Source organism: Pongo pygmaeus, chromosome 15 (genome assembly GCF_028885625.2).
Source record: "Pongo pygmaeus isolate AG05252 chromosome 15, NHGRI_mPonPyg2-v2.0_pri, whole genome shotgun sequence".
In the NCBI taxonomy this organism is placed as follows: domain Eukaryota; kingdom Metazoa; phylum Chordata; class Mammalia; order Primates; family Hominidae; genus Pongo; species Pongo pygmaeus.
In genome coordinates, this window is record NC_072388.2 from 94,115,070 (window position 1) to 94,236,965 (window position 121,896).

At 41.4% G+C, this 121,896-nt stretch overlaps 1 protein-coding gene across 7 annotated transcripts; it reads right to left on the reverse strand.

The window, feature by feature from the left end:
- Positions 1-34,970: 34,970 nt before the first annotated feature.
- Positions 34,971-106,926, reverse strand: DICER1 (dicer 1, ribonuclease III). 7 transcript variants are annotated; one of them, XM_063652044.1, is made up of 29 exons: positions 106,816-106,926; positions 90,717-90,773; positions 89,690-89,790; positions 82,066-82,254; positions 81,273-81,435; positions 80,265-80,395; positions 78,788-78,922; positions 78,199-78,359; positions 75,302-75,470; positions 72,770-73,242; positions 66,170-66,302; positions 65,006-65,248; positions 64,225-64,379; positions 61,647-61,779; positions 60,700-60,775; positions 59,836-59,975; positions 56,843-57,022; positions 56,395-56,608; positions 56,118-56,271; positions 54,527-54,709; positions 54,164-54,269; positions 53,555-53,730; positions 51,826-52,606; positions 48,558-48,713; positions 44,610-45,498; positions 42,673-42,941; positions 39,961-40,123; positions 39,791-39,866; positions 34,971-39,421 (listed from the first exon to the last, which is right to left on the reverse strand). In XM_063652044.1, the coding sequence occupies exons 4-29, from the start codon at positions 82,207-82,209 to the stop codon at positions 39,256-39,258; spliced, it is 5,769 nt and encodes a 1,922-aa protein (XP_063508114.1). In that variant the 5' UTR covers positions 82,210-82,254; positions 89,690-89,790; positions 90,717-90,773; positions 106,816-106,926; the 3' UTR covers positions 34,971-39,255. The 7 variants fall into 7 exon arrangements, with proteins under 7 accessions (XP_063508114.1, XP_063508112.1, XP_054304170.1 ...); XM_063652042.1 differs by lacking the exon at positions 106,816-106,926 and adding an exon at positions 106,605-106,733; XM_054448195.2 differs by lacking the exon at positions 106,816-106,926 and adding an exon at positions 106,276-106,443.
- Positions 106,927-121,896: the final 14,970 nt, after the last annotated feature.

The window sequence follows — 121,896 nt, forward strand, 5'->3', positions numbered from 1 at the left end:
CCCACAGCCACATAACTAGTTCATGGTGGAGCAAGACTTCAACCCAGGTCTCCTGCCTGGCTCTGTCTCTGCACCTCCACAGCTGAAGGAATGAGAGGTGAGACACCAGCAGTTACGTGCAGAAGGGGCTGATGGCAGGACAACGTGGGCCATCACCGGGCTCTCATTTCCCCTTCATTCCTCTGGAAGTCTCTGAATAGCCAAGGCAGGGAGGCCTCTGACGACTACCCGGCACGTGGAGGGTCCTGCACAGAGGAAAACTGAGGCACATAGCAGAGAAATGGCTTGGCCACGGTCACACACAAGAACGTGGCAGAAGTGGCCTGCTTGTAGGTGTCCTGTCCCCTTGACACCGCCCTGTTTTGCTGTTCTGCTCCTACCTTCACTGGAGCCCATTTCACCCCTCCCAGCTCCCTGGCTGAGCCCCTCCTAGGCTACACTGTGTGCCCAGAGGGGTTGATTTGAGTCAGCCTCAAGCTGCACAATCCTGGGTGCTTCCTACTGACATTCACTCCTGAGAAGCCGGATTAGTCAGGAGTCTCCAGAGAGCAGAGAACAGAACCAATAGGAGGTGTGTGTGAGTGTGTGTGTGTGTGTGTGTATAAAGAGATTTATTCTAAGAAATTGGCTCACATGATTATGGAGACTGGCAAATCCAAAATCTGCAGTGTAGACTGGCATCCTGGAGACCCAGGAAGAGCTGGTGTTCAAGGCCCAGTTCAAGGTCGTGGGCCGCAGAATCCCTTCTCGCTCAGAGGTCGGTTTTTTGTCCTATGCGGGCCAGCAACCAATTGGATGAGGCCCACGCATGGGATGGAGTACAGGCTGCTTTATTTAAGGTCCACCCATTTAAATGTCAATGCCATTCAAAAACATCCCCACAGAAACCTTTAGAATAATATTTGACCATATCCCTATCTGGGCACTGCGGCCCATTTAAGCTGACACGTGAGATTAACCGTCACAGAAGGTAAAACACCCATCTCACAAGCAGCTCCTGGGATCTTCACAAACACAGGGCTCCACCCCTCGCCAGCCCTAGGGAACCTTGCACAAGTCACCTCGTGTGTCTTCACTGTGCCCTCCACTGACGATGGGACTAAGAGTCCCCCACCTTGAGGCTGGGCCGAGGATCAAACAGGACAGTGCCCTTTATTACTCAGCAAAGTTGCTGGCATGCGGCGGCGACCAGGAGACCAGACTCAACAGCATCGTGCCCCTTAGGCTGCCACGCAGAGGGCCTGCCTGCCACCCCCAGGCCCCGCCTTTCGGCTGCTGGTCCTCTCTGCGTCTGTCATCTGTGGCTGATTCTTGAGCTCCATCCCCCACCCTCCTCCTCGTCGGAAGCAGGCTGGCTGCAGCTGATCCTCTCTACTCACTCTCCAATACTGCCACCACTGGCTTCTGATTCAGCTGAGCCCTGGGGAAGCGTTTGTGTTTAAGCTACCCCTTGTGTTGAAGACACCCCTTCCTGGCACCTGCCCACATGGCCCCCATGGCCACCAGCACAGCCCCCTGGGGGCTGCTTTCCCCTACCCCTCACCACACAGGCACACACACACATGCACACCCACACATACACACAAGCACACAGGCCAGGATCAGCAGCTCTCCTGATGTGTAAAGAACATGTGGGGTGTGTAAAACCCCTTTTTGTCCCTCCTGGACCAAAAGCAGTCACGCATCACTTAACGATGGGGCTACATCCTGAGAAATTCATTATTAGGCAATTCCATTGTGTGAACATCATAGAGAATACTTACGTTCTACGTAGCTGACTATACGGCTAGGCTATACAGTCTAGCCTGTTGCATCGTGCAACATGCTACCATACTAAATACTGTAGGTGACAGTAATGCAATGGTAAGTATTTATGTATCTATCTCGAAACACAGAAAAGGTACAGTAAAAATACAGTCGAAAAGATAGAAAATGGTCCACCTGTCTAGGGCACTTACCAGGAACGGAGCTTGCGGAACTGGATGTTGCTCTCACTGAGTCCGTGAGTGAGTGAGTGGTGAGTGACTGGGAAGGCCTAGGACTTACTGCTCACTGCTGTAGCCTTTATCAACACTGGACACTTACGCTATCCTAACTATATCGAAAATATTTTCCTTTCTTCAATACTCTGTTAATCTTAGTGTACTGTAACATTTTTACTTTATAAACTTTTACTTTTTTAAAACTTTTTTACTCTTTTGTAACAATACTTAGCTGAAAAGACAAACATTGTACGGCTGTAAAAACTGTTTTCTTTCTTTATATCCTTATTCCATAAGTTTTTTCTATTTTTAAAATTTCTATTTTTTTTTTTTTTTTACTTTTTAAACTTTTGTGTTAAAAATTAAGACACAAACACGCATATTAGCCTACACACGGTCAGGATGATCAGTGTCACCGCCTTCCCCCTCCACATCTTGTTCCACTGGAAGGTCTTCAGGGACAGTAACATGCAAAGAGTTGTCCTCTCCTCTGACAACAATGCCTTCTTCTGGGTACCTCCTGAAGACCTGCCTGAGGCTGATTTACAGTTAACTTTTTTAATAAGTAGAAGGAGTACACTCTAAGGCCAGGCATGGTGGCTTATGCCTGTAATCCCAGCACTTTGGGAGGCCAAGGCGGGTGGATCACCTGAAGTCAGGAGTTCGAGACATGGTGAAAGCCCATCTCTACTAAAAATAAAAAAAATTAGCCGGGTGTGGTGGTGGGCACCTGTAATCCCAGCTACTCTGGAGGCTGAGGCAGTAGAATCACCTGAACCCGGGAGGCAGAGGTTGCAGTGAACCAAGATCCAAGATCCCGCCACTGCACTCCAGCCTGGGTGACAAGAGCGAAACTCCATCTCAAACAAAAAAAAAAAAAAAAGAGTATACTCTAAAATAAGAATAAAAAGTATAGTGTAGTAAACATATAAACCAGTAGCATAGTCGTTTATCATCATTATCGAGTATTATATACAGTCTATAATCACACGTGCTAGACTTTTATACCACTGGGAGCCCAGGAGGTCTGCTGACACCAGCATCGCCGCAGACATGTGAGTAATGCTTCTTGTTACAATGTCACTAGGCCATAGGAAGTTTTCGGCTCCACGATAACCTCAGGAGATCACTGTCATATATTCAGTGTGTTGTTACCAAAATGTAATTATTGGATGCCTGAATGTAGTTCTAAATATTATATAAGTTCGTTCAAAAATTGTTTACAGACACCCCCCCTGAGCCAGACACTGTGTGCATTCTAACCATACACAGACAAAAAGAGAAATATGCGGCGTTTTCTTCTTGGCCTCCTGATGATACCTGCAGGGACCGCGCCGGCTGAGGGGCCACATGGATGCCTGACACAGACCCAGGTCATCCCAGGCCAGGGCCTGGACAGGCGGGGCTCACTCCTTCATTCCTGAGGGCTCACACTGAGCCCCTGAGTGTGTAGGGGGCTTGGTGGTCATTGTCCTGGCCATGAGCTGCCCCTCGGACAGGCCCTAGGACTGTCCTGCCCTGTCCCACCTTTGCTAGAGCCCCAGCTTCAGGCATGGTTGGTCAGCGACCCCGGGAACTCTTCTCCACGGACAGAGGAGTGGCTCCCTCCCTCTGAACACAGCAGGACCCTAACTCCATGTCATCTGTCACCAAGCACATGCGAGGGCTCCTCTGTGCCAGGCCCAGGGACACTAAGAGGTGTCACCATGGCCCTGTCCTCAGGGAGAAGGATGAGAAACAAACCCACCCAGCAGATCTACCCTCCCAGGCTAGAGACTGCATCAGTGCATTGGATCGAATGTACTCACCCTCTACCTCCGCACCCTGTGGGGTGTCTCCTCCAAGACTGAGGCTCACAGATGCCTCCCAGCAAGCCCAGCTCTTACCTCCCAACCAATCACTCTTCTCCACTGGAGCACCAGGCCGGGGACTGGCTGGCATTTGGAGCTGCCTTTAGCAAAAAGACGTATATAATCCCAGGAGTGCATGGGGCTGTCGCTTCAGGAAGTTCCTGAGACCGAGGTCTGTGACAGTGACAGTGGCCTCTCGGCTGCTGTTTCCCACTCAGCCCTGGGCATCGCCCCTGGCGCCTGCAGAGAGGGAGAGAGGAATCCCCTACAGTATTTAAATTGGCTTTTAATCTCATTTTTCGCTGATTGTACACAGCTGAATGTGAGTGTAAACTAATGACCAGAGAGTGCAATGACACTGTTAAGTCCCCAAATCCCCGTTCAGAGGGCTGTGTTCTATGATGTGGGCTCCAGTTCCGTATGGGTCTATATGGGTCTACCACCTATTCTGTGATGTTTTGTGTATGAATATGCGCGCCAAGGGCTTCAGCCGTGCAGCTACGCCATGAAGCCTGCATTATACAAAATATCTAACCGCACAGAGCAAGGTGACAAGGACAACCATGGAGGCCACAGCCCACTGAGTGTGAGGATGGCCATGACACGAATCTCCTCGGCGTCTGTACAAGGAGCAGGTGATGGGAGGCCACCTCCATGGCCCATCCCAGCGCTATCACTCCTGTATACATGAAATGGCACAGGAAAGCTTCATGGCAGAGCCCACAGCTGATCCCAGCCTTTAGTTAGGGCCTCAGAGATGCACCATGATAGGTACGAGCTCAGGTGCTGACGTCAGACAGACCTGGTTTCTAATCCTGGCTCTGCTCCTTATAGGCTGTTTGACCTTGGAGGAATCACTTACCCTCTCTGGGCCTCATTACTTTCATCTGCAAAGCAGAACAGATGACAATCACAGTGACCACACAGGGAGGGGTGAGGGTGAAAACTAATCACACAAGTAAAGAACTTACTGGTGGCCTGGCGCAGTGGCTCACACCTGTAATCCCAGCACTTTGGGAGGCCAAGGCAGGCAAGTCACATGAGGTCAGGAGTTTGAGACCAGCCTGGCCAACATGGTGAAACTCTGTCTCTACTAAAAATACAAAAATTAGTATGGCATAGTGGCAGGCACCTGTAATCCCAGCTACTCAGGAGGCTGAAGCAGGACAATTGTTTGAACCCAGAAGGCAGAGGTTGCAGTGAGCCAAGATCACAACATCGCACTCCAGCCTGGGCAACAAAGCGAGACTCCCTCTCAAAGAAAAGAAAAGAAAAGAAAAGAGAAAAGAACATACTGGCAACTGCCTGGCACATAATAAGTGCTTCCCACATTGCTTGTTGTTATTGGTGTTGTTGAAACGTGTTCCCAGGGTGCGTGTGTACAGCCCGCATCTCTAGCAATCGGCCAGCCGCAGGCCTGAGCGGCACACAGCAGCATTTTGCCTGTGAAAACATTTTGGTGCAATTTTCTGACCCGCAAAAATATTTTTACAGTGGAAACGCATGTCTGGCTTGGAACTGCTCATTCTCACTGGCTTGTTTAGCGTCTCAGGAAAATAAACAAAGGTGAATTTGTGGACACTAGGGGATGGACTCAAATCAAACAATGTGCCACTCGTCAGCCCCCAGCGTACCCCCCTCCGCCCCACCCATCAGGGCAGCAGAACCGCAGACCAGGTCACCTGACCCGGCAGACTAAATAACCTCCTGGCGTCGCCTGGGAGGCCACTGAGCACAGAGCCTCGCAGCCTGGAGAGCCGCCAGTGCCCTGGGGCACTCATCCACCTTTCGTTTCTCAGAGCAGGCGACAAAACCCAGGGTGGAAAGGTGACCTACTCAAATCACACGGCAAGACTCCGTGGGCACATTTGTTAGTTTGTTTAGATGTGTCTAATATAATTTACTGAGCACATGCTAATTGTCTGAGGAAGCCAGTGCCATCCCTTTTTACCAGAGAAAAATGTGGTTTGGGGAGGTTACCTGGCATGCCCCAGTTCATGGTACACAGGGGCTGGAGCCTCCAGCTTCCTTCCTTCCCTCTGCGGCTGGGAAGCCTGTGCCCTGTTTTCCAATCAGCTGACTTTGAGAGATGGTAGGAAATTAAAGAACAAGCAGAAGTCTTGACAAAAAAACAGGGTTCCCAGCGTCATCATTTAGTAAGTGTGCAGCCATGGACAAGACATGAAGTGTCTCTGAAATCCACAGTCATCCTCTCTAAGGTGACAGGTCCATGCGATGGAATACTACACAGCAACAAACAGGAACCAGCTATGAGCACACACACTCCAGCCTGGCTGACTCTCACACATATCACATGGAGGGAAGGATGCCAGGCAGAGAAGCACTCTCCGGGCACGTCCATTTATGTGAAGTTCAAGAGCAGAAAAAACTCCTGGGATGAGGAAGGCCAGAACAGGGATTGCCTCTGGGGTGGGCTAGGGGCTGAAAGGATGCACAAGAAACAGCCCACCTCATGGTGTCGGGGGTGGTAATCTGGGGTCTACATAGGCAAAAATTCACCCGGCTGCACTCCCAGAGATCCATGCTGTTTAATAATTGTAAACCAGGCCTCCATACAAATAATGACAATAAAATAAAACAATCACGACAAAAGTGCCTGCTTCACAGAGGTGAATTACGCCATGGTAAGAAGGCAATGCAACACTTCTTTTGTTGTTGTCTTGATCAGCATTTTGAAGTCACACATTTTGCCCCTTCACTTCCAGACTGACTGAATGACTAGGTAGACTCATTCGTAGCTCAGTCGTTTATTCATTTATTTATTCACTCAGCACATCCGTGGGGCTCCACAGAAGGAACTCAGTGCAGGCACTGACACGATCTGGCAGGCATTGCAGCAAAACCTTCCTGGCCCCAGTGGGGATGGTGGAGGGGGAGGCAGGGGACAGGAGAGGAGGCCAGTCCAGCCGGGAAGAGATTAGAAGGCAAGGTCTTGTGTCTTCAGCTGGTTCCTGGAAAGTCTCTCCAATTAGATCATTCACCTCAAGAATCCTAACAGAAGCTCTCCTGCTCACTATCTGACCACCTGAGATGCTCAGCGAGTTCTGCTCACGGCAGAGGCAGCCATGGAAACCACCACCCTCACTTCTTCCCAGCCACAGGTGTGTCTCATGTGCCTCCAGGTGTCGACATTTGGAGGGACCCAGAAGGTCATGTTGGAGAGAAAGCTGGGCCCAGCCCCAGGCCACTCGTGCAGCCCACTGGGCTGGATCCATGTGGATAGACCAAGAATTAAAACACAAATGAGCAAACAAAAAGCAGGCAAGAGTTCCCCTTTTGTACAAAACATGAATCCTGCTACTTTTCTCTCTCATTAACAGAACGATGTAGCAGCAAGTGTGCTAAGTGCTGGGACCTGGTGAGGAAGACACGACTGGCCCCTGCCTTCCTGGCCTGTGACATTGGGAGGTGGGCAGGGAGTTCCCGATAAGTGCACAGTGCCAAACTCACAGTCACTGCTGTGAGCAGCGCCAAGAGGAAAAATCACGGCATGCACGGATGTAGGTGTCAGGGAGGCCTGGCCTCGCCTGCCAGTGCAGGGAGACCTCCAAGAGGAGCAGGCATTTCAAGGATGAGGCAGCACCAACCAGATGGCAGGAGGGGGTTGGGGAAAGTGCATAAACAGAGGAAGCTGCATGTCAAAGGTGCTGAGCAGACGCATGGATGAACAAGATGAGGCTGTGGTCTGGGGCGCAGGGCTGGTGCAGAGAAACTCGAGATGAGGCCAGACCCACTCAGGCCAGGACCCGAGTCCTCAGTAAGGATCTGGGTCCTTGTGTGAGCAGTGGGGACAGGCACAGAGGGCTCTGAGGGTTAAGCAGGAGCCCGGTTTGGTGAGAATTGGAGGTCTTACCACCTCATTCTGGCCTCCAGGTAGAGAGTGGCTTAGAGGAAGCAGGCAGGAGAATTCCAGAATCGGTAAGAGTCATCCAGGCAAGAGGGAGGAGGGTGTGAGCATGGGCAGGACAGAGACTGGGTTTCAGCCATCCTACTGTTGCCAGAGGGCTTAAGCGGGTCTCCAGACGCTGGGGAGACACTCCAGTCTCAGCTGGTGTCCATGTTCTTCACATTGTCACAAGAAAGAATTCAGGGATGAATCAGAATGGACAGGCAAGAAGCTTTTCTTGCAAAGCAAAAGTACACACATAAGAGAGAAATGTTAACATACTCATGAGAACTCATCAGGCACGAAGGAGTTGGGGTTTCTAATTGTATGGGCTCTTCTTATTTGGGGGTAGAATGATCATGAGGTTTTCGAGGAAAAAAAAAACAGAGGTTTCTTAGGATCAAGATGCCATCCATTTTTATACTAAATATGGGCATGCTGGGATCTGTCAGGGTGCTGGGGGAGGCAGGTGTATGGTAATGAGCACGTCATTAGGTTTGGGGCAGGGCTCAGTTGAGACTCAGCTAGTCTCACTCAGCTCAGCACACTCCGGTTTGTTAGGGTCTTATCAGCCCAGGTTCCTCCCTGTCCTTGCAGCTCCTTTCTTGCTGTTCTGTGAAATTGCTGCCTGATATTTTCACACTTTTCCTGCGACCACCCAGTGCTGATTCCTATTTTGTGGTTGATTCTTCGGTTAAAGGGTGGATAATGGGCCGGGCGCAGTGGCTCCTGCCTGTAATCTCAGCACTTTGGGAGGCGGATCACCTGAGGTCAGGAGTTCGAGACCAGCCTGGCCAACATGGCGAAACCGTCTCTACTAAAAACACAAAAAATGGCCAGGTGTGGTGGTGGGCACCTGTAATCCGAGTTACTCGGTAGGCTGAAGCAGGAGAATTGGTTGAACCCAGGAGGCAGAGGTTGCAGTGAGCCAAGATCGTGCCATTGCACTCCAGCCTGGGTGACAAGAGTGAAACTCCATCTCAAAAAAAAGAAAAAAAAAGGTGGATAATCATCATTAGATCATCATTAGGTATTCTGGATAAGGAGGGGAATTTCAGGGACCCCAGTCCCCAGTTACTGCCGCCTTTCTCCCTTATTTGGGTTTGCCCGGGAGAGTCACAGACGTGTCACTTTTACTGGGATTTGGGCTGTTTTCTCTCCTTTATTTTGGGTTTCTGATATCCTGTGGTTTCTTTCCCAAGGTATTGTTTTAGCTGTTGTTTGGGTTTTTCCATCCTCCTGCCACCACCCCATGCTATTCCCTTCTCACTAGCAGGTGCAATCCCCTGGGACTTGGTGCCCAGGCAGAGGTGGAGGGTCCAGAGAGAGATTCAGGATGATGCCCAAACTTCCACATGAAACATCTGAGTGAGGATGTTTGGGGGCCTCTAAAGTGCAAAATGTCCTCTTCTGTTATCAACACAGAACACTAGCATTTGCAGAACCTGTTTGGTGTGGTCACCCTAGCCCCTGTTGAAATCCGGGCTAAGCCCAGGAGTGTTGGAGAAGGGAGTCCAGATCCCTTGCTCCCTTCCCCGCCCAGCCAGCACTTCTCCGACGGAACGTGACTGCAAGTCACCTGGGCATCTTGGTAAAATGTAGGCTCTCATTATGTAGGTCTGGGGTGGGCCCTAAAAGCTGCAGACTAACAGCTGATGCTGTTAATCCTAGACCACACTTTGAGTAGCAAGGGGTTATGCAAATGCTTCCCCTGTACCAAGTCAGAGACCACCCCAAGCTTCCAACCCACGGTAGAACCAGGAGTGTACTCAGTACCACCAAGCAGTTTTCCCCCAGCCCATCCCACCCTCAAAGGCAGAAGCTCTGCTTCTGTCTCTCAATCCTGTCCTCAGCTGTCCCCAGGAGTCCTGTGAGGTTGTCATTGGCATGCTTGTGACCATGTCTCCTGCCCAACTGCTCCAGGGCCCCAGGGTTTGAAGACATTAAGACTCCTGAGGCCTTCAAGGCCATCCTAAAGGAGTTCCTGGGCCCTGCTACAGTGAAGCTCAGCTGGTGGGCTCTGAGGGGCATCCAGGCAGACAGACCCAAGTGACATGAGGCACATGAGGGTCTGGACCAGGAGAGCCCTGGGCGGGAGGCGCTCCATGAACAGATCCTAGCAGACGCCCTGGAGGTGGAGGACATTTGTTTCCTAGAGCTGCTATGTAAACAAACAAACAAAACACAAAATGAGTGGCTTAAAACAATAGAAATCTACTCTCTCACAATTCCAGAGGCTAGAAGTCCAGAATCAGGGCGTCAGCAGGGCATGCTGTCTCTGGAGGCTAGAGAAAGAATCTTTCCTTGCTTCTTCCAGTTCCTGGCAATCCATGGCAATTATTGGCCAATGGCAGCCTCGCTCCAGTCTCTGTCTCCATCTCCCCATAGCCTCTCCTCTCTGTGTGCCTCTGTGTCTTCACACAGCCTCTTATGGCGACACCAGACACTGCGTCTAGGGCACACCTTAACCCACTATGACCTCGTCTTAGTTTGACTACATCTGCAATGGCCGTATTTCCAAATGTGTCCACATTCACAGGTGCCTGGGGCCAGGACTTCAGCATATCTTTCAGGAGGACACCACAAAGCCACAACAATGGAGGAACCCAAAGCAAGGAGGGGCCAGGTGCCTCCCACACTGCTCAGACAGGCGGCCCACTCACAAGCACATCGCCTGCCGGCCCTCGACATCTGCGGACTAGCTAGAGGACTGCCCTCTGCGCCACCTCTCAGGGCCATCCAGTAGTGAACCCCTTGCCTGTAAATTCTGGCCCATTGGCTATAAACTGTTTGTAAGGTTTTAAATAAACACTTACAGCCCTTCTGAAGTCTGGTGACTCACCACTCACTTGGGGCTTTGGCAAACTCCACAGCCTTAGACCCTGAAAACAAACCAAAGGGCAGAGCCACCCACAGAGGCCCGCGAGGAGGGTTCCCATGGCGACAGCCCAAACCGAGGTCCCTCCCAGCACCCTGCCAGGGCCAAACCAGCCATGGGGATGTGGGGATGCAACTGAGGAAGGCAGGGAGGGGCACGTTCCTCTTCTGGCGGAGATGCTGCCTGGAGGGTGGAAACTCAGCATCCTTCCCTTGCCAGCCTCAGTTTCCCATGTTGTACAAAGAGGTCCAGTTCAGGCCTGTAATGGGATGGTTCAGTGAGAAGATTTTCATCCCCTCAGGTGGGCTGGGCCTGGAAACGAGCCGTTCTGTTTGCCATAATGGAAGTCATGGGACCTCAGTTTCCCTATCAAAAAGACAGATGGCTGATTTATCCCGTGTTGCATCTGGCCAATATCCCTTTACAGCCCAGGTCATAAGGAGGCCAACCTGTGCAAAAAATTCAGACCCCAGATGGGGTTAGCTGGGCTACCAAAGGGTGGGTTTTAAATGCTTCAAAAATAATAGCCAGTATTTTAAAATGGGGAAATTGCATATGAAAAATCTGGATCTCAAGCTTTCCAGGAAAAATCGCATCTAGCAGCATGGGGCCGACATAGCCTTCTGGGCTGGGTTTGGCACCTGCTTCTCGGTGGGCACATGCCAGGCCCCCTTCCCCAGGTTCCTTGGGCCTGAAAACCAGCCCTGCTCAACTTTGCTCCTCTGCTGCTGTTTTTTTAATCACCAAACACTGACGTGGATCTTTATCAAGTGGGAAAGCAAGAGCTCAGTTTAAAAAGCAGAGTTTCTTTTCTTTTCTGTTTTGTTTGTTTGTTTGTTTGTTTTTGAGATGGAGTTTCACTCTCGTGGCCCAGGCTGCAGTGCAATGGCGCGATCTCAGCTCATTGCAACCTCCGCCTCCTGGGTTTGAGCGATTATCCTGCCTCAGCCTCCTGAGTAGCTGGGATTACAGGCACCCGCCACCATGCCTGGCTTATTTTTTTGTATTTTTAGTAGAGATGGGGTTTTGCCATGTTGGCCAGGCTGGTCTCAAACTCCTGACCTTAGGTGATCCATCTGCCTCAGCATCCCAAAATGCTGGGATTACAGGTGTGAGCCACCACACCTGGCCAAAAAGCAGAGAGTTTCTAAAAGAGTGGTGAGACGAGAGGAATGGCTTAGATATTTTCTGGACACATAAGACTTCTCATCAGCCACCCAGCCAGCCGAGCATCAGTATGGAGACCTCCTAGGTTACAGTCCACCCACTGCTTTTCCCAGCGTCATGTTTCTGGAAGTTTCCACCAAAGTGCACCGATTGAAGTGGCCATTTGCTAGAGGTTCAAGCACAGGCTCCAGGCTCCTCTAGGAGCGGGAACCCCAGACTGCACTCTCTCACTGTGAGGCCTGGGGCAAGTTGCTTAACCTTCCTAAGCCTCAGCTTCCTCATCTATAAACAGCACCTGTGCATAGGAGAATGAGAAAGTAAAGTGAAGACAACGACTGAAAAATGATTCCCGTGCTGATCGGCAGCTATTTGTGTTGTTACGGTTGTTTTTCTATTGCTGCTGTTGCTAGATGGCTTATGTCTCAGTGGTATTCTCCCACCTGCAGACTCTGAGACCAGAATTCAGTGCAGATATTTTATGTGTGGAGGAGGCAGGATTCCAGGAAATACCAGTAGAGGAGTGGGAAAGTGAGACAAAGAAGGCAAAGCAGCCAGGAAGTCACAGCCACTGTGTTGTTATTACCTCTGTGACAACTGACATCCAATTGTGCTGGGGAGCTCCAGCCAATGAAGCACTCACAAGTCAGAGTTCTCCATGCACCCCAGCCTACAAACAAGGGAGCTGTGGTATTGATACACCCACTCCCAGCGCTCAGTAGGTGAAGGCTGCTGCCAGAAGTTGTTCATCTCCTGGCCTCCCTGGCCAGCATGGAGGTGAGAAGAGTGGGCTTCTGCAACACAGAAAGCCCTCAAACACAGAAAGGATGCTTCCAAGTTTGGAAGCTGGGTGGTGAGCCCTGAAGTGTTCAGGGTGAGGAGATCTGGACAGGGTACCAAGAACACCTGCTAGACTCATGCTTGTCTTTTACGTGGATGCAAAATTTGCATTCGATTCCATCATATCCCCATGCTGGGTGTAATATAAAAACATATTGGTCTCCCCCTCCCCACCAGCAATGGAGGAAAGCTGGTATTATAGAAAAGGTTATGCTTGCCCTGCATCTCCTGTACTCCCTGGCATGCTTGCTGGACACAAACACACCTGAGAAAGCCATGACCCACTGTGGAAAAACGGGATGTACCTTATCTCATTTGAACCCCCTGTCCATCTTGTGCACTCAGCATGCATTATCCCCATTTCACAGGTAAGAAAACTGAGGCCTAGGGTGTTCAGTAATTTGCTCACACTGGTAAGGAGGTGAAACCCAACAGACAATGGCCCTTTAGCAGCAAAGCCCCCGTGGAACCCAGGCTGTTGAGTGGATCCCCTAGAATCCTGTTCAGGGAAATAGCCCTGTGAGATCAGAGGTCTCCTGGGAGGGAGGAGTAGTGAAAGCTGACTTAGGTCTTAGAAAGACCCCTCTGGGGTCTTCCCTGCACAGGGAAGGGATCCAAACAGACTGAGCAGGCACAGGAGAGCAGCAGGACTCAGCTTCATAATCCAGGGAGACAGGCGGCTGTCTGGGTGCGAGTTCTGGCTGGGCTGAGGAGGAGGAGGGCCAGACCAAGGCCTGTGATGGAGAAGGAATTGGCCAGGCCTGGGGATCCTTGGGTAAGGAGTAAGGAAATGATGAGGAAGGTGACAGGCATGACTCCCAGTTTCCAGCCTGGGCAACTGGGAAGATGGTGGGGCCCTTTACTCCAGGAAGCAGGAAGAGGAGGCATGGCTGTGGAGGGGCTGCAAGACGATCAGTTCTCAATGAATTGATGTTGGAGGACTCCGTGGGGAGATGTTCAGGACAGACATAGGGGTCTGCAAATGAGAAAAATTTCTCCATCCTAGAAACTTGTATCTGAGGATCCACTGGAGTAATCAAGGCCATAGGAGTAGAAGATGTCACCCAGAGAGAAGAAGGGAGGGGAGGAGAGGAATGCCCAGGACAGAGCCTGGGGAGCCTCCTCAACCAGGGCCAGGCAGAGGATGTCTCTGTGTGGGAGCCTATGCTGGGGTCCAGAGGCCCAGGGAGAACCCAAAGGAAGGAGGATGTGGACGCCAAGAGCAGAGTGTTAGGCTCCTGGAGCCTCCCTGGGGCCAGCATACAGTGGTTGCTCTAAAAAGATTTTAGCCAGTCATGTTGGCATTTGTCTGCGGCCCCAGCTACTCGGGAGGCTGAGGTGGGAGGATCGCTTGATCCCAGGAGAGAAAGGTTGCAGTGAGCTGTGATCTCAGCACTGCACTTCAGCTTGGGCAACAGAGCCAGACCCTGTCTCAAAAATAAATAAATAAAATAAAATAAAATAAAAATGAAACTTTCTTGGTTGAAGAAATACATGGATGAATTGCATTTTCTTAGTGTTTTGCAGCTTCCAAGTTCTACCATAACCACAGGCCCGTTTGACTGTTATAAGAGGCAAGCAACATTGATTCCACGCTACAAACTGAAAACCCAAGCCAGCATCAACTGCAGCGGCTGGGTGGAGAGCTGAGTTTGTAGGTGCTTCACTAAGTAATTTCTCTGGCCTTAATCCTGCATAACTGTTGGGCCCTTCCTGGGCTCCCTGCGGCTCTGTCTGGCCCTGGGGGCCAAATAGGGCAACTAATTGGTGCTCTGGGGTTAAGCACTTTCCCAGAGCCCAGCTCTGCACCCCCTCCCACCACCTCTCACACTCCTAAACACCAGGCTAGTTGCATGAACCAAGTGGGATATTTGCGTGTGAGAACTGATTGGTTTTTGACAAATCCAGCTTGGCCTCTTTTTAGCACCTACTCATCCCCCAGGGGCTGGAAACCTGATATTTTAATGATTTGCTCCAGACCCTTTAGGAGGTGGGGAGGTGATTTTTGTGGAGCTGAATTCCCAATGGAGGTAGGCCTGGTAGATGTAATTAGCAGGTGAGGATTCCATGGGCTGGGAAATCAGGTGCTGTCAGCACAGGCATGGCCCTTGCCGTTAACCCACTTCAAACGCCTCTTCCTCTCATTTCCCGGTAATGTAGGGGTAGGCTTCCCAGCCTAGGGATAAGAGAGAGGCTTTAGGAGAGGGCTCTCTTGTCTTGGAACTGGACAAACTTTTCCCTTCTGCTCCTGTTTGGTCCCAATTTGCCTGTTTTCCCTCAACCCTTTTTCTTTCTTTTCTAAAAGATTTTTTCTACATCCTTTTGATCCTTTCTTAGAATCACAGAATCTCAGGAGAAGGAGGCTAAAGTTCTACCTCTTTGTCTTATAAATGCAGAAACCAAGGTCCATGAAGATAAAGAACTTATCCAATGTTACAGTTAGTTAATATGATCATTATCATCACCACCATCATCATTATCACTATCATTATTGTTACCATCATCATCATATCATCATTACCATCACCACCATCAAACTCATTATTTTCACCATCATCACCACCACCACCCTATCATCACCATCACCACCATTGCCATCATTACCATCACAATCACCATCACCATCACCACCAGCATAATCACCATCACAATGACCATTATCACTATCACTCACATCATCACCACCACCCTATCATCACCATCACAATCACCATCACCACTACCACATCATCACCACCGTCATCACCGTCATCACCATCATCACCATCATCACTATCACCACTACCATCACCATCACCATCACCACCGTCATCACCATCACCGTCACAATCACCATCACCACTACCATCACCATCACCACTGTCATCACCATCATCACCATCACAATCACCATCATCACAACCAACCACCATTATGATCACCATTATCATCATCATCACCATCATCACTATCATCAACACCATTATCACCATCACCATCATCATCATCACCATCATCACCATCACCACCATTACCACCCCATCATCATTTCATTATTACCATCATTATTATCATCATTTGTTTGTTTATATCCAACATTATTCCCCCCAAATTTAGAGTGTCTCAGCCACCACAAGATCTTGGGTCTCTAGACTCCTTCCTTAGGCTCCTCCTCCCCATCTCAGCTCCTGCACCCATTGCAGGTCCCCACCCTCACACCACCTCTTCTTCCTTCTCCCCCTCTCCACACAGGAGCTGGCTCTACCATCTAGGGTCTTCCCTGCAATTCTCCCACCCATTTCCCATTTAGTTCTCTTGCAAAGACACTGCTTTTGAAAATCCCCTCTGTCCTTACTTCTTCCTTTTGCTTAGAGTGGGACTGAAACAGAAGGATTCCAGAGGAGAAAAATGTAAAGCACAGAAGATGAGGGGAAAACAGCAGACAGGATGAAAGTGGTGTGTGGAATGAAGTATAAGACTCCCAGGCAAACTGCTCCTTCGTCTCCACTGTCAGGCAGGTGGAGCACAGGAGCTGAGCCACTTGCCCTCTCTGCTCACTTCCCTCAGTCTCCTCATTTAGAGAATGGTCTGGAGAAGGGTGGGAAGGTTGATGCTGGAGGATCTGAAAGCCCTGTACAGCTCTGACATTCCACAATTCCAGCAGCATGAGGGGGAGGGTGGAGGCCCCAAGTCAGGCATCCCCTAAGGAGGGCAGAAGAAACACTCATCACAGTCCCCAGGCCCCAAATACATGCTCAGCCTGGGGCTGGGCTGCATCTCCACACCCCTCTGAGAGATTGCGGCTTCAGCTGCCAGCTCTCCTGCCAGGTCATTTCTTTTCTTGGGCACCTCTCACTGGAGCCTTGTTGGGTGGGGCCAGCCCGGCTCACGCATGGGAGGCACCTGTGCCTGACATCAGTAGGGACAGACAGGCTGACAGTGCCACCCTCCAGGCACATACCCTCCTGGGTGAGCTTCTGCCCCACTAAATCCCCAGCCTCTCCTCCTCCCACTCAATTTCCCCACTACATCCTCTTCCCCACTCTCCATCCTTCCAGCCTCTGTGTAGCCTGACACTTGGAAACGAAGGATCAACTTCTGCTGCGTTTGGCCAGAAAATGTCCCTCCATCACAGCTGTGTCTTTGAAAGGAGCTTCAAGTTCAAAAACCCTCCTCCACGAGCTTCCCAGCAGCAAGGAAGGCTGACTTCCCTCCCCTCCCCTTCTCTCCCATTCCCTCCCCAGGGTAATGAGCAAAGGGACACAGATGACTTCAAGACACCCAAGGTTCCCTGTGAGTCTAGGGCGGTGACTCAGCCGAGGCCTGAGTTATGCCCGGCAGAGCAAATCTGACAACCTGGCCTGACCGCCTTCCCCTAATGAAGCCCTTCCTGAGAACAGGCCAAAGCCAGGATGACATCCAGGGGCCTGCTCAGTCATGGAATAACTGACCTGGCTGTGCCTCGGCCAAGCAATCATCTCCCAGTCCGCCCTGGCGGTTCTGGGCAGCTCTGTTTGGTGTTCATGGCTCCCGAGGGCTAAGACATTTGGAAAAATGAATCCAAGGAAGCCCTAAAATAAATGAGGGCACAGCCAAGAGCAGCGCTCCTTTCCCTCACTTGGGGACTGGGGGACAGCTGGCAGGGGGGTAGATAATCACCTGTGAGACCCAGAATGTGAGAGAATGACAGATTTGTCTATTTCACCTGCCCTGCCTGCCAGGCTCACTGCTGAGAGCTCAGGCCAGTGCTGCTGTGGCTGTGGCCACCTTGGAGGTGAGAAGTGGCACAGTGGGGACTCCAGCCAGCCCTGTCTGACTGCAAAGCTCTGCATGTCTCCGTTATGCAGAGCTCGGACCATTCACTCCAACCAGCCCACTCATCATAGCAACACAAGAGCTAAGAGTCCCTGGGTAAGTAGCTCGCCCACGTCCTACAGCAAATGGAGGTACCCAGTGCTGTGCGGTCCACGTGGAATGTGGGTAGAGCCTGGGGAAGAGATGGCTGAAGGAGGAAGGATGGAGCAGGGTGACAGCTGTGGGGACCAGCTGAAAAGCTGGGCAAAGAGGCAGGCAGAGGGGTGAGGGGCACACAGGAAGGAGAGATGTCATCAAATGATGGGAGACTTGGCATGATCTGAGCCAGGTTTTGTGTGCAAAACTTCTGGCAGCTGCACGGGACAGGGTTGGGAGGAGAGGAGAGCTGAGGGTGGGGTGACCTCTTGGGAGCTACGACAAGAGGTCCAGGTTGTCAGAGGTGGGGCAGAACCCAGGCCATGGTGGTGGAGGGACATGGGGAGAGCCATGGCTAAGGGAGACAGGGAAGGTGGCCTGAGGTTTCTAGAGATGGAGAAAAGCAGGACTGCCAGCCAAGCAGAAAAAGCGGTGGAAACAATGGGAGCCCCTCACAGGCACTGGGCTCAGGGAAGAGCTGGATAGGCCTTGGGAAGACCAGGCTTAAAGGCCAGGCTGGAGATGTGGCTTCAGAATCCACGCGACACGTTCCACACTATTTGTTTATTCATTCCATAAATCACATGTGGAAAATCTGTTTCAGGCTCTGGACTAGATGCTGAGGGAGGCAGTGTCTTGAGAATGGTCCTTGCACAGCAGGAGTTCAGATTGTCCCAGCTCCATGGGGGACAGAACAGAGTCCTCGCCTTTTTCTTCCTCTCAGAAGGGACCCGGGAGCCCCCTCTCTATCCAGCCCACTCTCCCATCCCCAGCTGTTCCCCTCAGCTCTGGGGGCTGCTCTGCCTTCTCTGATATGAGCCCCATATCTCTTTTGCTTGGACCAAACCCTTCGGAAAGCCCTCACCTCTGCCCTGGGTGCAGGTTTCTCCCATTGCATCACTCTCTGTGTGCCTGGGTACACCACATCTTTGGCTGAACTGGGTCCCCTCTGTGGCAGGAACCACCAACCCCCACACAGGGCCCAGTGCACCGAAGGTGCCCCAAAGTCAAAGATCATCTTCCCTAGCATGCTCAGGCACCTTACACAAGATCCCGACAGACAGTCACGAAACGGCTCCCACTTTTAAGTTTTTACTGACATATAATAGTTGTATATATTTTGAGGGTACCTGTGATATTTTGATACCTGTATACAATGCCAAGTGGTAATTTTTTAAAAAACAAATCAAAGCAACCCAGCTTCCCAAAGTTGAAGACGAAGAGAGTTCTTTGGAACCAGCACCTCCATTTTGCTTTCTTACTCATTCTGCAGCAGACTGTGGCCATCCTGGGCAATAGAGAACCCAGAGACACAGAATCTGCCCCCAAGTAGCTTAGCATGGGGCGCCAGGGATGTAAAGAATAAGGCTGATAACATGACAGGTGCACTGAGGAATGACCAGGTCTTCGACCAATGTGAGGAATCCAGGAAGGCTTCCCAGAGGAGGCACTGTCTTGCGAGCTGGACACGGTTAGCCAGGTGAAGGAGAAGGCATTTCTGCAGACCAGAGGCAGAGAGGTTGAAGCTGTGACAGTGTATGGATTAGCTCATTTGGGGACATCTGCCAACCTGTTCGTAACATATAGACTAAGCTAGGCTATTGAGTTGATCAGACCCCAGGTTTCCCACTTGCGTCATTAGTTCAAATCAGCAGTCCTTCTGGGCAACATTCCCAGCCTTAAAACCATCTGGCACTGGCACTGGCACCCAGTCGACTTCCTGAGTCTGAACTCTGCCTGGAGCGCACCCTGCCCCCATCAAGGCCCGAAAGTCCTGCCCAGCCTGAGGGACCACCTTGCCTTCCAAGGTGCCCTCCTGATTCTACCCCACCACCTCCTCCAGAAACCACCACTCCCTCCTCTCAAACTTTGGGACACCTTTAGTACCTTCTATGGGGTGCAAACTGTGTTCTGGTTGGTCATTCTGGATATTCAAGTGCTTCCTCACCCCTTTGGGGCAGGCAGTACAGCTCAGCGGATGAGAGTGTGGGCTGTGGTCATAATGTCTGGGGAAGGGGGAGGGAAAAACTGGAAAGCTTCCTGGAGGAGGTGACCAAACTGTGCCTTGAGGGGCGAATAGGAGTTTGCAAGACAAAGGAGGGAGAGAGAAGGAAAATTCAGGTAGAGAAAGTAGCATGAGCAAAGATTGCAGGCATGAAAATACTTGGCATATTTGGGTAATGGTAAGAAGTTGGGTGAGGTAAAAGTGTGGGGTTGAGGTTAAAGAGGACATAGAGTCCCAGGCCTTAGATCAAGGTGGACTGCCCATATAGTGCCAAAGAGGTGGATCTAGTCCTGCCCGGCCCTAGACATACTTTGGCTCCCAAGCCTTCTGGACGGCACATACCTCAGCTGGCTCAGCCACCCCCCAAATGACAACAGCGCCTCTGCAGAGTCTTCTAACCTCCCCTCACAGTGGCGGTCTTTCTCGCTGGGCCCAGCTCAGTCCTCCTTCATCTGGGGGCTCCAAGTCTGTGATTCTATCAGCCTTCATTTTTTTTTTCCTTTCATTCACTCACTGATCATTATCCTCCAACCCTTCCGATGCTTCAGACAGGCCGTCCGTTTAATTTTGTAAAACTAAACAGCACGCTTGGTTTTTTCAGGATGTACTCTGAGCGTGATATGTTCTGTGGAATGTTTTTCAGAGCAGTGAAAAATTTAATTTCTTCCCCCAGCATCAAGATGTGTCAAACATAATTTATGCCTGGACATAATTCATCCCTAAAGATAAATATTGAAACCCAAGAGAGGAGAGACGACTGCAGAATTTCCAGGGGTAGGGGAGGTGGAGAGGGGGTCTCCCTCCTGACGCCGCCACTGAAGGGGTAAAAAATATATATATTATAAACTAAACGAAAGTAAAGTAGCTCGCTCAGGTCTGCTCCCAGCACTGCCGTGGAATTTTTTTTTTTAACAGGCCTCTTTTGTGTCTGTTGAACTGTTGCTCTGTCTTGCATAAAATCTCTAGCAATAGAAGTCCTCAATTAAAGTCACCTGCTGGTCTTTGTCAGCAGAGCTTGACGCTGTCAAATAATGCGGAGCCCCTTAAGCCAATACAAGTCATTAAGGAGGAGGTGAATTAGAGATCCGACATGGGGGACAGGAGCCATCCATAATCAATTGATATCTTCCTCTGCTGGAGGTGGGGCCCCGGGGAGCCCCGCTCCCCAGCCTCATCCGCAGGGGCCTCCACCCCTGGATCCAATTAGACCGCGGCTCAGCGGGTCTGGGGTTGCGCTGAAAAGCCATCAGTAGGCGAACCCATTAATAACTCGCCAGTGCCCTGCGTATTGTAATTGTCAGGCTGCAATTTACAGTAATCCTCCGATGCAAAAGCCTAAATCGCTGCAGCTGATTGGAAATTCATACACCCATTTGAAAGAGAAAAACACAAGATGCATGGGTTAAAAGGCCAGAGCGTGCAAGTGTGTGTGCTGAGTGACAGACATTTTAGTACTAGCCTGGGACCATATTTTAAAAGGTCACTGAAAACTCTTGGCTTGGGCCCTCTGACAAACAATGAACGTTCCATATATTTATTTGCCATCTCTTTGTTTTTACAGCAAGCAGAATAAATGAGTTAAATGACGTTGTGCGGGCCTGCATATTGTCAGCACAGGTTATAAGTCATTATTAAACTCCATCAAATCAAACCAAACCCGGTCAAGGCAATGAGACTAAAAGTTATTTGCATTCCTTCTGTCATAAAAAATCATATCCCCTTACTCAAGACTTTCGTTTCTTTATTAAATGCAGCCACAAGAGTATTTCAGGTCTGGCTATATAAGCTCAGGAAAACCTTCCCGGTATAACTTAGTGTAACAGCTTAGACCCGATTCCACTAAAAAGTCCCAGTTGAACGTATCTGGGCACTCAATCAAGACATACATATTACTTTTAAATAAGATTAGCCTTTATATTTTGCTGCTTAAGTTAAAACTTTTCATGTCATTCTCTACTTTTATGTAAACTCCAATATAATTCTGTTTCAGCAAAATACTTCAAACAAATTAAAAACCTCAAGTCGAACGTGTCCTTAACAAAAACTTTCTTAATGGCATCTCAACGTGTTTGCTGACACTAAAACACTTTTAAATAAGATGGATTTTCCCTCCATTTCCCTGCATTTGTAATTATGGCTGTGCTGCGTGCACCTTGGGTTACAACGGCAAAAGCAGTTATCTGTCCTCCAAATATTATTTGACCAATAACTTCCCAGCGACCCACAGCATCTGTTTAAAAAATTGTCTTTGCTTACCTGTGTCTCCAATTGGGTTCTACATTAATTGCGAAATAGAAAGTGATCCGTGGGGAATATTTGGAGGAGGCAGGTACAGGGAAGCACAGGGTAGGTAGGAAGCAGGGGAAAACATGGTTCCACTGAAGGGCACTCGTGTGGCAAGGCATGGGATTGTTGACTCCTTATGCAAGCTCCTTTCTGATATTTACAGTCTACACATCCAACATAAGCTCATTTTAAATCTGCTTCTATCCTACTAGTTTCTTATCCTAAAATATATTCTTATATATACAAAAATCTACTTCTTGATTTGGCTATGACTCTGAGTATTATCAAAGTTTTATCATCTTTCTGATCTTGAGAAATGCTTGGGAACGAAACTAAGGAGTCAATGATGGAGCAGTGCTTCCATTTCTAATCCAAAGATGTCCGTTGAGAATATGGGAATTTAGAAAGGCAACTCTCATGAAGAGTGAACTAGAAGCAGGTTCAGTACCCACTCATTCTACTCTTTGCTCACAGGAAAGATAATTGAATATTTGTCTGTGGTGCCTTCCTTTTTACATCCACCCAGTGTATGCAGTGGTATCTTTGGGCTGAAGCAGAAGTGTAGTCTTAGCAACAATCCTACATCTTATTCTTTTATCCAGGTACTTCCTGCCTGCACCAGGGGCTTCTCAGCTTACTCCCAGATTTCTAATACGTCATCTCATTGCAGCTGATGACATCTCTCCAAGACAGGTAAGAACTACCATGCCCATTGGACAGCCATCAAAAATAAAGCTCAAGGAGTTTGAGATCACATTCATGGCATGGCAGGCAGAATCCAAACTGGCCCAAGATTCCTGCTCCCTAATAAGCATGCATTGCATGTCCACCCTTTGAGGGCAGGCAGGACTTGAGAATATGATGAGATGTTCCTGCTATTGTAAGGTTACCTTATAAGGCAAAGGTGGTAGAATTTTGCAGATGTAATTAAGATCCCTAATCTTTTGCAGATGTAATTAAGATCCCTAATCAGTTGAGTTTGAGTTAATCAAAATGCAGATTCCCCTAAGTGGGCCTGACCTAATCAGGTGAGTCTTTTAAAAGAGAATCCAGGCCTTCCTTGAAAAGGGAAGTTTAAAGTGAGAGAGCAGCTCTCCTGCTGGTCTTGAAGAAGCAAGATTCCAGGAGTTCTGCATCTACAAGGAAATGATTTCTACTAAGAACCACATGAGCTTGGAAGGATCTCGAGCCCAGAGGAGACCTCAGCCCCAGCAATACCTCGGTTGCAACCTTGTGAGATCCTGAGCAGAAGAATCCAGCTCAGCTGTGCCCAGACTCATGACCCACAGAGAGTGTGACATAATGAATGTGTTTTGAGTCTTTAAATTTGCGGTAATTTGTTACATAGCAAGAGAAAGCAAATACACCTGTGACCACCAATCAAGCAGACTCGCCTTAACATCCACACTGTGGCCATTCCAACCCCCTTTGTGAACTCCTTTCTGATATTTACAGTCAACACATGCAATAAAGCTCACTTTAAATTTGCTTCTATCCTACTATTTTCTTATCCTAAAATATATTCTCGTATATACAAAAATCTACTTCTTGATTTGACTATGACTCTCAGTGTTATCAAAGAGCTTTCTTATAACACACACTAAAAGAAACTATGATAGTTTTTCTTTTCCAAGGGCCTTGAACAGCAGCATACTTGACACCAGTATGAAACTTTCTTGTTAAGCCCATAAACGTTAGTACCTTATGAGAAAAGCCGTACCTTTAGAAACACCTGACTAAATATTTCATTAAGTGCAACACACAGCAAATTCCTGCAGTAGATTCACTGGATTTACAACCATCAAACTGTATTAAACTTACAATATCAAGATTTATCACCTATAAAATGGAGTCTCGTTTTAGTAATATCTCACATTCGATCCCAAAGGATCTCAAATACCTTCGACCCTTCACCAGGGCACTTCACCGTAATTCATAACGAGGTAATCAAATACTTCACTGTAAGGCAGCCACTGCCACATTAGAGGATTAACTCACCTATCAAGGAAGGGTAGGCAGGGCTGGGACAGAAGGCAGCCGCTGCTTTACTGAGTGCAGAAATGGTACCAAGATCTAGATCACAGGGAACAAAAACCACACAGAACCACAGGGGTGGAGTTGGGCCATCCTGACAGGCTTCTGGTCCCAGTGGTTTCAAACATTAGTCTTTGGTGGCAGAATGCGTTCTCCCCATACAATGTTACAACAAATCTCAACCAATAGAACAGATACAATTGGAAGAAACAGCTCTGCCTGAATTAGGGAGAAGAGAGGAAGACCCAGTCCCCACAGTGCCTCCCTTCTGGCCCCCTTGGCATTCTTCAGCCCATTGTTGGAGACCCTGTTTCTACTTAGTGGTTCCCCACTTTGACTACATATTAAGATCATCTGGAAAGCATTTTTTAAAAGGCAGATGCCCAGGTTTCACCCCAGAGCCTCTGATTTCGTTGGCATTCACCAGTCTGGTTGAGCCCCATGCGATGTTTGAGAAGCCTGAGATTCCAAGAAAGAAAAAAGATTTGCTAAAGGGAGTACAGGTTTAAAACTACAACCCAGAAACATAGAGCCTGAATCATTGAGCCAGTCCTCAGAATGTTTGCAGGATGTCATTACGCATGTTGAGATTGTAACTTTGGGTTGAAATCTGTGAGTAAATTTTGAAGATTTATAGTGATCACATACCTTAAATAATTCCTCAAAAGTATTCAGGTCTTCATGATATAGGCAAATTACATGATCAACGTCTTAGGAGCATCTCTGCACCCATCATTTAAAGAATAATTTGGTCTATTGAAGAGACCACAAATTTCCATGGCAGCATGAACCAACAACTACTATGGTGAGACATCATAAGGAGAACTCCTACCCATCCCTCAAAACCCAGCTCAAGTATCACCCCAGCTGTGAATATTCCCTTCACCTTCTGACCTTCTTCTGTGTACCCTGATCAGTCCTTATTAGAAGGGACATTGGATTAAAATTATATGGTTATACACAATGATCCCCATCAAAATTTGAGCCCTGAATATAATGAGGTTCATGATTCATTTTCAGGGATATCTTCAACATCCTTACATGTCTTTACTCATCTGAAGATTGGGAATAATAGTAGTACCTACTCTTATACAAAACAGAGGAAAGTATTTAGAACACTGAGCACTCAATCATTGTTATTTATCATTATTATTTACACTGGCTGTGCGTGTCACTCAATCATATCATCCTATCTTATTGTCTTTAAGGCAAATATTCTCCAAAACTAGCAGGTTTCCTCAAGATCTGTCTTCCCACTCCACTCCCTGACCCCATTCCTGGGATGTAAGCTTCCATGCATGTGACAGACATGTCTATTGCACTAAATCCCATTGACTCTGCAGTGTCTGACCATCGAGGATGCTGAGTTGCTATTTGTGAAAGAACGAAGAAATATGTTCAGCAAAACAGCAAGATCATAACCCCAGCTTATAGGAACATAGTCTTGACCAGACATGATTCAAATCTCCCTTACTTTTTTTTTTCTTGAGACAGTGTCTGTCTCTGTCACCCAGGCTGGAGTGCAGTGGCGCGATCTCGGCTCATGGCAACCTCTGCCTCCTGGGCTCAAGCGATCCCCCCACCTCGGCTTCCTGAGGTAGCTGGGACTACAGGCACTCACCATCACGCTCAGCTAATTTTTGTAGAGACAGGGTTTCACCATGTTGGCCAGGAGGGTCTCAAACTCCTGAGCTCAAGTGATCCTCCCACCTCGGCCTCCCAAAGTGCTGGGATGACAGGTGTGAGCCACCGTGCCTGGCCCAAATCTCCCATACTTCTGCACTCACAAATTGAATTTTTGTGGTTTTGAATATTATACTCTGTTAGTGGATTTTAGGGGCCAACCCCATTTTATAGATAAGGAAGGAGATGGAGGCCACAAGAGGCAAATGACTTGGCTGGGGAGTGGCAGTTCCAGGGCTACCCCAGGTGCAGGGTCCCAGGCACCAGCTGATGCTCCTTTCAGTGTCCTTGGTACAGGAGGGTTAAGTCAGAGTGTCCTGGGACGCAGGAGTTCCAGATGCCTAGAAATGCTCAGACCATGAGTTGCCAGTGCCTCCCTTTTCTCAACAAAATTGGCTTTAGAGAGCTTCAGTTCTGGAAAACCTAGATTTTCTATTTATAAACATAACCTCAAGTTGGAATTCTGGCTTGTTGGGAGGACTGATTCAGCCCTTTATTCCAAAAAGGTAAATAGAAGTTTAAAAAAAAAACCACCAAACAAAACCCAAAGTGGGCCTTATGGCTCTTAAAAAAACTTAAAGCTCAAACACACTTTCCCATAAAAGCCACTTACGTCCCACTGTCTGCCCACACTTGAGCCTGGGCTCTCAATGGGAAAAATCTAAGAGCGCAATGCTGCCTGTTGCGTGAGAGCTGGCAGGCTATCATCTTGCTTGTCTTCACAGAACAGTGTGCAAACCGGGGCTGTTCCCCTCTAACAGGTCGGCCCACTGGGATCTGGCAGCACAGGGAGGTGCAGAGCTCAAAGCTGTGATCATAGCGTGCTTTCTGCCTCCTTACGAACCACCTGGCTCCCCTAGGTCCACTTCATGCCCAATACTTAGTCACTGCCTCATAAATAAACTGAACCAATGAATATCAGTGTGTTTGGTCATAGCACACCTCATTCCCAAGAAGAATGGGATGGCAACAACACAACCACCATAACATCGCTGGTGCCATAACAGGAGAGCATGGGGCAGTTAGGGGAATAGGGCAAGGGGAAAATGAGAGAGTACTACTGACAAAAACACTGGATTATATTCCCATAGGATAACTGTATGTCTGTTTTCACACTGCTATTAAGAACTACCCAAGACTGCATATAAAGGAAAGAGGTTTAATTGACTCACAGTTCCGCATGGCTGGGGAGGCCTCAGGAAACTTACAATCACGGCAGATGTCAAAGGGGAAGCAAGGACCTTCTTCACATGACGGCAGGAGAGAGAAGTGTGAGCAAGAGCAGGGAAAACTGCCTTATAAAACCATCAGATCTCGTGAGAACTCATTCACCATCATGAGAACAGCATGGAGGAAAACACCTCCATGATCCAATCACCTCCTACCTGGTCCCTCCCTCGACATGTGGGGATTATGGGGATTACAATTCCAGATGAGATATGGGTGGGGACACAGAGCCAAATCATATTGATAATTATGGGTGGACTTGGCTGTGGCCCATCTTCCCCAGTAGGATGTAAATGTCTATAACAAGGGCAGGAACGCCGCATTATTCATTGTTCCAGAAGAATGCCTGCACGTAGAAGGTGGTTAATAAATATTTAAGTGAATAGGTGAACTGAGTTACCTAGTAGTCAAAGCATAAAGAGAAAAGGTCAGCTACGGGATTCGTAGTGTCCACTCAAACCAAATCTTTAGGAAAAGCACAGGCTTTTCTGGACATTTCTCCACCACACCCTCTTGATTTTACATGTCCCAGTTTACTGTGTCAGACTAACCAGGAGATCCCCCTGCCCCCCTGCCACACTGCCCGGCACCAGGGACTGCCACACACCAACGTTCAGAAGGGCCCCAGGTCCCACGCCCCTTGGTTCAAATATTATTAAAAGAAACCAAAAACCAAAAAAACAGAAAATTTCCCCATCCTCTCTACTCTGCTGGTTGCCCCCTGGCCCCCACCATGTCAGCGGACCACAGATAACGCACAAGCCAGCGCTCGGAGATCCACACTGACTGAGGTTCTTCTGCAGTGGAGCAGTGTTTGGGTGCAGTGGTGACTGGCATGACCCTTGTATTCCAGTGGCTCCCAGACATGTGAAGAGATGGTGTCAACAGGGCGAGATGTGTTGTGAGAAGGGCCAGGGACTGTAGCAGGGACCAGAGGACAGGCTCAGGCTGAGGGTGGGGCTGGGTGTGGGAGGATAGGCAGGACTGGATGAGGAAAGGGTGGTGGGAGGGGGAGGGAAGGGAGTGTCTCAGGCGGAGTCCACAGCATATAGAGAGGTGCAGATGTGGGGTCATTAGGAAGACAATGCCCATTACCCTGAGAGGGTGGGGTGCAACTCCTCTCGGGAGAACTTCGTGAATTACATTGCTCTCTGCAACTGTCAGGGGTCAACACCTGGACACACAAAACTAGTACAGAACACCCTTTGGACTTGAAGCCTCAGCATCACTCACTTACTGAGTGGAAGAGACCACTACCATCCTAAAGTCACTTTGTCCCCTGACGGCACGACTGGATAAACCTCCCCGCTTTTTCCATCCTGCTGCCATGATGCCCTACAGCATAACGAGTGGTTTTACCGAGGTAAAGGAGCGCTTCTTTTTCTTCAAAAAAAGTGACTGCAAAAACAGGACGGAAAAAGGCAAAGAGGTTAAAGCCAACACTTGCTTTGGCAAGTGGGGTTTGGCAGAGCATTATTTAAAGTGACATGCCCATGGCTTATCTTACCAGGACTGGTGCACACAGCCCTGAAATGGCCATTGGGTGAGTCACTAACTGTTCAGGCTAAGGGGACATAGGGAACAGAATACGCGTAGGTCCCACCTTCAGTTCTCCTCCAATGAGGAAGAGTGTGATGAATCTTTTCCTCCTTTGAAACACAGAAATGATACTAGGGTCACATATAAAACAAAGAACGCCTGCAACTGGTGCCTATGTTGGCTAGAGGAGTCACCATCTGGTTTTCTTCTCAACATGAAAGATCTACGTGCACACATATTTTAATTCCACCACCTTTCTTTCAAAAGACCCACATAAACCGGGAAATTCTTGGATGACAGTTCAAATGCTTTTGTTTTGGATGGACGTGGGTTCAAGGCACAACCCTCTTACTGGGATTTCAGGCAAATTACTTCACTTCTCTGTACCTCGTTTTGCCCATCTCTAAAGTGAGGATTGTAGCGACAATTAGCCCTTGTTATGGACAACTGTCAGGGCACTGCACCCAGCGTTTTACGTGAACTCTCATTTAATCTGAATGATTCTTGGCTCCTCATAGTAAAAGCAAGATTATGAGACTAAAGTAGGTTAAGTAACTTGCCCAAATTCCACAGTGCTGGAAACCAGGCGCCCTGACTCTAGTCCTCAGTCAGAATCTCTACGAGCCACTTTCCTCCAAAAACAACCATTTTAATAATTTCTTTGAGAAGTGAATGGCATAAAACAGATAAAACGTTGAGCACAGACATGGCACTTATTACGTGTTTGACAAATCTTAGCTAGGTGGGCCGCAAGTCCTTATATAAAATCCTTGCCTTAAGACCAATGTGTTTGGCAATTCAGAGTTTTCTGAATTTTAGAAAAGTAATTCAGTGTGTAAGCCATCTATTAGGTGATGGCCCCAGCAGCATCTGCAGCAGGACCAGTAATGAGGCATGTTAATATTGCTGTTGCCAAACCTAGGATTAGCCACGCTAAATGGGATACAGACTATATATAGGCTCAACTCAGTAGAGGTCAGGTGTTGCTGCTAAGTAAGTTCTGGAAACTTGATTTTCAGTGTGTTTTGGACTTCAGAATTATGAGCCTGTATTAGTGCCCAACATACATGGTGTTCCTCCATATGCACAAGGAAATACGTGTGAGGGTACTAGCTACACCTTTGCTCCTAACAAATTAATGTGAGAACGTTACAAATATCTAACACAGAATAAGCTAAACCAGTAAGGGAACCTCCATACAATGAAATAGTATGTGAATGTTACAGAGAAACAGTTGGCTTTACAAGTGTGTGTCCACAGACACATATACACATGTAAAAAGTCATTGAGCTATATGTATTAAGATTAGTGCACTTTATGCATATTACTGTAAGTTTTAACTTCAATTATAAAAAAAAATCCTAAACAGATTTGATATGGAATATTCTCAAATACGTTAGCTAAAAAAGCAATAGGTAGAAGTGTGCTGAGTGTGCTACCATGTAAAAGCAGTAAGGACATAGCCAGTCACTCATTTGTGTAAAACGTCTGAAAAAAATACACAAAGAAACTAAGTAATATTGGTTGCCTTTGGGGAAAAGTACTACATAAAGAGAAATACTTTTCATGGTACAGCTTTTTGTACATTTTTAGGTGTTTTTATTTTAACCATGTGGTTGTAGTTCCTATAGGAAAAATATTCTTAAAAAGCTTACTCCTGTAATCCCAGCACTTTGGGAGGCCGAGGTGGGCGGATGGCTTGACTCCAGGAGTTCGAGACCAGCCTGGACGACATAGTAAAACCCCGTCTCTACAAATAAAACAAAAATTAGCTGTGCGTGGTGGTGCACGCCTGTAGTCCCAGCTACTTGGAGGGCTGAGCTAGATCACTTGAGCCAGGACGTTGAGGTTGCAATGAGCCGTGTTCGCACCACTGCACTCCAGCCTGGGTGACAAAGTGAGACCCTGCCTTAAAAAATAATTAAAATAAAAAAAAAATTAAAAGCTTACTACCTATACTATTGAGATTGAGCTATAAAGTTCTCCAAACCCTCTCTCCCTGATCCAGGGAAGGGCAAGGTGACTGACTACAGTGGCACTAGGGTTGTGATAATTTCCAAAGTTAGGGGAGAACGTACGGAAAAACTGGAGCTTTGAGATCTCAGGCCCAAAGATCGGGATGAGTAAGTGTGAACGCCCAATCCAAACTGTGGGGGCCTACAAGCAAGGTCAGGGAGGTATGAATCAGGCAGAGGCACAGAGCTCAGCATAGGTTTTGAGTAAATGTGTAAAGGGATAATGTGCACACATGTGTGTGTATGTTGCTCCTGGCTCCTCTCCACTCAGCACCCTGAAGGTGACTGCCGACCTCCAATGCTAACTTCTGAAAATGGTTGGCTTTAGGGTCAGAGAGGCAAAATAAAAAACAAATCATTTTTGGTCCTGTGGTGATACAATGTTCTTTAAGTTTGGTTTAGCCACATGGGTTAGATAACTGACCATATATTCATTTTGTCAAATTTAGGCTATGTGCTGGGTACTGATCTACAGCAGGAAGCAGGATGAGGTCCTACCCTCATGGAGCATCCCTTCTAGTATCGTGTGGCAGATAGCTAGAGACAAGGTGATAGAGTGCAATGTTAAATCCATGATAGTTATGGGGGGCTACCTTATATTAATACGGGATGTCCTCTGAGCAGTAGTTGAATGGGACCCTGAATGATAGGAGCCAACCATGCTAACACATTTCCATTAAAGATGCGTGTTTTCTGGATGCCAGCTCTGCACCAAACACCTTCCCTGTATCCTTTCACTTAATCCTCATGACCACCCTCTGGGTTCCAGTTATTACTATCATCATTTGTAGAGGAGTGCACAGAAACAAAGCATTTTGTCCAAGGTCACACAGTCAAGTGACAGAGAAGGCTTCACACACACGAAGTCCGACCCCAGAGCCTCCCCTGAACTCTGTACTAGGATGAGCTTAGTGCTCAGTGAAACCAGCAAGACCCTCGTGACTAAAGCACACTGAGACAACTCAGCCATGGAGGGGCCGGATCACACAGGCTTTGTAGGCCATGGGAGGAGTTTAGATCTATTTTGATTTCTATTTGAACTATTCTGGCTACAATGTGGAAAACAGATCAGAGAGGGGAAAAGGGTGGAAGCAGGAAGACCCGTTAGGAGGCTGTGACACAGTCCAGGTAAAAGCAATGGTTGTTCGATCAGGGTGCTGGCAGTGGAAAGGGGATTACACTTTATCTAGGAGGCCAAATCAACAGAATTTGCTGACGGACGACTGATAGGATGCAAGATTATGAGGGAAGGACAGGAACCAAGGATGACCCTTGGTAAGCTTTTCGTTTGGGCAGCTGAGATGGGTGGAGAGACTGTTTGCAGAGCACCATTTCAATAGAAGAGCACTAGAAAAATGTAAGGGTTCAACAAATGGTGCTGGAGAAACTGGATATTCACATGCAAAAGAATGAGGCTGGACCATTACCTTATACTACAGAGAGTCCCCAACATATGATGGCTCAACTTAATGACTTTTTGACTTTCTGATGGTGCAAAACTGATATGCATCCAGTAGAAACCATACTTTGAGGACCCAGCCGGTTCCCCCCACACCACCCGCATTGGCTCACGCCTGTAATCCCAACACTTTGGGAGGTCGAGGCAGGCGGATCACAAGGTCAAGAGATCAATGCTCATCCTAGCCAACATGGTGAAACCCTATCTCTACCAAAAATACAAAACTTAGCTGGGCGTGGTGGCACACGCCTGTAGTCCCAGCTACTTGGGAGGCTGACGCAGGAGAATCGCTCTAACCCAGGAGGCAGAGGTTGCAGTGAGCCAAGATCGCACCACTGCACTCCAGCCTGACGACAGGGCAAGACTCCATCTCAAAAAAATTAAAAATAAATAAAAGGCTTTGTGTTAGATAATTTTGCCCAAGTGTAGGCTAATGTGTGTTCTGAGCACATTTACATTAGGCTAGGCAAAACTATGACGTTCAGTAGGTTGGGTGGATTGAATAACTTTTTTTTTTTTTTTTTTGAAACAAGGTCTCACTCTGTTGCCCAGGTTAGAGTACAGTGGCATGATCATGGCTCACCCCAGCCTTGACCTCCCCAGGCTCAGGTGATCTTTTACCTCAGCCTCCTGAGTTGCTGGGACTAAAGGCATGTGCCACCACACCCAGCTAATTGTATTTTTATAGAGATGAGCTTTTGACATGCTGCCCAGACTGGCCCAAACTCTGGAGCTCCAGCAACCCGCCCATCTTGGCCTCCCAAGTGCTGAGATTATAGGTCTGAGCCACTTTGCCGGGGCAAATGCATTTTTGACTTAAGATATTTTCAACTTACGATGGGTTTACTGGGACGTAACTCCATCATGACTAGAGAAGCTTCTGTACGAAAGCTAACTCAAAATGGATCAAAGACCCAATGGAAGAGCTAAAACTATAAAACTCTCATCCAGAATATATACAGAACTTCTAAAACTCAACAACAAAAAAACCCAATTCAAGAATGGGTAAAAAGGACTTGAACAGATAATTTTCCAAAGAGACAAATGGTCAATAAGCCATTAAAAGATGCTCAACATCTCTAATCATTAGGGAAATGTAAATCAAAACCACAATAAGATACCACTTTACATCCATTAGGATGGCTCTTATCAAAAACACATAAAACAAGTATTGGTGAGGATGTGAAGAAACTGGAACTTGGTGCATTACTGGTGGGAAAGTAAAATAGTGCAGTCACTATAGAAAACAATATGGTGACTTCCCAAAAAATTAAGCGGAATTACCATACGATCCAGCAATTCTACTTCTGGCTATATACTCTAAGGAACTGAAAGCAGTGACCCAAACAGATATGTCTACACTAATGTTTACAGCAGCATTGTTCACAACAGCCAAAAGGTGGAAGCAACCCAAATGTCCATTGGCAGATGAATAAACAAAATGTGGTCTATGCATATAATGGGATATTATTCACCTTCAAAAGCAAATTCTGACACGTGCCATGGTATGGATGAACCATGAAGACATTATGCTAAGTGAAGTCAGACACAAAAGGGCAAACACTGTCAGATTCCACTTATATGAGCTACTTAGAAAAATTAAATTCAGAGACAGAAAGTAGAATGAGGTTGCCAGGGATTTGGAGGGAAAGGGATATTAGTGTTTGTTTAATGGGTAGAGTTTTAATTTGGGATAAAGAAAATGTTCTGGAAATGGGCCAGGCGTGGTGGCTCACGCCTATAATCCCAGCACTTTGGGAGGCTGAGGCAGGCAGGCAGATGACGAGGTCAGGAGATCAAGACTATCCTGGGTAACATGGTGAAACCTCTTCTCTACTAAAAATACAAAAAATTAGCCGGGTGTGGTAGCGGGCGCCTGTAGTCCCAGCTACTCGGGAGGCTGAGGCAGGTGAATCCCTTGAACCCAGGAGGCGGAGGTTGCAGTGAGCTGAGATTGTGCCACTACATTCCAGCCTGGGTGACAGAGCGAGACTCTGTCTCAAAAAAAAAAAAACAGAAAAAGAAAACGAAAAACTTCTGGAGATGAAGGGTGGTGAGGACTGCAAAACGCTGTGAAGGTACTTTATGCCATTAAACTGTACACTTAAAAATGGTTAAGATAGTAAACTTTGTGTATTTTACCACATACACACCAAAAAACCCTCTAAGGGTTGTTCATAAACTGCCTTGCAGACCAGTTAGAAAGCACTTCTCCCGGCCTGCACATCTCTCTGCTCCTTGCGTCTTTGCAAGGGGCACAGACCTGAGCTGGCTGGGACTCAGCATTTACCATTCCATCTAAAACATACATTGTGCTCATGATCTGCACACACACAAAAATTCAATCCCATCTGAATTCTTTTCATGTACATCGCAATCTGCAAAATGATACATTCAGCCTGGCTGTGTTCTTTCTTGCTAGCCATGACAGCTGCAGACGTGAGCAGTTGCTTGTCTTGGAGGGTAGGGTCAATGGTGGCAGGAAGGACCTGTGGCCCTGAGGCTTGGCCTGAACTATCTAGAGAATTCAGGGCAGTAACACCAACACACACAAGCATGTAGCACTTACCCAAATTCCTCAGGATTAAAATATACTTTTTTCTCCTCTAGTTTAGGGCAGTCAGAGAGAGAGGAAAGGAAGGGACTAATTTAAACTTACAAAGGAAAACTAAACTTTTTTCTCATTCTAAAAAACTTCTTACCATCTTGTTTCTACAACCAAATGATTCGTATTAGTGCTTGGTTTACTGAGTTACAAAAAAAGTTGGGCCAAAAGGCTAAAATGATAGAATTATTTCTTAATCAACAATATTGGAAATGTGTCCTAAAAACCTGGAAGCCGAACGTTCTGTCCACCTGATTTTAGAAAAGCCAAGTTCACCTAAAGAATGTGTCAAACGTATCATCTAAATAATCCAAGACCTAGAATGCATCAATCAATGTGACAGAATTTCCAAAAAGCAGACTGGGATTAAGTCTTCAAAAAAGACAGTTGTTACTATATAATTCTACAGGTGGACATGAAGCAGAACTTGGTAAACAAAATTTTATATTAAAATATGCATTTTCATATGATTCACCATGGAATCGAAACATTATACAGATCATTTCTGCTACCACTATTTAAATGTTATTACCCACTTGAATTGAAAAAAGATGAAAGGACACAAAGTGAACAGACGATAACTTTATTGGAGATTTACTCGGCTACAATTATTACAAAAAAAAAACAACTAAAGGTAATTGTGATCCATAAGGTGCAGATTGCAAATTTCTGCAGCATGATTACTGTATGAATGAATGACATCATGTTCCTTAAAAAACAGCTGCAGCATGTGATGGTAAATATTTTATTGTCAATCAAATTATATGCATTCGTTTTACTTGATTTTAGTAATTTTCCTTCACTATTTACAGCAGAAAAGCCAGAAATTTACTTCCTGTTCATCTTTGCATTTTTGCTATGTAACCTGCTGCTGCAGTGAATTCTTAGTGCATCTATAAAATTTAAATTGTCTGTGGTTGATGTCCAAATAAAAATGGACTAGAAAAAAAAAAGTAATGATTAAAATATATTTACAAGTTAGTTGTGAAAAATCATTTTCACTGCTAGTGGAAAATACAATGGTCTCAATGCAAATTTCCTAGATATTGCTATTGGCGTCTCCAACAACTTTAAAAATCATTTTAATAGTCTTGGTCTTAAACACATCTTTAAAACTTTTCATGTACAATATAAAATAAAGAAATTTATCTGGAAATAATTAAATTCCTGAAAAGTAATCAGTGGTTGGAAAAATATAATTATTCAAATGTAATTAAAACAACCATATAGGTAATAAACATGACATGAGTTTCTCTTCTGCAGATAATGCAAATGGGTTAAAGACTCTTAACATAATTTCAGATGCAGTTAAAAAAAGGTATCAAGGTCTCAGTTTGGTGGCTTCAATCTTGTGTAAAGGGATTAGACACCCTAACAGAGCAAGATCCAATATTTTAAATCAACGGGGCCTTGTGCATGAACTGCGCTTGATCTGGATTCCAGTGATCCTCTGCAGTCCCTACCTGCCTCCAGGGAGCGACTGAAGGAGCCGACTGCTAGGGGAACACCTGGATTCATGAACCAAAGCAGCGTCAAGTTTCATGTTGTCAAGGCAGGGTATCAGAATCTTTCTGAGGGCAAAGTATTATTAACAAATAAAAATATCAGTATTTTAAAAGACAATTACAGGAGTGTTAGAGGTCATTCTAAATTTCATCACTTCACGTAATATAAAAGAAAAAAGAAAAGAAATATAACAAACATTTTAAAAACATAATTAAGAGTTCAGTTAACAAATCTTTTTCATACTTTCACAAACAGTAAAAATGCCACAGACAAAAATGACCTATTTAAGTTGTGCGAGTATATGACACATTGCAGGCATTATAATTATCTTTTTCAAATTCCATAAATCAAAACAGCAGCAAGGCCAAACCACATTTTTTTCCTCTCTGTTAAGCATATTTTCTTGAAATGAGGTAAAGCATGGTACCAAGTGCAATGCTTATCTGTGCTACATGAACAGAACAGAAGGGAAAAAGCTATTATAAAACGCAGCATAGTTAGGACTGCGGAAAGCATATTATAAAAGAAATTTTAAAAAATTTACAAATGAAGGTTCATGTCAACTAACTTGCACACAATCATCATAAGGAATTTCTGCAGTTGCTTTTTCAAGATACGCCTCCCCAGTCCTTTACACACGTGCTTAGGGCACAACCACACCCCACTGGTAGGTTTTCCATATTACATTCGGTCTCACATTGCAATCACAGGAACAGAAGGGTGGCACATAGGGCTCTAAAGTGGGGCAACATCGAGTGATTTTTTTTTTCCTTAATTGACAGATGCAAAACATTTCAACAAGCTAAACAGAGGAAAACTTTACAGCATTAAAAATCAGCAGCACAAAAGCGTTCATAACCATTTCATATGTCTAACTCGTACTTTTTTATTTTTTAACTTAGTAACCAGGGGATCATAGAATGCTTCAAACTGTGAGTCAAATTAAAATCCACTATTTTTCTCCAACAAAAAGTGAAATAGCTGAAGTTTGCTGTTGATAAAACATTTTGAATGGTAGAAGGAAATTTGAACCCCTGAGAATGTATGACCTAATCATGTCTAAGTCTGAACATCTTAGTATTAACAAAAAAATACTCTTCTTAAGGTTACAAATATATTGAGGCATTTTTCTCCCACTGGGAATCATAACTGTGAAAACAATCTGATTTTGGTGCCAGGAATCAAGAGAATCCCGTAACACTGGGATCAATGTATTAGACACAATGCAAAGCCCTAAGCTCCTGGCATCAGGTAGTTTATAAATATTAAGAGATTTGTGATTAAACTTGATCACAAATCACCCTCACAATAAAATTCACATCCAGCCTTGTTAACTGCACACTTTTACAGTTATATAATTCAAGAACTGCTTTGTTTTAACTGGCCATATCTTACATTAAGGTTTTTTAAAAAATCAAATAGACATCTAAGGTTGCAAATCAGAATTAAATATTTTTAAAACAAGTCACCTAATTTGCTCAAAAACTCATTTAATAATTTAGATCTCAATTTAAGTTTAAGATTGGAGACAATAAAAAACACTGGAGAAGCTTAATACCCCCCTCACTCAGGGTTCCTTAGAAAGCAGAGCTGACAGTTTTCTGTCGGTGCACTCGCACAGAGGCATTTCTCTGTGGGTGGATGATGCAGATAAAGCAGGAAGGACAGTATTCAAATGTCACTTACACATAAATGCAGCATTCCATGAAGCATCAAGTTCAGAATCATGTGCTGGGAAATATGAGACACCTCTGCTCAGCTTTCTTAAACTTCAAGCATAATTAACGGGGCAAATTGCAGCAAACCTCTACTGGTATGTTGATGGGAGTGCAAGACTGACCCACAGCTTTTAAAAAGGTAAATTAAGAGGTATTATAGTTACAGTGCAAAAAAAAAAAATTAAAATTTCAAGCATAATACATAAACATAGCACCAAACAGGGGAAAAATGCATGCAAAAGAAAAGAAGAACTGAGGTATTTAAGTGAAGAGTGCCTACAAGTCTAACTAAAGAAACTTAGGCAAATGCCTGAAAAAGTTTTTTTTTTTTTCCTTTTCCAAAGATGGAAATAATGAGCTAGTTTATCTAAATTAATGACCTAAATCACAGATGTATCAAAATTACGGCAGTTTATCGCAAACGTTAAACTTTCATGGCATTAACAGCACAGCTTTGGTAGGTGAAATATGCATGCAACATTATGAAAAGTACAGTAAGAAATTTATGTGAGGAGACTAAGGGTAAAGGTGCTCTGTTTTGCTTCTTTAAATAAGTAACCAATCAATTATAAAATCTGCAGCATATTTTAGGTGTGATATGTCTAAGGTTTATTTTGTTAGAGCAACAGCCTAGAAGGCAAAATTATTTGCCATAAACATTTCCATCAGTGGAACTACCTAGCAGGAGGACTTTAGTAAAATGGGGTGTTTAGCCAAAGATCATTTTTATGATAAAAAATATCCATAGACTACATATTCTGGTTTTTAAAATGTCTTCAGTATACATATGACAGAAATTTTAGTATGATCCTGTAATAAGTTACAACTATACTAGTGAGTTGTAAGTATCACGCTGTCTCAATGTCTAATGCATAATAAAATGAAGGGAATGTAAAACAGTTTGTTCCAAAAAGATCAGAGATTAAAGACTATCCATGAAGGTTTCACTTTTAAGGCAAGAACCCTTTTTTATGCAAGACTATGTGGCATCGGAAAACTAAAATGTGATTCACCAACATGCCAGCCAACGTTCATTAAAAATCTGTCCCTCACTATCAGGTGCAACAGCGACCAGGAACATCACCTTACACAGTATAACGTGAAAAGAAAAGACAACATTGGCGCACTTCTCCTCTCGAAAACCTTATCATTCTATTCAGCTTATCAACTATACTGCAGGACTGGCACTACTGCACACACGGAGAGATGGAGAAGAATCTACATCATCCTAGGGACTGCTGGAGGTTTAAGCTCCATGGCCTTCTAACACTAAGCAAAGCTGACATAAATTAAATTTAAAAAAAAAAAAAAAAAAAAAAACCTGTCAATTATTTTGAACACTTGCTAAATGTCATCATTAAAGCACTCTTGTGATTTAAACAAAGCAGAAGTGAGGAAAGAAGATAAGATTGTGTTTGCGCAAAAAACTAAAACTACAATTAGTTCCAAAATTTTATACATATGTTAAATGTTTTATTCTGTTATCTATCCTGTTATCAAACAAACTTTAAATTCTGCCTTCAATTCACTCCACTCACTATCAACTTTAAGTCATCCTTTCCGATTTAAATAATTTTCCCCTTAATTTTTTTTGTTTTGTTTTTTGTTTTGAATTTTAAAAAGCGGTTTCAGCTATTGGGAACCTGAGGTTGATTAGCTTTGAGGCTTCGGAGGGCTCTTCTTGCCGCTGCAGATTTGGCGATCCTGTAACTTCGACCAACACCTTTAAACTTCCCCTTTCCTACCACTTCCACGGTGACTCTGACCTTCCCGTCGTAAGTTCTCTCGGCCGGGCTGTAAAATTCCAAACAGCTTCAATTACAAGTCACAAGCATTTACTATCATCGTCAATCGGCATTCAGTGTGCACCCTCAGGCTGGGAGTCCCATGTATAAGCTGACACCACACAAAGGAAACACGCACTACGACTTATTGCAATTGCATACCCCCGACAGACAGGGCTGCCGTCTAGTCTTTATTACAGCATTATTTCATACAAACAGAAGAAAAAAAGAGAAGTCAATCAGATTACAAATAGAAATCTGACAACAGCACACCACAGTGTAAATATTTTTCAGAATCATTAGTTTACAATATCTTTGTGAACTTTTCCCCCTTGACGTTTTTAAGTTTATGTTTTTTCCATGTACATTTTTTGCTTACCTAAATTTGGCAGTTTCTGGTTCCATTTCAAGCAATTCTCGCACAGGCGAACGGGGTACATTTGCAGAAAACTTTTCTGCAATCAAAATGAAAGAATAATATGAATAATATCTCTGAAGTTGTTTTTAATTTTGTGGGGTTTTTTTCTTTCTAAAGGGAGCCAACAATACCTATTAGCGGCCGCATCATGGGATAGTACACCTGCCAGACTGTCTCCAGTGACATCCCACTATCCATGTAAATGGCACCAGCAAGCGACTCAAAAATATCCCCCATGGCCTTTGGAACTTCAATATCCTCTTCTTTCTCTTCATCCTCCTCAGATCTCCTAAGCTATTAGAGACGGAAAAGTGACTTGTAAGCAAAAAGTCCACTTTTACAGGCAGTCCACAGATGTAGTTTCTTTTCTTGGATATATGACTTTTGTTACTTATTTAATAAGGGAGGAAATACCATTTATGGTATGCCTACTATATTGTAATAGTAAAACAAATGTTATCTTTTAAAAAAAGTTTTTCAAACTTCTCAAGAAAAAAAGAAAAAAAATTCCCACCCCATTTATTATTCTATATACCCAGCAAAGAAAAAAGATTACTTCTAAATTTAAACAACCTTAACAAAGAATTAGAAATAGTCGATAAAAGTATGAAAAAAATTCAAATTCACTCATAATCAAAAAACTATACTTTAAAACAGTTCTACCCCCTAGCTGCTTGGCAAGCATTCAATAGTACTAACTGGTCTGGTGCTGGCACGGGTGTATGCTGCTTTGGGGAGCAGAAATTGCTGTTGTAGGGAGACAGGGAAATTCTATTTAAAAGATTTTTTCCTCCAAGTTCCCTCTTCATTAAGCCACTAGATATGTGTTCACTATAACCGAGTATCTGACATAGCAGGTATGCAAATTAATAAAATAAAATCATACATCAAAAGCCTATGAAAAGTTCACAATTCTTTGATGCAGCAATTGCAACTCTAAGAACTTATTTTAAGGAGGTAACTAGATACATAAGCATATTTATCACATCCATGGTTATTAAACATCCTAACCAAAAACTACTTAACTACTCGGCCATAAAGAAGCGTTTAAATAAATCAGCCACGTGTTGACTAGCGTGGCTCCTGAGCATCATGATACCCATCAGTACACGGAAAGTCAGCCACAATATATCATACGTGAAAAGAACAGGTTACAGTATCCTATACATAATAGAATTCCATTTTACATTTTAGATATGTTTATATCTATACACATCTACAATTCCTCCCAAAATGTTAATATTGGTTATTTCTGAGGTAGCATAATCAGGCAAATTTAACTAATTTTCTTCTTATTTACTTGTACTAACTTTTCTAAAATCAACACAAATCATTTGGGAAAAAAATAAAGTGGGAAAATACTAATTTCTAATAGGTTGTTTAGCCACACAAAGTTATATATAATACATTTATACTGCTGATTACTTAAAAAAACAGACTTATTGTTCATATATTATGGTTTTGAGATAGAAAGGAATTTTAAAACTTACCAAGTTTAATTCTCTCTTTTTACAGCTGAGGAAACGGAGGCCCAGAGAGGTAAAGAGACTTTCTTAAGATCAAATAGTAAGTTAGAAATGCCAGACCATGACATTTCCAATCAGTTCTTGTAACTTCTATACATATGTTTATATAAACAAAGGGAAGGAAAAGAATGAACAAAAACTAACAAAACCAATATGCCCCACTGGCATCCAAAGAGAGCTTAAATCTAATTTTAACTAATTCCTCAAATTTCAAGCTTAGCTATTTCTAAAGAACGAGACTAGATAACACTTGGAAGTCTACGAGCTGGTCCCACCTTCTCGCCTCACAGCCTACCACGCTCCAGCTCAGGCTGTTCATCTTGGACAAGAGCACAGAGGCGCGTTAAAGAAAGAGCAGGGCCTACTGACTCCTCCAGTGCACATCTGGGCAGCTGGCAGGGCGTGAACTTGGCTCTGCGGCTAGACTTCAAACCTACTCTTAATTTTTCTCATAGAAAGAGAAATTCACTACTCCCCAACAAAGGTTTGGTGCAATTAAAAAGGGGAAGGTACAAATTAAAGCAATGACAACTAAAACAGCTACTAGCGTTAAGGCCGTATTTCCTGACTCCTTATAAGAAAATCTACAAAAATAAGAAAATCAAAGGAAATGAAATGGGAAGAGGAGGAAATGAGAGTCTCTCTGGGGGACACAGGTATGCAGATGAATGTAAGAGACTGGAAAGATCTAAGCAATATCCTTTCCTACAAAAATTCGAAATAGCTCACAAACACATTAGAATTAGCTCCGTCACCAGAGAGCCTTTGGCTGAACTTACAATAGAAGCCTCCCAAATTCCAATGGTCAAAAATTTAGAAGTTTGTTTTTTAAATTAGATTTTCCCACTTCAAGTAGAAGCAGAATGTATATTTACGATGCTTCCCTGAGATATTAGCAAATATTTCTGATCCATTTAAAAAAGGAAGAATAAACTACACTGGGCTTTTACTAAAGCTAAAACTGCCTTGGGGTCTGGCAGCAGAGGCCACTTCTTTGGCACATCTTTGGCAGCATGCCAAAGATGGCATGCCTCAATGCTGGAAGCCCTCATGAAGGCGTGGGAAGGGTACATAACTGAAAGGCCTGGTTCCTTCTCTTCACCCGAATGACCACACAGCCCACAGCGGGGGCAGACAAGTTTAAGAGGCCTACCTGCAAACTGCAGTTCACTCGTGCTCCCAGAGAACACAGCACACTGGGTCCCCACACCCCTGACCTCCTGCTGTCCCTTTAGACCACTATGCCATCAGAACTCTGACACTACAGAGACCCCTAGTCAGACCACTTTTTTCAACATCGTTTTGAACAGTACTAACCTCAGAATCCATTCCTTGCATTTCATTCTTCTCAAGCTGAAACTGCACAAAGTCATCAATGACATGGAAGAGCTCAGGAGAGACAGCTTTGAAGTACTTGTGGTAGTCGTACTTTACAGCCAGCGATGCAAAGATGGTGTTGTTGACCAGGGCAGACCGCAGGTCTGTCAGGACCCCCGGGGAGTGCTGCCGCGGGTCTTCATAAAGGTGCTTGGTTATGAGGTAGTCCAAAATCGCATCTCCCAGGAATTCTAAGCGCTGGTAACAATCTGAGGGGATCCAAAGTGGAACCGTAAGCTTGTGCAGAAGCATTTACACTATCCCCACATAGGCAACTGATCCCCAAATCCGAAGAAGATTTGTATTTACAATCATTTTCATACATATATTCTTCAAAAAGGATATTTGACATATCATACTAAAAAGCCTCTGGAAACTAAATTTTAATGGCAAATTAAGTACATTTCTTATATAAACGGGGGTCATAAAATCTTCAAGTGGTCAAAAGACTAATGCTTGTTAAGAAGGAAAAACAAAACCTCCCAGGTGCTATCATGATCACTGAATGTTTTTCTCTGGCACTGTGCTGTCTGGGCAGGTGCTGGGGCCTTCCTCTTGAGTCTCCTTCACACATCATCACTTAAGTGAGACCAGGGCCGCACACACCTCTCCATGTGGCTACACTGTGCTGCCATCGCTAAAGTCTCATTCACACTCTGGAATGTGTGCATAAGTGACACCATTCCTCACTATTCCTGGGCTATTTTTGTTACACAGGATGACAGGAAAAGAAGACCCTCTTCTTAACTTGAGCTATTATAGAAATGAATTTACCACAAACCAAGAGATTGAGAAAGAAGAGTTGTGAAAGGGAGCAAAGGCAGGTAAACTGGTTGTCAAAATGTGAAAATGATCAATGTTAAATCAACACCTCTATTTTCTCACAGTGATTAAAATAATATATCCAGCTGAGGAAACTGAGGCAGGGACCGATGGTGACTTGTCCCAGAATAAGCAAGGAGTTAAGAAGCAGGGACTGTGCTAGGCGAGAACCTAGGTCTCGCAATTTCCAGCAGAATGTAGTCGAAAGCCACGTATCATTTTTCCTCCATAACGAAAATTAGGCTTTAGTTTCATCAGTCTTTCTAGTCCAGAGTCAGATAGTTTTTCACTTTTTGGTTTTTACATTTTGCTGATCACCTTAAGCTACATTGTTTTTATTATATAAACTACATACTTTATACTTTGCTTTGGTATTCTGAATTCAGGCACTTATTTTTCTGATACAGAAATCGAAATGTAAACTTCAGCTGTGTTTCACAGCCTGAAGCTGATTTGGGTGTAAGGGGCTTGTTCTCCCTTCTAATCTAATGGGTTGACAGTCTATTAAAAGAGGGGAAAATACAGAGCACAGTGAGAAGTAGAAGATGACAGCCGAGTCACAGCAAGGGCCATGCAACCTTCTTGTGAAATCATTGCTTTTAATCTTTTAATCTATCCATCTTTAAAAAGACCCTAAAGGAGGGGTCTTTTTGTCCAGGAAGAACAATAAAAGGCTGTGGAAATACATCCAGAATATACAACTAAATCAAAAACCAAAAGCAGTGAATGGGCAAGAGAAAGATATTTGGGGAGGATAAAATGGGGAAAACACATCAAAATACTAAGGTTAAAATTTCTCTAATTAGGCAGATATAAAATGACACTGATGAGGGTATATGATAGCCATACTCCCAACAACCAAAGTTATAAAGCAATACGTGCTCCCCAAATAACAAGAAAAAGAATTCTTTCTATTCCTTTTGTTCCCCGCCCCATCCCTTGAATATTAAGCACGAACACTGTACATGCATAGATCACTTTTACAAGGCCAACACGATGTGATAAACACAAAGTCTCATTTTCCCAGAAATGAAGTTTGGTCGTGGGCTCCTTACCAGTGATAGTATTGTAGTGGTAGGAGGCATGTGTAAAAGCCTGGAGAAGGTAAGCCTTATTCTTGAATCTGTAGTTGATTTTCTTTTCAAAATTTTCAAACCCCGATATAAGGTGATTCAGTGTTTTATCTGCATCTGGATGATCAAACATACATCTTGGTGGAATCTTCAAACAACCATATTCCAAGTCTTTCAATACAGAAGAGCGTGAACTGGCCACAGAAGCAGCAGCACAGCTCACTGAAAGGTTCTTTTGTTGGCTGTTGAAATTCTCCCGAGTAGGGCACAGGGCCTTTTCCCGATCAGTCCTTTTAATTACCGGGAGCACCTTCAGCCCCAATGAACAGAGGAAAAGCTGAGCAGCCCTCTCCCCACAGCTGGTTAAATAGCAGCCCAGCAGGGCTTCCACACAGTCCGCTATGCTTTTGTCAGCAATACACTGCTCAGTGTGCAAGTCGTAAGAAATGGACTGCTTTCCCGTGTCAACACCACAGTTTTCTTCTGATGGATTCCAGAACCCCACCACAAAGTCATCTTCTTCAACAGCTTTGCTAGGATCCAGATAGCACATTGCATCCCAAGAGCTGTAGTCAAAATCCTCAAAATCTGATGAAAATGGCATACTACCTAAGGAGGATTTTTTGGGCATTTTCCATTCATATGCAGAATCAGTGGTTGAAAAAGGAGAAAGAGAGATTTTCTTTACAAAAGCTCCTGACCCCATTAACATATTATCTATAAATCTGATATGTTCCTGATCATACTCCAGGAAATCATCTTCATAGTCAGCCTCTTCCTTCGGAGCCCTCCACATCAGGCTCTCCTCCTCCTCATCCTCCTCCTCGTAATCCTCATCCAGTTTGCCATTCGCCAGCATGCAGTCTTTTGTCTGAAACGAGGGGGAATGGGGAAGGAGGGGAGACATAGCTGCTGTTTTTAAAAGGGTTTGAAACTCAATAAAAGCAAGGGTTATGGATAATTTCAAATGACAACCACAAATACTAAAAGGCAACTTTAAAATCATGGCCATTTGTTTTCAATTAACATAAAATAAGTTATTTAATCATATAAACAAAGTAAAACATGTTCTTTGAATGTTCGTTTTCTAAGTTATAAAATGACCTTTATCCAGTATGAAGCTTTAAGTTAAGGATTTTGAACATGGATATAAAGTTAAAATTAATGTCCACAATGCAAAACTTCAACTAAGTCATCTAACTCTGGTAGGACACACAATGAAAGCACTCATATGCTGATCACACAGATCTTCAATTTTGCTGACAAAATTTGAAAATGTGGTAATTTGATTTTCAAAAAGATTTTCAAATTAATAAAATGAAATTCCAGATGTAGAAAAGCATTACTTTTGCAATTAAGAATATAATATAAAAACAGATAAAATCATTTTTAAAAATGTACAATAGAATTTTATAATAAAGCTTTTGTCCCTATTTCCACTTCAAAGTATACTTGCCACAAAAAAACTACACTGCTTTCCTTAAAAAATAAAAGTGATCACTGCACTAAGCTATAAATTTGAGAAATTATGCTTTTCCCCTCCACTCTGAGCTACAGTAATCAGGGGAACAGATTATAGCATAACTGACAAAAATAGAAGAAAATTTAGACTAACATGAAACACAACAATCCACTTTCTGTCAAAAGATCTTTGCTAATTCCAATTTCTTTGGCAAAAGCTTATTTGTGAGTGACAACCTTAATAATGGGCTAGATTTCAGTAATGATGTAACTTTTTTGCAATCCTAGAAAGATGCCAAATCTCTGTTATGGAAGTTTTTAAAAAACCAAAAAACTTTACTTGTGAAGGGGGAAGATGAAGGGTGTGCATCAATGTTGATTGTAACAACTTTCCAGAGTGTTCTGACAAAAAAAAGTTGCAACCTTCAAGCATTTTTTAAATACTACAAATATTTCATTTTAAACTAGACTCAAGATATAAACACTATATTTGTCTGAAAAGAAACAGCAGTAAGCCAAGCCATATCTCTATTTATCTTTTCATTTTTTTAATTAAGAAAAAAATACCTTTTCAAGAGTAAGGAAGAACACCAAAAGCAACTGTAGTGGCAGACCTCAAGGAACATTTCCTGCTAAAAATCTTATACTTTCCAAGGCAACATGAAGATGTTTTTGATTGGTCCTTAAGAAGAAAAGGGCCAAACTGCAATTTTTAAAAAATCAGGCAATATTTTTTTTTATTGAAAAAAACCTTCTGTATCTTTAGAAAGGTGCTAAGCCAAAAGTGGCAGAGCACAAAAATCACAAAGGGCTGACTTTTATCACAAACTGTGTGATCCCGGGCAAAGCCTTTTAGTGCCTCTGGGTTTCAGATTCTTCTACAAAAGAGTGGGGTTCTATCTCATAAAATGTTTTTCAAGAGCACTTCAAGCCTTTTAAGAAAAAACAGCCACATGAAACCCTTTTCTATATCATTCAAGTCAACTTTGATACTGTCTTCTATTAAGAGGCGTTTTAGCATGCAAAGGTTTCCACTTAAGCCCATTTGCTGAAGGGCCAGAGCAAGGCAGGGAGAACGGCAATGCAACCAGCCAAAACCACAGTGTATCTTTTCAATATAATGCAAGGGCCTATATTTCAATAAAAATAACTTACTAAATAAAAATCTGAACAGTATTTCTAATGAATTCCAATAACCAAAGTGCCATCAGAAACATTAAGAAAAATAAATTGAACTTCGTGTTGTATCTTAAAAAAAAAAAAATCAATGACATGCCAATGTCACCTTCATGCTACAAGTTTTTAAAAAGAGCCAAATACATTATGAAACGGTATTAACAAAGGAAGATGACTGTTACTGGAATGTTATTCGTAGAAATACCATACCATTTCTAAAGTTCAAAATCTATACATTTTCCTCTAAGGCTGTACATATTTCTAAATTAATAATAAATAATTGTTCAGACCTAACTTGCATTAAAATATTCCCTTAATGCTTTTCCAAAATAAGTTCTAATTCTGTAATATGACAAATACTACATGAGTTAAAAACATCCTCAATAAATAGGTAAAAATCCGAATAGTGTCACAGAACATGCTACCTGGAAATACTTAAAGGCAGATATATAGGATACATGCATCACAAAGAAGACATGGAGAAAATGGATATTTAAAAATATAACCTTTGAAAGAAAAAAAATGGTATTATCATTGTTGGCCTGAGGTAAAAATGAAGTAACAATGAGCCAATTTATCTTTAATGCAAAATAAATCTCCAGGAAATGAAACTGTCTGAAGCATTGCCTTTAACTTCGGAAGAGGCACTAGAACTCTCCCAGTCAACCACCACTGCACTGATTGCTGCAGTTCGGAGGCCCTCCCAAGTGCCCTCTGGTGGCCTTCAAGACAAGACAAAATGAAGCAGCTGTTGCTGATATTTGGAGTCTTCTTAAGTCACTGGCAAGATTTAAATTATTTCCAGAAAATAACAATCTTTATGGATGATTTTTTTTTTAAGTTCACAGGAGTCCTGACTGGGAAAACCCTGAGCTACAAAAGCAAGATTTTATTGAAGTTAATTATTTCACAGACAGACTGGAGATCACAGGTCACTGAAAAGTCATTTCACTGAACAGAGCTAAGGATCTAGGATAAATTGTAATAACAGCAAAGTGAAATTTTTTTAAAGAAGAGCAAAACTCAAAGTCAAAACATCACATACTCTTATGCCTTTGGAAAAGAAATAATAAAAATAGAAATTTGCCTCCATCAAAATTATAATACTATTTCTGAATTCAGTGAAAAGACAGTGTATTTAAAGGAATTAATTAAATATATCAAATATCTACTCTATTATAAACATACCAAGAAAATGAAACAAAAAATTAATAAAATAAAACTATTTGGCTCATCAAAAAGTAAATCCCTCCAGTTACACACACACACACACACACACACACACAAACTTACCATTTCATCTTTTTCCCATTTATCTGTGTTGCTTTTGTCTTGATTTACTACATAACCAGGAGGAAGCCAATTCACAGGGGGATCAAATATTGACACCACCATGCGGCTGGGTAGTCCCTTCTTTTTTCCAAGGCGATACAGATTACAGTTGCTGACCTTTAGCAGAAAATATTAGGATACTTATCCATAAATGATCACCGCTGGAATTCATTCAAGGCATATTAACATTATCCTCAGTTAAATGTAAGGGCTCTACAGTTTTTCTACCCATTCATGTTATAAAAAGAATATTAAATTCCTACATATTCTATGCTTTTTTGGTGTAAATATTTCTGAATATAAGATGCAGAGCAGAAAAAATAATGTATATAACTATGCATAGTCCTTATGAATGACTGAGAAGAAACACTTCAGACAATATCAAAGCCTTGAAAATACAACCTGATGATATAAAATGCAAACTGCTAATTGGAATTACCAAAGTAGAAAAGAACCCATATAAAAAATCAAGATGTCACAATATTTTCAATGAAATGGGGTCTACTCCGGTCTGTTTTTCCTAATGCCTCTATCTCCTTCCTAATTTGCTCACATCATTGCATTTCTGTCAAGTTATTACTTGGAAACTAGGGTCTAGAATTGTCAATCCCATTTTCATTTTCATAAAGCTGGTTTCCTTATTATTAAGTACTTCATTAGCCCTCTTCCCATGTAACTCAACTATTAAGTACTTCATTAGCCCTCTTCCCATGTAACTCAACTATTGTTTAATAGACACCTCCCATATGAGAGGCACTCGACTGGGCAACACTGAGGGAACGACGGCAGCAGGACAGAGGGGCAGTCCTCGCGACACACAGGCTAGCAGGGAAAAGGAGGGTACGTGTGACCACTATGGCCAAAAGTACTCTCCCTCTCTGCCTGAAACGTAGCAGGCTGAAATAAATGCTAGCTTCCCTTTCCAAGCTAAGAGAACAAAGCATCACAAGCGCCAAGAAGAGGATAAAGTGCAACATGGACTCATGGGAGGGAAATCACATTCCAAGTTGACAGAAACGGTGGGCAAGATGAAGAAAGAGCTACGTAAGGTCTCAAATATGGGGCAAAATTCTGGACAAGTAGAGACGGAAGCAAGCCCTCTGCAGAAGGAAGGACAGAGCAAGGGCCCCAAGGCTGGGAGTCTGAGCGTGGAGTCTGTCCAATGAGCTGCAAGGGGCTTCCACCTGCTTAGGATCCAAAATGCATCAGGGCTGAAAGGGCCTGAACAGCAGGCTGAGGGAGTGATCATTATTTCTGCAGAAATAAGGGGCAGAAGGTTTCTGAGCAGACAAATGGATGAGTTTTGTAATAGAAAGTCACCTCTGTCTTGTCTAACAGAGTATCCTATCCTACTGCCTATGCCACACTTGTCGAAGCCTCTGACTACTCTACAAAACCATACCTGAATCCTAGTCTCAATTATCTGAACATTTCCACTTCATATTCCATGACGTCTAAAACCTCAACTCTAACCTTGACTTGCCACATTTCTCCCTACCTCCCTGCTACTGCCACTGCCCCCAAGTTGCCAGTTTACATGGTTGTTATGACTGCGCCTCCAGTCCACCTCAAGATCATCCTGGGAGGCCTTGGACACACTCCTGACTCTCCTGGATGAACAGTTAGGTGACCTGACAAGAGCCCATTCGACTCTCTAAGTGTGAGTCCCCTCATCTGCAAAACACGGATGTGTTGTCTCTTTCCCAGAGGCTTAGAGAAGAGTAAATGAGTGAACACTTGGGAAATGCTTGGTGTGCTGCCTGGTGTGATGGTTCTATCCGGAGCAGCTAGTGTGATGGGGAAGGGGAAGGTCTCCAAAGCCAGGCTGTCTGGATTCGACCCAAGCTCTGCCACTTACTTGCCAAGTGACCTTGGGCAAGCTAACTTCTCCAGCCTATTCTCACCTATAAAATGGGGAAAATAAAAGTTTCTACCTTTCAGAATTGTAAAAATTAAATTAGGTTTATATGCATATATGTGTATATATGTGTGTGTGTACGTGTGTGTAAACGATTATCTTTTAGAGTAGTGCAGAGTAAGCACTTTTAAATTGTTAGCTAAAATTATTTCTTCTGAAATTCTCACTCACCTCAGCCCCTTCCTCTCTACCAGAACTCTAGTTCTATCCCATTCTCTGCTTCTGCTGTTGGTTTGGATATGCTTTTCAACTCATACTACATTCTGCTATCAGATTAATCATTTTAAACTACCACTTTATTAACATTAATAGTTCCTTGCTCTAAATTCCTTCAGCAGTGCCTACAACACTCAAAACACGTGCAAACTCCTTAGCCCAGCATTCAAGGCCTTCCACGATACAGCTTCACCCCACCTGCCTTTTCAAGCCTTTTCTCAGGTATTTCCACACTTCTGACTGCTGCCACAGCTGCTTCCCTGACGCTGACATGTTCCGCCATCTGTTCACTTTGCTTATGCCCTGTCAACTTGCCTCCTCCATTAATGCCATCCTTGATTCAACAGTGATGCTCCTTCCTTCTGAGTGCTGAAAGTGATCAGCAGCTTTCTAAGGTATTTGTCCAGAAGGCTCATGTTGCCTTGTGACACTTCTTTTTTCCATTTTTTCCCCCATGACTTGAATATCTTACCTTCATTCCTTTTCTTAAGTCTTAGTCCATGCTGAGTTTAAGAGCCCGCCCTTCCTCTGAGCTATCGAGCGTTTATTACTCAGAATTCTGGTGTTACCCTCTTCACACTGGAGAGCAGCCAAGCTCTGTGAAGCCTGTTACTCTCTCCGCTCCACTCTCCAAAACTTTGGAGATGAGCTCCTCCACAAGACTTGTGTCTTACTCATGTCTGTACGCCTTGTAAGCCAAGACGTACCCTCTCAAATAAATGTTTAACTCAACAAAGCAGAAGCTCCTTGACTGACTACAATGCACATTTCTTCATATCCCCCTCAGGATCAAGAGGTGTACACACTTGCATAGCTTCCTTTGAACTGAATTTCAATCAAAAAGTAAGGCACGTGGAGATCAGCTAAGCCCCAAAACCTGAGTGTGGGATTGGTGTAAAGCAATACTTATCAACTGCCAGGTAGTTCTGCCACAAGCTTTTGCTGGCCCTGGTAGAACAAGGGAGCCTTGTCCTCGGCCGGTGTAGCAATTTCTGAGCACGATACGTTCTCATCCTCTGAGATTATCCAACACTGCAAACCACTTTCAGGCACACTGAATAATTAACTGCTCAAAATAAAAAAATCATCTCTTACCTTTTTGCTTCTCATATACGAAAGGCGGCCCTCATGAGCATCAGGGTAAGTGCAAAATAGATACGTGGTGATGGCATGCTTTAAAAAGGAGTCGCCAAGCATTTCAAGCCGCTCCAGGTTAAATCCATCACTAGCGTTTGACAGAGTCAAAGCCTGAAGAATAAGTCCAGGATTGGGGCCAAGAGTCCTTGAGGAGTACCCAATAGAAGGGCTCTGCTCAGAATCCATCCTGCCCTTGAGCACTTGAATAGCGTCTGTCGTACCAGGCATTACGGCCATCACAGGACTTCCATCTGAGGTAGATTTGTTAGCATTTCCATCAAGGTATTTATTACTCAGGAGAGTACATTCATCGCTGGGCTGGGGCTGGTTCTCGTAACTGTATAAATTCTGAATGGAATATGAGGTAGCTGGTTGCACGGGTATTTCCTGCTTGTAGTAATTCTGCTGATTTCCTTGGCAAAAGTCTCTGTTAGCTAAATCATAACTGCCATTGGCGAGATTTTGATTGTAAGAAAGACCATTAATTGCTGTAAGATCTGCTGAAACTTCAACGTGGAGCTTACCAGGGGACTCGCTGAGCAACGTTCTGCAGTTCACAGACATTTGGTCATGATTTTCTAGAGAGGAGGTTCTATTAGCACCTTGATGTGCAGCATTTTCAGGGACAATTGTGCTGTGCTTACAGTAATTATCATTTTCAGCTGAAGAGGAGTTAGAAATTGAGATGAAAGATTTGCTGTCAATAGATTTTTTCCACCCGAAGTCTAAGTTAGGGTATCTGCAAAGACATTTTTATAACTTTACATCAGATTCTTCGAAACAGCTAGGCTGAGAGCAACAGCAATTTGAATTTAAAAACAAAAACAAAGATCCCAAAAATGTACTCCTAAACTTTAGAATAGAAGCAAGTTTCCAAATTTTTAATTTACAATGTAAATTATAAAGTGGGACATGGTTTTATCTACTGCTTTAATCCCTGGCGGCCCTAGACTCTAGGTGTGGTAGTTAAGAAGGTCACGAAGCTTGCAGGCATCCTGCAGGACCTGGGGCCTAGCTTCATGGGTTGGAATCCCAGGCACTCTGGTTAACCCGCTGAGTAACTTTGGGCAACTTACATAAACTCTCTGTGCCTCAGCTTCCGCACCTGAGAAAAGGGCTAACAATTCCTGTCTCACAGCACTGTCTTAATGATTAAATGAGCTAACTAACACAGGGTACAGCATTTAAGCTAGTGTTTGGCACTATAGCAACTACCCAATAAATATTGTGGTTATTCCTATTATATTTCAAAATTCCTTCAATCCCTAGAACAGTCTTGATATTGCCAATTGGATAACCTGAATTAATGTGAGTGTTTAAGCCAATAGTTTGTTTAGAATGCAGAGATTTTACTAATGGGAAGAAAATAACGAAGACAAAGAACATGCTAAGGCTATTGCTTTTTAACATATATTTGGATTTTTAAAAGAAAAAACAGACTGAAAATGTTGATGCAGTAACAAAGAACAATTTCATTCTGACTCTAACTGTTATGGCTTACGTAGTAATGGTTATTTCTGACCTCAGATTCTCATCTCCCTCTGAGACTTGACAAGACCATAAGATATCCATTATTTTCTTTTTACTCTTTTAAGAATTATTTTATATACAATTTTAACTTAATTCTGTTCTTTTGCAAACAGGATCTCATGATCTGTATTCTTTCTGGCCGACTGCACAGGCATACCTAAAATCCGCAGGAAGTGATCTGACTCCCACGCCAGCATCGCTGGCAGTCTGGGCTCTTAGCTCCTCTGCAGTCAAAAGGCAGTGAAGGCGATAAAGTATGCTGGGGAGACAAACAGCTTTTCTCCACAGTGATGCTGGAATCGGATGTATAGCACAGAGTTCTGGAACCAGTATCTTCAAGTAAGGGGAAAAATGGACAGATAAATACAAAGCACACACATAAAAGAAAAAAAAAAAAAGACCAATTTCACTAATGCATAAAGAAAATCACAAATGCTAGTAAAACTTAATTTTAAAAAATATTTGTAAAAATAATCCTCTAAGGCCAAATGGGATTTATCACAGGATTTATGAGAATGATTTTGTGATATATTAATGGGCCAAGTATAAAAACAAAACTCTCAATACTTACCAAAAAGAATATTCAAATAACATTCAACACATAATACTAATTAAAACAAAACAAAACAAAATTTGAGGATTAGGTAACTCCTAAAAAATTAACGAACCATGCATTTAACTTGGTAAGATAAAATTCAAACTTATCTTTAATAATCTTTAATACTCAAACAAATACTAAGTTATGCTAGTACAATTAACTCATTACCTGTTTATTCTGCAGACTTTCCCATTTGGCTTTCCTCTTCTCAGCACTGCTTAAAGGAAGAGCTTTCCCCTTCTGATTCAAATGTCGAGGTGTCAAAAGATTAAGTCTGTAAGAATTCCAAAACAATTTTATCAAACACACAAAAATGAGTACATATTCACAGTGATTCTCCAAAAACCACCTGAAGAGCTCATTTCAACTACAGCCTCCTGGGCTACCCCTTGGGCAAGTGTGTGTGCAAAGCATCTCCCGATTTCAGATAGTCCACGGGTGGGCAGGGGGACAGTGAACCTCTCCATGTCTAGTGATGTCTGGTAAGAACCCCTCAAGTGCAATCCAAGTGTCATCTCTGGAGCCCCTTACCTTGAAGATGTGTGGTCCACATCCAGCAGTGGCTGGTTGAGATTGGTTAGGTCAAGGTTGTACTTTGTTTTATAATATTCTGCAAAAGTTTCATACTCAGGGGAAGGAAATTTACTGAGTGGGGTAAGATCAGTGTACACATCAGCTACATAAAATCGATGAGGCTGATCAAAATTGCGATATCTAAAAAAGAAAAACAAAAAAAAAATCAGTTGCTTTTTGATTTAAATCAACTATTCTCAAAACACAACTGTTTGTAGTATGGAAATTATGATTAAGAATTCAAAAGATTAAAAATAAGTAACAATAAAAATTTTTACTCCAAATATATTTCAAGTATATAAGAACTGTATTTTTATCAAGTAAAAACAGACACATTATTGTACCACTTTATTATTATTATTCTTGTTCTAAATATCTACATTTTGATAACACATGAAGCTAAATGGCACCTTTACATATCTATTTCATCAATATAAACAGTATAAAAAATTTACACTATCCAAACAGAGTAAATACTTCGTATATTACTAATGCTAAACATTAAAGACACTTGTCATATAAAACGTATTACTGCATCATCTATGACAGTGATAGTCCTGATAACTAACATTTAAAATATGGTTTTGAGGTACAAAAAGAAAAAATAAAATCAAAGATTGAATTACAACTAGTATTATAATTATTTGAACACTGCCTGTATTTTATTGCCCCAAAACTCCATTCCCTAAATTTTTATAAAATAAGGAAAAAAATCATCCTGGATTTACCATTTTCACAGAGCTTAATATTCCTTATAAAAATTTTAAGAAATGAAATCATTATTTATAATCAAATTCTATAAGACTCTGGAGACTAAAAGGATGGAGATTTTAAGAAGAAATCCTATCAACATTAGATTATCTGACCCTTTACAAAGGAAAATTCCTTATCTATAATGTTTTAGGTATTATTTTTTAAGCAAGTATACTGGAGAGAACAGGTTGACCTTAAGAGTTTCTTTCTTTTCCCCGATCTGTTGCCTAGACTAGAGTGTAGTGGTGTGATCACAGCTTACTGCACAGCCTAGAAATCCTGGGCTGAAGCAATCCTCCCACCTCAGCCCTGAGTAGCTGTGATTACAGCACGCATCACCATGCCTGACTAACTAATATATTTCCTATTAGTAATTACAATGCTAAAGTCACAGCCTACTTACATTCCCATGTGAATAAGTGAATTTTTTTTGTTTGTTTTGTTTTGTTTTGTTTTTTGAGACACAGTCTTACTGTGTCTCCAGGCTGGAGTGCAGTGGAGCGATCTCAGCTCGCTGCAATCTCCGCCTCCCAGCTTGAAGTGATTGCCCTGCCTCAGCCTACCAAGTAACTGGGACTACAGGTGTGCACCACCACGCCTGGCTAATTTTTTGTATTTTTAGTAGAGACGAGGTTTCACCATGCTGGCCAGGATGGTCTCAATCTCCTAACCTCATGATCTGCCCTCCTTGGCCTCCCAAAGTGCTGGGATTGCAGGCGTCAGCCACCGCGCCCGATCTAGTGCATCTTTTAAAACAAAGTATCATCACCATTTTCCTTTCCATTTAAATACCTACCTTGGAATGATAACAGCATCTTGGTAATCTTCTAATTTAAAAACAAAGGGTGTTTCTTTTGTATACTTTGTACTGGGAATGCCTATGCGAGCTTCAGACTTCTCAATATCTTCCATGAATTTAAAGTCAATATCCAAAGTGCTGGAGTCATTAACTTAGAAGAGAAAAACGACTCTTTAGCTTGTTAAAACATGATCCAGATAAGTTTCATACCTAAGCTGTATGTTTGTGTATGTGTCTAATTTAGAGTTATCAAAGTAAGAGATTTTTTTCTTACCAACATTAAGAGGTAGAACACAGTATGCTGAATCAGCGTCTGTAGGTTTAAATTCTAGTGCAGGTTTTTCAAGCCGAAGAATATGTGAGAATATATACTGGTGAAGTCTTGTAATCAACTCAAGCATTTGTAGAGACAACATGAAACCAGACTTCTTCAACTCAATGGATATGGTAACCTCTCCAGAGCGTGTGTACACAGGAAAGTGTGGAATCTTAGCAAAAGGAAATGTAAAGCACCCCTCAAAATTAACAGGTATTTTATTCCATTACAATTAACTTCAGAAGAGAAATGATGCTTTCTAGTGGAGAAATAGAAGAGGCACCTTAATCTTTAAATATTACACATACTGAGGTAACAAAAGGTACTTACTACTACTTTTGTTTTTTTTTTTTCCTTTTCCTAAGCAAGATGTTTTTGACATAAGTAGTCATTATGAAATACCTACCTGAGGTATGGGTTTGGCTGTCAGTATTCCAAAGCATCTTGTGGTATCTTCAGGAGGATAGAGCTTCCGCCTTCTAAAGTTGAGTTCATCAGGTAAAGGTGTAGTTAAAACCATTCCTATCACATACAGGTAACAGGGCTGATCAGGTCTGGGATAACTATCCCTCAAACACTCTGGAATCTAGAGTTGGAAAGGAAAATTAAGCGTCATGCTCAAGCATATTAGCCTCTTTTCCAGATGTCAGCAAGAAAACAAATTAATTCTGGCTTTACTAAAAGCTGATGAGAAAAAGCTAAGAAAATACCCAAGGCATGACACCTCTTAATTACTTAACCCTGCTGGGTAAGTCAGCGGATCTCAGGCCAGGGCTGCTGATAGTGGCCCAAGTTCACATACATTATAATGCAGTGCTGGCTATATAGCTAATAACCAAAATTATATATAAAACAATCCAACACTGTAGGGCCTTTTTAAAAATACTATTCATTTGATATATTTCTTTTGACAAGAAACCTCATCTATTCCTTGGGCTTTTTATGTACTAACTGTAGAGTATAAGAAAATGAAGTTAGGCAAATTTTTAAAAAATCACATGTAATCCTATCACTCAAAGACAGTTTTTATTAACATTTTGATACACTGTATAATTCCTAGACTCTTTTTCTATGTATAAATATATAGAAACATATATACATTTATATTTTTCAATACAAATAAAATCACACAACACTGGTGTATATTAGGGTATGTGTGTGTCTGTGTTTGTGAGATAGCCTGATTTTTATCCCGTTACTGTAAAGAGAATATCGTCAGAGTCAATATGAGCCAATATCATCATTTGTAATGGCTACCTCATTATGTGAGTGAACCATAATTAAATGGAGATTGCTGCTAGGCTTTCAATATTAACACAATCCTTCAGATTATGGTCTTGCAGTTCCTGAGGTTCAATGAAAAAGAACTGCATCTGTAGTTAAAAGGTACAAAGATGCTGGTAAAAGAGACAGTTATATTTAACAGAGAATCAGAAAATAAAGAATGTATCTATTAATTAAACAGGATGCCAGGCAGTACTATGCTTTTCTTTTTTTGTAGAGACAAGGTCTCACTATGTTGACCAGGCTGGTCTCGGATTCCTGGCCTCAAGTGATCCTCCTGCCTCAGCCTCCCAAAATGCTGGGATCACAGGTGTGAGCCACCACACCCAGCCAATACTATGCTTTTAGAAACACTTATCATTAACGACTTTATCACATGAAACTAGTCTCATGTGAAAATTTGGTATGAGGGAAACATGCATTTTGGGAAAATGGGTAACATTCATGATTTTTTAAAAACTAACATGATTCTGAATCTTGAAAATGCTAAGCTGGGTGCAAAATTTTATAAAGTAAAAACTTGGTAAAACTGCATAAGCAAAACCAAAGAAACACATATTCAGGCGAAGATACAGGCACAACAGTCCCCGCTTATCTGCAGCCTCCATGGTTTCAGTAACCTGAGGTCAGTCATGGTCCAATAATAGGTGTGTACAGTACAGTATTTTGAGAGAGACCACATTCACATAACTTTTATTACAGTATATGGTTACAATTGTTCTATTTTGTTATTACTGTGCCTAATTTATATCTTAAACTATCATAAATATGTACAAACATATTTTAAAAAGCATAATATATGCTATAAGTCCTCACTTAATGTCTCCGGCAGGTTCTTAGAAACTGGCTAAGGGAAACAACCAATTGGTAGAAAGAAACCAATTTTCCCACAGGCTAACTGACATAAAACAGTTAAATTCCTCCAGCATATTTCTGATCACAAAAACATCACCAAATTTCTAAATTAAAAAAACACTTTTAATATTAAGCATTAAAATAAATGAGCTATATATACACTTAAGAAAGATGAATAAAAACAAGGAAGATGATTATTCACCCACTTATTCCAGTTCAGGGCCAAGGGTGCCAGAGTCTATCCTGGCAGCTCAGGGCCCCATGCGGGAACCCATCCCGGACAGGATGTCACTCTGTGGCAGGGCACACGCACACACATCCCCATGCTCACTCACAGTGGGGCAGCGCAGACACGCCAGTTCACCTGATGTGCACAGCTTTGGGATGTAGTAGGAAACCGGAGTAAGCAGACATGAGGAGAATGTGCCAACTCCACATAGAGACAGTGGCCCTGGCTGGGAATGATTTTTTTTTTCCTTGTCAACGTTCTAATGAAACAACGTTGAGCTGCTGGAGGATCGGTACTATCTGCAGTTTCCACTGCGGATCTTGGAACATACCCTCCAAGGGTAAGCAGGACTACTACACACAGCAAAATTCTGCTTTTGCTTGGGGTTCTTATGAGGTAAAAATATTAACAAATATTTTAAAAATAAATACTTCAGCCAAGTTTGTCTATTACTAGAAGTCAGATTTAGAGATGCTTTCATGTGTGAACTCTGCTAGGATGCCCACAGATTGAGATGGAAACACTCCATGGGAATAACTTATTTCGATTCCCAATGGCCCACATTGGGAATCTGACATAACTCCTGACAGATATTTGTGCTTCTACCTTCCAGTGTACCTGTCATCTTGAGAGGGCATCTTTTCACTTGCTTATTTTATCATACAAATCCTCTTCTGTCTTAGCCCCAAATCATAAGTAACACAAGAATCACACCACTAAACTGAATGAAACAAAGAATGTCTATTTAAATGAAATAATCTCATTCTGGATAGAATATGACAGATGGGTCCAAGAATCCTTTTGAGAAGAAAAACAAAAGCAACCTCTGAAGTGGAAGAGCACATAGTCTACATTAGGAAGGAAAGAGGCTGATCTGAGAGAAGCTGTGAATCGGAGAAAGGAGCTGAGATCCAGAGTGGGCCAAACTGCAAGGGTGTGGGAAGCCAGCCAAGCAGAGGAACTGAGATTTGATATAGCGGAAAACGAAGTCAGAAATGCTGGGTTTTTACTCTGTTCTAACCAATACTAACTGCTTTTGGATAGCACTGCCTTCGTTTCGTGGAACCTGGTCTTCCCGGAACACTGGTCTCTTCTTCATCATGCAAATCAAGCTCTTCTTCATATTTAACAGTCTCTTTCCCAACTGGCATCAAATGGTCATCCAGTTCACCTAACAAATTTAAAGAGAGAATTAACACAATCCAGATTTTGCCTAATTAATTAGTAAAGAATTTAGAACAGAACTATGTTAGAAGGACCTGGAAAAGTAATGGAAACTAAAGCATCTTTGCCTTTTACAATGTAAAAGTAATCAGATTCACACTTCAGGCAAAGTCTATTTTGGCATCCATATATTCCAATATGAGCCAGACTGCAAATTCTGTTCTAAGGTTCAGAAACAAAAACATCTAAACATGACATCAGCACATATCAATGCTAAATAAAATGGCCACACAAAATGGGTCCACTTATACAGAAGGAGCAGGATTGAGAAAAAAAAAAAAAAAGAAACTGAGTTCATTTTTAAAAAAAGGATTAATTTCTATACTAGTATAGACTAATTTGAGAGACTGACATATTAAAACACAAGTGCTCATGGTGCATGATTCAACAATTATGAAAAGACCTTTATGTATTTAAAAGGAGGCATTAAAGAGAGCAAATAAATGACAGTTGTCTGCAGTCAAGCTATGGAAAACAAAGAGCTCCCACAACACTGTAGGATCTTCAAGTTACTAACACTTACGTTTATATTCACCAAAGCACATTAAGAGCAGCAAGTGAAATAGCTCTACAAAATCCTTAGAGATCTATAAAGTCCTCTATATGCTTTTTATTTTTTTTACAATGGTTGCAATTATTTTTATTCGTATATGCTTTTCAAACATCCTTACCAATTTTGTGCAGTTTCTCACAGCAAATGAGAGCTACAACTCTTTCAGCCAATCGTACACAGCTCATTGGTGGACCCTGAAAATAACAAAAACCTTTCCATTGTACATGCACATCGCTGTATTACCTCTAGCACATGAAACACCTATGAAACCACTGCCCCAACACCTTTAAAGTTCAAAAACAAAATTCTTTATTTTGAAAAATTCCAGCAAGTTTTTAAAAATTCTAATCTCCATATTTGAAATATTCATCTTTAAAAGTCCTGCCTAGTAAAAACTAAGTCATAATTAAGATTTTACAATTTTGATGAATTTAAATTTCGGTAAGATTTTAAAGTATCTTATTTTTACTAATCAATAAATATGTAACAAAAAGAAAGATTTATCAAAACATAGCTGTAACATTAATAGTATTGAGCAGCTTTTTATGTGCAATAGAAATTAGTCACCTTGGAATATTTGGAAATCAGTACTGAGACCAAGAACAGTATTTACAAAAAGCAGATTTTTGAGTCACCAACAAAATAACTGGGACAACACAACGATCTATAATAAGTTTTATATCACTCTAAGTGTCTAAGCCACAGTTGAATGATTCTGTCAAAAATGTGCATGTTAGTAACACCTTAGAAGAAACTTGTAAGTTTTGGACTAACTTCTAAGTTACTGGACTAGAGATCACCTAGTCCAGTTCTAAGTATCTGTAAATTAGACAGTCTATTACAAATATGACCATGTAGATGACTACAAAAGTGATCTATAAATCTACTTTTGAAAGTAAATTTGTTTTTTATTTTTATTTTTGGTCTGTCAACACAAGGCTCCTGCTCATAAAAGCAGATTTTAAAATCAAATTTACCTATAACTTGCAAGTCTTAGAAAAGCCGAAAAAAATCCACTAATGACATATTTTAAAAGATAACAATCATTTCTTCTTCTAAACTTACAACAATGGAGGCTCGAAGAGGTGAGTTAATTGGCAGGTAAAGAGTTGAATAAAATGTACCATCAGGCAACTCTCGGGTTCTGCATTTAGGAGCTAGATGAGTAAACGGATCACTTGGTAATCTAGCACAGTATCTGTGAAGAAAAAGAAGTTCTGAGGCTGAATCTACAACTGAGAAAATATTGATATTTACAACCTCGAGTTTGATTTGTCATGTGCCTCTTCCCCTCTACTGAGTTTGTATTTATATGTGGCATTTAAACTTCACTACTTCAAACTTTGAATAAGACAGAACAGTGTTGTCTAACAGAACTTCTGCAAAGATGTTCTATATCTTCGATGCCCAAGAGGGCAGTGGCTGATGAGCACCTGAAATGTGACAAGTACAACTACAAAACTCCATTTTTTATTTTATTTTAAATTGAATTTTGAATTTAAATAGCAACATGTGTCGAGTGTTACCATAATAGAGCACAAAGTATTGTTCAGAATCCAGTAAGAAAACATACTGCCAATGTTTTTTCCTTAATCATCTTAGGTTTCCCACCAACTACCAGCACACGTGTAAGGAAGGCATCAGAAGAGGGTGGGACAGCCCAGTGCTGACACAAAAAGGACAGTAGAACTAGCAACTCACTGAGCAACAGCACCAGGGAAGGCTGGAGCAGGGCAGAAAGCTGGCCCAGAAAGGGATGCTGGGACAGGACCCACATCAGGAGGGTGCTGGAATGGGCAGCAGCCCTGTGAGGTTGCGACCTGTGCAGCAAGGGCACCTGACCACAGTTGCAGCCCTACGGAGCAGGGAGACTGGCTACATACAGAAAGACTGAACACTAATTATTTTGAGGACAATGGGAGCCAAACTTCTGATTATTAGAGAAAGGAGGTACAAAGACAGAAAAGAGGAAATGTAGAATGAAACCTCTAGTGTCACACTGAAAATAAGAGATATCAACAGACAGACACTGAAACAAATACAGATGTAAACATGAACAAACAAACATTCTAGCTCTGTCCACTAAAAAGCCTGGCAGCAGCAACACCCTGGTAGCAATGAATAAACCTAGTATCCAGTTCTTGGTATCTAACCACAACTGTTTCTCCACCAAATCTGAGGAAATTGCCAACATCAAGGCTGGGGCAGTCTAGAATGTCTTGCGCCATAAAACAAGGAAGTGTTCAAGAAATAATAGTGAGATGTTAAAAAGACAAAAGAAACCAGCTTTAAGGGGTTCCCACTGGCCAAATATGAAACAATTTTAACATCAAAACAAACAGTAAATGATAGATTATAACCCATTAAATAAAATAGGAGTCCATAAGTTCACGCTGACATTAAAAAATGATAATATAAGAATGAATAAACGGAGAGAAGAAATGGATGGTAGAATGCCAACTAATAAATACAGAAATAATGGAGTTAGAAAATCATCATTTAGTAGCCATCATAGTAATAATCAATTTGGGCCAGAAATATCAAAGAATGCTTACACTAATGAGTCAAACTGGGAAAAGGAACAAATTTTATACAGTCTCAAAGTATCTCCCCATGAAATATTTACTAATTATAAAAGGGGTGAAAGGGAACTTTACAGTAGAGAAAACTGGCAGACTTCACTCAAGTGATCTAAGTTACCACCGGTAAGGGCACAAATCAACATGGTGTGCGACTTGGTAAGCTAGGATGAGGAGAAGACACCATCGTCTCAGTGATGTTGCTGCCCAAAAACTTGTAACCTGGGTCTCATCATAAGAAAATATCAGACAAACCCAGACTGAGAGTAAGACTACAAAATGACGGCCTATCTATCTTCCAAAGTTTCAAGGTCATTAAAGTCAAGGAGAGACTAAAGAATGGTTCCAGATTGAAGGAGACTAGGAAGATGTGACAACAGGAGTTGAGGACAACTCCTGACTCTAAGGTGGATCCTTTGGCAACAAAGAACATTATCATGAAACTGAATGAGTCTCTCTTGGTGTCTGCGTGAAAGGCATATGCGGAATTCTAGTATTCTTACAACACTTTAAAGTTTGAAATTGTTTCAAAATAAAAGGTTACAAAGAAAATCTTATACTTGCTCTTTTGTCTCTGAATAGAAATTATCCTGATATATAATCCGGCAATGCATCTGCTGTTCTTAGCTCTTAGAAATTTTATTATCAGCTCTGGACAAAATAAATTACAATGTACCCAAAAACATAAATTAGTTTATCACAATCTCACTTTATTGCTAGGGGAAAATTCAACATTACCCAATGGTTATGGCACAAAACAAAAAATTTCAGGATTTAGAAAAAAATTGGTGAGAATTATAAAATTAAATTAAACCTAATTTAAAATGCCTTCATTATGTTAGCCTTGCCAAGGAATACTGAACTTTTATTGCTGCACGATACTGTTTTTGCCTTTTGATTAAAAAAAAAAAAATGAAAAAAGAAGTAACTTTTCTTTATCAAAAATATGGCAAGTCTAAGTGAAGACTGGTAACTGCAAAATGTCAACAATACAAAATGTACAGGTTTAGACTTAAACTGTGCAACATTCCCAGGTTTTCCACACAAATGATATGATGCCATACCTATTGATGTGTCCAATGGCCGTGTTGATTGTGACTCGTGGACCACCATCGTCAGGCCTCAACACATATGGTGGGAAAACGTCATCATCATCCATGACAGGATCAATGTCAGTCTCACCAGTATCAACCGACTTGGAACACTTGTTTCTCAAGATCTGAACATTTAAAAAACAGAACTTATGATGAAAATACATCTTCTTTGCCATATGCTGTCTGCCTCTGTACCTACAGAAAAAACTCTCTCGAAAATATCTCTCTGTCCTAAACATACTTCAATACTCCAAAGTCACCTGCTGCAGACACCTTCTTCCAATGAATCCCTCCCAGTTCCAATCATATGGAGACCCTTACCATATGGTACAAAGTCTATACTGTACCGTGCTTACACAGACACACACACACACACACATACACAAGTGACTGTCAGTCTTTCTGAATGTAACTACCATGTCATCATTTTCCAATCACTCAATAACTTAAGCAGTCAACAGTTACTGTCCATATTTGCAATGCAATTTTCCCAGACATTCATCCCCAATAACATATGTGATGATCATTTTCACTGTTATCTTATTGTGCCCTTTCAAACACTTTGTATAACACTGCTGGGTCTTTGTGATCATTCTCAACTTCCTTACAATGTACACAGAGTACACCTCTTTTGAGATTATTGCCTGTAGATAAAACTCATTATCTGTTTCTATGGATACAAAGAATAACGAAGAAACCATATTAATTTTTTTTCCCAATCTGCCAGCACATGTTAATCTGTTGATCTTACCTTTTCAATAGCTTTGTAGGTTTTAAGGTCTTCTTCAAAACTTTTTATTTTGTCTGTATCCGCTAACATTATATAATTAGAGATGGGTGCCCTTGCTCTTCCTTTAGATTGAACATAGGATCGATATTCTGTGGGCAAATCAAAACGAACCACCAAGTTGCATTTTGGTATATCAACACCCTCTTCTACAATACTTGTTGCAATAAGCAGGTTGGTCTCATGTGCTCGAAATTTCCTAAGTACCTGAAAAAAAAATCCACCAAGAAAAGCACTTCTAAGAAAATTTCCAAAACAAACAAACAAAAAAAAAGTAAAAGTAAATGACAACTGTCATTTCTGACACACATGCTCTTGGGCATTCTAAATCCTTAAGGCCAGGCTAAAGAAGATGACAGTATCACAGAAAACTCAGCATGCATGGAAACATGGACAAAGAAACTAATTTAATGAGACTCTCCAATTCAGGATAAATTAAATGGTAACATAAGCTAGTTTTCAGACAGTTAGATCTATCAGACTGGCTCCTGGACTCTCCAAATTTGGAAATTATCAAACAGCTACAATGTAGAAAAGGCCTTCAACAGGAATTATTCTGCTAATCTTAAGTTAAATAATAAACTTTAAATAGGTTTTTGTGTACAAGCCAGACCATGGTATTTGGTTTTAGCATCTTTACAATGCTGTTTCCTGTATTAAGACCCTACAAAGCACAAAAATATTTAAGCTAAAATCTATAAACTATAGTGCTTTTTTTTTAAAGAATTCAAACAAAATAGGCCTTTAAATGAAAAAAAGAAAACACTTTCTAGGAAAAGATTTCAGTTTGTTAATTCATAGTCATATGGAATGTACAAGAGTTAAGGTCATACATGCTTTGTCTTTCCATGAAATGCAGTTGTGTAACATCAGTCCAATCACAGAAAATAAGTTGGCTGATGGCAATTAAGACACAAAATTGGTTTGCCAGACAGCTATTCTAATTCTGAGCATACAAATCACTATACAGCTACCTCATGGGGACAGCTGGTCTAATATATGAAGAAGTAGTCTATAATACAAAAAATAATAATTCTGGGGAACTATGAAAAAAGGGAGACCCTATGGGCACTTTGTCTGTTTATGTCCTGAAAACTGTTATTGTACACTTATTTTGATTTAAGTTACCTCTTCCTGTTTTCTGAATTCTGCTTCCATCTGTTTGTTGCGAGGCTGATTCTTCCCAATGCCATGTCCAGTTATAAAATTGCTACTGATATAAGCCAGCTCTGGATCTTGTTTGCCAGCTTCCTTTATCAATCTAAGAAAATTATACACATTTGGAAGTTAAACGTTGCTGAGAGAAAATAAACTTTTGTTTTTAAAGCCTCCTTTAAAATGGAAGTACATGCATTTTTTGCCAACATACCTAACAAAACGGTCTTGGTCCTTTTTTCCCAACTTGCTTAAACAGAAATCACTGTCACTCTTCACCACATAGTTCTGTGGACCAAGTACTTATAATGCCAAATACAAGACTGGTTTGTATTGACAAATGAAATGGTCACGTTACCTCCAACAGCTGATTTGGTGACGGTGACTTAATAGAAATGTGGCCCAGGATGAGACTGAGCTAGATCGGATCCTCATAGATCTTGGCCTCGGGACAGGACGTCCAATGAAAAAAGCTTGACTCATCCCTCTACCAGTTCCACTCGTTCCTCTCTCAACTCAACACCCTTCTCTAGACCACGCACAGCTTGAGCTGCAGGCCCTACCGTGCTTATACAGAAAGGACCAGTGAGCCCAACACCAAAAGGAAACCTTCACCCCCCACAAATGTAACAAGAGTTTCAGCTGCGATTTCTTTTCCTCTTATCCTACCACCTGATATCATTAGAAGCGGAGCCCATGGGAAAGAAATGTTGTATCCTCTCAATTCCTGATGCTTTCTTGTCCCCAGGCCATTGACCAAAATTCTGCACAGCATAGTACAGGGCACAGAAATGGCAAGGCATCCCTACCCTTCCCTGTCATGAAAGAGGAGATTCCTGAGCTCTGTCTCTCTTCCTGCCTGCTCCTCTGTATTAACCCAGAGTGCCTGTAACTGAAAGCTGGCCTTCTAGCTAAGAAATGGCAAAGAGCTACAGGACGGGATCACATTACACAGGTGCAGAAGGTTAACAGTTAGTGCTGCCATTACAGCTATTTTGGAAATATCCACATTCAAAAACTCAGCACACGGGATAAATGGTTCCACACCTGATATAAGCGATTCCACATGGTTTCTCTGAAGTCATATTACATAGTATAAATTCCAAATAGAAAATTGCATTTTTAAGTCGAATCATTCTTTTTTAAAAAAAAAATACATGAAACAGACTAATAATAAAGAGCTGGAAGTGGCCATCTAGAATCTCTCTTGATCCCAATCGGCACAACACTTGCGTGTCTAGGTTAGTTTGGGAGTCTACAAACTACAGCTTGTAGTTCAAGTTCTACAGTTCAAGTACTTAAATATTCAGAATCAGAGGCTCCCTTATTATGTTCCAAGGTGTGTTTAATTATTTTAATAAACAAGATGTAACAGAAAGCAGTGTTACATGCAAACAAATAACATGTCCAAAAGTCTAAAATACAAATCACCTTAGAAATACTACATACTTCCAAATTTTATATAAATAAGCATCAATTTGAATATAATAGAGATTTAGAATGTGTTTTAAGTTACTGCTAATTAGGCAAAGAATGTATTTTACTTTGCCAAAATTATAAATTATCCATCTGACAGACTTCAATTAGCTAAGAAACAGAGGCAACAACAGTCAATTCATTTTTCCTTAATGAAACCCACATCAAAACCACAGAGAACAGAAGAGACAACAGGCACAATAAATAAAATCTCTTGTAAGCAATAATTACATGGGATATACCTATGCTAATAATGCTTAGAGAGAAAAATGTATTTCTCTATTTGGTGAATCTCGGCCATGCCTAACCAGTACCCAGGACAAAGCTACAGGCTTCAGGGAAAACAAAGCCAGGCAGTCACATCATGTGAACTCCCAGAGGACAATGGACAGTGCAAACCGCTTAAAGAGTTCGTAACACCACAGAAAAAATAAGACAAAGTATTATTTGTTTCTTTTGGTTTTTACATTGAGTTTATACAAGCTGTTCACCAGCAAGCTGTTTGATAAAGTGTACTGTTCCCTAATGCAGTGTTTCTGAAACGATCTGCAGCAAAGAACCAGCTTTTCTTTTTACATTTTCAATCCATCAGAGGCAGTTTTGTAGAATTTCATAAAAGTGAATGACTAAGAAAATGAAATTTAAAAAGCATTAAAATTCAAGCATCAATTTTATTGTATTCAGCAGATATAAAATTACTGTCAAACTGCTCTAAGAGTTTCTAAATGCTTCTTCTCAATCTCTGTACTTAACTCATGACATAGGTAAAGTCTGGCACCAGTTCATAGCCTACATTTTGTGTGTATATGTACATCTAATTTTCCCCAATTAGAATGAAAATAACATAACCAAATAGGAAATATGTATGGTAGGTTCAGAAAACTAATAGATGTATTACAAAAAATTGTGATCTGAATAAACATGCTAACTAACGCAGACAACCATAAGAGGAAAAGAAATTCAAAGATATAAACACATTATCAACAATTCCTTTAACAGTATCCCTTACTCCTTACACTTTGTCAATGTGGAGAAAACCAAATACAATTCCTCTATGATTTCACTAAAAAAGATCACTGACTGTTACATAATAGCATACTGATACTGCACTCCCTAGATGCCTGCGTAAGCGGCTGAAGAATTAGCATCTACTGTGTGCTAAAACTGCCATTTTTAATACAAAGTCTCTTACCAACAAGTCAGTAAGAGAGGGAGGTACTATTTCCATTTTATGAATGAACATACTGAAACTTTGAAAAGTTAAATAACTTTCACAAAATATACATCCAAAAAGTGGGTAGAAAAGAAACCAAGTCTCCTTGGCAAAATGGCTGATTCTAGGGCCAGGCAGGGAGAAATACAAGAGCCCAGAGCACCCTGTGGTATCACAAAGAAAGTGCTCAAAAACAAAAGGATGAGGGTATGTCAAAGGGACACGGGAGCTAAACTCAAAGAGCTCCCAGTGGCCACCAGTGGAACAATTTAAGCAACAAATAAATAACATAGTATTAGATTATGGCCCAAAGTATAAAATAAACACAAAACCACCAATTGAAATACATGATTCAATTAATAAATATAAGTAGATAGTTACATAAAAAGGATAAACTAGACAAGTTTTCCTTACAGAAGAATTCCAAATACATATAGATATATCCCTCTCTAGCAAGTGGAGATTAATCCCTCCCTACCAGGGTGGGCTAGACTTGGAGACTTCCTTCCAAATAGAGTAAGGGAAAAAGTGTAACTTTACAGTAGAGAAAGCAGACAAACACTATCACAATCCATTGATGAAGTTGAACATGACAAGTGACGTTTCGTGGTTGATACCATGAGAGCCCCCTGATATAATGTGACTAGAAGAGCAGGTCACCTCCATGATATTCCTCCATATCCGATCACCCTAGTCCAACCCCAAGAACATAAGAAAAACCCAAATGGAGGGGCATTCACCAAATACCTGACCAGTACTCCTGAAGACTGTGAAGGTCATCAAAACAAGATGGAAACTGTGAAAACTGTGACAGACCAGAGGAAACTGGGTAGATACTGACAACTAAATGTGATATGACACCTTGGATTAAAGAAGACATTATACCTTACTGTCTAGTGGTTAGAAAAAAATAAAAATAAATTTTTTAAAAAAGAGGACATTAGTAGAAAAGCTGTCAAAATCCAAATAAAGTCTGGAGTTAATAGTAATGGGCCAATGTTAGTTTTCTTAGTTGTGACAAACACTGACATGAGATAACATCAATGGGGGAAACTAAGTGAGGGGCATATGAGAACTCTCTGTACCATTTTTCCAACTTTTCTGTAAATCTCAAATTATTCCAAAATAAAAAGTTATTAGGAAAAAAAGGGGGAGGGGTAGAGACAGGATGTGAACCCAGGTTTGTCCAATGCCAATATCACACAATACTAGTATATTACACGGCGAAAAGAACACTAGACTTGAGACTGGAAGCCATTTTCTGCCACTTGATATGTGTGTAATTTGGGGAAGGTCACACACTGATGCTTGTTTTCTTCCTCTGTAATATGGAAAGAACATCTACTTTCCTCCCCCATGGAGTGTTGTGAATATGTCTTAAATATATATAAAAGTAACTTATAAACTCCTATATAAATATAAGGTACAAAGAAACCCATAAACATAAGACTGTGCACATACCTACACTACATATAGAAGTGGCTGTGATTTATTTTTTTTAATTAGGAGAGTACAAAACTGCATGTACATTACAATAGCTTATATGCCCATGAAACTATTCACTATAGAAGGGTTTTTCCTCCCATTAAACTGATGGAAGGAAAGAATCTGGATTTCAGGAAGTTTTTCTAAGCTTATTAAAAAGCTTATTGGAACAAGACCTCTATTGTATACTTAATTAGCTGCTCATAAAGTCAACCCTCAGACCACTCTTGATTCATCATACAGCACTAAATTCCAGTCACATTTTATGAAAGTTGATCACAATTAATCTGATCCTTAAAGTCAATAAGAAGTAACTGACTGATTCTGGATAAACCTTTTCAGGCTAATATTCCTGCAATAAAAACTGGCACATCTTTACCTAAAAATACAAGCAGAAAACAGGGGGAAGGCGGAAAATACACCCCCATTTCTTCTCTCCAAGCCCCAGAAAATTTATTTAATCCTTATACAATCCTAAATGGAGACGGGGAGTATGTCCATAACTAGGCTTACAACTGCGCCTGCATTAAACTTTTTTGACTCCCAAAATGCTTCTTCCCTGCCCTAAGAAATAATCCCTCCTTAGTCACGCTCTCCCAGGTCCGTCTCCTGGCAATCTTCCTGCTGTAAAGCACTGGCTTTTAGTGTTCTGTGATGCCCAGGGGCATTACTATGATAGAAAGAACTGGAAACTAGGAGTCAGGATATTAGGATTCTAGAATTGTCTCTGCCATTGACTAGCAATTTAACTTACAGCAAATCACTCTCTCTCCTGAGGCTCTTTCTCATTTTTACAAAAATAAGTGGGTTGGATTAGATAGTCAGTGAGGTCCCCTTCCAACCTTCAACTTCTGATTTAAATGTAATTTGGTCCCTAAAGTTATTTTCCTTTGTATTCATCAGAAGGATCAGGCTCAATGACTATGAAAATTACCAGACTAAAAACTGCCAGATGACGACCCTCGAGTCCAATTTCTCGTTACTCAAAAAAGTTCTTTAAAACCCCTAAACATTCAGAAGCAGTTAAGCGCGCGCACACACACACACACACACACACACACACACACACACACACACACACACACACACACACACACACACACACACACACACACACACACACACACACACACACACACACACACACACACACACACACACAAAGAAATAAAAAGAAAAAAAAAATCCCAAATTACCTTACGAAGCAAAGCTTAGTTTTTCCTAACAGTTCACTACTTGCAGAAAAGTTACGGATCAACTGTGGCCAATTAATGGATCTCATAGAAAAGTAAATTGATTGAAGTACAAAATAAGGACCTTTTTTGGCAGAAAAAAATAAGAGTATCTATCCACAAACCAAAAGGACCATACATTAAGTGACCATCTGACAGAAATCTGGAGTATAGCTCCCTGGCTGGTTCTAAATTAGAAAAAAATCTTTCATTGAAGAAGTGAGAAAGAGTAGGAATCCACGGCCTAAAATTTGGATTCAATATCACCTTTGCTAATAGTCTTAGAACTTTCCCCACATTCTTATTCTCTTCTGATTCACAAAATTTTAATATGCAGTTTATGAACCAACCCAAAATAAATTCAATTTTTCTAAACTTTTTGCACTGTGGCCTTGAAAACTTTATTTTTGGAGACAAGGTCTGGCTCTACTGCCCAGGCTGGAGTGCAGTGGTGCCATCTCAGCTCACTGCAACCTCTGCCTCCCAGACTCAACCCACCTTCCCACCACAGCCTCCCGAGTAGCTGGGACTACAGGCATACACCACCACCAGCTAATTTTTGTATTTTTTCTAGAGACAGGGTTTCACCGTGTTGCCCCTTGTGAACTCAAACAATCTACCTGCCTCTGGCTCCCAAAGTGCTGGAATTACAGGCACAACCCATCATGCCCAGCCTAGCCTTGAAAAGTTGAATCCATATTTTTAAGAGAAAAAAATCAACATTAAAAAATTAGTCACAATACCCAGATAAAATTTCTCCTAAGACTACCTGAGGGGAACACTTGGTGTGAAATGCTTAACACAATGTCTAACATATAGTTAAGGATTAATAAATATCTGAATTGAATCTAAAATTGAATATAAAACAATGCTTTACTTAAATGTATACTGATTTTTTTAAAGACCATACTTGTCCTCCATTTTAGGTAGATTAGAATAAATTAGCATCCTTTAAGAAAAAAAATATCAGCCATATGAAAATCAGTCTTCTGGAAAACATCCTCTCTGTCAATACCAGGACAGCATGACGTATCAGCAATGATGGCGCCAAGTCAAGGACACTTACATAACCCTCATGCTAGCTCTTACAGCTGCTACAGCGCATCACATCACAACACAGGACGCCTCCCTGTTCTCATGTGAAAGGAGTCAACTTAAGAGATTTACCTGTTTAAGACAACTGCTGTGTATCTTCTTTCCACAAAAATAATTCCACACAAAATGTTGGTAAAAGGAGAAGGAAAATTTGTCTCTGGCTTCTCTTTTTCTTCAATTTCTTCATCCTCATCATCATCCTCAGAATCACTCCATGACACATAATCATCCTGATTTCTATTATTATACCACTCAACGCTTTCAAACTGCTGTCGCTCATATGGTTTATATTTGCGTAATATTTCGAGCAGTTTGATGACTTTAGGAGTTACAAATTTCAGGTCAAGTGAGGCAGGTGAGAAGTGCTCTTCACATAGTGCATGTATTTTCCTTAGGAAAGTGTCTGTAAACAATAAAAATTTCCTGTGCAGCTCCTCTTGCTCATGTTTGATGTATTTCTGTAGTTCTCTTACCATCATTCCAGCTACTTTATCTGCACACCAGGGTCCCAGAACTACCAATACGGCACGACAGTCTGATAGTATCTACAAAAAAAAGAAAAGAAAAAACCTAATGCCAAATAATAATAATGTAGCATTTTCATGTGGGGTTTAACTGGGATTTCAGTTGTTCTCAAATGGCTCCTTAAATGTAACCCAGCCTTAGGTTAAGTCCCTGAAGGTGGGGGGAGAGGCCATTAGTCTTTTCAAGCTCATTTCATATGTATATGCCTAGAACCATCTCCTTTCTTCAATAAAATAATCAAACAGAAATTAAAACATGCAATTGTATGAGGTTAATGAAGCTTATTTTTAGATCTGTAATTAGTTAAAACTATATCTGAGTCATTTACTTCCTGCCAAATTACATAAAATTTATGTAGCACAGTAATTTAACTTTAGGCATCAAGGAAGAGCAATAGAGTTTTCCTTGAACTTTATGTACAATATTCTCCAGCATTATATGTTTTCCACTATACTGAATAGAAACTGTGGATGAATTTTGGTCGATCTACAGTCAGCACCTCCGTATGCCACGGTGAGATTGCTGTAAAAACACTGCACAGCTGTCTCTATTATCATTTCTTTTTTCTTTCTTTCTTTCTAAACAGTAGGAAAGGCCTTTATTGGTTGGAAGTGGAAAAGGAGCTAGGACAGCTGCACTGGGGCAGCCTCCACACACTCTGTCACAGTTCTCCAAAAGCCCCTGTTATCCAATTTCAATGAAAACACCACCACAAGGTCAGGGCTCTTCAACATTAACATCTCAGCTAAATTCAGACTCTGATCCTGGACCCTCCCAGAGTGCTGCATCTTACAACTCTAATTGAGAGCCAAAAGTCAATCCATGGCCAGGGTGTAACTGAAGAATTGAGGGAGAGGGAGAGGGAGAGAGGGAGAGAGGGAGAGAGGCAGAGAGGCAGAGAGGGAGAGAGGGGGAGGGAGAGGGGGAAGGTCGTGGGAAGGAGAGGGGGAAGGTCGGGGGAGGGAGGGGGAAGGTCGGGGGAGGGAGAGGGGGAAGGTGGGAGGAGGGAGGGGGAAGGTGGGGGGAGGGGAGGAGGAGGGGAGAGGAAGAGAGGGAGAAGCGGAGAGGAAGAGAGGGAGAAGCGGAGAGGAGGAGGGGGAGAGGAAGCAGAGATGGGGGAGGAGGGAGGGGACAGGGAGGGGGAGGAGGGAGGGGAGAGGGAGGGGGAGGAGAGGAAGAGGGGAGAGGGGAGGAAGAGGGGAGGGGGGAGAGGGGAGGAAGAGGGGAGAGGGGAGGAAGGCAGGGAGGGGAGGACGGGGGAGAGGAGGAAGGGGCGGGGGAGGGGAGGTACAGAAAGGAGAGGAGAGGAGAGAAAGAGAGAGGAAAAAAAGACAGGAAAGAAAAGAAGAAAGAAAAGGAAAGAGGAAAGGAAAGGCAAGGGAAAAGGAAAGGAAGAAAGAATGCAAAGGTTGAGAAAAATGTGGGCACTGCTGCTCGAGAAGAAAAAAATCATCAGGAGAGAAACTAAGACCCACATTTAATACCGTGTTAACATTCACAAATGGTTGCAAAGTTCTAGGGCAGTGGTTCTCGAGCTTTAATGAATCAGATTACTGGAGGGCTTATCGAAATTCAAAACTGAAGACTCTACAAACAGTAAAATTGGTCCTGAGGACTCCACGCAGATGCTGCTGATGATGACGTGGGGCCCACAATGGAAGGATCACTGTCCTAAGGGAACTCTTCTCAAAGCAGTACCACTCAGAGACAACAGGCTCATATCCAGTTACACACACTAGGAAACTGCGGAAGAATTTGTTTAGTTCAAGGGTTTAAGCAGGAACTAACTCTTCTGACCAAAAAGAAACAAAAATTGGACTCACTCCTTATACTCAAATAACCATGACATGAATCCTAGCTCAGCTCCTTAAATAGGGGAAGTCTACACTTAATATAAATGTGCACTGGGTAACAATGAACTCAACCTAATACAGTATGTTCAATGAAAAATGTCTAAAAAGATTAAGACCTTAAACTAAAACGTAAAGCAGAGCCTCATTAAGCATACTTTCATTTCAATATTAAAAATAAACAAAGCTTTCAAAATATAATCACTGTACCTACTTGGTATATGCTTACCTGTTTCGAAATTAAAGTAGAATCTCTTTCTTTTGAATGTACAGATATATTACAATCATTGATAAAATTAAGTGCTTCTTCTAATTCCATCAGCAGTCTTTCATAAAGCCCACTTCTGTCAGTAAATGGTCCACAATCCACCACAATCTCACATGGCTGAGAAGTATACCTTTAACATAAGAAACAAAAGTTATCAATACTGCAGTAGTGAGAATGCAACTTAAAAAAAGTTTTTCAAAGAGCAAAAAAAAAAGGAAATAGATACTAAAAAAAAAAAAAAAAAAAAAAAAAGCCAGAATGTTAGCAGTGGGGTGAGATTTTAGGTGTTTAATTATTATTTTTCTATATTACCATATTTCTCAACAGTAAATAATGTATTTTATAAACCAGTAAAGTATTGTTTAAAAGATGTTTTCAAAAGGCAAGGGGAGAAGAGGGGAAAGAAAAGAATACAAATGAGCATCCACTGCATCCCCAAGCATGATGCTGGGAATTTACATACCTTCTAACTGAATCCACACACAGGGAGGATGATGAAGGAAATGAAGGTTCAAAGACATTACATGACTCTGTCTAAACAAAACTCAGGACTGCCTTCCTCTGAGGGCTTTTTCAGCCAAACTCTACTGCCTCCCTGAACACCTTTTGTTTCATTTCTAAAAAACTCACTACAGCATTATGATCCATTTATATGTCTAACTCCAAAAAGAAGCTTCCTAGTTTCAGTTTGTATATGTAATCAATATAAAAGGCAGGCTCACAACATGCCTTCCTAAAGTGGTACTCACGTTTATCTGCACGGGTTGAGTGCCCTTATCTGAAAGGCTTGGGACCTGAACTGTTTTGGATTTCCAATATTTTTCAGATTTTGGAGTATTTGCATATAAATAATGAAGCATCTTGAGGATGGGACCCAAGTCTAAACATGAAATTCATTTATGTTTCATATACACCTTATAGCTTGAAGGTAATTTTACACAATATTTTTAAATAATGTTGTGAATGAAACAGGTTTTGATCGCATTTTGGCTTCAATTCATCACAAGATCAGATATGAAATGTTCCACTTGTGGCATCACACCAGCACTCAAAAGGTTTCAGATTTTGGAGCATTTTGAATTTCGCGTTTTCAGATTAGGGATGCTCAATCTGTACTACGTTTGCCTGTTAGGTCTCAAGAAATGACCACAGGGGCTGATATTCAAATAATTTTGCCAATAGATTTCATTATGATTACATTTTGTTTTCTTTTGTTTTTTAGGTTTAGACTTCCATCTTTTGCCCCCTTAGGCATTTGCCAGAATGAAGAACAAGGGTGTTCAAAATACTCATGAAACTCAATCACTTCGCAGAAGCGGAAAGAAGAATGGGAAGACTGATCACCGGGAGTTTTATCATTCAATTTATCCATTTCCATATCTGTGTGAATTTTTAATATTTGCAAATATCGCTTTTATTTTTAACGTATTTTTAAATCCTCATAAGGAAAACTCCCCCAACTTTCATTCATTTCTATTATCATTCCTTGGGTCTTTTATGCCTTTCGTAAAACATGACCACCAGAATGGCACATAATATCCTGAAAGTACATATGATAATTTTAATAAGAAAAAGAAATCTAGCAAAGACATATATACTATAGTTCTTATTTTTCTTAACCCAAAACAGAATTTATACTCAACCAAAGAGTCCTTATTTGCAGAATTAGGTAATGCTTATTCAACAGATTGCTTATCAGTTTTACTTAAACGCTCTAACTTCTCAGAAAACCTTTAGGCAATACAAGTGAAGCACTCTAACTCAGGTCAGACAAAAGCACAAGCACAGCCTTCTAGTTCTCCACCACAGTGTTGGCTCAAGAAGTCAGACACAGCACGTTCTAGAGGTCATAAGATTTGTATTTCATATGGCATTTGAATACCTAAGTTTGACAGATCCCAAATATTACCTTTCCTTCTCACTCTCCAAAGAAAATTTTCCTCAAATTCTTACTAAATGCCAGGCACACTGCAGATTTTTCTATGTGTTAATGTAATTGATCATCAAAGAATCCCATGAAACCACTGTCAATGCCATTTTATAAGTTCAAGGAAATAAGTGACTCACTCAAGGTCACACAGCTTACAATCAGTGGAGCGAGTATTCAAACCCACGTCTGACTTAACTCCACAACTTGAGAAATCAGTCTTCGCTACTTATTGTAACTGTCCTAAGAACCACCACTAGGTAATCTTTAGCCTTATTTAAGACTACATCTAGTAAGAATGGAAGGCTATTTTGACATAAATCGAATTCATTACATTTGAAAAGCCATTTTCCTAATTTGTAAAGGCTCCCTTCCACCAACTTAAGTTATGAAGGTTTTGCGTGTGTGCACGCTTTTCAATGAAACTCAAAATAGTAACCCTCTCAAAAAGAGTCAAACCTAGAAATCACAAACAGCAACTTTCTCTGAAATCCACAACCCATTTTCAAAACAATGGGGTATTTCCAAACATTTTAAAGTATACTGCTGAATTCTCTAAATAACTTAATGTTCTTTGAAAGCATCATGTAAGACATTTAGGTCAGAACAACAAAGCACACATATTGACAGAAAAAAAATACAAATTTACTGTTAAAGTTCCCAGTCCTTGGCAACAACAGCAAATAGGAAGAGCTGACACATAATCTCTTAAGACAGAAATGCCTGTCTGCTACTCTCTGTGGAAACAAGGCTAGATTCTTGAACTCACAGGTAACGGTACTTATAGAGAATTCTTACTCTTGCCCATTCCTTTTTACTGCCATTTGTTCACTTAAATAGATACTCTCTGCAAGGTACTACAAAAAACACCAAAGACTTAATATTGTTTTCAACTAATCTCATTAAAGCCGAGTCAATCGGAAGTGCATACCTGTCTAAGACCACCAGGTCAGTTGCAGTTTCAGCATTACTCTTAAGAATTTTCTCTAGTTTCTGAATCTTTTCTTCCAATTCCTCTGGATCACATTTCCCATTTAAAATGGAAGCAGTTAGTCCCAAAATGCGAGGACATGATGGACAATTTTCACAGAGCTAACATAATAAAAGATACTGACAGTAAAGACTTCATTTTGCAAGGCCATAACAAGAGAGACATCGCCATATTAAAACATATCAAAATCACTAACAAATAGTAAAAAAGAATTTGTTTGGTGGAAATGCCACTATACCAAGGACAACATAAAATTACTCATAGAATTACTGTAGTTTGTTTAAAAGATCTGTTTTTCAAAAAGGCTCAATTAGATACACTATGAAAATTATACAGAATTTATTATGATGTTTAAAAGTTTATTATAGATTTAAATGAACATTAATTTAATATTCATTCATTCATACACTGCAGCCAAACTCCCAATATTGATAACTAATATTATTGCTTTTGAAATCTAAAAAAAAAAAAAATCTGCATTTACTAAATAGTTTAGCAAGAATTACTAAGACTTAGGTCTAAAACTTACCTTCATAATTTCTCGATAGGGGTGGTCTAGGATTGCAAGATGACACTCATCAAACACCAAAAGGTTAATGTCTGACAGTGATAAGTAACCATTTTTCAAAACATTCAAGGCGACATAGCAAGTCATAATGAGAACCTAAAATAAAATTAACATCAGTAAACAAACACGGCATTCACGGCCTGGATACACTTACATAAAATCAGATCATAGAGCCATTGTATCATAAGTGAGGATTAAGGAATTCATTAGTCAAAATTAAAACTAAAATACTAAATACATATAATTTTATACATCAGAACTAAGAAGGAAATCAGGAAAGCATGGGAAAAGAGTAGGCAAAAAATATCTTGATAATGGAAAGCATGTCTCGATGACAAATCTACATTTACTTCAGGTTCTTAGATCCCCACAGCCATATTATGACTGATGAGATCTGTCAATTTAGGCAAATCACAAAACAATTCACACTTTTTATTTTTTTCTGTTGAACTGACATGGTTTTCTGGAAGAAAACCCAGAGTAAATGTTATTTTTGTAGCCTATCATTATGTGGATATTTAAGTGCTTTATTAATGAGGACTTATCCCAGTATGTGAAGCACACTAGTAGGCTGGGCTGTTTCAGTTCAGTGAGGAAGCGCCTCTTAACCACTGTGTATCCCCCAATGACCACTGTGTATCCCCCAATGACCAACACACCAGAAGCCCCAGTACATGTTGGCTACATGGAAACATGTAAGTTAGAGAAGCCTCCAGCACATGCTGGCTACATGGAAACATTCAGTTAGAGGAAGTCTCTGTCAAAGACCTAAACAGCTCAAGCAAGAAATTTCTCCAGTTTAAGACATTTAACTCAAGAGTAAATTTTTTGAAAGCGCATTATCAGCAAGTTGGAAATAGGTCATAGGAATTTGTGTTTTTCAAGCAAGCAGATCATACTGAAAGCTATTTCTTTTCTACAAAGTTAAGAGCAATAAAAATTAGTAATTTATTCGTTTTTTGTTTTTTGGTTTTTTTTTGAGATGGAGTCTCGCTGTCACCCAGGCTGGAGTGCGGTGGCGCGATCTCAGCTCACTGCAAACTCCACCTTCTGGGTTCAAGCAATTCTCCTGTCTCAGCCTCCCGAGTACCTAGGACTACTACGCCACCACGCCCGGCTAATTTTTGTATTTTTAGTAGAGACAGGGTTTCACCATATTGGTCAGGCTGGTCTTGAACTCCTGACCTCAGGTGATCCACCCACCTCAGCCTCCCAAAGTGCTGGGATTACAGGCGTCAGCCACTGCATCCGACCTTTATTTGGTTTTAAGGTAAGACTTACAGTAAGATACAGTACATCAGGACTAGCTTTTAGGCTGATTAAGTACAGGAAATTAGTTTTCAAACCTAAATCAGACAACCAAGGCTACAGATCATCTTACAAACCAAGTCAAGAACTTGTAGGGATTTATAAAGTGAAATTTCTCTACAAGTCTTACCTGGTGCTTAGTAAACTCTTGGTTCCATCTCTCTTTTGTCCAAGATGCATTTACTTCTAGGTTTGAGTATTCCCCAACCTTGAGATCTGAATGAGTTCTGACAGCTGACACTTGTTGAGCAACCTGGTTTGCTAATTACAAATATAATACTCCATGTAAATATGAGAAATCTTGTCTAGTTGGCTCTCTGGACTACTAATGATTAACAGTCTACAGAAATCCTTATTATTATATTAGACCTAACCAACAATGTTTTTGATAGCCTCTTTAAAACCACAGTTCCAAGGTTATCCTCCAAAAAAATGGCACCTACTAGACTTGCCACCTCACTTTTTGTCACTTGCTTCAGAGAACCCTACACCACCTTTCTTCTTCATAGCTGATTTCCTCTAAGCCACCCTCCTGTTTTCTTCAATAAAATCAGATGGAAACAAGACAGTCTAACATGTATTTAAAGCATATAGTTATACTGAGACAATCTAAAAAAAGAGCAGTGACATGAATATATTAGTGCTCTACCAGCTTAGGTTCACATTTTATATTTTTTATTTTTATATATAATCCAAGCATATAAAAATCAGTATTTTAAACTCTTAACTGAATATCTAATTTCTAAGCAGCATGTAACTTTATTAATACAACTGATATAGCAAAATCATAAGTACAAAAGTTAACTATCCATAATTAAGCACCTTTTGACATACTTGGTGAAGCTAAAACATCAAGAACAAAAATAAATGTAACAACTTAGATTATGTTCTAATGTACATATGTTCCAATACTTATGTTCCAAAAGCAATCCATTCAAAAGAAATACAGAACCAGAACATTTAAGAGAAACACCAAAAAGAAATAGGACAAAACAATTTCTGCCAGAAGAGATTAAATGAGTACATTATCTGTCAAACTTTCTTCAATAATTTAACTTAAGAAACACAGAAAATCTGTTTAAACATAAAATCCCATCCAATTTCCCCTGCACAACTTGATAAAATAATTTTTTATTACCAGAGTTGACCAAGAACACCGTCCTTTTTCCATTTCTGCTGAAGTCTCCCCTGATCTGATAGGACAGCTCTTTAGTGAGTAGTACTGCAATAAATGTCTTCCCTGAGCCAGTGTTTAAACAGACGATGGTATTATGATCCAGAGCTGCTTCAAGCAGTTCAACCTAGAAACACGGTGAAAAAAAAGTTATGCACTTCTTACCTAACTACAAAATTTATAAAATTGGATTTTATTTTAAATCAGGAAATTTCACTATTCTCTAAAATCGTCCTCCAATAAATTTATTAAAAAATCCCACAGTCTATGTCTTTATATGAGAATAACTCAGAGGAATAAAACGCCTGCTATATACAGCTGTACTGTGTAAATACGTGTTGAAATGGCATTTACCCTTTCTTTAAGCATTATTTTTGTATACACAGAATACTTCTTTAGAATAACATGAATGACTAAACTTAGAGTAATCGTGGTTCTGCCAGTTCATGGCTGAACATTTTCAAACTAATCTAGGTTCCTACCCAGCTCACTAGGACAGACACATCCAAGTGAATATTAAGGAACAGTGAGGTTTTCAGAGGGGGAAAAAAGAAACTTCACAAATACAACTATCAAATCCAATTACCCAGCAGATGTTAGAAAAGAAAAGGACTATTAAAAGTATTTTAAATGAGAAAATTAATCAGAAGTGGGAGGCCTGAAAGGGTAAATGAGTTTTATATAAGTTGTGTCAACTATATGCTAATGTATTCCATTTTAGTGAAGAATGCTCCAGTATTAGTGTTCGCATTAGTACCTGATATTTTCTTGGCGTATAAATGTTATCATGAATTGCTTCTTGTTGCCATGGCAGTCCAAAGAAAGGACCCATTGGTGAGGAAGCAGGGGTCATGAGCTGCAGGCCTGCCATGCTGAGGGGTTGCAAAGCAGGGCTTTTCATTCATCCAGTGTTTCTTTCATTGCATTTTTGTTCTAGCACAGCTTACTACAAAAGGGAAAAAGAATACCATTACACAATCATGCAGGGTTAAAAACAAAGAAAGCACAGAAACAAGAGAAACATCAGAATATCATTCCTATGAGCCATTCAAACTCTTCCTACAATTGTTTTAGCTTTTTCTTGATCTAAGAGGATCATTTTAGGAGTCAAGCATTCTGTACCTTACCCAGTGATTCTACGCCTAGAAATTTGTCTTAAAGAATGAATCAAGCAACTGCACAAAGAGATGTACATGAATATTTGTTGTTGCATTATTACTTAAAAATAAGAAATAACTTTAAAATCCACTAGTAAAAAATAAGCTACATAAATTATGGTATGCCTATATAATGGAATACTTTGAATCCATTAAGATTATAACACATATCTATAGTTCCTGACACAGAACAATGTCCATATTGAACCTTTAAAAGAAAATATGTATAGCATGATGCCTTGTTAAATATATGTACATACATAAAATATGTAAATACACACATAAATTTTGAACATTCTTTGTATATTCTATGACGTTATTGATAAAATGATAATGTATGGAAAGCACCCAGCACTGTGCCTACACCACGAAAGATTTGGACACTTGCTAAAATTGTCACTTTATCAATAGCCCATGAACATAGGCCTTTTTCTCAATTGACAACCTATTATAAATGCACAACCGACCAACTATTTAAATATGTATCTTTAAAATTATACATATCCTAGATAAATTAAAACAAATGACAGCACTCTGTGAAATAAAAATTTTTTCATGGTATCTAAGCACTTTCTATATTTCATATAGTTTTTTCCACAGATAAATCTGATTACGTAAAACGATAAAAACTGAATCTTTAAAATTCCTACCCTTCAAACAGAGGGTCAGGGATTCAAATATCTGTGTGAAAGCCTACCACTGGCTTTACCGTCAGCAGGATTTCCTCGCCCCACAGAAGGGAATTTCCTCTCTTGCACTGCTTTGGAATGTTCATTGCTATTACTCTATGAAACTGGAAGAGATAATTCAACTCTCTGTTACTTAGCAACCAAAACTTTTGAATCTCCTGACATGTTAAGTACAACACATGACTTAAGTTGTTGCAACTATTTCAACAAGAAGTCTCAAGTGTAGGGTCTCTTACACAGCACAATACTGAATTCTAATTTGAGAAATTAATTCTGTTGACAAGAATTCAATATTCAGCTACCATAAAGTACTATCTCAAGTAAGCAGTGCAGGGGCACCCCACTGCCGGAGCTGAGAGCCCAGTAAGACAGCACGTCTGTAGGCCTGACAGCACAATCACGCTCATCATCTTTCCAGAAGGGAACAAGCAAAGTACCACAGAGTACTTTATGAGATAATATTAACCCATAATTTCCCTGGATCAAAGAGAACTATGTTCTTCATGAAAAATAATCTGCTAATTCTCTGCTGAATCAAAGCCCCAACAGCCATTCCTTTTACCTTAGTACCCAAGCCTAGTACCCACTTTCCCAAATTCAGCAAGCCCTCAGGACTTGCAGGCTCATCAGTTAAACTTTTTTCTTAATACAACTGCCAAGAACCCTATGTGGAAGTCTATTTTACCAAAATGTCTGAGATCAAGAGGCCACTCTGAAGGCCCAAGGCTAAGATCTGCGGGTCCCATCACTGACCTTCTCACCTGGAATCCACTCTCGTGATACCTCCACAGTTCTCCTTCATGACTACAGACTGCATACTGTCTAGGACTATTCACCCTTAAGCCTGACCCTTCACTTCCACCCAACCCAAATGCTAATCCTAGACTTACTGAAGACATGGTAGAAGGTACCAAGAAACAAGTCTAAGTTCTGATGATGGATGAAAATATAAAACAAAGGAGAAAAGAGGGCCGTGATGTAAATACCCAACACATCTTCTCCTACTTCCAGAAACCAGGTATGTCCAGGAACCAGCAGCACCCCCTCCTCCCTACAACTGTCACCATTTCTTCTCATATAGATAACGTTAGTAATAGCAATAAATAACTCTAGAAAAATAGTCTAAAAATAAATTAGGAATGTTTTATTTTTTAAAGCTGGGGAGGATATTCTTCAAAAATGTCAATGACATAAAATACAAAGAAAAACTATGAAAATGTTCCAGATTAACAAAGACTATATGGATACACATGGACATAAAGATGGAAATAACAGACAGCAGGAACTCCAAAGGGAGGAAGGTGATAAAGGGGGACACGGTTGAAAAACTACCCATCGGGTACAACGTTCACTATTTGGGTAACGTGTACACTTGAAGTCCAATTCCCACCAGTATGCAATATACCCGTGTAATAAACACACCATACGTACCCTCTGAATCTAAAAGAAAAAAAAAAGAGACTATAAAGAAACATGACAACTACATGTAATACCTGAACTTAGACTGGATCCTATCTGAAAGAGAAAAATGCCATAAAGGACTTTTTTTTTTTTTTTTTAACTAAAATGGGCAATATTGGAGGTATACAGTGTGATGTTTCGACACACATATACACAGTGAACTACTATAGTCAAGCTAACTAACATAGCCATCTCTTCACATAGCCACAATTTTTTGGTGTGGTGAGAATTCTTCAGATCTACTCTCTCAGCAAATTCAAGTATTCCATACACTGTTACCCACCACAGACCCCGTGCTGTATGCTGGATCTCATTCCATGTAACCGCAACTCTGTACCCTTTCACCAAGATCTCCCCATTCTCCCCACATTCTACGCCTTCTCTTTTACTCTACTTGTAAGAATTCTACTTTTTTCGATCCCCATGTGACATCATGCAGTATTTGGCTTTCTGTGCGTGGCTTATTATCCTTAGTATTACATCCTCCAGGTTCATCTGAATTTTTGCAAATGGCAGGATTTCCTTCTTTTTAGCGCTGAATAATATTCCTCCATGTGTGTTTGTGTATCACAATTTCTTTACCCATTCATCTGTTGATGGACACTTAGATTGTTTCAATATTTTGGCTATTATGAATAATGTTGCAAAGAACATAAATAGTGATCTCATTCATAAAGGACATTATTGAATTCATTTTTAAAACGAGATAACAGCAATGTTAAAATTCCCTGAAGTTGATATAACTGACTGTGGCTATGTAAGACAATACCCTTATTGTTAGGAAATATACACTGAAGTATTTAGGGGTAAAGAGCTATGACACATGTAACTTATTCTCAAATGGTACAGAAAAAGAATCTACATGTAGATATATATATATACACACACACACACAGCTGATAAAGCAAGTGGGACAAAATGGGTACAGCACATATTTTTGTCCTATTATTCTTGCAACATAAATCTTTTTCTTCATTTTCTGCTCAAATATAAATAAATACTTCATTCCTTTATGTATTTAAAACCATAAGGACAGGTGAATCTGGCTAGCTCTCAAATACTCCATTTCCTCCACAGGTAATAGCCATGCTCAACTCTGCATGGTCTCAGTCAAACAGTGGCTCACTGAAGTCTTCAAGAATCCAGTTTCTTTTTTTCTTTTTTTTCACCAAGACTTAGAATCACTCGATCACTCAGGCTGAGTGCGGTGGCACAATGATGGCTCACTGCAGCCTCAACCTCACAAGTAGCTGGGACCACAGGTGTGCATCACCACGACTGGCTAATTTTTTAACTTTTTGTAGAGACAGGGTCTCGCTATGCTGCCTAGGCTCTAGTTTCTTATTTTCTGCCATCTGCCAGTCACCCAAACCTAAGCTGATGGGCATACAACTTACCCTTGGCCAGAGGAATTGGTTCATGCTCATCCAACAGCAAAAAATTTAGGACTTTCATTTGATGGTTGAAGAGAAGCAGTTGTCTGTCTTTCCCTCTGAAGATGACTCATGAAATTATTAGCCCCATTTGCTGCTGCAATTACACTACACAGACCCATGAAAAGACCCAGCCTTAGGAGGAAACCAGCACCGCAGATGGCAAAAATAAAGAACCTGGGTCATTGATGACATCAATAAACTGCTGGATCAACCAAACTCAAAGCCCAGCCTAACAATGGACTTTCCAATTAACTGAGCCAACAAATTCCTTAACTATCCAAGCTAGCTTGAGTTGAATATTCTGGGATAAAAGCAAACCAAATGACACTCTCTAAATCACTATTATCACTTCCTGTAAAAGGTATAAGTAGAAAAGAGGAAAGCAAAGAACAGATATGAACAGAAAGAAAAGGAAAAAAAGGAAAGAAGGGAAAGAAGGAGGAAAGAAGGAAAAAGGGAAAGGAAGGGGAAAAGGAAAGAAAAGGGAAAGAGGAAGAGGAAGGGGAAGGAAAAGGGGAAGGAGAAGGAAAAGGGGAAGGGGAAAGGAAAGCGGAAGAGGAAGAGAAAGGGGAAATAAAAAGGAAAATGGAAAGGGGAAGGGGAAGGGAAAGGGAAAAGAAAAAGGAAAAGGGAAAGGGGAAGAGGAAAGGGAAAGGGGAAGGGGAAGGGAAAGAGGAAGGAAAAGGGAAAGGGGAAAGGGAAAGAAAAAGGGGAAGGGAATAAGGAAGGGGAAGGAAAAGGGGAAGGGGAAAGGGAAAGAAAAAGGGGATGGGAATGGGGATAGGGAAGGGAAAGGGGAAGGGGAAGGAAAAGGGAAAGGGGAAAGGGAAAGAAAAAGGGGAAGGGAACGGAGAAGGGGAAAGGAAAGGGGAAGGGGAAAGGAAAAAAGTCAAGGACCAAAGCAGAAGGCCATCAGGCCACAAATATTGAGATAATGAACAAGTACTGCAGCCAGACCCCAAGCAAGGTGAAAAGCTTTGTTTGTAAGGGAAACGTCAAGGGTCTTTAGACTCCAAGAAACCAGGGATGAGCTCTACCAAGAAGCTTCTAAGACTTTGAAAATTTTCTCCTTATTTGTCCTTAGGAATATTTTTTTCGCTTTCTGCTATCAGTAAATTCTTTTTGAAACTGCAAAGCCGCTTGTTTCGGAAACAAATTGAGGAAATATCTGGACAGTTCTCCCTCGGCTCAAGAGAGGGAGAGAGAGCATTTCCCTGGCCTGCCTATTTCCTCCTTTGCTCTCATAAAATCACAAAGGAGAAAACAGGCAGGGCAGGGAAGCTGGCCCAAGACCAACAAAGACTCAATTCTATCTGGAAAATAAGCCCTAGACCTCCAATGTTTCTCAGGCCCGGTTTCACCTCAAGACACCAACTTCACTCAAGTGTGTGGATCCTATTCCTACAAACCAGCAGGTAAAGAGCTTGGAAAAGGAGGAGCTGCAAATTCACTCAGTGTCCAGGTTCTGTTCCTGGCATTTCAAAAGACAGAGATTTTTTTTTTTTCTTAGCAAACACAACATTTCTCATAAATGCCCTACCCCACCCTAAAACTTTCACAGGGTTTAGAAAAAATGATAGGTAGCTGGTTTCTAAGAATCAATCTGAGAATAAAAGTGAAAAAAAAATCAGAGAAATGAAAGGTATACATTTATCAACATTTAGGCTCTAAATAAAGAGAAAACAGATACATTATATAGTAAAAATAAATATCAAACAATAAAGAAATACAGAAATAACATCTGTAACCAAAAATACCTGAAAAGATTAAGGTTTCTATCAGCTCTCACAAAAAAACATGTGTAAGAAAATAATACAAACTATTGGAAGGGAATTCATTAAAAAGTTGATATTTAAAAAGGAAATTAAGCAAAGCACTATCCTCTGTGATATCTAGTCCCAAATGTACTCTGAGAAGTACTGCCGCCTACTCATGACTGCCTGACCTCTGCCGACCTGTAACCTTACATTCAGATTATTCACCTGGCTTAGAATGCTATCCTATTGCTGCCTCATCACCATTCACCAGCAATTTCCACAACAGAAGAGTAATCCCTGTAGGCTGAAAGCCTATAGCACATTATGCATCCTCCCTGACTGACCAACTTAAAGTGTTTAATCCTGTATTTCAATCCTGTGTGCTCAATCCAAGTGATCCTAGTAGTTATACTACAGAGGCTTGGGGTATAGTCTTAATCCATAAAATGTACTTCTGTAATTTTATATGAATTCTTATTTAGATAATTTCTCTTAAAACTCTGCTCTCACTAAAATATGACCAATTAGACTAGAATTTCCTTGGATATAGGAGCTGCATATCTTACCCTTACCTGTATTACCCACTGTACAGAACCACATCCAGGACATGGTAAACAAAAACCGCAGGTTGTTAGAATGAAAACAATGTCCACCTGAGTGACATTAAAACCTCAAACAGCTTCTATTTGCCTTTCATAATTTCTATTACAGATTTTTACATCTATTCATAGACACACATACACAACATACACATTATTCTTTTACTGGAGCACAGCTCCATAAGAACAAGACATGAGTCTCATTCTTTGCACCTCTTAAATTTCCTGCTACAAGGTTCTGTATATACATTTAAGTAAATATTTGACAAACTCAATTACAGACTCATGAATGTCCACACAATAATATACAGAACAGAATCATGGATGGATCAAGATATATTTCTATTCGGTTTGGAAACACACATCTATCCCACTCCTATCAGCCCTGAGAGATGAGTGCAGGAGAGAAGATGTACAAGGACATAAAGAACAACAATTTAACCCTTCCAATTATATTTTCCATAAGGTTACCATGTTTAAATTAATTTTCATTCATTTAGTGGACAATAACGGGCCCCAGTAATGCACTTTCTATTTAGGGAAAACAAATCCAAGACTTAAAATTCCAACAGGTAATCTGTAATATAAAAACAGGAAAACCTATAATTTTGCCAATTTTTACTTTCTTGGCATGTTTAAACAGATTTTTTAAACTTGGCCTTAATGAAAAGATCTGAATCCCTGCTGGCAGGTAAAGGTTCTAGTTTCACAGATAAACTGGCTACCATTAACTGCTTTTGCAAAGCCAAAATAACTCCACATGACTGTTTTTCAACTACAGATCTTAAATTTCTGGTCAAACAACTTACCCTCATGAAACTAGTGAGGTTGTTTCATAGTTTCCACATATTATGCACTTAGAAATACAGTCATGCACCCAATAACGATGTTTTAGAGACTGACCCCGTATAAGACTATGGTCTCACAAGATTATGATACTGTATTTTTACTGTACCTTTTCTATGCTTAGGTATATTTAGATATACAAATACCACTGTGTTACAACGGCCTACAGTATTCAATATAGTAACATGGTGTACAGATGAGTAGCCTAGGAACAAAAGGTCATACCATATAGCCTAGGTGTATAATAGGCTATACCATGTAGGTTTATGTTAATTAAGTACACTTTATGATGTTCACACAATGACAAAATCGCCTAACAGTGCATTTCTCAGAAGATATCCAGTCATTAAGCAATGCATGACTGTAATTTAGCAAAAGACAAGAAAGACAAGAATAAACTCTCTTCCTCTTTCCACATGATGAATCACAGATTTACCGTTTTAATGTTTGAGATCTCTGTGTTGCTGTTGTCTGAACTGCATTTTGACATTGTGATAGCAGTTTATTGGAAAATCACAGCATGCCCAAGCTTCTGCTCTAAAAATAAATGCAAAAATAGCCAAGTTTAAGATTCCTGTAAACTGAACAGAAACACATCTACAAGAGAGCCCTATTGATATGAAGAGTTGAATAAAAGGCCATTATTTTGAATTAAATTTTAAACAAAAGGCATTTAGATTATTTTAGGATACCAAGGCTTACCCTAAAACAAAGAACAAGAGAATAAGCTACAATAGCATGCCTAATTCCCAGAGATCTGGGAGAAATAAAAAGCTAGAGCAAAGTTCAAAAAAAGATTTCAAAGCTAATATAAGGAAATCAAAGTAAATAAAGTCTAAAGATGGTACTTTATAGAAAAATGAAAAAAATAGCTGTTATTTCCTAAATTCACATATACGAAAGAAATAAAGAAGGTCACCAGAAGAGGTACTTGGCTGAGAAATCCAAATAACCCAGTAGTAACTCTTTAACACAGGTATGAAATCCATCAGCAATTCCAATTTCCCAAAATGAAATTAAAAACACAAAAGAACAGTTACATCTACACTATACATTTTTACAGAATTAATTTATAAATAAAATAATTCAAGAACACTGTTAACAATGTTAATGTCGGGCATAAATTTAAATTTGGGGTGGCTCTCTAAAAGAGATTATAAATCAAAAACTAAGAAAGCATAAAATGCAGATATAAAAAGTTTAATTTGATCAACAAATACTGATTTTGTTAGATCTGACATCAGACTTGGTTTGCGCTCAGGTCTGAGCCTTCTGCAATGCCTCCACTACCATAAGCTCAGGAAAAACAAATTGGCAGTGGCCTCTTTTTACTACTTCCAGTCCTTTAAAAGACATTCTCATGGAGGTTAAAGTTCTCATTTCATACACAAATTTGTTTTGCTAAGAAGTCAACAAAGCAGACTGGGGCAACCTTATCACTACTTTGGCATATACATATTTACCTCAAAATGCTGATTCTAAGTTCTTTCAGAGTTTTCAAGTCTGTATTAATTCATACCCTAGGTAAAAGCAATCAGAGAGAAATTTTAGAAGAGACAACTCATTTTTTAAAACGAACTTTAAGAAATGTTCTACTTTTTAAGATCCCTCATAAAATTCTTTATCTATTGGGCAACAAGACAATGCATGTCTAAAAGAACTGCCCTTTAAAATTGGGATGTTATGTTCTAATACAGCCAGGAAAAACAACTTGTTAGTACAATCCAATTAGATAGAAGGGAGAACTCTTGGCATTAAATTACCTTTTCCTTCAGTAAAACTTGGCTTTAAAAATACTTAAACACTATGATAAATCAGTATCATGCTGTATATGAGCATATCTTACTATCTCCCAATATGTCAGTGCTTGTGTTTTCATTTTCCTTTTTGTTTTTTATTTTTATTTTTCTATTTTGTAGAGCTGGGGCCACCCCATGTTTCCCAGGCTGGTCTCGAACTCCTGGGCTCAAGTGATCCTCCCACCTTGGCCTCCCAAAGTGCTGTAGTCCCAAAAGATTACCCAAATACCACTGTGTTACAACTGCCTACAGTACTCAGTACAGTAACATGCTGTATTGAATACTGCAGATTACAGGCGTGAGCCACTGCAACCAGCCAAGTTTGTGTTTTCTAAGGCTACCTCAGACTTCATTTAATGTTTAATTTCATTCTATACCGCCACCTAGTAGGATGCAAAGACCACGCACACCAACATGTCCTGCTGTGTCACCCTCTAGAGATGATTTCCAATTCAGACTCACCTCATTCCTAGAAATGCCATAATCAAATTACTAAGTTGATAATCCTTTAAAATTCAATGTAACTCAACTATTACAAAATTATTGCTAAGTTATCCACATTATTTCCATTGATAATTCCATACATACATCAGAAAGGTAATATGTCAAGTATAATAGCAATTTATTTTATACTGGTAATTCAAAGCTAATAGGTCATTTTCTCATTTTAATTGATCACTGTGAAGTAAAGTACAAACCTGCAAAATCCGGTTTCATAGGCCCCTTTAAGATAACTCTGAAACAGGCATGCCACATATCAGACAGTCAAGTTTTAGTACAAACTAGCAAACTTAATCCACGTTAGCAACTAAATGCAGTAATAAGGCTGTATCCTTTCACAGGCTAGTAACAAGAAAGAGCTAACCATTCAGATCTGAAGCCTAAAGGCACCTAGAACTTTCTGCTGTGAATTTTCAAAATTGGTGACAGAATAATTTCAACTCATCCATGTTATTATGCATCACAGATTCTGACATTATTAACTTTGCAAATATTACCGTCCAGATTTCATTCCTACTCTCACAAAGCCCAAAATGCATGACTTCTATAAAGTTCCAGGATAAACAAAAGGAAAAAAAACACAATATGACATTAAAACACTATAAGCAATACTCATGGTAAGCTAACAGAAAACTAAAAAATGTATGAAGCACTTTAAGTTCCTAGTAACAAAAGTGCTATGTGAGATACAAGGCATTATTTTAACTGCAACCACGCCTACATCACTTAGGACAGCCATGGTATAGATACAAAATACTGACTGCTGACATAAGGACAAATACAAATTAAAAATAAGAGGCATAGTTCTCCCTGCTGAAAATAAAAGGGAAGAGGTCCCTTTCCCCTTTTCTTTTCCAGAATTTATTTCTCCCTCCCTTTCAATGTATATAAATTTAAGTCTCTAGTCTTATAACTTGGCTATGTTTCCTAAGGACCTGAAAGCCATCTCTGAAATGGGAAATAACACTCAATCTCCTGGTTTCCTAGGAGGAGATGGGCCTAATTTGTCACCTGACTCCAAAGTGTAAAACCTACCTCTAGTCATAAAAATGTGAAAAAAATTAGCAATTTTATCTTGAAAATATGGATGTAATGGATTGTAACCATTTAGTTACATAAAACAGTAAGATTTCTTTCAGTCTTTGCCATCCCTTTAGTGACTGCCTGTGATGGGTACAGCAGTCTGATTTAATGTTCATTCAATAATAACATTGTTTTCTTTCTTTTCTACCTTTGTGGAGCAATTTTCTGGGTTGGGAGATTTTGGTTTTAATTGTATTTCCCTAACATTAGCTTTTTTATTTTTTAATATAGCCCAAATCTCAAACAGTATTCATACCAAATAATAAAATTCCATTTCTTAGAACTTAAATACTGCAGAAGCCCTAAAATATGCTGCCCAACTACACGGAGGAATTTTTAAAAATGAAAATGAAAGTGGGCAAACAGCCACACTGAAAATGAATCCACACATAGAATCCAAGTTGTTTGAAAACAACTCCTACCTACTTCCCTTTTCTAAGTTGTAGAGCAGAAAGAGTCTCAGATGTTTTTAGCTAACTTAATAAGCAAATTGATGCTCTTGCCTCTTAATACTAATATACACATTTATATTTATACATATATATACATATAAACATGTATTTAATGGACATATTCGCCTCAAAACACTGATTCTGAGTTTTCAATGACATCTGTACACTGTCACTCCCTTCTCATGTATACCCGCCTATGCAGAAGGCACTGAGTAAGGTAACTGGGGATACAGGAAGCAGCCTCTTTTTTTTTTTCTTTGTACCTATCTTTCTTTTAAAAAATTATCTTAATGCCAGCAAGCAGTTCAGTGTCAGAATACCAAGGTTTAAATCCAGACTCCACTACCTCGCTAACATTGTTTCCTTGCCTGTAAAACAGAAACACCTAACTATTATGAGGATTACACAAGATCTTAAACTTAGTAGAGAGAAAACAAAATGCTTGGAACATACAAAATCCATACCATACAAAATACCTCTACCTAAAACCATTTTTTTAAGCATAATTCTTAAACTCTTAAAATTTTATGAAACCCTTAAAGAAAACCTAAAATGTTTCATTAACCCTAAGATTCGGCATAGAAAATGCATTCTCATATAATGCATAGAAGATTTTATACAGAATTTATAGCCAGATTAACCTGAAAAACCACAAACTCCTGAATGGGGATCAGGAGATGCTACCCCCAACCATGCCACTTTAGTATATTGATTATTTTGAGCTGAAAGCAATTAAGAATCAACAGATTCAGGAAAAGTTCTATGCCTTCCCTTTTTCTACTTAAGAGTAAAGCATAAACTCCCCCTTCTTCTACACCAGGAAGAAAACAAGAACAATCCTTATTACAGCACAGAGAGATGGCACCAAGATGAATCTGCATAAACAAACCTTAATAAATAACCCTTTTCTACCAATGGTTTCCTCCGTACACCGTCTAATCACCTTCCCACAGTTTATCAACCCTAGAAATCCAAACTTCCCCTCCTTTGTCCTTTCACAATTTATCACTCTTTGTTAAGATGGTATATGAGTCTCTAAATCTAAGTGTTTCTTTGGGATTTTACATCTTTTCTTTGATGCCCCTGTGCGTGCAAAAATATTAACATCAATACGAGCTGTAGACCTCTTCTCCTGTTAATGTCTTTTGTTAGTTTAATTCACAGATCCCAGCAATAGAGCCTAAGTGGGTGGAGGAAAAGTTTTCCTCCCCTACATTCCAAACAAGCTAGCCATTATGCATTTACATTAAGATGAAAATCAACGCAATTAAATCACAAAATATGGTACCTAACGTAAAGTAAACAGTTTTGTATTCGCTAGTTCTCTTGAAAAACAAACAAAAAATACTGTGTACTGCTTACTGGCTGGACAGACATCACTGAAAACATTATTTCACTGAACTGTTTCTTAGGCAATAAAATGTTTCACAGAGAAACAAGAAATAGTAACAATCATGGATATTTTGAAAATATAAAAAAGAAATCAAAAGAAAATATCCAACATATCCACAGTATATAAAACAAGTATTTCAAGGATTTATCAACTATTATTTAGTGAATATCGACTATGAAAAGATTAAGGTCAAACCAAGGATTAAGAGACTAAAGAGAAAAAAAAAATAGTAATTTCAAGAATTTAAACACTGGTATCTTTATATATTTAAATACAAAACACAGAGAACTATTTATATTTTTACTTTCAATTGTCATTTGTCTTTTTAAAAAGTTTTTTTTTTTTTTAGTTTACCCTAACACTATGGGTATGAACTTTACATTTCTGTCATTCTTAATTAAAATTCGCTGCACATTAACCTAGTCATTACCACACACACACAAAAAAACCTCATATAGAAATGCTCCCTTCATCATTACCATTTATAAGAGCAAAGAAACACTCCCTGCCACCAATTTACATGTCTAACAATGATTGAGGAAATGGTTTGGTAAACCCTGGTTCATTTTACATGGTGAAGTTCAATTCAGCCATTTAAAATGGTAAGTTTATAATGAACAAAAATGCTTATGTTGAGAGCAGCAGCAGGCAGACAAATGCCTAGACAGACAGGGGTAGGTCCCCGGTGAACCTCCACCTTCAAATCAAAGACAGTTTAAAGCCTGAAGGTCGAGATACCCACTAATTTTTGTTTGTTTTTCAAGAGAACTACAAGTCCCAGATAAATCCAGGGACCGGATTGAGAACCTGTCTTCCCATTTGGCACACTTTCCTCTGACTGATCCTTACCCTTCACCTATCTTACATATACCTACGCTTCCCTAATTGGTTTCTTACACTGTCATGCCCACCTTTGAGTGGCGCATTTAACTTTTTTTGCATACTCACAAACCAATCAGCACACATTCCCCTATTCTGAGCCTGTAAAAGCCCAGGACCCAGCCACACTGGGGGAAAAACCACACAACTTCGGGTGGGGAACCACCCCCGCATCCCCTTTCTGCTGAGAACTGTTTCATTGCTCAATAAAATTTACGTCTGCCTTCCTCACCCTTCAGTTGTCAGCACATCCTCATTCTTCTTGGATGCAGAACAAGAACTCGGGAACCGCCGAACGCGGGTACGAGCTGTAACACAGGTAGGCTGGGGCATGACTGGCCCAGCCCCTAGCTGAGCCAGAGCACAAGCCAGGTGTGGCCCAGGCAGGCCAAGTGGGAGGGTAGCGTAGCCAAGCAAGGCCTGGACGGGGGGGTCACCAGCCAAAGGTCCCCGGCTGGTAAAGTGACTGAGAAAAATCCTGTGTCAATGGCTTTAAATGAAAAAGCAGAACACTTTTATTTACAGTAAGACTATAATTATGTCTTAGTTAAAAACTAAAGGAAAGGAAAAAGGGAGGGAGTGAGGAAGGCTAAGAAAGAAAAGTGAGGAAGCATAAGAAGGAAAAGGAAGAGAGGAAGGAAGTGAAAGCAAGTTAGTTTACCCAAAAATTAATGATTAATTACTTGGATGAGAAATTTATTTTTCCTTTAAACTTTTCAGCATTTTAAATTTCCTACAATTTGAACACACGGAATTGGGAATTGGAAAACAAACTTTCAAACTGTGGATGATTTGTGTGACCATAAGCTAGAGACATACAATTCTGTTTTAGGTATTGAAAACATCCTCCCAGCCATGTGCAGTGGTTCACACCCATAATCCCAGCACTTTGGGAGGCCAAGGTGGGTAGATCACGTTGAGCCCAGGAATTCTGAGACCAGCCTGGGAAACATGGCAAAACCCCATCTCTACTAAAAATATAAAAATTAGCCAGGTGTGGTGGTGTGTGCCTGTAGTCCCAACTCCTCAGGAGGCTGAGGCGGAAGAATCACCTGAGCCCAGGGGGCTGCAGTGAACCATGATCACACCACTGCACTCCAGAGTAAGACCCTGTCTCTAGAATGAATGAATGAATGAGTAAAAACCTCCCCCGTTAAGGCACAAAATGTGGTAACATTTACCTGAATATCTGAGTGGGAAAAAACACAAACTGTTTTTCCTTTGTTCTCACACAACACATAAAAGTCCTGTGACCAAATGTGTGGGGTTTCTCCCCAACAACAAGCAAGCCATCAATTCTGCAGCAGACACCAGCTCGGTGTCTTCTGTTAATGACTGAATTCCAACATTATCTACCTGGAGATAGCATCAGATCCCACAGGTTGAGGGCTCCAGTCCTCAAGACTTCCCCCACCCTTCCGTGTCAATTGCAAACCTCAGGTTATTTTTTGCCAGTGCTCCTGACCAATCAGTTAACTGGGGTTCCCACAACACCCTCCTAGGATTTAACTTGCTAGACCAGCTCACAGTCCTTGGGGAAAAACTTACTTATGTTTACCAGTTTATTATAAAGGATATTACAGGCTGGGTGCAGTGGCACACGCCTGTAATCCTAGCACTTTGGAAAGCCAAGATGGGAGGATCGCTTGAGGCCAGGAGTTCGAGACCGGCCTGGTCAATACAGCGAGAATCCATCTCAATAAAAATAAGTAAATTAATTAGGTAAAGGATATTACAAAGATCCAGATGAAGACATGCACAGGGTTAGGTATGGGGAAGGGGTATAGAGCTTCCAAGCCCTCCCAGAGCAAACTGCCCTCCAGGAACCTCCATGTGTTCAACTATCCAGAAGCTCTCCAAACTCTGTCCTTCAGGGTTTTTATGAAGACTCATTACCTGGGCGTGATTAACCTTCAGCCCCTCTTCCCTCCCCAGAGGTTGGAGGGTGGGTCTGAGTCCAAACCTCTAATCATGCCTTAGTCTTCCCAGTAACCAGCCCCCATTTTGAAGCTACCAGTCAATCATTAACATACAAAAACACATCATTTTGGAGATTGTAAGGATTTCAAGCCTTGTATGCCTAAGAATAAGGTAGAGGACAGATCAAATATATATTTTACAGTATCATAATATCTACAATTTAAACCACAAATTCATCAGTCTTCTTTTCATGCATTACTCTATCTGAACCAAATAAATTTCTGGGTTTCTCTAAATCTCTAACATAAATATATTATGTTTAGATTTCAACAGAATCATGCCTAAAATTAGATTGGTCCAAAATTGAAGTGGAACACAGGTCAAATACCATCTTAACAAATTCCACCCATCAAAGATCTCCATATAAGAAGTGTCTCCAGGCTGCAAGCCAAAGGTCCGCTTACTTCTTGGAGTACTTCTCGGAAAGATGACATTTCAACACATCAAAACAGCACAGATACCCACCCCTCCCCTTCAAGTTACCTATAATGACATGGCTATTTACAGACACCATCACAGCACATTACAGCCTTGAACTCCTGGGCTCAAGTGATCCTGCCATCTCAGCCTCCTGAGTAGCTGAGACTACAGGCACGTACTTTACTCTTAACGCTGTACAACGAGTGCTAGAATTTTATTCAATTCATGACTATCCTCTACCTTTACACCAAGAAAGGGCATCCATTGGGAAAAAGGAGCCACAATTTTCTCTATGTCAAGCTGTTTTAAGATATATAACGTGAATACTTAAATACTAAATGGAGGTCAATCCAGAGACAAAATGAACATAAGAGACTACTGAGTTAAGAGGGATGCTTATTGAGAGAGGAAAGCAAACATATTAAAAGGTCCAGGCAAGAGTGTGACGCACTACATCATCATAGGTTCTGTGCAACATCTCATGTTATCTGCCTTTCCTGTAATACCAAAACAAGTGTGTACCAACAGAGTTAGCCACCTCTCACGAACCCCACCCCACAACTTTCCCTAAAAAACCTCTATCACTTTAGTCCCCTTCCCTCTCATTTAGCATACGTGGGCTATCTTACAACACCCAAATCATCACGGGCTTCATTATATTACTGCCCCATATATTAGCTGTTATTGCCATCTCCCTCAAGAGTATTAAGATCTTTGAAAGATAATCTCATACTATACTCACATTCATATTACATAGTTTATGATTTGTTTTTTATCTTATTGTAATTTTGTAATGACTAGGTAGTTTGGAATGTAGGAAAGTAAATATCCATGAATAATTTTTTATTAATTAATTCGAAGTTGAGAATAAGCTATATTGATCTAACCTTAACAACTATTGAATTAAAGCAGCTTTTTATAGGTCAAATATAAAACTCAAATTAGACACTTTCTATATTTAAAAGACTTTAAACAACCCAAATTATTTTAACAAGCTTAATATCCTCGATCTTGGCACCCAAGCCCAAAAGAATAATTCGAGGCTAACTAGAAACTGTCAAAGCTAGAGAGGTATCAGTTAGCGCAATGATAATTTTGGTAAAATCTAACTATACCCATCCTAGTTTTCTCAGGTAACTTCCAACCACTACAAAATTCTCTTCCATATTAATGCAAACTAATCTGACTCTAACCTTGAAGATGTTTCAGAAACAATTTTAAAGTTCTTAAAGTTACAGGTGCAACTGGAAAAACCCAAAAACTCAAGACATTATTTCTCAACTTTAGTTTCTCATTTTACAAACTGTATTTTGTAGGCCAGGCACGGTGGCTCATGCCTGCAATCCCAGAACTTTGGGAGGCCAAGACAGGTGAATCACTTGAGGTCAGGAGTTCGAGACCAGCCTGGCCAACATGGTGAAACCCCATCTCTACTTAAAAAATACAAAAATTAGCTCAGTGTAGTGGCTTGCACCTGTAGTCCCAGCTACTCAGGAGGCTGACACAGGAGAATCACTCGAACCCAGGAGCCAGAGGTTGCAGTAAGCTAAGATCACGCCACTGCACTCTAGCCTGAGAGACAGAGCAAGACTCAGCATTAACAACAACAAAAAAGAAATTGTATTTTGTTAGGTTTAAAATTCAGGTGAAACCCTACTGAATGTCAACTAATAAACGTAGAAGGAATGACAGAAAAGTCACCATTTTTAACCATCACATTAGTAATTGAAGCAAGGATCATTAATGGATGCTAAAACCATTGGGTGAAGGTTACTAAAGAATATTTACATAGCCTGAAAGCTTTTCTGCAGATTACCTACTAATTACAAATGAAAACTGGTATTTTTATTCAGTGGAAAAACCTGATAGATACCCCTTTAATCCAAGTGACAAAGCTAAGATCACCAATATTGGGACAAACTGACAACACCTACCTCATGTAGTTTTCCTACTTAAAGTACAAAACTTGAATCTATTTTTGCCGGGGGAAAGAGGGGAACAGAGTCTCGCTCTGTTGCCCAGACTGGAGTGCAGTGGCACAATCATAGCTCACTGCTACCTCAAACTCTTAGGTTCTAGAGACCCTCCTGCCTTGGCCTCCTAAAGTGCTGAGATTACAGCAGTGAGCCACTGTGCCCAGCCGAAACCTGAATCTAATCATAAGGAAACATAAAACCTAACCTGAGGTTTATTTTACAAAACACTTGGCTTTATACACGGAATTGAAGTATGGTTTCAAGGATGATGTGTTAATTCATGCATAGCAGATGAAGAATGTGTTATTTAGGGAAAGTTAAGAGACATTTAAGGCACTGCTACATTTGGTATCACTACTACAGAGACCAACTAAGATAGCTGAACCAGTATAGATAATCCTCCTCGAAAACTTGTCTGTAAAATATTGTTCTCAAGCCCTCTTTTCCTTCATCCTCCATTATATTACTAGACCATACATTTCAATATTGATAATTTTGGGGCTCACAATATAATCACATTAAGACTACTGCATGTTAAAATTTTCTCTAATACACATATTTAAAAGAAAAATATTACATAAATTTTATCAAATGCTAGTTATGTATTATGAGAGCTTAAGAAACTCCTTTTTATTCTCAAAACCTCAAGAGGCAAACACCACTGACAGTTTATAGACAAGGAAGCTGAGACTCAAGAGATGTTGCCATATGCCCAGTGCTCATCGGCTATAAAGTCGAAGAATCAGGATTTGAACCCTAGTCTCTCTGACACCAAACACTTGCTCTTACGCATCCCTACAAAGCCATGATAAAACATTAATATTTAACTCTGCAAAGTGGGAAGAGCTTAAAATACCACGAATCAGAGCAACTGACAGTGATGGCTGGGCAGCAGGATGCATAAGAGGCGGACAGGCTGTGAGTTCATCATGTTAATCTCACCTCCCAGGATGTTACCAAAAGAGGAAAGACAGAAATCCTGCAATCTCGAAATATCTCAGAGGACTAAATACAACTAAATACGACTACTACCTTTCTTTTTCCCTTCAAACAGGGTCATTTATCTAACTTCTTAATCAAAGAACCTTCCTACATCATGTCAAAGATCAGTTTTTAAACTAAGAGTCTTCTCTCATTATTCAAGTTATCTAAGTACAACCGGATTGTTTTCTTAAAATTCTGAACTGGTTAACAGACCTCATTTTCTAATCCTCAAGAATCGTTCAAATGTGTTGTTAAAACCCCTGCTTTATGGCATACATTGATCTGTCAAAGAAAGAACAAGCACAACAGAGTTAGTCTGTGCCAACAAGGAGAAAGTCTGCAATACAGTTAAACTCCAATTTTGACGGAGATTTTCTCCCATGATTCTTAACGCTTCCCTCAGTCTGCAATGTTTCTGTGCACATAATCATACGTACCTCACAAAGCAAAAAGGACCAAGTAGCATGATTTGTCCAAAAGCAGAATAGTAATAATCTTTTTAAAAGCCTTAATATGCAAGCAATATTCTTCCCCACAAAACTGTGTTAGCTTCTAAATACTTCAAAAAGTATTATAAGTTAACTTATTCACTCAACAAATCTGAGCGTCTCCTATATGCCAAGCACCATGTCTGGTAATGAACATGCATGAAGAATCTAATCCTTACTATTCTATAAACCTTAACACAGCCAAGAACATGTAATGCTGTTATAAGCCTAAAAAAAAAAAAGAAAAACTCTAAGGCCAAACTTAAGCCTGTCATGTCTTACTTCTAGTAACAGTCTTACTGACATCCTCAGACAATGTTTTGTGGCATCTTCTTAGTCACTTATTTAAAATGTATATTGAGGTAACTGCATGTTAAAGGAGTACCAACAATTCATTGACAATTTTAGATGAGAAAGCCATTTTGTACTCAATTATTTTAACAAAGGCTTTATTACATAACTGAAAATGTCAATTTCACCAGCTACATCTCAAAAATAATGTTTTTCTTTCTGTATTAATTCATCAAGTATACACCACGATACAACCAGTCTTACTTTTTAGACCAACACACCTTCCTAAAGACTGGGTGAGAGGGCTGGGCACAGTGGCTCACACCTGTAATCCCAGCACTTTGGGAGGCCGAGATGGGAGGATGACGAGGTCAGGAGATCGAGACCATCCTGGCTAAACACGGTGAAACCTCATCTCTACTAAAAATACAAAAAATTAGCAGGGTGTGGTGGCAGGCACCTGTAGTCCCAGCTACTCGGGAGGCTGAGGCAGGAGAATGGCATGAACCCAGGAGGCGGAGCTTGCAGTGAGCTGAGATCGCACCACTGCACTCCAGCCTGGGCGACGTAGTGAGACTCCATCTCAAAAAAAAAAAAAAAAAAAAAAGAAAAAGACTGGCTGAGAATTCCTATTTGGAAAATCCTCACTGTCTATGTTGTCCAGAGAGCTTATTCCTGAATGGATTGTAATTCAGCATCTGTCAACAGCCTGAACGAGACAACTGATATTCGAGGGACACCACCCAAAAGAAATTAATGAATCAAACCACTGGAACAGTGAACACCTGTATTACTAAAGCTTTTCTATTATGCCTGAGGCTTTTATCCAGTTTCTCTAAAATGGCATGTGAAAAAATGTTTCTCTATCGTTTGTAAAATGTAAAACATTTTCTCCATATATTGCTAATGTTATTTAATGTAATAATCCAAGACTGATTATTCTTCATACAAGAGAAAAATCTGCTTCTAATTGGTATGCTTCCTTTCATTAATCAACGTGAGTTACATGCAGCACTCACCTTTCCTTGCCCCAATCATTCATCTAATTCTCTGCCTCCACATTCTATACTACCAACCTTTACCATTTTCATAGTACTCTAATACTTACCTATTATAAGACCATTTCAAATCCTTTCTCAAAATAGACATCATAAACTATTAAATAAATGTACTAATACTAGAGTCTCAGCAGAAATTTGGAAGAACTGAAAACTAGCCATCAAAAAATCAAAAGTTCCAAGCCCCACAGGCTAAGGAGGTGGAATACCAAGAAAATAATGCTGCCTCAGAAGACTACAGTCATTTGGCAAGTCGTAAATTGCAAAGAAACCTGTGAATAAGAGCGAGTATAATACATACATCGGGCTTTCAGGATGAACTAAGCTCTTGAATGTCCAAAAAGCACAGCAAAAGGTAAACAAAATAAGTCACTTGGCTCCAACTTTCTCTTTATACAAATTAAACAAACACCTCACCAATATCTTCCTCTGGCATTCAATAAAGCACATCACTCCATGTTTGATCAGTTTTTTGAATACCTGCCAGACACTATGGTAGGAACCAAGATCGTAAAAAGGAGTCAATCCTGGGCTTCAGAGAGATTACAGATTTTACTGACAGAGAGGAGTTGTTTATAGGAAATTATCACTGCTTGGAGGAACCCTGAGAAAACTCATACTGCAATAAATTCTGAGTCTAGTCTAGTGTTTTGATGATCAAGAAACAATGTGACCACTTTGAGGTATACGTCTAAAAGAAGGGAAAGCATGGACTCCAATGAATTATTTGTATACCTATGTTCACAGCACCATTATTCACAGTAGCCAAAAGATGGAAGCTACCCAAGTGGCCATGGACAGATGAATGGATAAACAAAATGCAGTATATTCATACAATGAAATACCATTCAGCTTTTCCAAGGAAGGGAATTCTGACATCTAAATCATCAGAGATGAGCCGTGGAGACACTATGCTGGGTAAAATAAGCCAGACACAAAAGAACAAATACTGTATGACTCCACTTACTTGAGGTTTCTCCAGTAGTCAGTGGTAGGAAGTAGAATGGTGGTTCCCTGGCATTGAAGGTAGGATGGAATGAGGAGTTAGTGTTAATGAGGACAGTTTGAGTTGGGAAAGACGAAAAAGTATAGAGATGGATGCTGGTAATGACTAAAAACAACGTGAACGTACTGTATGCGAGCTAGTTGTACACTTAAAATGGTTCAACGTTGTGTTATGTATATTTTACCATGCCAAAAAAAAAAAAAAACCAACTATCTGAAATATTCAAATAACCATTCATTCACCTGAACATTTAAGGTTAGACACAGCATCATTCACTCCACAAGTCTTAACTGAGGAGTCACTACACGTGATGCAGCCCTGAAATCCATTTGGAACAGTAATGCAATACAAAAAGCATGCCTCCGAAGATTCTGAAACCAAACCACAATTCGATCTCGGCTCTGCCACTTCGAGATTCCTAACTTGGGGTACTAATCACTGACTCTTAGTTTCCTTGCCTGTAAAACAAGGACAATATTGAGTTGATCGCAGGGTCACAGTGAGGATTAGAAGAGAATGTACGTAGAACCTGAAACATCTTGGCGCATAATAAGGAGGCCCTCAATAACACGTTTCCCTTATCTCCTTTGCCATTAGCAAGTGGAAACGCGACCATGACGTGGTAGGGTTGCAAGTGAGAGAATGTCTATCAAATATCTACCTTCTCAAATGAAACAAGCACCTCACATGTCAGATAGTGGTAGAGAATAAAACATCCCAACGCCATAAGTCACCCTCTCTAGAAGATAGCACTACAAGCACTGTACAACCCACTATATGACAAAATCACTGCCAAATAAGAATCATGAGCCACATCAAAAGACAATGTCTTCTAAAACCAAGACAATAAAGCTCAATAATAGCAAAACAACCCAGTTACCCAACTCACACACTGAGCCACGGGCAAAATACAACAGTCAGGGCTTACCCTTCAAACATGAGATGGAAGCATAAAAAGTAAAGCAGGCCCTTACTAAAAAGGATTGTAGGAAAATGTCTTTTCTCCCCAAATTAAAATGGACTAACTGTTCTTTTCTTAAAACAGCATTTTGGTGCCGTGAGTAAATCTATAAACCTAAGTTACCATGATCAATGTTTATAGTGACCATGTTAAAAGCAATCTTTAGTTTTTTGGTTTTTTTATCTATTGAGTTTTATGGAATATGCCCTTAAATGAAGTTTTGAAATAATTATATATGTATGTATGTCCATGCATATAGCACACATTACATATAATACACACGTGCCACAGGTAGCTTTAAAGTAGACTTTGCAAAATAAACTGGCTATTCCAGAACCTAATTTCCAAAGATATCAATAATATTGAAAATTACTATTCTCTAGGACCTGGCTTATCCCGAACCCATCTTTTAATAAACTGAGTTTTTTGGTGAGGATGTATATTTTTATTTAGAAAACTTAACGTTTACACCAATACATTTTCAATATAGCTAACCTGTTTTAAAAGCACATTTTTAACAATATTTTCCGAGTTACTTAAATCCTAACCTGAGTCCTTTTCCACTGTTTGAAAACAAGCACCACGAAGACACCTGGCAATCAAGATTGTAAAGATTCAGAATATTCGAAGACAGAAGCACAGGCGTCCAAGTGATCCTCTTTCATCAGATGAATGTTTTTAAAACCTGAAAGTCCTAAGAACACTTACTTATGGTGTAGACCAGTAACGTGTCCCTTTAACCACAACTCTCTCCACAAAAGCACGAAGTGAACACTACATACCAAGGACCCTCCACTCATCGCCACGTTTCCGCGGATCTTCAGGTTCCTAAGGACACACTCAGTGGTTTGCTGGCTCTGACCTCCAGGCAGAGCCAACAGGGCAACTCAGCTTTTCTGGACAATCTACATAAATCTGATGTGCTAACTTAAAACATACACTGATTTCCCCAAAATCAAAAACCCTGAAGAAAGGGTCCTCCGCAGGGTCTAGGCATTTTGGCACAAAAACATCTGAGGGGAGAGGCAAAAGAATGATCTCGGCCCCTGCCCGCCCCCCGGGGCCCCAATCTCGTTCCCTGACAGTAATCACACAGGACCCTCCCGGGAGGGACCGAGAGCCCAGCTTCGTCCCCTCCGGGCTCGGCGCAGCGGCCCCATCAGAGGAGGGCCCCAGGGTGCTCCGGCCGGTCAGGCGCGCGTCTCCACCTCCGCTGCTCCCGTGCCACTTTTGCGCGCGTGACGGGACCTGTCAAGAGCCCCAGGCCTCGCCAGGCCGGGGAGTGGGCAGGCGCCGGCATCCCCCACCACGCCACGGCGGCCCGGAAAGTCTCCCAGGGCTGCCTCGCGGGGAGGCGCCGGGGTCCGGGCCCAGGAGCAGAGCCGAGGCGGGCAAACGCCGGGTCCACAGGCCGCGCTGTGCGGGACGACGAGGCAGGCGAGGCCGCGCCCTTCGTCAGCGCCCGCCAGGCCCGGACGCGCGGCTCGGGCCTATGGCCGGCACGCGGGCCTCGGTGCGGAGGCGGGAGCGCGGCCAGGCGACCCGCTCCCCGCCCCGGACACAAAGCTGCTCCGCGGGAGCCCGCCTCACCTGCAGCACGGGGCGCCGCGGGCCTTCAAGAACCATCGGACCCCGCTCCGGCGCGCGCGTCACAGCCCAGGCCTCCCGGAGCCGCCCGGCGCCGCCGCCCCCGCCGCCATTTCCTCGCGCTCGCCGTCGCCTCGTCCCCGCTGTCAGGTTACTCCATTCACCTGGGCCTGCAGCAGCCTGCGCCGCGCCTCCGCCTCGACCCCTCCTGCCGGCGCCTGCGGAGACTGCGCAGCGCCCGGCTGGCCCGCAGCCCGCGCACGGCCCGCGGCAACGGCGCACAGCCGCTTGGAGAATCCCACTGGCTCCCGCACTGCCCCTCCGCGCCCCCACGCTCCGCTAGCCCCGTGGCGGCATGAGAGCGAGCCTGTGATTGGACAGGGCCTGGCGGTGAAAGGTTAATCCTGGCCCCCCAGCCACTCAGGAGCAGGGAGACAGCGGGCGCGCGCGCGGAGGCTGAGGCGGTGTTTGCGGCCCAGCGCCGGGACTGGACCTTGGCGTTCGGCCGCAGTTGCCCGGCGTCTTTGGGGCCCTCGGGTATCCGCGCGCCGAGGCCAGCTAAGTTTCGCAGACTCTCTGAGCTCTCGGAATTCGACTGCCTCCATTGTTGCTCCTTCTGGCACCCACAGACCGTAACGTGGCCGTAATTGTTTCCTGGAGAGCTTAGCTTCCTTCTGAGCACCTCCCTCCCTTTTTTAAAGTACCTTCCCACTCGCCTGCGTTTCCTCGCGTTGGTGGTGCAGGGGCCTCCGCATTTGGGGAAATAACAAACACCCACTTTCCGCCCCCTACCCCAACCGGGATCCCCAGATAATGAGAAATAGACGGTGGCCCTCTGTATGTACGCTGTTCATTTGCATAGGTCGGAACCGCCCACCACAGCTTCTAGCTAGGAATTAAAATATCAGTGGGAATTAAATAAGTGGCTGGCTTAAAGAACATCGTGTTAATTTATCCCCAAATGTAGACATCTCTTCAGTGGACTCCCTGATAGGCCGGTTTGCTCCAGGTGAGGTGTGCTCACAGCAACTGCAACCGTGTGTCTTTCAGCCCATGGGCGTGAGCACAACCTACTATGCGCCCCTGCTGCCTGGGCTGTGCTGTTCAGTTTGGGGCCACCAGCCCCACATGGCTCCTGAGGACTTAAAGTATGGCTAGTCGGAATCGAGATATATGCATTCTTTACCAAATAATGTTCAAAAAATTGTTACATGTTGAAGTGATCAACTTTTTTCATATATTGGGATAAAAGTTTTATTTGTTTGTTTTTTAGTGTGGGTTCTACAGAATTTTAAATGTCATCTGTGGCCTGCATTATATTGCCATTGGGCAGGCTGATCTAGGGCTTGCATGCCTGTGATCCTTAGGTGCACCCTGTGAGGTAGGTGCTTTAACTGTGTGCACATTTTGAGGTAGGTGCTGAAACTGCTTCCTATTTTTTTTTCTTTCTTTTGAGACGGAGTCTCGCTCTGTCGCCAGGCTGGAGTGCAGTGGCGCGACCTGGGCTTACTGCAATCTCCGCCTCCCAGGTTCAAGTGATTCTCCTGCCTCAGCCTCCCGAGTAGCTGGGATTACAGGGGCGTGCCACCACACCCAGCTAATTTTTGTATTTTTAGAAGAGACGGGGTTTCACCATGTTGGCCATGATGGTCTGGATCTCTTGACCTTGTCATCCGTCCGCCTTGGCCTCCCAAAGTGCTGGGATTACGGGCATGAGCCACCGTACCCAGCCTGCTTCCTGTTTTAACAAATGAAGAAATGGAGTAACTTCCAGCAAGTAAGTAGCCAGTAAGTGAACAACTGAGATTTGAACCCAGGTAGGCTGGCTTTGAGGCTGGTGTGCTCAGTCATTGCTGTGCTAAAATTTTGATAATATATTTACTATGAATTGGCTTAAAGTTTCACTTGAAGATAGCATATTCATAGGCAAAATTAGGAAGTAGGATGCTCCTGGCACACCTATGTATTTAAAAAAGTAGTTTCTTATATGTCAAGCACGGTGAGCATGTCATACCTTTAAGTCCCCAGTCATACATATAAGGCTTTCTTTGTAGCTAGGAATTAAAATATCGGTGGGAGTTAAATAAGTGGCCGGCTTAAAGAACATCGTCTTAATTTATCCCCAAATGTAGACATCTCTTCGGTGGACTCCCTGATAAGCCTTTATGAGAAGGACAGCATCTCAGTATGGGGGTAGGCACTGGGCTCTGTTGGCAGTGGGAATTTGTGGGCTCGTACAACTTCAGCCCCTCTGGTTGTCCTCTTGCAATCTGTCAAGACTTGCCAGGCTGCTTGTTCCATCAGCAGGTTTACCTGATTTATTTATTTTTTTATTTTTATTTTTTTAATTTTATTTATTTTTTTTTTTTTCTTTTTTGAGGCAGAGTTTCACTCTTGTCGCCCAGGCTGGAGTGCAATGGCGCAATCTCGGCTCACTGCAACCTCTGCCTTCTGGGTTCAAGCGATTCTTCTGCCTCAGCCTCCCGAGTAGCTGGGTTACAGGCATGTGCCACCACGCCTGGCTAATTTTTGTATTTTCAGTAGAGACGGGGTTTCACCATGTTGGCCAGGCTGGTCTCGAACTCCTGACCTGCCTTGGTCTCCCAAAGTGCTGGGATTACAGGCATGAGCCACCGCGCCTGGCCGGTTTATCTGATTTTTATCAATTTCAGTTTTTATTTTTAAAATAAATAGTATATCTATATTATTTATCAGAAAACCTATAAAAGATACACAGTGGAAAAGGATCTCCCTCACACCTGTCCTAGTGTCACAAATAGGTGACCACTGTTTCCTGCTCATTCTTCAAAATGTTTATGTATATATGAGCCAAGACATATCCTTTGTGTTCCTTGTTTAGAAAAATGCCAGCATGCCATACATATTTACTCCACCTTGTGTTTTTTACTTAATGTGTCCAGAGGGCCTGTTTATAGTAATACACAGAGAGCTCCTTGCTGTTTTTTTCAACCCCCTTAACATATTATTGCAGGTATATCCATACCATAATTTACCAGTTCTCTATTGATGGACATTTAGACTTTAAGTCTTTTGGAATTAAATGTTGATCCATTTGGAATCGATTTAATATATAGGGTGAGGTATAGATCCAAATTAATTTGTCCAGGTGGCTACACAGTCATTTATTGAGCAGTTCACTTCTGGACACTCTATCCGTTCTAATGGTGTATCTATTCATGCTCCACTTGCTGGTTTGTTTTAAATCCAGAGACGTAAAATCTTGTAAGGGATATTGTTTCACACTTCGTTTGAATCACTAGAAATCTTAAAGCCTATATTTCAGCCCATGTTAAGCAACAGTATAGTACCATGTGGTATGCATTTTCTATGGGCTAATTTTTATTTTCCCTTAGCCCCGATTATTTCCACAATTTGGTTTATTTTTTGTAGAACAAGCCAGGATTTAAATATACCTTTAAGACTCTCTGTTTGCAAGTAACAGAAACCAACGTGAACTAGCGCAACCAAAAAGGGAGAATTTGTCATAATGATATAGGTGCTTCTCACAAAAGCCCAGAACGGGAATACAGCCATATCTTAGCAAAAACTAGAACCAGTCATTGAAAAGCTTCCAGGAACCCAGAAGGTACTCTCTGTGCCCGTCCTCTGTGATTGTTTTCTATGTATCTCTGCTAACTTGTTCTGTCTGCTTTTCCATCTGCATGGGAGAATATAGTCGCTCCCATATTGGACTGGGCTGTCAGCTCAGTGGGGAGTCTGAGCCCAAACAAGGAAGCTGGGGCAGCAGCCCTGCAAGGCCAGACAGCTGATTACATACAGGAGAACTACACAAAGAAAAACTATATTGAGGGTAATGGGAGCCAGATTTCTCCCTGTTGGAGAAGGGAGTTACAAGTACAGAAATAAGAAAAGCAAGAAGTTTGTGTGATTGGTTTGGAATTGGAGATATTCATGTAAAGTCATGGTTCTTAATACATGTAGATATAAAAATAAATATAAATGTAAAAGTGTGTGTATATATATATATTTTGTGAGATTTTGAAATATATATTTGGTCTTTGACCTCATTTTCTGGTGTACAACTCCTAAATTTCTTACAAACACCGAAGTGATGTCTTTTGTATGCTAATGAGTTAGCTGGTGGCTGGGAGCCCCTAGGTAGCTTTAGGATGGGGTTGGTCATCAGAAAGACCAAGGCAGGATCAAAGGGTTGGACCTTCAGCCTATCCCCAACTTCTTGGAGAAGAGAAGGGTTGAAGGTCAGGTTATCACCAGTGGCCAATAGTTTAATCAGTCATGCCTTATGTAATGAAGCCTGCATAAAAACCCATGAGGACAGGGTTGGAGAGCTTCTAGATAGCTGAACACCAGGAGGTTCCTGGGAGGGTGGTGCATCCAGGGAAGGCATGAAAGGTCTGAGCCCCTTCTCCCATACCTCGTCCTATTTATCTTTTCATCTGTATTGTTTGTAATATCTTTTGTAAACATAAGTGTTTGCCTGAGTTCAGTGAGCTGCTCTAGCAAATTAATCTAACCCAAGAGGGGGTCATGGGAACCACAATTTGAAGCCTGTCAGAAGTTCTGGAGGCCCAGACTTGGGACTGGTCAGTGGCCAGGGACAAAGTGGGACAGTTGTTGGGGATGTCTTGGGGAGTGAACCTCAACCTGTGGGATCTGATGCTATCTCCGGGTTAGAAGGGAATTGGAGGACACCCAGTAGGTGTCTGCTGCAGAATTGATTGCTTGCTTGGTGTGCGGGGAAACGCCCCCCAACATTTGGTCACTGAAGTCTTCTTTGTTAATTGTTGAGGGTGAGGGAATAGGGTGTGTAATTTTTCCACAGTCAGTTATATATACACACACACACATATGTCTATAAATGTATTTACTTATATTTCCTAGGCCTAACCAGTGAGAAGGTCTTGGTGCAGCAACACCACATTAGCCAAGAGAACACCTAACACCTATCTCTAAACACCATTCTCCATGAAAACCAGGGCTCTTTAGAGAAATGGCTGATTTTAGGGTTGGGCCAGAGAAAGTATAGTATGAGACTGGAACGTCTTGTGCTAGAAAGTGTGGAAATGCTCAAGAAATGGTGGAGACAGTTCAAAAGGACAAAGCAATCAGCTTGAAAGGGCTCCTGTTGGCCAAATCTGGGACAATTTGAACATCAAAATAAATCACAGTAGCAGGAGATTATATCCCATGGGTTAAAATGGGATCTGTAAGTCCACACGTCCAAAAAAAAAAAATAAATGGCAATAAAGAGCTCTTTAGAATAGAATCCAATAATACATTTAGAAAAAAGAATGGAATTGTAACCCAGTCATAGGTTCAGCAGCCCACTGCTTGCAGAGCACAATTAACAAGAGTGAGGTCTGCTATAAAGAAAGTAACTTTTTATTCCAAAGCTTAACGTAGGGGGAAAAGTGCAGGTTCCTGCCTTAAGGGTACTGATTTGCTTTTGGGGCAGAAAGCAGAGGCTGTTAAAGTGGGACTTGGCATGAATGGCATGCAGGGGAGGGAGCGGGCAGGTAAGGATCTACATGACTCTCCTTGGCGCTTTATCTACCGGGTGTTTGAGCTGGCACCATCGCAGGCAGAACTAGATTGTAAAGTGGCCATTGTCTGAGATGCTCTCCAAGTGGGACAGAGTTTCCTAGCAAGCATACTTCCGGTTGTAAATTGACTGTTGTCTCTCCAGGCAGTCTCCTGGTGGGAGAGATTTCTGGCTCAGAACCTTCTAAGTAAACACATGGTTAGATAAGCTTGCCCTGTAAGGAGTGTCTGGTGAAGGGAAGGTAAAGATTATAATTGCATTTCTAAGGAACTAAGTAGGAAGTGGGAAAAAGGGGAAAAGGAGAAAAGAAAAAAAATGTTTTAAAACACAATTATCTTTCTCTTAGAAAAATGGGGGTACTTAGTTACAGAATTAGAAAATCACCATTTGGCAGTCATCAGACAAGAAATATCAATGTTTGCTAAATCTAGTGGGGAAAAGTTGAATAAGGAATGAGATACTTACATAGGTTCAAAGCATCTCCCCATGAAATTCTTATTTAAAAAAACAAGAACTTTACAAAAGAGGAATCTAGTAGATATCATCTTACTCGTGACAAAAAAAAAATTAGCATTAATCAGGCTGCACTTTGACCCATTTATCAGTTGCTGAAAGTCATACAGCACTCTAGATACTGACCAGTTGCATCCCCAGTTGTTCTTATCGATAGGATATCCAACTTTAGGATCATGACTGTTTAACAGTTGATTTTCATCTCCATTGTTCCTATAGATAGAATCTCTGACATTAAAATCATAAGGTTTTTGCTTAAGGATCAGTTAAGATGTTTTTCAGACCCTGAATTCCACAAGCAGTTTAAAGCACAGGATCAGCATGAGAAGACAGCTTCCTCATCTCCTGCCCTATGACTTCAACCTGCACTGTTCAACCAATGAATGATCTCTGCCCTTCAGCCCACTCCAAAACCCTAAAAAACCCTACCCCAAACTCCTTAAGGAGATGGATTTGAGGTTCCCTCCTGTCTCCCTGTTCTGTGACACTACGATTAAACCTCTCTGCTGCAGCCTGGTGTCTCCACATGTTGACTTGCCAAATGCATTGGGCACTGGACCAATTATGGTTACAACCTTATCAAGTGCTGACAAGGGTATAGTACAACTGGAACTCACATACGTTGCTGATGGGAATGCAGATGCTGTAACCACTTTGGAAAACAGTTTGGCAGTTTCTTATCAAGTTAAGATATACTTTCCATATAACCTAGTATATTGTCTCTCTGGAGAACCCTGATACACACATATATACATATATGTATATGTAGATACACACATACACGTGTGTGGATGTACACATAGACACGTGTGTGGATATACATATATACACGTGTATATGTGGATATGCACATGCATGTGTGTGTGGATTACATATATACATGTCTACATATACAATGTTTGTATATACATGTATATGTATATGTGTATGTAGATATATGTGTGTTTGTGTGTATGTGTATGAAAGTGAATTTATTAGGGAGAATTGGTTCCCATGTTCACAAAGGTGAAGTCCCACAATTAGGCAAGCTGGAAAATGAGAGAAGCCAATAGTGTAACTCAGTCCAAGTGTGAAAGCCTCAAAACCAGGGAAGCCAACACTACAGCCCCCATTCTGAGGCTGAAGGTCTGAGAGTCCCTGGGAGGCTGCTAGTGTAAGTCCCAGAGCCCAAAGGTTGAAGAACCTGAAGTCTGATGTCCAAGGGTGAGAGGAAGAAAAGTCTTGCTCCAGAAGCGTGAGAGAGCAAAAAAGGAAAGCCAAGCAAGCTGAATGTCCCTTTTCTTCCACCTGCTTTATTCTAGCCACATCCCAATGTGATTGGATGGTGCCCACCCACATTGAGGGCTGGTCTTTCTCTTTCAGTCCACTGACTCACATGCCAGTCTCCTCTGGAAACAACTCATGGACACACCATGAGTTGTGGACACACTCAGAAACAGTGTGTCACCAGTCACCTAGGCATTCCCAATCCAGTCAAGTTGACGACTAATATTAACCATCACACCTAGCATTCCTACTCCTAGACATTTACCTAAAAGAAATGAAGCCAAAAACTAGAAACAACGCCAGTATCTATCAGTTGGCAAATGGAAAACAACTTGTGTCACATCCATATAATGGGACACTGTGCAGCAATAAAAAAGGGATGAACTACTGGTATATGGAACAACACAGTTGAGTCTTATAAGCAAAGTGAAAGAAGCCAGACACAAAGGATTATATAATGTAGGATTCCATTTCTATGAGTTTCTGAAAACAAGCAGAGCTATAGGGAAAGAAATCAGATGTGTAGCTTTAGGGGTTATAATGGGGAAAATCTTTTTGGGGTGATAAAAATGTCCTATTTCCTGATTGTGCCTGGTTGTTACACACTGCAAACATTTGTCAAAACTCATTGAACTATACACTACATTTTACAGAATTCAAATCAGACTTCACTAATCCTGATTTCAAACCAAAATCTATGACTCTCCAGTGGAGCTCACTTACATTTTCAGGGTCACCCTAGGCTTTGGGCAAGTAATGCACCAATCACCTTTGCCTCACGTCTCATTGACTTGGACATGAAACCCATCTTCCCTCCATTCTCCAGTATGCTCATTCATGCTAAGATAACACTTACTAAAAATGCAAGAGGATATTAGGAAGGCAGGATAGGAAGAAGAAGGAGAGTTTGCCTTGTATCAATGAACACAACTTAAGTAAAATAGAAGGTATTGTTCTCAAAGTGTCTTCTGGACCCCATCATGGTAGAGTTCCTCTGTGACTTCACCTTGCTTCTCTTTCTTCCACTCTCCTCTTTGGTAATTACTTGTTTATTCATTTATTGTTTTTTCATCTCCTGGAGGCTGAGAATAAAAGTTTGTACCTCTGCCCTCCCAGAACAATGGGTATTCGTTTTGTTCTGCTGCTGTAACAAAAAAAAAAAAACCAGAAACAGTCCGGATTGATCAACTCTAACTATTACACAGGCTTTTGAAAACTGGCCAGTCATTGACAACCCCAACTTTCTGAGACAGCCAATTAGCAAGTCTCAGCCCAATAACCATGCTTCCATAGCTAATGATCAGTCAATCCGTAGATATTCCTGTTTCTGAAAATCCAGCAATCCCTGAACTCTAAACTTCCTAAACACCTATTTAGGATGTGCAATGTGCTTTAATTAGAAAGACTGTATGATATAGTTTGGATGTTTGTCCCCTCCAAATCTCATGTTGAAATGTGATTCCCAGTGTTGGAGGTGGGGCCTGGTGGGAGGTGATTGGATCATGGTGGGTGAGGGGGTTCCTCGTGAATGGTTTACCCATTCCCTAGGTGATGAGTGAGTTCTCACTTGGTTCATGTGAGATCTGGTTGTTTAAAAGAGTTTGGGACCTTCACCTTCTCCCTCTCTTGTTCCCATTCTCACCATGTGACACACTGGCTTCCCTTCACCTTCCACACTGATTGAAAGCTGCCTGAGGCCTCACCAGAAGCCCAGTAGATGCTGGCATCATGCTTGTACAGCCTGCAGAACTGTGATCCAGTTAAACCTTTTTCTTTATAAATTACCCAACCTCAAGTATTTCTTTATAGCAATGCAAAAATGGACTAATACAGAAGATCAGTAGTAAGGAGTGGGGCATTACTATAAAGACAGTTGAAAATGTAGAAGTACCTTTGGAGCTGGGTAACAGGCAGAGGTTGGAAGAGTTTGGAAGGCTGAGAAGAAGAGAGAAAGATGAGGGAAAGTCTGGAACTTCGTAGAGACTTGTAAAGTGGTTATGACCAAAATGCTGATAGAGATATGGACAGTGAAGGCCAGGCTGAGGAGGTCTCAGATGGAAATGAGGAAATTATTGAGAACTGGAATGAAGGTGACCTATGTTACATCCTAGCAAAGAGCTTGGCTGCATTGTGTCCACATCCTAGGAATCTGTGGAAGGTTGAAATTAAGAGTGATGACTTAGGTTATTTGGCAGAAGAAATTTCTAAGCAGCAAAGCATTCAAGAAGTGGTGTGGCAGCTTCTAACAACCGACTATCAGATATGGGAGCAAAGAAATGACTTAAGTTGGAACTTATATTTAAAAGGAAACCAGAGTGTAAAAGTTTGGAAAATGTGCAGCCTGGCCATGTGGCAAAGAAAGAAAAAGTGTTTTCAGCAGATGAATCTAACCACTTGCTAGACTGATTTGCATAAATAAAAGGGAGCTAAGTGCTAATATCCAAGACAATGGGGAAAAGGCCTTGGAGGCCTTTCAAAAATCTTCCAGGCAGCCCTTTCAAATGCCCAGAGGCCTAGGAGGAAAGAATGGTTTCAGGGGCCAGGCCCAAGACACTTCTGCCCAGCACAGCCTCAGGATGCTACTCCTGGCATCCTGGCCACTCCAGCTACAGCTGTAGCTCAAGGGACTCCAGGTACAGCTTGGGCTATTGCTTTGGAGAGCGGAAGCCACCATAAGCCTTGATGGCTTCCACGTGGTGTTAAGCCAGCAGGTGGACAGAGTGCAAGAGTGAAGGAGGCTTGGCAACTTCCACCTAGATGCCAGAGGATGTATGAGAAAGCCTAGGTGTGCCCAGGCAGAAGCCTGCTGCAGGGCCAGGGTCCTCATGGAGAGCCTCTAATAAGGAAACACCAAAGGGAAACGTGGGGTTGGAGTCCCTCCCAGGGCACTGCCTAGTGGAACTGTGGGAAAGAGGCTGTTGCCCTCCAGACCCCAGAATGGTAGAGCCACCAGCAGCTTGCAAACTCAGTGTGGAAAAGTTGCAGGCACTCAACTCCGATCCATGAGAGCAGTCATGGGTGCTGTACCCTGCAAAGCCACAGGGTAGAACTGCCCAAAGCCTTGGGAGCCCACTTCTTGTGCTAGTGTGCCCTGAATGTGGGACACAGAGTCAAAGGAGATTATTTTGGAGCTTTAAAATATAATGACTTCCCTGCTTTTAGACTTGCATGGGGCCTGTAGCCCCTTTATTTTAGCTGATTTCTCTTTTTTGGAATGGGAATATTACCCAGCATCTGGGTACCACCACTGTATCTTGGAAGTAAAAAACTTGGTTTTTATTTCACAGACTCATAGGTGGAAAGAATGGCTCTCCACATGAGACTTGGGCCTAGGGACTTTTGAGTTAATGCTGGAAAAGTAAGACTTTGGGGAGCTATTGCAAATGCATTATTATATTTTCAAATGTAAGAAAGACATAAGACTGTGGGGTCCAGGGGTGGAATTATATAGTTTGGATGTGTGTCCTCTCCAAATCTCATGCTGAAATGTAATCCACATGTTGGAGGTGGGGCCTGGTAGGAGGTGATTGGATCATGGAGGTGGATCCTTCACAAACGGTTTAACACCATCTCTTTGATGATGACTGAGTTCTTAGTTCACATGAGATCTGGTTGTATAAGAGTTTAAGGCCCCCTTCTCCCTCTCTTTATTCTGCTCTCACCATGTGATACACTGGCTCCCTCTTCATCTTCCACCATGACTGAAAGCTCCCTGAGGTCTCACCAGAGCCAAGCAGATGCTGATGCCATGCATGTATAGCCTCCAGATCTGTGAGCCAGTTAAACCTCTTTTTTTTATAAATTGCCCAGCCTCGGGTATTTCTTTATAATGATGCAAAATGGGCTAACATACTGTGCCTTGTAAGTACAGATCTTCTTCTTAAGCAAACAATAAATTCAGCCTTTTTATTCAAATACTAAGGGGTGCCCTCTTCCTTGGACAGTTCTCAGTGCCTGCTAACATCCCAAACTAGCAAGGACACACCCACCTTGATCAGATTTAAGGGAATATTTCCCCCAAGAGAGTTCCTTTCCTGGGGGAATTCTGAGTTTCACCTGTTAAAATATTTTTTCTCATTTGATCAATAAGTATTCATTGAGCACTTCCTTTGTATGAGAAATTATCTCAGGGGCTAAAGCTACAAAGTTGAAAAAATAAGATGTCCCTATGTTCATAGAATTTACAGTACAGCAGGAGCAAAATGACAAATAATATCAGTAAAGTTTGATGATTGCTATGATAGCAAATGCACATGGATGGATATGGGGCCACATAACTAGGGGACTCTAACGTAGTCCATGGGGTCAAACAAGGTCTTCCTAAGTAAAGAATCTACCTGTAACACTGAGACTTAAAGTACTAGCAGCCAGGTAAAGGGCACAGAGTGTTCCAGGTAGAAGGAACAGCATGCCCAAAGTCCAAAAGCAAGGAGGTCTGACTTATTCAAAGAAGTCCAGTATTTACCCAATGTAGTGCAAGAGGTAAGAGAGACAGGAAAACAGCACCAAAACACAAAGGAACTCATGTATCATGTTAAGGATTTGCTGTTTCATCTAAAAGAGAAAAGCCATTGAAAGGTATTTAAGTGGAAGGTGTTCAAGCAAAAGGTGATATGATCAGATTTACATTTTTACAAGTTAATTCCAGCCACTGTAGAAAATGGAGGAGAACAAAATTGAGGTGTGTGTTTGCAATAGTGTAAAACAGCGATCCCCAACGTTTTTGGCACCAAGGACCAGTTTTGTGGAAGACAGTTTTTTCACAGAGTAGGGGAGTGTGGTTTCGAGATGAAACTGTTCCACCTCAGATCATCAAGTATTAGAGTCTCATAAGGGATGTGCAACCTAGATCCCTTGCATGGCGCCGTTCACAATAGGGTTCGCGCTCTTATGAGAATCTAATGCTGCTGCTGATCTGACAGGAGGTGGAGCTCAGGTAGTGTGATGGTTAATACTGAATGTCAACTTGATTGGATCAAAGGATGCAAAGTGTTCATCGTGGGTGTGTCTGTGAGGATGTTGCCAAATGAGATTAACATTTAAGTCAGTGGGCTGGGAAAGGCAGACCCACCCTTAATCTGGGTGGGCACCATCTATTCAGCTGCCAGCATGGCCAGAATATAAAAGCAGGCAGAGAAACATGAAAAGGCTAGACTGGCTTAGCCTCCCGGCTTATATCTTTCTCCCATGGTGGATGCTTCCTGCCCCCAAACATCGGACTCCAAGTTCTTGAGCTTTGGGATTCAGACTGGCTTCCTTGCTCCTCAGCTTGCAGACAGCCTATTGTGGGACCTTGTGATCGTGTGTTAATACTTCTTAAACTCATATATATATATATATATATATATATATATATATATATATATATCCTATTAGTTCTGTCCCTCTAGAGAACCCTGATTAATACAAGTAGTAATGTTTGCTCATCTGCCACTCAGCCCTGCTGTACTCAGTTTTGAGCAGGCCATGGACTGGTACCAGTCAATGGCCTAGAAGTTGGGGACTCATGGTGCAAAAGATGTAGTAGTGGCTTTGAGGATAGTTTTAATGGAAGAGAGAAATATCTGAGTCAGAGACATTTGAGCAGTAAACGTGTGAATGTTTTACTCTCTTTTTTTTTTTCGAGATGGAGTCTCACTGTGTTGCCCCGGCTGGAGTGCAGTGGCGCAATCTCGGCTCACTGCAAGCTCCACCTCCCAGGTTCACACCATTCTCCTTCCTCAGCCTCCCAAGTAGCTGGGACTACAGGCGCCCGCCACCACACCTGGCTCATTTTTTGTATTTTTAGTAGAGACGGGGTTTCACCGTGTTATCCAGGATGGTCTCAATGTCCTGACCTCGTGATCCACCCGCCTCGGCCTCCCACAGTGCTGGGATTACAGGCATGAGCCATGACCCCCGACCTACTGTCCTTTTTTATAGTTGTGGTTTCAAGGCCCCCAAGACTCTTTATCTTCTAGAAAGTAGAAGATGCAATTAGGGTACAACATTGCCAGGCATTAGAGCTTGGAAATCTGACCAAGGACCTTCTTCATCATAATTAAGATTAACAGTCTTGCCCAGGCGCCGTGGCTCATGCCTGCAATCCCAGCAGTTTGGGAGGCCAAAATGGGCAGATCACTTGAGGTCAGGAGTTCGAGACCAGCCTGGCCAACATGATGAAACCCTGTCTCTACTAAAAATACAAAAATTAGCCAGGTGTGGTGGCGGGCACCTATAATCCCAGCTACTTGGGAGGCTGAGGCAGGAGAATCCCTTGAGCCCAGGAGGCAGAGGTTGCAGTGAGCTGAGATCACGCCACTGCACTCCAGCCTGGGTGACAGAGTAAGACTCTGTCTCCAAAAAAAAAAAGATTAACAGTCTTTGCCAAAGGGGTAAACTTCTTTTGTTGTTGTTATTTGGTTTTGTTTTTAATAAAATAATAAAAACAGCAAAACATAAACCTTAAACTATTCAAGTAGCATTTTCAGTTAGAAATAAAATGGAGAAAAATGACAAATATTATCAATAAAGTTTGATGATTGCCATAATGGCAAATGCACATGGATGGATTTCCTTGGGGAATTCTGAGTGTCACCTGTCACCAGCCAGACATATTCAATGCCTTTTTCACTGTTCCAGATCACAGTTTATCGTGCCACTTTTTAAATGCGTAAAATTAATATTTTTTGGCATCTCCTTTTTTGGGCTGACTCAGACCTATGCTTAGATCCATGGCCTCTGCCCTCACATCAGTACTAACTGACTCACTGTTCTGCAGGTTGTATAGGAGGCATGATGCTGGCATCTGCTTGGCTTCAGGGGAGACCTCAGGCAACTCGGTTATGGTGGAAGGCAAAGGTGGAGTGAGCATCTCACCTGGCTGGAGTGGGGGGGTGGCGGGGCGGGGGGGCAGTGCTCACACTTTCAAGTGACCAGAGGGCTCACTCAATATAGCTACACAGTACCAAGGGAAAATCCTTCCCCATGATCCAATCACCTCCCACCAGGCCTCACCTTCAACAATGGGGATCACAATTCAACACGAGATTTGAGCAGGGACACAGATCCAAACTATATCAAGGACTAAGCCCTCAACCTGTGGGATCTGATGCTATCTTCAGGTGTCAGAATAGAGCTGAACTGGAAGACACCCAGCTTGTGTCGGCTGCAGAATTGATAGCTCGCTTGGTGTGTGGGAAACTATCTCCACAATGGAATAGTATTATTTAGCCATGAAAAGGAGTGAAATTCTGACACGTGCTACAATATGGGTAAACCCTGAAAACATTGTGCTAAGTGAAACAAGCCAGAAAGAGACAAAAGGACAAGTATTTTATGATTCTACTTAACAAGAGGTACCTAGAATGGGCAAATTCATAGATACAGAAGGAGAATGGTAGTGTCAGGGGCTGGACTGAGAAGGAAATGGGGGGTTAGTGTTTAATGGGTACAGAGTTTCAATCTGGGATGATGATGAACTTCTGGAAATGGATAGTGGCAGTGGTTGCACGATGTTTTGAAGGTACTTAATGCCACTAAATTATACACTTAAAAATCATTCAAAGGGTAATTTTTATGTATATTTTCCCATAATAAAAAAAAAAAAAATTAGGAGCTGGAAAGCACCAGGGTTTGGCCTTAGCAGAAGTTTCGTGATGAGCTGGATCCCAACGCTTTTGTGAAGAGCTACTTGGGAGGCTGAGAAAAATCACCTGATAGAGTTTAAATCTGTGTTCCCGCCCAAATCTCCTTTTGAATTTTAATCCCCAGTATTGGAGGCAGGGCCTAGTGGGAGGTGATTGGATCGTGGGGGTGGATTTCTCATGAATGGTTTAGCACCATTCCCTCGGTGCTGTCCTCATGTTAGTGAGTGAGTTCTCGCCAGATCCCGCTGTTCAAACTTGCGTGGCCCTTCTCCGCTCTCGTTCTGCTCTTGCTTTCTGCATGTGACGTGCCTGCTCCCCCTTCATCTTCCACCACGATTGTGAGCTTTCTGAGGCCTCTCCAGAAGCCAAGCAGATGCCAGTGTCATGCTTCCTGTACAGCCAGCAGTACTGTGAGCCAATTAAACCTATTTTCTTTATAAATTATTGAGTCTCAGGTCTTTCTTCATAGCAATGAGAGAATGGCCTACCACAACAGCTAACGAAGAACTTGAAAGGATAACAGTGATTCCTAGTGGTTATGGGAGAAGGACACTTTTTCAACTAGACATCCCAGAAAGTAGACTGAATGTGCATCAGAAACAGCCACCTTAATGACTTCTGCATACAAATCCTGGTGTGGCAAGTGTGGGAGATAACAATGAGACCTGGCTGTTGAGGAAATTAACTGGTAATTCAAAAAGCTCTTCTGAAAGAGATGGTTGTGTCTCCTCACCTGCCTCATCATTGTCTAAGCTGCTGAGTGCTTTCTTATGCTTTATGCTTTCGTTGCCTTTTTCCACTGTGTCAGCACGAACCCTGGGTGGTAAGAACTA

What these genes read in the sequence shown, in the direction of transcription:
- DICER1 (XM_063652044.1), bottom strand. Translation starts at nt 82,209, where the DNA reads ATGAAAAGCCCTGCTTTGCAACCCCTCAGCATGGCAGGCCTGCAGCTC. An exon ending in CAGCCAAACCCATACCTCAG is followed by an intron (nt 56,609 to 56,842) that starts GTAGGTATTTCA and finishes CCTTTTGCTAAG; the next exon opens with ATTCCACACTTTCCTGTGTA. An exon ending in TCACTTCCTGCGGATTTTAG is followed by an intron (nt 52,607 to 53,554) that starts GTATGCCTGTGC and finishes ATGTCTTTGCAG; the next exon opens with ATACCCTAACTTAGACTTCG.